Source organism: Cydia fagiglandana, chromosome 5, assembly GCF_963556715.1.
Source record: "Cydia fagiglandana chromosome 5, ilCydFagi1.1, whole genome shotgun sequence".
In the NCBI taxonomy this organism is placed as follows: domain Eukaryota; kingdom Metazoa; phylum Arthropoda; class Insecta; order Lepidoptera; family Tortricidae; genus Cydia; species Cydia fagiglandana.
In genome coordinates, this window is record NC_085936.1 from 6,697,648 (window position 1) to 6,803,286 (window position 105,639).

The window sequence follows — 105,639 nt, forward strand, 5'->3', positions numbered from 1 at the left end:
ATAAAGATCGAGCAATAAGCCACATGATGTATTACACCGTAATCAGTTGGAATATACGTTACATAGTAACTATTAAAAACTCATCAAAGGGTTATATTCCCATTAAAGATTGTAACGTACATACCATCAGACTATAACACAAAGAAAACATACAGAAATTTATAACAAGTCATAAAATCACAATTAAATAAAATTGACACTTAACTTCGTTCGTCGTCGTAGCTCTCCAACTGAGAAGTGACCCACAACTGTCAGACACCCGCTTATATTCGATTAGACTTCACCCCTTCTACCACTTCTTGGTGGGAATAACAAATAAGATGTTTCCTGCACATCCGGTTATTATAATAATTCAATTCAACAAATGTATTTGCTGCATTTAGTTTAATTTATTATAGAATAATTAACGCAAACTAATACAAATTTAATATCATGGCTTATTATTATAAAATACTTTATTTACCTTACTTATGTTCTGACAGTTATGGTCAAGAAATATACATGGAGGGTAGTTGTGTTATTGAACAGCAGTTCTAACTTATTATTTCGATATAAGTACGTATTAGCTTAGCAAAAGTGAACCATCTCGTAAAAATGTAAGTGTGATCTTTGTTTTTATACTACGTATCTCACATATGCGTATCTCACTAGAATAATATAATCAAGGTATGTTTATGTTTGATGATTGAAATAGTAACTCTAAAAATTATATTTGTGTCTTATATTCCTGCCGAAGACTTTTATTTTTCCTTTTCCTTCTACACAAGTTAGGCCAAGTAATAAGAATTTAGGGCTCTCAATTTTATCTTGACTTCTACATCAGTAAAGCTACGAGGCCATGTTTGGTATCGTTTTCGTATAAATTCACAGTACCAAATTTAGTTATGGTATCACATTGACACCATTCCGAAGTAAAAACATATAAACTTATTAAAATACTTTCTTTTAAACTCCTCTTCACGCTTAAACTGCTGAACAGTTTTAATTTAAAGGTACACATATATTTTGAGTCCCGAGACAGGACATAAGTAATAAGTTACCTCAAAAATCGTCCTTTAAAGGTGTGAAATGTGGTGCAGGGGGGAATTCAGAATTGAATTCTTGAAGTTAATACTTACTGTTTAAGTTTAGGTTTGAAGTCTTGTTTTTTATCATTTTCAACTAAATCAAAGTTGTAGAATTGTAGACCATCCCAAATTTCATATAAATCGGTTCAGCGGTTATTGATTTTCCGTACAAATTTTCACGCCACTTTTCACACCTTCAAAAGATGATTTTGGTTATAAAATCTATCCTATGTCCTGTTCCGGGACGCAAACTATTTCTATATCAAATTTCAACGAAATCGGTTCAGCGGTTAAGCGTCAAGAGGAGTTTAAAAAATACCGGCCAAATGCAAGCCGGACTCGCGTATAAAGGGTTCCGTACATTAAGTCCGCCTCGCGCTTGGCTGCACATGTCTAATAGGTTTTCCTGTCGTCTTAATAATCGTGATAGGTAAAGGACTATTTTGTGTATTTTTTTCAAAATTTAAGACCTAGTAGTTTCGGAGATAAATGGGGGGGGGGGGGGGGGGCAATGGTCATTTTTTGGGTATAAAATCAATTTGTTTACGTTACATGTCCGTCTTTGGGTCCCTAATTTACATATATGTACCAAATTTCAACTTAATTGGTCCAGTAGTTTCCGAGAAAATAGGCTGTGACAGACGGACAGACATACAGACGCACGAGTGATCCTATAAGGGTTCCATTTTTTCCTTATTGAGGTACGGAACCCTAAAAAAATTGAATTTAAATTTTGTGGAACACGGCCTAGCACCTTCACTGATGTAGAAATCAAGATAAAATTGAGAGCCCTAAATAAAGTTTCAAGAGCGGATATCTCAAAAACTATTCAATATATGGAAAAAATTGACAAAATAAACTTGTAACAAATTAAATTAACTTTCATTTTGTATAAGTGGCCATGTCGCTACGATGCATAGTTTCCGAGATATAATCGAAAAACCGGAAAATGGGACCTTCAAAGCTCCCTCTCTCCCCCCCGCTCAAAGGCTACGGCCGAGGACTTTTGATATGTTCACCTCCTAACTTGTCCAAACCAAGTTAAGGAGTCAAAAATTGTGTTCCGAGCATTTCCCTCTACAACTTTATTGAGCATTCGTTGCCTGACCTAGTAGCGTATTGCATTTCTTTAAAAACTTTTCTGTAAAGGGTTGACGGGTGTTAGATGTTTATATGGATTTGGTCGATTTTTATCATTCGCATCGCCCATGATGACTTACTAGAATTACTTACGGGCACACGAGACACTAATAGTAGTTTGACAAACCTTGGTTTTCAAGAGGTATTTTATATTGACATTTGCTGTCACAAATTTGCTGTCAGATTTAGTCGCAAACCGCACGCAAAGTGCATACAAATGTGTCGACACCTTGTTACGGAAAAGTGTAGACACGGCGACGACACTTTGTTTCGAAACAATTCTAGACACATTGTGTGGACTCTGTTACGACACATCTGACATTTAGTTACCACTTTGATGATTCTGCGACTGGAATGGTTATATGGGTATCCCACGTTATGTGGGGTCGGCACAACATGTTTTTCTCTTCCATTCTCCTCTGTCTTTCGTGTTCTGAGCACTCACTCCTATTCATTCATTTTATTCATTATTAATCATTATCATTATAAATCAATAAATTTAAAGTCAGTAGGTTTTTGCCCATCCTTATCGTGCTACAATTAGTCGGTCCAATTGCCGCCCGATCTGATAGATTGTATCAGGGCTATAACCGCGAAAATCGAAGTTCGCAAATTGCGGGCATTTTTCTCTGTCACTCTAATTGCGCCTTCATTGGAGTAAAAGAGAAAGATCCCCGCAAATTGCGAATTTCGGTTTTCGCGGTAGCCCCTCAGGTCGTTCGTCTTGTCACGTTCACCCCCGCGCCGCTATCTATCTCGACTCGATACTTGTTTACGTTGGGGCTCTTTTGGTGTTTGGAGCTTAAACGAAAACCTTTGTGTAACTGATAATTTGTAAACTGTTCTAAGACTGCATTTATGTACCTAACTAACTAACGATACCAGGTAGGTACTAAATGTGTAATTTTGTATAGTGCGTATGGTGCTTTGGGGTTACTTCGACAACGGGATAATTTGGAAATGGGCAAATAGGTGTCTACTACTAGAAGCACTTTTCTACTACTAAAAGTGCTTCTAGTTTAGTAGGTACCAGTGGCGGCGCGTCAAACATATCCATAGGCAAACCGGGGCTAATTTGTATACACAATTACACATTTAGTACCTACCTGGTATCGTAGTTAGTTAGGTAAGGGTTGCTAAAGTATGAACTGCCTCTGGTTTATATATACTTACTTGTCATTTTCTGAATCAACTCGCTTTCGAAGTTACCCCAGTACACCTTATTAAAAATAATTGACTGAGCGTTAGCGAAGGTCTCCGTTTCAGCTTGGTCAAAAATGCTTTCGTATATGTCCATATGTTCTCGTCTATGTCACGATTTAGATTCATACAACCGATTCTCGTGAAATTTTGTGATCAATTTCGATGATTAAATAGATTTTTTGTAAATACAGTTTTTGGAAAATTCTCAATATGGCGGACCCATGCATTTATTCAGTTTTAAGTTGTTATGCTCACGAGCGAGGTCTATAGCTCACAGCATTTGCAAACATAACTAGGTAGATCCAGTAAGAGTAGGTACAGTCGCCATCAGATGTATCGGAGCGGTCAAGGCGCTCACAAATATCTGAACACGCCTCTATTTCCAAGGCGTTAGAGCGCGTGTACAGATATTGTGAACACCTTGGCCGCTCCTATATATCTGACTATATATCACTGTACATAAATCTTATCTATATATATAATTTATACCAGTTATTAGGGTTCCGTAACTCAAAAGGAAAAAACGGAACCCTTATAGGATCACTCGTGCATCTGTCTGTCTGTATGTCTGTCTGTCCGTCTGTCACAGCCGATTATCTCCGGAAAGTAGTTCCGGGTGGGTCCAGTAGGGACCAAACAAGTTGAAATTTGGTACACATATGTAAGTTTGTGACCCAAATACGGACATGTAACGTAAACAAATGAATTTTAAACACGGGGGCCACTTATGGGGGTAAATGAAAAAATAAAAAAATTCAAACTATATCATGTTACATATCAAATGAAAGAGCTTATTGTAAGGATCTCAAATATATATTTTTTTATAATTTTCGAATATACAGTTTAGAAGTTATTTAAGAAAATAGGCAAAAAATGACCATTCCGTCCCTTTATCTCCGAAACTACTAGGTCTAAAATTTTGAAAAAACTACATAATATAGGTCTATACTTATAGATGACAGGAAAACCTATTAGAAATGTACAGTCAAGCGTGAGTCGGATTTAATTACAGTTTTTGATCCGACCCCTACGAATTTTTTAAAGAGATTTCACTCACGTTTCACATAAAAAATACACTGTTAAAAATTGTGTAATATACGGAACCCTTGGAACGCGAGTCCGACTCGCACTTGGCCGATTTTTTATAAAAGTACTTGTCTTTTCTTATCATGTTACAATTAGTCCAATCGCCATCCGATCCACAAATTGTAATCAGCTCGTTCATCTTGTCACATTCGCCCCGATCTGTCTTCGGCGACGTCGTTTCTGATGCCCGTTTTAGGGTTCAGTCCTAACAGAAAATCTTGTGCTATTACTCAAATTATAGTAATTTTCACATAGCTTGGGTACTTGGAGGATATAACCAACGGAGACGCCATGTCTAAAATTTTCGGTACAAAATAGTCTGCCGTTTTTTGAGGGGGAGGGGCACATCAAATGTATAGGTACGTCATGTCAGATAAACGTCAGTCCATACATATGGTTGACATGAGGTTGACCATTGGCCGCCTATTTTCGACAGAGGGGAACGCCTGTTAATGGCGGCTCCATTGTTAATTACTCCGAGCTTGGGTACCTACGGTCACAGAATAAGTAATAATACTACCGTACAGAAAGGGCACTTCCTACAAAACCGACGTTTGACAGCGATTCAGGGATGAATCATGCTGTCCCTTTCTTATCTATGTTACTATCCCTTTCGACTATTTAGGGTTGTCAAAATTCAAGTAATTATCTCATGTGGTCGGCACGCACGACGTCCCTACGTCAAGTTGTGTCAACCCTAATAATTGCTCGGAGCAATGCTGAGCCGAACGAAGCCGAGTTTCCCCGAAGTCAGGAGTGTTTTCCCACTGGGACGGTGATAGCTGTCATCTCAATCACAGAATAATTAATAGTACCTACTACCTACAAAACCGAAAAGAAACTTCCCACGAAACCGAAGTTTGACAGCGATTCAGGGACGAATCATGCTGTTCCTTTCTTAATTATGGTACTATCCCTTTCGGCTATTATATATATATATTAGGGTTGTCAAAATTCGCCAAAGATTGGACAAATAGATATCGTTGATATGGGCTCAGCGCGAATTGATTAGGGGCCTGTATCTAAACACTGATTGATATATGCCACCCTACTCGTATATATCTGAGAATTACTTCCTCTGCGATCTCATTTCAAGATCCGGAGGGTCGCGAAGCCGAGCCGCTTTGTTAAAAGTGGAGGTCAATATATATTAAGTAAGTAAACCTTTGGCCATCCAGCCAAACAAGACGTCCGCGCCAGGCCACATTAATTTCGTCATATAAAACAGTAGTACTAAAATAGCCGATAGTCGGGTTTTATTTATTTATTTATTTATTTAAACTTTATTGCACAAAGTATATACAAAAATGTACAAATGGCGGACTTAATGCCAAATGGCATTCTCTACCAGTCAACCATAGGGCCAAACAGACATCTACAATTGGTGCAGAGAGAGAAATATACTTATTCAGTGAATAAAAAAAGCAAACTATACATATAAAGTACATAAATAAATAAAATATATATAAACTACTACATATACCCGGGTTTCGGGTCGGGTTTTCGGCACTGAATGTGTTAATACTACCCTTTTTTTTTGACGGAGTGGGAATGCATTTACGCACAGTTAATGGGACTCGCCGCTCCTTATCCCTCTCTTAGCGAGAGGGGGGGAGAATTTGGCCCTACCCACTAAACCCACTCCGGCGTTTCACCCTCTTTGCCGTTCGAGAGGGCTCACTGGGATCGAGGTCATTCCACCACGGCGCCCTCCGGCAGCCCCGGCTTATCGCCAGGGCACCCTCGCAATGCAGGGGGGGATCAGAAACGCTTGATCCCCACCCCTACGACGTGTGTGGGGCCGATGCGATGCGATGCGGGTTCGGTACCCACTGGCCCCACTAGGGCTCGAGGCGAGCATACGCTCCTCGCCTTCGACCCTGCCGCCTGCGTCGGAGAGGAAGCGCGTCAGCAGCCGCTTCTCGCTCCCTCTCCGCCTCCTCCTTCTGCGACATGACTTCTTCGCAGAAGGAGGCCACTGCTTCCCATTTCCTCTCGTTAATACTACCCCCTGCAGCGCATCAATATTACTCATGAAGTGACAAACATTTGAATTTTATGGACGTTTTCATACAATTTATCACCTGCGAACTGTCATATAACTTATGTGTCAGATCAGCTACTCGGGTGCCTAAGCTGCACACACAAAGCCAATAATTTTAGGTAGATTATAACCTATACATATAATCTGGTAACTTATCTTTTTTGCAAGCAATTTGTAATCCAAACTAGAGTAAGGTGTATTCGGGTAATACCGAATGTCGGATAATTCCAAAATTCAGATGAAAATCACCCTTAATTCCATCATAATAAAAGTCTCTTTTCGTAATTATCCGACAGTTTTCGACATTCGGAATTACCCGAGTAAACCTTACCCTTTTTAGGGTTCCGTACCTCAAAAGGAAAAAACGGAACCCTTATAGGATCACTCGTGCGTCTGTCTGTCCGTCTGTCCGTCTGTCACAGCCAATTTTCTCCGAAACTACCGGACCAATTAAGTTGAAATTTGGTAAACATATGGAAGTCTGTGACCCAGAGACGGATATGTAACGTAAACAAATGAATTTTAAACATAGGGGCTACTTTTGGGGGGTAAACGATAAAATTAAAAAACAAAGTTTTGAAAACAATATCGTGTTACATATCAAACGAAAGAGCTCATTGTGAGGATCTCAAATATATTTTTCTTATAAATTTACAATAAAAAGTTTAGTAGTTATTCAAGAAAATAGACAAAAAATGACCATTCCCCCCCCCCTCTATCTCCGAAACTACTGGGTCTAAAATTCTGAAAAAAATACACAAAATAGTCCTTTACCTAAAGATGACAGGAAAACCTATTAGAAGTCTAGAGTCAAGCGTGAGTCGGATTTAAGAACAAAAATGCAGTTACGTGTTTTTAGGGACACAGCCGCAATGGTTTAAGTGAAACGTGATGTAGACAGCTATTGCGAAGGCCCTAGGCCGATATCTGCATAAGGCCGAAGGCCCGTAGCGTCGCGAAGAGGCGTGCCTTTAGCTTCATACGTGAGTCGGACTGAAGATAAAAAATGCGACTAGCTAGGCTGTATCTGGCACACAGCCGCAATGGTACTTGTTAGAGATGCAACGGATAGTATTTTGGCCGGATACCGGATATTCGGCCTGACCTTCGGCTGAATATCCGGTATCCGGCCGCCGAATATTCCAGCCGCCAGCGGAACTATACCTACATTTCGGTTTTACAGGTGCGCATTCTGCAGGTTTGACCTGTATCCTAGTGAACGTTCGCGCTCACAAATTTCTAGGTGCGAAATGAGTGCGCGTGCAAGTCAGTGGAATGTTTAAACTGTTTTAAAATAATAAACAAGTACGATTATGACCAAGACTGTTTCTTAAATCCAATTAGTTTACTCCGAAATCAAGCGATGTTACTATCCGGTATCCGGCCGGATATTAAAATCATGGCCGGATAGGCCGTATACCGGATAGTAACCGAATATTCGGTGCATCTCTAGCTACTTGTAGTACTGATTGATTAGGTTACTATTGCTACGTGTTTTAAAAAGCACTATACAGGATGGCAAAAAAAAAAGTGTATTCCCGTTGCCAACGTGCAACCCCGAAATCTCGAAGAAAAATTTGGCTGTTTCATACATTTTGGCTCGTCCGTTTTCTATGGGAGCATACATTTTTTTTCGCGATTTCGGGGTTGGTCTCATACTAAAAGTTGCTTAAGTATAATCTCAAAACCTCCTTGGCTACGGGAATGCACTTATTTTTTGGCCAACCTGTAGGTATTATCTCTCTTCGACCTTCGCTTTTATAACACTTTCGGAAGTTGTAATAGGAAGCAGGAGAGCACGACCCGTCGGACGCTCCGAGTTTTCAGCTTTATGCGGAGCTCGGTCTTCGCATTTGGACACTTGCAGCGCAATTCGGAAAATGAATTAGAGATGCACTAGATATGAAATAGTAAAGATATGTGACGTTCCACGGCAAAAGGCAGCAGGCGCTTACGCTATTATTAACGCCGCTCCAATATTCAGCCGGGGAAATGGTACCTTTTACTGTATAACGTCACATATCTTTACTATTTCATATCTAGTGGATCTCTAATTCATTTCCCGAATCGCGCCGTTGTACTATTGTTCGGCATTTAGTCTTCAGAGTTGTAGAGATATAAGCCACCACGCCAGAAAACATCATGTTACATTTGGTTTTTGATTGACCCATTTTCAAGACGTTTCACTCACGTCACGTTTCACGTACAAAAACATTGTTGAAAATTGTGTGATGTACGGAACCCTTGAAACGCGAGTCCGACTCGCACTTGACCAGTTTTTTAAGATCATACAAGTAGCGACATCTATTTGTTTTCTGTAAAATAAGTACAGCTTTTTATATAGTTTACGCTAACTACGCTAGATGTCTCCTTTTTAAGCCCACACTACAGAATATTTTAGTGTAGGTACAGTCAGCAGCAGATATACCTGAGCGGGCAAGGTGTCCAAGAAAACATATAAAAAAAAAAATATTATAGGACATTCTTACACAGATTGACTAAGTCCCACAGTAAGCTCAAGAAGGCTTGTGTTGTGGGTACTCAGACAACGATATATATAATATACAAATACTTAAAATACATAGAAAACACCCATGACTCAGGAACAAATATCTGTATCATCATACAAATAAATGCCCTTACTGGGATTCGAACCCAGGACCATCGGCTTCGCAGGCAGGGTCACTACCCACTAGGCCAGACCGGTCGTCGAATATACACTTCAATCGTCACAAAAATAAGGACATCTAAGTTGTCATTTTAGCGTAGGCTTTCAGTTCGTCACATATATCTTAACTTCTGAGTTTTTCTTTAACACATACACCCTTATTTAATCACAATTACAATAACGGTTAGAAATTCAGTGGTAACTAAGCACTCAAATTCAAGCTGCTGTCATTAATACCTACACGCACTGCCAATCATGTATGTCAGCAGTCAGGGTGCCACCAGTTGCTAAGCAGTTGTTATTTCAATGGTAACTAAGCATCAACATTTTATCTGTTTAACTTTTAAAAAAATACTGTAGCAGCTACGAATTGACACCTTTCTTAAAGAAGTATTTTATCGTCAAGTGTCAAACTTAGACAATAAATAAGTATTAGGTTCTATGAGAATGATCGGTTTTTAATTTTAACTGTCATAGGCGGCCGTTTTTCCAAACTGTAGAGCATATATTATATGTTAATATATTTATTTAGCCCGCTTATTGTACTAGAATATACTATATACTACTATAATACAATGCTCCGAATCGATCAAAGAACGAAGGAGGAAATAATAGAATTGAAACTTAACACGTTCACTGTCCCAATCTGACATGTAAAGCTTATGGCTTTGTAATAGAGGCTAGCCGTGGCCCCACGTGAGGAGCACGGGCAGTATAAAGGTGTTAAGCATATCCAACTATGACTCCTCTGTTTATTTTGTTGGTTCCAACCATGATCCGGAAGAACGGTGCCTCCTCTTCTATAGATGTATGTGTATGCGATAAAACCATCACTGCCATGCATATACCTACGTAATATGCTAACTGTTACCATAGGAATTTACATCAAATGGCATTCCGCAAAGGAGTAATCTTAAGGAACGCCCACTGCGGGTTCAAACCTACAACGTCCTGTTAGAAAGTCGCATTTACGCTACATGTGACATATCTTCAAAAACATATAATATAAAACCACAAATCAATAATAGAAATGAAACCCAAAAAAAAAAGCTGTAATCTCTATAGTTCGTTTTTTTTAGCATTAGAAAGAACTCCGCAGAAGCAAGCATGCAGTTTCTATCAGGCTCGTTAATTGTTAATAATTATTGAATTATCTAATGTAGCATGGTCAATACATATAATTTACTTCAAATTGTTACCGCTAAAAGTGCCAGATTTAGAACCACAAGCGAACTTCTGCGAAGTTCTTTCTAATGCTAAAAAAAACGGACTATAGGTGCGTCCGACTGAGATTTGAACCCGCGGTCTCTGCTTTGAAAAGCAAACGCCTTAGTAACAAGACCACAACGTGCCTTGACAATTGGCTCTAAATTCGGCTTCAGTTAGCTTTCGCTGTGTGTCACTCATTCGTTTTGATGATTCTATTATACCGGGTGTGGCCTGTAACATGAGCAAATAATTAAACCATAGATTGCACTCCTCAAACGGAGAAACTTTTGTTGAACAAATTTTAAAAATTATGAAATATTTAGACTCCCTATTTTTCATACAAAATAAATATTATCTTCAATGGACGCCATCGCCACTCCATTTCATTGTGATTGACGTTGCTTGTCACGCCTGAAACATAACAAAATTCGCAATACATTGCATCTTAGAATAAACTTTAAAATTTATTTAAAATCAAACCACAAGTTATTATTAAAAGTCGCTGAACAAATGTTGGTCAGTATGAGGAGTACAGCCTACAGTTTAAATTTTTGCTCATATTACAGGCCACACCCGGTATAAAAGAAGTAGTTTGCAGTAAGTTGACTGACAGGCCCCTGTCAATAGCTGAAGAACAAAACGTGAGATAGATGTATGTGGTGACAAGACTGTACTGCTTTCGATGATTGTCAAAACGCTTTACCTGAAATTAGCATTGCTATTATTCATTCAATATACGACCATACATGTATGCTTGAAACGTCTATTTTTCCATATTGTTCAGATATATTTGACACGTTGACCGCTTAGATACCAGTGGTTTTTTGACAGCTAAGGTAGCAATGATTTGTTGTTAGTGTAGAAATTAATGAATAGCGACTGTTAAGATATTTGTGACATGTTGAGCGCTCACAAGTAAATGCTACCATGACAGTCAACAACTTTTTGACAGTTTAAACGTTTACCTCTCTTTGAGCACCTGGAGTGTATAGCGATTTCTGCTGCTGACTGTACTTATACTCTTTGGTGTAACCTAATAAAATTGGTTCAAAGTAATTACTTATTTGTTATTTATTGAAGTAAATGTATTTTAATTGTATGGAAAATTTAGGCTATATATAAATATACTCTTATAGATAAGTTTTATCTGGAAAGGTTAAATAAGAATTGCCATAATATTATTAATATATTGTTGTATTTAGGACAAAGCATTTTTACAATAATTTCATAACATTTTAAATAAACTAAAATAATAACATTACTTACATGACTAACTACAACTTCACGCAACAAAATACCTACCAAATAAATGCTTGTACTTATAAATATAATAAATATTATAGGACATTTTTACACAAATTGACTAAGTCCCACGGTAAGCTCAAGAAGGCTTGTGTTGTGGGTACCCAGACAACGATATATATAAATACTTAAATACATAGAAAACAACCATGACTCGGGAACAAATATCTGTATCATAATACAAATAAATGCCCTTACCAGGATTCGAACCCGGGACCATCGGCTTCATAGGCAGGGTCACTACCCACTAGGCCAGACCGGTCGTCTACTTATTTAATAGGTGTTCATTATTAACCAAATGTACAAACTATTAAATAGTTTAAACTCGTTTTATATGGAAACTTATTATAAAGACTACAATACTAAAAACTAATTTAATTATTTCTTGTGACAGACCTTAGCTTCACCTTCTGGCACTGTCTCCCCAATCCACTTGAGATATGGTGGGTTTCCATTCTTAATAGGTAGGGATATAACTTCACACACCTCATATGGGTGGTTAGAGCGCACGTAGGTTGTCAGCTGGTCTACTTGAGATGTTCTTGTCTTGATCATTAGCAGCAGCTGAAATGGAGAACATAATTTTTTATGGTACAGTCAGCAGCAGATATACCTGAGCGGGCAAGGTGTCCAAGAAAACATATACACTTCAATCGTCACAAAAATAAGGACATCTAAGTTGTCATTTTAGCGTAGGCTTTCAGTTCGTCACATATATCTTAACTTCTGAGTTTTTCTTTAACACATACACCCTTATTTAATCACAATGACAATAACGGTTATAACGTCAGTGGTAACTAAGCACTCAAATTCAAGCTGCTGTCATTAATACCTACACGCACTGCCAATCACGTACGTCAGCAGCCAGGGTGCCACCAGTTGCTAAGCAGTTGTTATTTCAATGGTAACTAAGCATCAACATTTTATCTGTTTAACTTTTAAAAAAATACTGTAGCAAACTACGAATTGACACCTCCTTTCTTAAAGAAGTATTTTATCGTCAAGTGTCAAACTTAGACCATAAATAAGTACTTAGGTTCTACGAGAATGATCGGTTTTTTATTTTAACCATCATAGGCGGCCGTTTTTCCAAACCGTAAAGCATATTATATGTTAATATATTTATTTAGCCCGCTTATTGTACTAAAATATACCATATAGTACTAAAATACGACGCTCCGAATCGATCAAAGAACGAAGGAGAAAATAATAGAATTGAAACTTAACACGTTCACTGTCCCAATCTGACATGTAAACCTTATGGCTTTGTAATAGAGGCTAGCCGTGGCCCCACGTGAGGAGCACGGGCAGTAAAGGTGTTAAGCATATCCAACTATGACTTCTCTCTTTATTTTGTTGGTTGGACTCATGATCCGCAAGAACGGTGCCTCCTCTTCTATAGATGTACCTATGCGATAAAACCATCACTGCCATGCATATACCTACGTAATATGGTAACTGTTGACCATAGGACACGATCCTCAGCAGTGAGGGAACGACTTAAGGGGGAGGAGGTTGACCATAGGAATGACGAATTTTGTTTTTACAACTTAGCAGACAGGATAGAGTATACGGAGGTATACAGTATGTATCAGAACGAAAGGCCAAGAAATAGACCCATTAATGTTTAGGTCATACTGAGCAAGTTTTACTATGGGACCAACCCCGAAACCCCGGAAAAAAAATTAATTTCCCATAGAAAATTTCAACATCAGACCAGCAAAATGTATGAAACTTCCAATTATTTTTCCGCGTTTCGGGATTGGCCCCATAGTAAAAGTTGTTCAGTATGACCTAAACATTAATGGGTCTCTTTCTTGGCCTTTCGTTCTGTATATAGTATAACCTAGCAGTAAACATCAAATGGCATTCCGCACAGGAGTAATCTAAGGAACTTCCACTGCGGTTTCAAACCTACAATGTCCTGTTAGAAAGTCGTACATACGCTACATGTGACATATCTTTAAAAAACATATAAACTTATGCGAAATTAATATAAAACTACAAATTAATAATAAAAATGAAATCCAAAAAAAACTGCGTCCAACTGAGATTTGAACCCGCGGTCTCTGCTTTGAAAAGCAAACGCCTTAGTAACAAGACCACAACGTGCCTTGACAATTGGCTCTAAATTCGGCTTCAGTTAGCTTTCGCTATGTGTCACTCATTCGTTTTGATGATTCTATTCAATAAAAGAAATAGTTAGCAGTAAGTTGACTGACAGGCCCCTGTCAATGGTTGAAGGGCAAAACGTGAGATAGATGTATGTGATGACAAGACTGTACTGCTTTCGATGATTGTCAAAAGGCTTAACCTGAAATTAGCATAGCTATTATTCATTCAATATACGACCATACATGTATGCTTTAAACGTCTATTTTTCCATATTGTTCAGATATATTTGACACGTTGACCGCTTAGATACCAGTGGTTTTCTGAGAGCTAAGGTATCAATGATTTGTTGTAAGTGTAGAAATTAATGAATAGCGACTGTTAAGATATTTGTGACATGTTGAGCGCTCACAAGTAAATGCTACCATGACAGTCAACAACTTTTTGACAGTTTAAACGTTTACCTCTCTTTGAGCACCTGGAGTGTATATCGACTTCTGCTGCTGACTGTACCATCACTCACACGCTGCCCCCCTAAGCTAAAAAGCGGTATTTGCATAAAATTTTCATTGAAAATACGACCTTCCCTCCTAAGCTAAAAGGACGTATTTTCAATGAAAATTTTATGCAAATACCGCTTTTTAGCTTAGGAGGGCAGCACTGTTAATTATACATTGGTGGACCTTATAAAAAATAAAAAAGCCCTTTATTCATTGTAAAGTGTTTACATAAAAAATTTAAAATAAAACTATGACTTATAATATGTGTTTTACTAATGAATCCCTAGTGGGTAAAGGCCTCCTCCATTGCTGGACCTTATGTCTTTTAAAATAAGGTCTACCAATGTACAGTTAGGAGTGCTGCTGTTTGTACAAGTTCATTGCATCCCAAGCTATAATGTGTTAAGTGATAAGGGTGTTGTGTAATGAACCCTCGTGACCGTCAGCTGCCACTCCACTGGTGGGTTGAACGAACGGCAGCCACTCAAACACCAAACACGTAAAATAATTGTCATTCCCTCCCTGTCAAACCACAGACCACAGTGTCTATTTTTCTGTGTAGTTGACTGTACTTGTACTGTAAGTATATTAGTTATATGTGCTGTATGAGGAGATTTGGAGAGGCATATATGCCCAACAGTGGGCACATACACGTTGATGAAGAAAAAGAAGAAAGAGAATGTGCTGTATATTTACCTCACTATCCTCATTAATCTCTCCTTTCCACATGTACACCGAGGTGATTTGAGGGATGATGTTCACGCAGGCTGCCAGTTGCTGCTTCACTAGCCCGTGAGCCAGGGTCTTTGCTACCTCATTGTTTGGCACCGTCACATAAGCCACTGAATATTTGTCTGGAAATAACATTTTTAGAATAAATCTTAATAGATGTAAGATTGAATCCAAATATAAGTATATTCCTAACAGTACAGGTTATGAATATTGTAGATGGTTGGACACACAGTGAATATATTTTACAGTATTATTTAAATTTACCTGTATTATGTAAATTAAGCTGTTGAATAGTAGTGATGTTACCGACTAGTATTCAAAATTCTGCCATACGTATTCTGCCATAATGACTAGGGTCTAAAATTTAGGTTGCAAATGTTTAAATAGAGACGTACTTGTATTACCTGTACGATTTTAGTTACATTCTAATATGTATATTAAATTAAGGCTATTATTTTAACAGTACCTACCTGCGTCCGCACTGCCACTGCCGCATACTGCAGATGTAGCTAAATTAGCCTCCGCCATGACAAAACAAGGACGCAGAACGGATAAATAAAGCGTAAGCAAGGATTTCCTGTTCAAAGTTTTCAGCATATTACACTTAATACCGATTGTTTTGGTTTTTAGCTTTCGATTTCAATAGAAAAACTTGGAAAACCGTATTATGAATGACAGCAATGACTTGACAATGACATTGACAGTGACAGATTGACAGCTAATAGACAGTGCTACCAGTGTATAAAAATATTTATCGATGTGTTTGCACACAGACCACGTTTAGGGCTTTGAAATAAGGATGTTAGTGATATAAGGAAGTTCTGGGTGGTAGAATCATAAGCATGTAGAGTCAAACCGTAAAAAGTCTGCAGCGATATTGATAGCCCACGCAGTGCAAGTGTCATTTTAAATGTCAAACTTCTATGAAATTATGACGTATAATAAATCACACTTACACTGCGTGGGCTATCAAATCCACTGCAGACTTTTATTGGTGCGATTATACCAGCGCAAATATTTTTTGGTATTTAATGGATGTAATGGATCAAAACTATATTAATTAAAATAATATAGTTTAATGTAAATGATGATTTAATGGATCAAAACTATATTAATTAAAAACCAAAGAAAAATAATTATGTCAGTCATTAAGTAAGAAAAAATAAAATAAAGTTAAGTATAGCCGATCAAACAACTTTGTCAGTAGAAAAAGGCGCAAAATTAAATTTTTCTATGGGATTATTGATCGTTACTTTTTTTTTAATTTTTCGCTTTTTTCTACTAGCGGAAATGACTTTACAGACTTTATATAAGTACAAAATTGGTTTATTCGATAAAAGTACTTATGCCTACATACATATACATTTATTTCTCATTATCACAATGATGCTTTTCAACAAAAAAATTCAAAATATCAATTATCACAAAACAAAGAATAGTTATTTGTTTTACAAGGGGGCAAAGTTGTTGTTTAACCGCTCGTGCTAATATTGATACCCGAGCAAGCGAATGATTCCAAAATTGAACCACGAGCGTAGCGTGTGGTTCGAAAAATGGAATCTTGAGCGTTGCGAGGGTTTCAAAGCACGAGGGTTAAACAAAATTTGCCCCCGAGTGAAACACAAAATTTTTCACCACACCAACCCGAAGCAAATTTTAAATGTTTACATTTATATCAAAACAAAATCAAACCAAATCAAATCCAAATGAATGTTATTAAATATTTATCATCCAAAATCATCATTGAAAAGTCAATTCTACCAGCAAACGTAAGAAAACAACTCAAAATTTGCATTTTATTACTTTGCCTCACATGTGAATAAAATGCAACTTTGCTATCAGTTTTTGAAGTGCAAAGTAAGCCTTTCCGAGCTGGTGTGGTGAAAACATTGTTGTATGTCACCTTGGTACGGTTAATAAAATTGGGGATTGGTAGGTAAGTTGAAAGTAATACCTACACACGAAATAGAATTAATATTTTATAGTCATTCGAACTTCATTCGAAAGCCAAAGTTTTGTTAGATTGCACACAGTTAGATGGTTTTTCGTGAGTTGGCATTGGGACTTGTCATAAGTATGACAAGTCCCCGAAGAAAACCGAACGTGGGTGACTTATGAATCTTATGATTTAGCCGGGGTTTTCTGATAATGTAAGAACAAAATGTGACTACCGTAATAAAAATCTGACTTTTCATTAAAATAAACGTAACTTATGGCTTAAGGGACCTTGAAACACTGCATACACGCATGCACACTCGGTCACTCAAATTTGGCGCAGACTCAGCCTGGCCGCACATGCACTGAATTTTCAATTTCATTTGATTTTCGTACGGATTGACAAGTAGGAACGGGACATCACTCTACAAATGCATAGCGCTGTCTCGCTTGCTCATGTCATTCCGTACGGAAAATTTCGTGCGTGGGCGGCCAGACTCAAGGCCTGTCCAAACGAGAACAATTTTTCGCAATCAGGCTGTGCGAACGCCAATTTAGATCGCCACATTCAAGTCCGCACTACCTGATTTGATCGGTCAATTTAATCAGATTGGCGAAAAATAGTTCCCGTCTGGACACGCCTTCAGACGGACTCTTTTAATCTATTTGTCGGACAACGCAAGAGCAGCAGCTAGGCAGCTTGAAAGCCTTCTCGACCATCTCGCCGTTAGCGTTCAGGCCGGCCATGTACCGTAGCATGTACTTCTGCTTGCAGCTGGCTTCGTATCCCGAGTAGAAGTGCGCTAGCTTCGCGCAGGGGGATTTATCCTCTCTGAAAAAAAAAATACAAAAAAGTTTTGCGTTAAAATAAGGTACTTGAGATTGTTCTAACTAAACTATGCTGAAACACACCCAACTTGTCAGTAGATAAATTAATTAAAAAATTAAAAACACGACTGCTGCATTTTAAATCGAACTGAAAAGCTAAAAATAATGTTAATATGTTAGTCACATAATTTTATGAATCTAAATTGGAATGTAAATATACACTCACGGTCATTCACAGTAAATACAAAGAGCTATGCACATTTATGTCCGTGACTGTAGGTAGGTGTACATTTAATTTCAATTACAGTCGGGGGACCTTGATGTACCTAAGTGCATCTCAATCAAAAGGTCCCCCGACTGCAATTGAAATTAAATGTACACGTACCTACAGTCACGGTCATTAATGTACATAGCCCTTTGTACTTACTGTGAATGACCGTGAGTGTATATTTACATTCCAATTTAGATTCATAAAATTATGTGACTAACATATTAACATTATTTTTAGCTTTTCAGTTCGATTTAAAATGCAGCAGTCGTGTTTTTAATTTTTTAATTAATTAATCGATTTAGTTCCTAAAATTACTTTCTAAAAATATACCTATACAAGTCATATGGATGATTTGTATATATTTTTATGATCAGCGGTAAATACCCTTTTATTTGATAGGTCACTAAATAAGATAGAAGAATTTATTTTTCTTAGCACATTTTGTAAATCCTTATTTAACCAAAATAAGATTTAAGCGCGTATGTTGCATATCTTTATATATAAACGCGAGCGGCTCGGCCGGAAAAACCAAAAGAAATTATGCTCAATCGAAAGAGCTTGAAAAAATATCACTTTTGAATCGAGAACATGTATCCGCAAAATTCGTATTGTCGAGTATTTTGCATTTAAAAGAGAAAAAATTTCGACAAAGAATGCAAATGTTCAATTTGTTGTTTGACATTTGACAGCTCTATGGTTTCGTTCAGAAATTGTAAATATTTTTACGTCCGTCATGCATGTTGGACAGATTGCTGGTGAGAGTGTGGGTAAGCCTATTTAAAAAAAACGACTACTGTCAGTGTAAGATGACACTGGTGACAGATGACACACAAACATGTTACATGTATTGTGCATTGATTGACGGGTAAAACCATGGTAAAACCAAAACTTTGTGCTTTACCAGTCTGAAATTAAGTTTAATTTTCAGTAAAGGGTCTAAATGTTTGTGACTAACCTAAGCCCTCCTACGTGTACACGCTCGACGCAGCTAGCCAACTTTATTGTCACGCGTGCAATAGAGTACCTATTAAAGGCCAAGTTCGGCCTGGCCAGCCAGGGTTCACGCTAGACAACGTCAACGATTTATTTGGGGTCGCCGTCATCGAAAACGATGAGGAGGAGGAGGACTATACTTACTAACGATGACACGGCACCGCCGCGTAAAACAAACCTATGCCGAAAATCGTGAGTATCTTTAACCGACATAATTGTTTCAATCTTTTATTATTGTTGTCATGTTGTTGACAAATAATTTTGTTACCTGAACAAACCTTGCCACAAACGCTGAAAAACAATGCAACGAAGGGCGGTTCGTAAAGATTTATTTACTGTATGTAACTATTGTCACGGTAAAATATTTGCCAGGTACCATCAGCAAAAATTAGCTTAGCATTCTGCATACAAATGTATATACAGGGGTACCATACCAAGCTAATAGCTTTGCCGACTGTACACAAAGTACTTGCAAATATAATATGCAGCAGATGCATACATATAATGTGATATAAATATAAGTCATACAAATCTTGGTAAGTGCTTTTCCTAAGATTAAAACTAAATTGAACTTTAATGTGCTGTGTCCACACACATGTATCCATGAATAATTATTATTATTTTATGTAGCTACTTAATATGTATAAACTATTTCTATCACCCAAGAAAAATGTGAAATTATTCATTGCACCATTTCACTATCCCGGGTTAGGCCGGGTTGAGCGGTTAAACCTGGAGTTAAGTTACCATGGTTACCAGTACAGTTTGACACTGTTAGGCTCAGTTGCACCATTCCACTAACCTGGGGTTAACCGGTTAAATCTGGAGTTACCATGATTACCAGTACAATTTGACATTGGGTTAACGGTTTGACCGCTTAGCCCAGGGATATTGAGATGGTGCAAGTGGGCCTTCACGACAGAATAAATAATAGTACTAGATGCAGAAGACTCACTCTCTAACAAAACGTGTCTGTTACGATCAGCACAGATATGGCCGCTAGGTGGCGACAGCGCCACGCACGGCTTATGGCTTTCCCCAAAATTAGGGCGGAACGGATGTACTTTTAACTACCTGTAGCAAAGCGACGAAATCACGGAGTGAGCCACGCCTGCCTTCACGGTTTAAATGCTTAACCCCGGGTTAGTGGGATGGTGCAAGTGGCTCTAATCCTCCCTTCCAGTTCCAGTTATACTTTTAAAATCTGTATTTATATACCCATACAATATTCATTTTTTGCAGATAGTTTCAAGTATTTTGAAGTAGCAAAGCGACGAAATCACGGAGTGAGCCACGCCTGCCTTCACGGTTTAAATGCTTAACCCCGGGTTAGTGGGATGGTGCAAGTGGCTCTAATCCTCCCTTCCAGTTCCAGTTATACTTTTAAAATCTGTATTTATATACCCATACAATATTCATTTTTTGCAGATAGTTTCAAGTATTTTGAATGCTGTAGCCAGAAGACTGCCAGACAAATGTGGATTAATAAGGTTGTGGAGATAAAAAAATACATCCACACTACAGCATCCGAAATCTCAAAATCATTTGCTTCTATATCGAAGAGCTCTCTGGATTTTTTTGATGACTTTCCGGTATGTATAATGATAATTATATGCACAAAGTTTTGTTTCTTATGGACATGTATTTATTACATTAGGTATTTTATTTTTATTTAAGGTCACTTATCTTGACATAAATGCTGAAGGAATTAATTATGTCACTTTAAAAGGAGACGAAGAGCAGGACGGTATTATAAAACAAAGTTAAACATCACGGCCCGAAGACCACCCAAATGATGAAAATGTATTAACTAGGTTCAGTTCTTTTCAAATTTGTATTAAGGGGAGAAAATCCAAAATTAAAATTCAATTAAAAACTTTAATGTTTTAAGAAATTGTAAGTCATTTCAAGTTTTAGACATTTTGAAACAAAAAAATGTTTTGAGAAGAATGTGTTTGACAGATGGTAAAGCTGCGGTTTCTTCTGGGATGTGGGGATGCATAGCGAGGAATGTGTTTGTAAGAACCAATACAAATTGTCCTCCAGGACTGCGCTGAGTGAGGATAGGTAATTGAAGTAATTCTAATATTCACTCTAAAGAAACAAATCTACCTCTCTACGCATCCTTGCACATCTCTGATGGAATCATGGTCCTTGCTAATCTTTGGTGGAATACCTCATAGCCTTATTATACTTGGTTTTGTGAAAGGCTAACTTTATATGATATAGGTACTTAGTTTAATTCGTTTATTTATATGTATTTAATTGCAAAAGACTGATTATTGTAGTAAATTGTACTATTTTTATATAAGATATATTTTTTGTAAATTCAAGTAAAAATAAATGTCTTTTTATAAATCGTCAGGTGAATTGAGATGAAATTGTACTCACAACTTCCATACTGACATTTTAGTGCCATGATGGGTGCATGAAATTTGGGTTCCCTCCTTTGAGATGGAAAAGTGGGTTAGTCCGTTAGGGGCTATTCATAAATTTCGTCATTTCAAATAAGGGGGAGGGGGTCTGGACATCGGATGATGCTAGCATGACGTAGGAGGAAACGGGGTCATTCGAAGCATGATTTTTGGATGATGTTAGGGGGAGGGGGGGTCTAAAATTCAAAAATGGTCAAATACGATGACGTAATTTATGGACAGCCCCTTAGGTGAGAGGTACAGAACCGAAATGCAACAAGTAAGCAGGTTAGGTTAGAACTGCTGCCTTTACAGAACAGAACTACGTACGACCAGAAATGTGGGTTAGGTTAGGTTTGAACTGCAATCCTTGAAGAACTGAACTGCTACCATAAAAATGGTTTAGGTTAGGTTAGAACTACGATCCTTACAGAACCGAACTGCTACCAGAAAAGGGGGTTAGGTTAGGTTGGAACTGCGATCCTTATAGAACCAAACTACTAACAGAAAAATTGAAAAGTGGGTTAGGCCGTTAGGGGCTATTCATAAATTACGTCATTTCAAATTAGGGGGGGGGGGTCGGGACATCGGATGATGGTAGCATGACGTAGGAGGAAACGGGGTCATTCGAAGAATTTTCGAATTTTTGGATGATTTTAGGGGGGGGGGGGGTCAAAAATTGACAAAAAACGATTACGTTAAGTCCGGTTAGGTTAGGTCCGGTTATTTCAATATCAGTTACTATAATCACTATAGAGGTTACTATAGCCACTATAGAAATGCAAAAAAAAACATTTTAAATCATTTTCGAACTAAACCTGCAATAAACCGGGCTCTTGAAAATGTTGGCAATGATTGTTCGGGCATACATTATTAAGGTCAACTAATTACCCTCCTTTGCGTTGCGCAGTCGGGTAAAAAGGAGAAAGATCGAGGTTTTAATAAACGCATAAGTATAAAGTTTTCGGAGATGGGATAGCTAACCGCCGCCTTGATAAACGTTTAGTCTAAAATGAAATAATTATTTAATCTAAAATGAGTATTATCTTTTATTATACCCGAGCGAAGCCGGGTTCTTATCTAGTATATTTTAATTCGCCTCTCAAAGCTCTTCATTTTGAGACCCCACTCGATAGGTTTGCAAGATTTTTTTTTCTAAACGTCACGCAATATTGTGTATTACGTCCGCCATATTGGTTTTATAATGACGTCATATAGCCTATGTCACCCGGGATGACGTAAGGATTCTAATGACATATCATACATCTAAATCGGTTAAGGCATTCAGAAGTTATGATGGAATAAAGAAACTCACATAAATACAAACATGAACGCTGAACACAATACACTCTTTTTGTTTGGGCAGTCGTGTAAAAAGGCGCGAAATTCAATTTTTTTATTTGCCGCCTTTTTCTACTGACAAGATCGCTGTGCCAGAATAAAAGAAAAATAAAGCCATCAGATTACGAAAAAAAAAAATGAAAACCGCATTCGCGCAACCAATTTGTCAGTCAGTAATAATAATAATAATAACCCCGCGGGGGCAGCTTGTGGTTGACCCCGCGGGGGCAGCTTGTGGCGAGCTGACGGTGAGTGGCGACACCGCGGACCCCTATTCCAGAGGGCACTTTCATCTGGCCCTCGCCTCTGTGCTTGCCTTGACTGGCCGGCCAGAGTGTAGTCGCAAGAGCGGGACCTATGCTCCAGGTTGGAAGTGTAAAATGTCATAACGCCGGCGGCCTGCTGAACGGATTACCGGGATCTGGCTACCGCAGACTCACCTCTCGACAACCTTACAGCCACTCCAAAGTGTTGCCCTGTTGTCGCACTGTGCGTGCGGCCATTGCGGGGCCCACTCAATGAGTTGGCGAGTCACCACCTGTCATTTACAATTTTGAGACTGATTGTCACGGCAGGTGTCCGCTAGTCTCTCCCATAGCCCATTATCCAGTCCATCCAACTTTCAAATCTATAGCCCATGACCTTAGTTCCCATCGCAGCACAAAAGTGCTGCACTGCAATAGTCTCTGCACCTGGCGGGGACCATCTCCGGATGTATCATATTGTGCGCTCGGGGATGGTATCCGCCATGTGTATCCCTTGCTTTTAGATTAAATTGTCTTAAAGGGCCTCTGCGCTGTTGGCTTCGGCCCCACGTACGCCTCCCAAAAGTCCGGGACCCCATGGTCCCGAGATGTGGAAAGGACAAACAATAATAATAATAAAATGCTTAAATGCCTGTCAGTAGGTAAGAACCAGGAAAACTATTTCTACTCATCTTTTTCTTTTGGGTGCTAATACTAGTGTAAGACAAAGATAGTATAATTCTCTCTATCTATGATTGAAATGAGACGGCCCTTTGACAAACTATAACCCGATTCAGATTTATCGATTTGTTATAGTTTTGAACTGGTTTTAATACGAGCTTGAAGATCTCTCACGCTGATTAAATATAGTGCATATGCGAAGTGAAGTGAAAGTCATGCGTGAGATGCGTACCATTCACCAAAACGTGAAGGTCGTATCAAAACCAATACAAAGTACATAAGAAAATGTTTAATCTGAATGGGACTCCTAGTTACCACTTAAGTACTTTATTTATCTAGTAGGGTTTACAACCTACGTTTTAATTTTGAGATTATATTATACATAGGTTAATTAGAATAGAATTCATCTATAATACTTACTTGCATATTTCAACATGGAAGCCCTGCAAAGGCTTGTCCTTCTGGTTTAGGATATAGTGCCAATTGCCGTCTTTGTCCGGAGCCGCCTTCGGTATTACCACCTGCAAAAAGTAAAATACGCTATAACGCTATTCAGTTGTACCACAAAACTACCCCTGCATACATAAATAAGTATGCAGGAGTGCTAAAAAATGTACTTAGGTACTGTAACTATAATATTTAGTTGAAACTTTTTGTTTAATTGTTGGCTTTTGTTAAGCTTACGTCTACCTCCCTACCTACATATAATAAGTAGATAGTATATTTAAAAAATATATCTATCTTATATTATTTAAATAATAAGTTGTAAGGGGTTTTTCCTTATTTGAAATGCCGGGTTATTTCCCTTTACTTGCCTATTAATTTCTTTAGGTTTCTTTAGGAATTTATTAAAACACGGATTGATCTAAATTTTTTACATTTATTGTAAATATGGCGTTGTATAAACTGTCTTTCTTGATCCTTGAATAGTTTTTCACATTACTATGTCAACGTGTTATTAGAGTTAGACCAAGAAAAGTCGGCAGAAATTTTGCCAGTGGTCATCATTTAAAAATGTAAGATTAGTTCTAAGATAATGGAATGTTAATTCTTTTTTAAAAATAACCAGTTTATTTTTTTTTTCTTTTTTTTTCATAGCAGTTGACGTTTAATATAACACCTGCACTGCGTGTGCTGTCAAAATCTTTGCAGACTTTTCTTGGTCAAACTTTAGGCATCGATGCCTATTTCTAACTGTTCTAATTTATGATGAATTTTTGATTGGCGCAATAAAATTCTAGGGCACTATTAAAAATAGAACAATCATTTTCATAAAGTCTAGTCCTAATCAGTCTGCCGAACGACGCACGAGCAACAGCTGGGTATCTTGAACTGCTTCTCGACGACCTGGCCGTCCGCGTTCAGGCCAGCCATGTATCGCAGCATGTACTTCTGCTTGCAGCTGGCTTCGTAGCCCGAGTAGAAGTAGGCCAGCTTTGAACAGGGCGAGTCGGCTTTGCTGGAAAAATATTTTTTTTTTTACTTTTGTGTCAGATTTATCAAACGGGTTAAAAGAAAATGCTCATGCGAAGTTAGAAAAGCTCTCGGATTTTTTCAGGAAAATTGCACAGAAAACAAACGAAGCTTTCATTTTGGAAATGTGAAGAGTTCTCAATTTTTTTTATGGAAATTTCGCACGTAGGAAGCATTCCGACGGCCCATCCCTGGAACCTGCTTTAAGTAAGGTTTTGTAGCTCAGACAGATAAGTTTTAATCATACAATTTGGCTTTACTTTGGGCCCTAGGAGAGATTGAACCTAGTTGCTGTGGACGATGAGGGTCCTCACTAAGGCACATTTTTGTGTTTAGGTACATTTATCGACACCATAATTTATATGATTTAAAGGACTTAAAGGTATACCATTAGTAGTATTATACTTCGATTTTTAAGGTTATTAAATCTTACTATTCACCTGCATATTTCAACGTGGAAGCCTTGCAAAGGCTTGTCCTTTTGGTTCAGGATGTAGTGCCATTTCCCGTCTTTATCTGGAGCCGCCTTGGGTACTGCAACCGAAAATACATCATTAGCAATATTAGAATACATATTTTTTCTAAAGAATATGTGAAAATTAGGAAAATAATTAATAATTTCCATGGTGGCAATTTTCCTAAATATGCCATTTCTTATCTCAATCAAATTTTAGACCTTATTTCTTTTGAAATAAGATTGCGAATCGTCAATAAACAGTGTCAACGACACTATGCATTTTTTACTACCTACTATGTTAGATACTACTATTTGTCTGGTATGAGAATTATTTAATAAGTAAGTACTTCAGTATAACATCAATAATAAGAAAATTAACCTACCTGAACCGGAGTTACATGACTTTGAACTTTCTAACCCCGGATCAAACAAAACGATCCTTGTTAGTGCACTGTAAGTATTAACTTATCATTATCATTGTGGTGAACCTCTTTACTCATAACATTTATTATTTTTCCATCCTACATGCCTAATTCATATTGTCATTCACATACGTCATGTTTTGCTAATTAAAACCTACAGATTAGGTTTTGCCTATTATTTCAATTTAATTAGCAAACAAAACGACTAATTTCGAATGGATAAATATTTACGCCCTGAGCGGTTTGAAGGAGACCCATCGCAGAGCACCGCGGCCGCAGAATGGGAACATTGGAAGAAGACCTTCAACAACTTCCTCGCGGTGCAAGTTCTCTCTTCCGATCAGGTCAAGCTAAATATTTTAATCAATCATCTGTCTCCAAATGTCTATAACTACATAAGCGAGTGTCAAACTTACGAACAAGCAATACGCGTACTAGACGGGATTTATGTAAAACCTAAGAACATCCTTTATGCGCGCCATGCTCTCGCTACACGAAAGCAAAACAGTGAAGAGACAATCGACACATATATTCAAGCTCTGAAACAACTATCTAAAGCTGTGACTTCACTGCCGTCGATGGCAATACAAACCGGGACGACAATATCCGTGATGCCTTCATAGCAGGAATCTCTTCAACTAAAATAAGAGAAAGGCTTCTTGAAAACCTGAGTCTAACGTTAGATGAAGCACACAACCAAGCTCGCTCCCTGGAGATGGCAGAAGTCAACACATTACATTACAGCAGCACAACACCTGTGAATGCAACTATTGAAAATATACGCAATACAGCTGGTCCAAGCGAAAACACTTCCGCTGCCGCGTCAGCCTTGAGCTCCAATCGAAAATGTTTCTTCTGCGGAGGACGTGTACATCCACGCAAGACCTGTCCCGCCTTCGACGCTTCTTGTCAGCTTTGCAATAAGAAGGGACATTTCGCTAATGTATGTCGTAGCAAGAATCAAACCAGTGCTGCAATACCTGATACGAATAATGTCAGTTCCAGCATCGTAGCTGCATCACCGTCATCGTTACGCAAAACAACGATGCCTACATACATCAACGGTATCAAAGCTGAAGTATTGCTAGATACTGGCAGTGCCAAGAGCTTCATGAATTCCAAATTTGCTAAGTCATGTTCCTTGACAAGTAAGCCCAGCCAGCAGAGAATATCCATGGCCTCTCTAAGTCATAGTGAACCAGTTGCGGGAGAAATAACTATCGATCTTACATTGGGTAAGCATTCATATGATGACTTACGGCTACTGCTAGTAGAAGACCTATGTTCCGACGTCATTATTGGCCTCGACGTATTGGCTCAACATTCTTCTATCGAATTCGATTTTGGCGGTCCGAGAGAACCTTTAGTTGTCTGCAATGTGGCTGTAGCGTCCGTGCCTGCAGTACCTTTATTTGCAAACCTAACGCCGGGATACAAACCGATTACCATCAAGTCACGGCGGTACAGTGACGACGATCGACGCTTTATTGAGGAGGAGATAAAGAACCTTTTAAAGGAAGGTATTATCGAAGAAAGTAGGTCGCCGTGGCGAGCGCAGGTACTAATTACGAAATCTGCTACCCATAAGAAACGTCTTGTAATCGACTACTCAAGAACGACCTAATCAATACACTGAACTAGGTGCTTACCCACTTCCCAGCATTGAAGAATTGGTTTCAAAAGTGGCTAAATACTCCGTCTTCAGCGCTATAGATCTGAAGAGTGCATACGACCAGGTGCCAATTTTGCCAGAGGAGAGACATTTTACTGCGTTCGAAGCTGCCGGAAATCTTTACCAATTCCGCCGCATCCCTTTTGGTGTTACCAATGGAGTTTCTAGCTTCCAGAGAACCATAGATTGGCTTATTCGGACAGAAAATCTGGCAGGCACATTTGCCTATCTCGACGACATAACAATATGTGGCAAGTCACCTGAAGAACATGATACGAATTTGCAAAACTTTCTGACTGCTGCTAAAAAGTACGGTCTGACTCTCAATGAAACCAAATCTGTTTTTAAACAATCTTCCATTAATATACTTGGCTATACGATCGCTAATAATGTTATCAAACCTGACAGTGTCAGATTAGAGCCTCTTTTAAACTTACCTCCTCCGCATGACTTGCCCAGTATGCGCAGAGCCCTGGGCATGTTCGCTCACTACTCAAAGTGGATACCAAACTTCTCTGAAAAAGTACACGAACTAGCAAAAACAAAGACATTTCCACTAACCAATACTATGATTAAAGATTTCGGAGATCTTAAGAACTACATAGTAAAATCGTGTGTTCACGCCATTTGTCGTCAACGTTCCATTTACGGTTGAGACAGATGCATCTGAGCACTCAATTGCAGCGACGCTTTCGCAGGCTGGCAGGCCTGTAGCATTTTATTCGAGAACACTCAATGCAAGCGAACAGAACCATTCGGCGATTGAGAAACAAGCTTACGCTATCGTTGAATCCTTAAACAAATGGCGGCATTTTCTGATCGGGAAGCTATTTCTGCTCATCACTGATCAGCGTTCTGTTTCCTTTATGTTCGACAAGAAACATACCAGTAAAATCAAAAATGAGAAAATTCAGCGCTGGCGCCTAGAGCTGTCTCCATAAAAATATGACATAGTGTACAGACCCGGCACGCAGAACCATGTAGCGGATGCCCTCTCCCGGGTCTGCGCCATCGTCGATACACCTGCGAAGCTGCAATCTCTACATGAAGCCCTCTGTCACCCCGGAGTGACAAGAATGGCACATTGGGTTCGTTCCAAAAACTTGGCATATTCCATTGAAGAAATAAGGAACATGACGAACCAATGTCGCATCTGCTCAGAAGTTAAGCCAAGATTCTCTAAAGCAGATCCGCAAAATAGACTTATAAAAGCTGTAGCGCCATTTGAAAGACTGAGCATGGATTTTAAAGGGCCCGTACCGTCCAGATCAAGTAACAAATACATTTTAACAGTGATCGATGAGTATTCCCGATTTCCATTTGCCTTTCCATGCTCCGACATAAGCGCCAAAACTGTTATCAAACAGTTAGACAGCATTTTCAGTATGTTTGGCATGCCTGCCTACGTACACTCCGATCGTGGGACATCGTTCTTGTCGGATGAGGTGAAGGACTATTTTAACTCCAGAGGAATAGCAACAAGTCGTACGACGCCATACAATCCTCGAGGTAATGGCCAAGTCGAGAAACTGAATGGAACCCTGTGGAAATCTATTCAGCTAGCGCTCAAGTCTAGAAACCTACCAATAGAATGTTGGGAGGATGTCCTTCCACAAGCGTTGCACTCGATAATCGCTCCCTCCTATGCACAACTACGAACTGCACGCCACATGAGAGGATGTTCCGCCATCCACGAAAATCACTAAATGGAGAATCAATTCCGACATGGCTAACTAGCTCGAACAAAGTCCTTATGCGACGATTTAATCGAAAATCGAAGTACCAACCGTTAGTAGAAGAAGTGGAGGTAATAGAAACCAATCTCACTTATTCATACGTACGGACTGAGGATGGACGAGAGACGACAGTGTCCAACCGTCACCTAGCTCCTCTCGGGTGCTGTGAACAGAATATCCCTGGGGATAACGAGTATGTAGATAACGACCCCGGAAGAGCACAGTCACCGCCACCTTCATGTTCGCCACCGAATACGCCGAATTCATCACCAACTCACTCACGCCAAGATTCGCCGTTCGCCACTCCACTATCGCAGTCGCCATCCGAAACTCTGCAAGAAGTTCCAGAGCCACCGAGCCCTGATGGCAATGAAGCCGCAGGTGCAGAGCAACCCCGGAGGTCCGGCAGAATCCGGAATTCGCCGAAGTATTTATCCGATTATATCTGGCCCGGGTGAATGTGGTGAACCTCTTTACTCATAACATTTATTATTTTTCCATCCTACATGCCTAATTCATATTGTCATTCACATACGTCATGTTTTGCTAATTAAAACCTACAGATTAGGTTTTGCCTATTATTTCAATCATCTAGCTTATCTAGTCTAAATGCGAGTGTAATTATGATTTAGTTACCAATATTTTGTTTTATTATTTGCTATTATGTATTAGATTTTTTAAATTAAAGTTTTAAGTCTTGTAGATATGTCTCATAATCGTAACGAAAACGTCAGTCCGAAAAGATGAAAAAAAAAAACCGATTGGGTATAGGTATTGGGGATGGCGTTGGACCACTTTTGTACTTTTATATTTACATGCTAAAATGTTTTGGAGTCATTCTAATTTTAGAAAGGTAGGAGTACATATGAACCTCTTAATCGAAATTGTATTGGTAAAAACAAAAACACATAGATGCCAGTAACGCAGCAACAAATTGCGATTTTAATTCAAAGGGCAGAGAAATCAAAGGCAAATAAGTTAGGTATGTACTGATTCTTATAGGATATTTACAGGGGGTATATACCTAGTTAAACATTTAACGGAACTATCTTAAATATTTTTTTCAATATAACAGAACATATATTCCACTTTCATATGTATCCATCGAGGTACAGGAAATCAAAGTAAAATGTACCTTAAGCGAGAACTCGCAGAGCTCCATTTCCTCCGGCGGGCCGATCCGCTGCGCTATTTCAGGCGTGTCCAACTCGTCCACCTTGTACTTGTCCGTCGCGTTGCCGAGCTGGAACACGATAATAATTCATTTAAAATACGTTCACTTCGAAAAAGTGCTCAAGTGGAGACCACGGGCTAGCAAGCGCAGCGTAGGACGCCCACCCACAAGATGAACAGACGACCTTGTTAAGATCGCCGGAAGACGCTGGATGCGGGTCGCTTCCAACCGGCACGTATGGAGATCCAAGGGGAGGCCTATGTTCAGCAGTGGACGTCTTATGGCTGAGATGATGATGATGATGATGACGTTCACTTACAGTTAATACACCTTAATGTGAAGGGTAAGTACTAACCCCCTTAGGGCCACTTGCACCAATTACTAACCCGGGGTAAACCGGTTAAACCTGGAGTTACCATGGTTACCAGTACACTCTGACACTGGGTTAATGGTTTAACCGGTTAACCCCGGGTTAGAGAGACGGTGGCAAGTGGCACTTATTCATATATTTTACCTTTCCGATGTATTGGTATGAATGGAAGGACAAACGATTATTATCGACTTGTCAACTTTAGTAGACGTTTATGATTTTTATGAATAAGGGAGTTACACAAACGATATTTAATTACACAAACGGGTCTACCGCGATATAATTTCATTGTTTTTACCTAAAAACAAGAAAGGTAAAAACAATGAAATTATATCGCGGTAGACCCGTTTGTGTAATTAAATATTTGTGTACAAAACGCGAGAGTTTAAAGTGTTATAAGGGAGTTAATCTTTTTTTTATCACAAAATTATCAGTGTCACCTGCTCAATGATGGCGGCGACTCGATCCTCCGGGTAGTCGGGCAAGTCTTCGCAGATGCCTGTGCGCAGACATTCCTCTGGCACGCTCGGGACGAACTGCGTCTGATCGGACCGCCGGCTCGGGCCCGGGAACACCACTACGTCCGGCGATACTACCGGATCCGGCACCATGCCTGGGAATCCAGAAGATCCTTAAGAAGATAGTAAAATTTAAGATGGTCCGTATAAAGATAGAGCACAAAATGGGCAACTGCCGCTTGAAAGGTTTTCTAGCTCCATAAAAAAATCCATAACCATGTTTCACAGTCCCTAATTTGTGTAAGGGCTTGGTTATTCTCTTCTTCTTTCACTGTTTTATTTTGATTTTAAAAGTTTTCTTAAAAACACATTTGCTGGTCTGGGGCTCACAGTGCAGGTACGAGCCCCGATGCAAATGATTTCGTCTAGTTCCGCGCAACAATTTTGTTTATTTTAATAAATTTTACACATGAACATATAATGACCCAGTAATGGGAACCATAATAGCAATGTTTAATGTAGTTTATTTTGATCGTATAATAAAATTGCATGAGACTTTTATTGCTGAAAAAAAGGAGTTTTCAAAAACGTTGTCCAAATCATATTGTCCTCTCTTACAGCACTGCTGCGTGCATGGGCTCAAAACAAAATTTTCTGTACATTGGCAGAGCCCTATTGCTTTCCCTGGTAATAGCCCTTTTCACATATGTTGTAATCCTACCCGTCAAAAAAAAATAAAAAATCATTATTTTTTTTCTTTCAGTACAAACGGTATTTCTTGTATTTGGATTTAGTTATTGCAGAGTATTACCATATAAAATTAAATTACATTAGTATAAGCATTAAATATTAGTAATTTTTAAACAAAAACATTATTTTTGAACAAACGCGAGAACCTCAAAAAATGGGGTCACCTGACGAAAACATATGCATCGGGGCTCGTACAGTCAGCAGCAGAAATCGCTATACACTCCAGGTGCTCAAAGAGAGGTAAACGTTTAAACTGTCAAAAAGTTGTTGACTGTCATGGTAGCATTTACTTGTGAGCGCTCAACATGTCACAAATATCTTAACAGTCGCTATTCATTAATTTCTACACTAACAACAAATCATTGCTACCTTAGCTGTCAAAAAACCACTGGTATCTAAGCGGTCAACGTGTCAAATATATCTGAACAATATGGAAAAATAGACGTTTCAAGCATACATGTATGGTCGTATATTGAATGAATAATAGCAATGCTAATTTCAGGTAAAGCGTTTTGACAATCATCGAAAGCAGTACAGTCTTGTCACCACATACATCTATCTCACGTTTTGTTCTTCAGCTATTGACAGGGGCCTGTCAGTCAACTTACTGCAAACTACTTCTTTTATACCGGGTGTGGCCTGTAATATGAGCAAAAATTTAAACTGTAGGCTGTACTCCTCATACTGACCAACATTTGTTCAGCGACTTTTAATAATAACTTGTGGTTTGATTTTAAATAAATTTTAAAGTTTATTCTAAGATGCAATGTATTGCGAATTTTGTTATGTTTCAGGCGTGACAAGCAACGTCAATCACAATGAAATGGAGTGGCGATGGCGTCCATTGAAGATAATATTTATTTTGTATGAAAAATAGGGAGTCTAAATATTTCATAATTTTTAAAATTTGTTGAACAAAAGTTTCTCCGTTTGAGGAGTGCAATCTATGTTTTAATTATTTGCTCATGTTACAGGCCACACCCGGTATAATAGAATCATCAAAACGAATGAGTGACACACAGCGAAAGCTAACTGAAGCCGAATTTAGAGCCAATTGTCAAGGCACGTTGTGGTCTTGTTACTAAGGCGTTTGCTTTTCAAAGCAGAGACCGCGGGTTCAAATCTCAGTCGGACGCACCTATAGTCCGTTTTTTTTAGCATTAGAAAGAACTTCGCAGAAGTTCGCTTGTGGTTCTAAATCTGGCACTTTTAGCGGTAACAATTTGAAGTAAATTATATGTATTGACCATGCTACATTAGATAATTCAATAATTATTAACAATTAACGAGCCTGATAGAAACTGCATGCTTGCTTCTGCGGAGTTCTTTCTAATGCTAAAAAAAACGAACTATAGAGATTACAGCTTTTTTTTTTGGGTTTCATTTCTATTATTGATTTGTGGTTTTATATTATATGTTTTTGAAGATATGTCACATGTAGCGTAAATGCGACTTTCTAACAGGACGTTGTAGGTTTGAACCCGCAGTGGGCGTTCCTTAAGATTACTCCTTTGCGGAATGCCATTTGATGTAAATTCCTATGGTAACAGTTAGCATATTACGTAGGTATATGCATGGCAGTGATGGTTTTATCGCATACACATACATCTATAGAAGAGGAGGCACCGTTCTTCCGGATCATGGTTGGAACCAACAAAATAAACAGAGGAGTCATAGTTGGATATGCTTAACACCTTTATACTGCCCGTGCTCCTCACGTGGGGCCACGGCTAGCCTCTATTACAAAGCCATAAGCTTTACATGTCAGATTGGGACAGTGAACGTGTTATGTTTCAATTCTATTATTTCCTCCTTCGTTCTTTGATCGATTCGGAGCATTGTATTATAGTAGTATATAGTATATTCTAGTACAATAAGCGGGCTAAATAAATATATTAACATATAATATATGCTCTACAGTTTGGAAAAACGGCCGCCTATGACAGTTAAAATTAAAAACCGATCATTCTCATAGAACCTAATACTTATTTATTGTCTAAGTTTGACACTTGACGATAAAATACTTCTTTAAGAAAGGTGTCAATTCGTAGCTGCTACAGTATTTTTTTTAAAGTTAAACAGATAAAATGTTGATGCTTAGTTACCATTGAAATAACAACTGCTTAGCAACTGGTGGCACCCTGACTGCTGACATACATGATTGGCAGTGCGTGTAGGTATTAATGACAGCAGCTTGAATTTGAGTGCTTAGTTACCACTGAATTTCTAACCGTTATTGTAATTGTGATTAAATAAGGGTGTATGTGTTAAAGAAAAACTCAGAAGTTAAGATATATGTGACGAACTGAAAGCCTACGCTAAAATGACAACTTAGATGTCCTTATTTTTGTGACGATTGAAGTGTATATGTTTTCTTGGACACCTTGCCCGCTCAGGTATATCTGCTGCTGACTGTACCCTATAGGTAATATGTGACTCCCGGCCCCGTAGACAACATGTAAATCGCTATCGCTTCGTGTAGCTAACAAACGCAACAAACTGTCACGGTCACACTAAGTAATATGGAAGAGTGATACTTAAAGAGACACAAAGCAATTCGATGGGCGCAAGCGCGTGATCATCACCATGGCTAGGCCGGCAGTTAGCTAGGGTTCTAAGTGACAAAAACAGGTCGAACCTTTTTTTTCTTGATTAAAGCATGAAACTTGGCACAGTTGTTCCTTATATCAAACCAAGCCGATTTCGATCGGTAGCCCGAAGGAGCCCCCCCTCTGGGGCCGGAGAGGGGGGGGTCAAAGTACCGCTCGCCCGGCTTCATTCTTAAAATTCTAACAGGCCCCGTTTAGCTAATAGGTCATATTTGGTATCAATTTCGGATAAATCAATAACGTAGAATTCATTTCTGGTATAAAAAATTAGCAATTTGTAGAAAAAAATAAAAAAAAACTCAAAATATCTAATTTTTCAAGTTTAATTTTTGTTTCTTATTTATTGTCAGAATTAAACTGCCTGGTTTTTCTACATTGAAAAAATATGATAATAAAGCCTATTTAATGCAGATTTTAAAAACATAACTTTTACATATCTTCATTAAGAGGAAATTGCATAAAAAAAAACTTATATCGTCTCGCGCCGGTGAATATCTTTTTACCGACATCGGAATCGATATAGACAACATCCGAAGTACACACTCTGGAGACCGATTAAAAGTATTGTTTATTGTTGTAGATAGATAAAGATAGAAAAGCGTACAAATATTTTCTTATGTGTCGTTCAGTGAAAAAAGGGACCTTGGAAAAAATTATCACAGAGCCTCGCGTTTGTATAGAAGCATACTCGTAGGTATTTAGTTAGTGCCAACCACTCCATGGACTCCATGGTCGCTGTTCTCAATAGGGGATATTACTGCAATGTTCTGCCGCCAAAGTGCAGCACTACCGACTCTAGTAAATTCATAAACTAACTTATACATACTGTACCTTAAACTGTTTTTTGGCAAGTTTTCACAGACAATAAAATATGTCATTGATGCATCAAGGCGGTTTGTTAACCAGGGCCTATCGGTAAAAGCGAAAATCGAAATTAAGTTATCTGCCTCTTTATCGAATATGCAAGACTGCAAGAGTGATAGAGGGATTAGACAACGAAACTTCGATTTTCTTGTTTCGCGGCAGACCCCCAGATTGTTAGTGATTGACAGATAGTGGTAGTGGCGCTACCTACGCAGAGTTTTGCGTAATATTCCCTATTAATAAGAAGTAAACTATAAGTATTATTTAATCTGCTTACTTATTACATTATACCACACTTTAATGTTGCGTCTTGTGTATTAATGCAATTCCTTCCCCCGACACATGAATGGATACATTTCATAATTCACGTATATATGTCAGTTTCAACCATATTCTGGCCACAGCAGGGTTGTCAGAACAGTTTGGAAACAGTCATCTGCTCCTTGCTTCCATTCCCAAGAAGACGGACTGAGCAAGTTTGACGACGAACTAATGTCTGATCCCAAACATCAACCACACGGTACTCTGCGCGTAATGAGGCATTTATACGGCTCCCTTTTGAACAGGTATAACATTATACAACTCTTCATTTCAATATCCCGGTGTAACTTGTCTTCTTCAATATTGCACTTATTACCGAACATATAATATCTCATTTTAGTATTTTAGGGGAATGCTTTTAGCCACCGCTATTGCTCCATCTTGTAAGAGCTTGGATCCTTGTAGTAGCATGGCTGAACTCTGAACAGGTTCCATGTTTCGAACTCACTTTCTACCCTTTCAGCTGAATGCTCGAAACAGGGGTAAGACTTCAACTCTTTTAGGGTAAATAAAAGAGTTTATTTAAGTAGCTTACAGAATAGATAATTTTATTGGCTTAAAAATAGAATTCCCTGGCCTATTGTGGATGCAATGGAGTGACATGTGATATAATTGAGTTTTCCACTGTGTCAACGTGAGCCCACAAATCCTGTAGTTGGGGAAATATTCGTACGCATGAATCTAGTCTAGCTGCTATAACTACATCGTCTATGTCTACTGTGCTTATCAATACCTTGCAATGACTGTTTTACAGCATCTGCAACTAGGGCCATCATATGAAATGAATCGGACTCTTCATGATTCTTGGAGTATTCGGAATCTCACGAGGAACATTACTTATAACATGTTTCTCTACACAATTTCGCGATGGCATAAATAAGGACTTATAACTCTTCGAAGTTTTGTCAACACAGTGTCTAAAAATGATTTACCTAGTGCTAAAGAAATGAGTTTCACTAAAATATCAGTGGTTATAAGTGAAGCTTATCATCATGGTAAATTTAACTCTTATATCTATCGGGCTCTGAAACACCAGGAGTCTTACTCGTATTCCAAGCATTCTGTCGATCGACCTTGTAATACTGTAAGCTCAATAAGACTTGTGATAATAAGACTAGATGATATATATATATGATAATATGTATTTGATAAATACACTCAAAACATCCATAGGTAATTCAGGAACAAGCTTTCACGATAAACACAAATATATGCCTTCTAGGATTTGAACCGGGTTCCCCATTTAATATATGGTGTATAAAAGTGATATCTAAGCATATACCCTTTTTAGCTTGGCCGATACAAGGATTCAAGCTCCTACAGGATAGAGCAATATCAGTAAATCTAATAAATAACATTCGCCAAAAGTTTATTATAACTTCATATGATGATATGTGAAATAGCCTTGTAAAGTGAATACCTTACTGATAAAGCCGTTGCTAAATAATAATAAAAATGCCTGAAATAATTCTTTACTTGAATAGACTATTGAAACAGAAGCAGCCTTATCAGGATAGAATTATATGTTTGGGGCTTGGGGGCAGACGTTAGTTCCTCTTTAAACTTGCTCAGTCTGTCTTCTTGGGAATGGAAGCAAGGAGCAGATGACTGTTTCCAAACTGTTCTGACAACCCTGCTGTGGCCAGAATATGGTTGAAACTGACATATATTATATACGTGAATGATGAAATGTACGCATTCATGTGCCGGGGGAAGGAATTGTTTTTTTAATACACAAGTCGCAAAATTAAAGTGTGGTATCTATACATATAATAAAGCTGTAGAGGGTCGAAAGTCTGTACTTGGAAGATATTTGAAAAAAAGTTGGCTAGGGATACTTAAAATCGATAACAGAACACGTTCCAACAGTTTTTAGAATTTTTGTCTGTTTGTCTGTTTATCTGTTTATCTGTTTATCTGTTTGTCTGTTTATTTGAACGCGCATCACGTGAAAACGGCTGAACGGATTTTGATGCAAACTTTACTAATCTGTCGAGACAATCTCCGGCCAGGTTATAGGCTATAAAAATTCAACCCTTAAAAGGGGGGGTAGCCACAAAACTCGCTTGATTTAAGTTTGCCCCTGAATCTTATGGCGCTACTTAGGAAGGAGGGGCAAACTTTTTTCAAATGTGCTACCACTATTGAGTACCCTGGTAAACTAACAGATGGCGCTGAATTTAATACGTAGTGACATGAATAGCCACCGAGGAAGGTTTTTGCCATATTAACTATAAGTTTAGATGAGGGGGTACGGAATCAACAAATTTAATTGAATTACTTTGCCTTACGGCAAAGTTGATCTTCTGCCTTAATTACACTTGGGCGTGGATCCAAATCCAAGCTTTCCTCTTTCGCAGCTGGGCCTACTGCCTTGCTCACACTTCGCCAATTCAATTCACTTGGTCAATTCCAAGCTCTGCTTTCTTGCATCTTTTATGCATGAAAACAACCTCGCTGAGGCGTTTTTTTTATCGAAAAATTTTCGCGCTCGCTACGCTCGCGTTTTTAATAACTTTCTAAGGTATGATAAAGGTGCCATTCGGGTGGCGACTGCAGCAGCATTACTCTGTTGCAACGTTACTGCTGCGGTACTGTCAATTTTCGTCATAAAATGATGTGACTGATTTCCATACTAAAAGTGAAAATGTACAACTGTCTATCATATTGCATTTTTATATCGAAAAATTTTCGCGCTCGCATTGCTCGCGTTTTCAATCACTTTCTAAGGTATGTTAAAGGTGACATTCGGGTGGCGACTGCAGCAACATTACTCTGTTACAACGTTACTGCTGCAGCACTGTCAATTTTCGTGATAAAATGATATGACTGATTTCCATACTAAAAGTAAAAATGTACAACTGTCTATCAAATTGCGTTTTTATATCGAAAAATTTTCCCGCTCGCTTCGCTCGCGTTTTCAATTACATTCTCACCTAAGATATGATAAAGGTGACATTCGGGTGGCGAATGCAGCAGCATTAGGTACTCTGTTGGAACATTACTGCTGCGGCACTGACAATTTTCCTGATAAAATGATGTGACTGATTTCTATTCTCAGCTGTAATGTTGCAATGAACTTCACTCAATTTACCAAAAAAAAAAATGTAATCTTGATGACCTTAGGGAGAGGAGGCACCAGGGTCTAGAAATGCTTAGGGCATCAAAATATCTTAATCCGGCACTGCTTCGGACTTAACCCGACGTACGTGTCGCGCTGTACGCGTTCCAAAGCCGGGCGCCTTCGGCGCCCTCATACTCAGAGCGTCGGGAGTAGCCCGACGTACGTGGCGCGCTGTACGCGTTCCAAAGCCGGGCGCCTACGGCACCCTCATACTAAAAGTGTCGGGCGTAGACCGACGTACGTGACACGCTGTACGCATTCCAAAGCCGGGCGCCTCCGGCGCCCTCATACTAAGAGCGTCGGGCGTAACGTACGCGTTTCAAAGCTGGGCGTCTTCGGCGCCCTCATACCAAAAGAGTCGGGCGTAGACCGACGTACGTGACACGCTGTACGCTTGCCAAAGTTGGGCGCCGAAGGCATCCTCATACTCAAAGCGTCGGGCTACGCGTCATCAAAATATCTTAATCCGGCACTGCTTCGGACTTAACCCGACGTACGTGTCGCGCTGTACGCGTTCCAAAGCCGGGCGCCTTCGGCGCCCTCATACTCAGAGCGTCGGGAGTAGCCCGACGTACGTGACACGCTGTACGCATTCCACCTCCGGCGTACGTTACACCTCCGGCGCCCTCATACTAAGAGCGTCGGGCGTAACGTACGCGTTCCAAAGCCGGGCGCCTTCGGCGCCCTCATACTAAAAGTGTCGGGCGTAGACCGACGTACGTGATACGCTGTACGCGTTCCAAAGCCGGGCGCCTCCCTCATACTCAAAGCGTCGGGCGTAACCCGACGTACGTGACACGCTGTACGCTTGCCAAAGTTGGGAGCCGAAGGCACCCTCATACTCAAAGCATCGGGCTAAGCCCGACGCATGTGGCGCGCTAAATGCGTTCCAAAGCCGGGCTTCTACGGCGCCCTCATACTAAAAGAGTCGGGAATTGCCCGACGTATGTGGCGCACTGCACGCGGTCCAAAGCTAGGCGACTTAGACTTTCTCATACTAAAAGAGTCGGGCGTAGTCGGACTACTACAAATCGCGCTCTAAAAAGTATGAAACAATAAGATTATTTTAAGAAATTACCATGCAGGAAATTATAAAAGTTATAATTTTTTGAATTAAAAAAATACAGCGTAATGTACTTTACAATTTTTTTTTTTATTTAGCAGCTTACTGACACAAACCGAATTCCACGCGGGCGGAGCCGCGGGCACAGCTAGTAATGTAATAAAAATATTTAATAATACTTACAGTTTACTTCTTATTCATTGAGAATAGCGACCATGGAGTCCATGGAGTGGTTTACACTAATTAAATACGAGTATGCTTCTATACAAACGCGAGGCTCTATGATAATTTATTCCTAGGTCCCTTTTTTTACTGAACGACACATAAAAAATAGTATTTGTACACTTTTCTATCTTTATAATAGGATCTATAAAGGATCTACAACAACAAACAATACATTTAATCGGTCTCCAGAGTGTGTACTTCGGATGTTGTCCATAACGATGCCGATGCAGTTTTGCAGGGATCTGTATAGATTTAAGCTCTGTACTGTGTATTAATAAATAATAATAAAAAATAAAATAAAATAAATGTCGGTAAAAAGATATTCACCGCGCGAGACGATATAAGATTTTTTTTATGCAATTTTCTTTTAATAAAGGTAAGGACAAGTTACGTTTTTAAAATCTGCATTAAATAGGCTTTATTGTCATATTTTTTATATGTAGAAAAACCAGGCAGTTTAATTTTGATACTAAATAAAAAATAAATTAAACACTTGAAAAATTAGATTTTTTAATTTTTTTTAAATTTTTTTCTACAAATTGCAATTTTTTTATATCAGAAATGAATTCTACGTTATTGATTTATCCGAAATTGATACCAAATATGACCTATTAGCTTAACGGGGCCTGTTAGAATTTTAAGAATGAAGCCGGGCGGAGCGGTACTTTGACCCCCCCTCTCGGGCCCCAGAGGGGGGGCTCCTTCGGGCTACCGATCGAAATCGGCTTTATTTGATATAAGGAACAACTGTGCCAAGTTTCATGCTTTAATCAAGAAAAAAAAGGTGTTTGCACTTAACATCCTCACTAAGTCGTACATTTAAAACTTCTTAGTTTTAAGCACTTGTTTATCGAATTTAAACAAACAAATCGTTCTACTAAGTATAGGTAACGATTTTACACATAGGTATGTGGCATATCAAGGAAAATGCCATAGAAGCATAATTTAATATACCCTTAATTAAGATATTGACCGCTATGTTTTGCATCAGTACTGTGTTGTTTGTCCATAAAACCATTCTTTTTTGCTCGTTTGAGCGACCTTAAATTACGAAATATGTTTCGTTTCGACTCGCTTACGAGTAAATATGTACCTAAATGGCAAAAACTTGCAACTCTTAATTAGCAGTCAGCCTTAAGTCTAATGTTATTGTATGTATGTAAATGAAACTCTCGGTGCCTTATGTCATGGCGTGAGTCACTTGCAAATTAGTATTTAGTTGGCTAACAGAAGTATAATTTGGGGGCACGTGTATAGTATACCTTAACCAAGGTCGTACAGCAAGTACCACTTACTAGCAAAGCATAACATTGGCTACCAATTATATGGTGAATTATATCAAGTAGGTACGTCCAGCTAACTGACCATAAGCCAAATAATACATTACTTTGTTGGTATGGGTATTATTATAGGCGCCCGACACTTCTTTTTACAAGCTTTTATTTAGTTTCACCTGACCGTTGTCTGTCTGTCTATGTAATCAAATCAAATCTTGCAAGTTAAATTTGATCCACTTCCCGGCTTCCGATTGAGCTGAAATTTTGCATGCATGTATAAATCGGATGACAATGCAATATTATGGTACCATCGAGCTGATCTGATGATGGAGACAGGAGGTGGCCATAGGAACTCTGTGATGAAACAGCGCAATTTGTGTTAGGGGTTTTTAGAATTGTCTCGATGAGTATTAGTTGTCAGCCAGCGATAAAAGCTTGTACCAAAAATATTATTTTTGCCAAAAACTTATTCTATGACAGGTGATCGGTGATCACGTAATGCTTTCTTTAAAAAACTGAAGTGTCGGACTCCCCGGCCCGGGGCCGGACCGTTGTAGCGTGAGTCATTCTTAATTCGATTAATATAAGTATGTTGTGACTTTCAAATATAGAAACTATATATATAAGTAGAAACAAACTCATATATGTCTCGTAATGCATGACAAATCATTGACATGACCTCAACCTCGACTACATTATGTTATAGATTTTATTTACTAATAGATGAGATCGTGTTTAAATACCTAGGTTTACTAATTAATGTAGGTACCTAATTCAAAACCTGTTTTTCGTTTTTCTCCTCGAGTCCATATACATAGTAGAGACATTTGACTTTACAAGAGTCGCATTTGAATCGTTTATAGTGCTTAAAGGGCAACTTTGTTTAAGATTCAATGCAATCAAGGTAGGTCTACCGTTTTATTAATTCAATACGTATGGTAGTGTGATTGAAAACTTGGCTGCATGAAATAGAATATGTAATATTTAAGTTTAGTCCCAAAACTCAGCTTCCTACTAATCCTACCACTAGAATAACAGCGCAACTTCTTTATTCTTTACCAACCTCCTCTGACAAGTGGTAGACCTATGTAGGTACTCTAATCTTACCTCTTCTAGGCGTCGAATGAAACCCCGAATTTTTATTTATATTCACGATTCTAAGACCCTCATCTTCCTGATTAAACCTCCTTCTTTGCAACTCTTGTAGCCTCTGTCGACCGCTGTCCAGGGGAAGTGAGCGTTCACTCATTCTCTGTGTAGCTTGGTCATCTCGTTCGCTCAACGTTTGCGAAGTTTGGCCGACCCATTCTCTTATCCGATGTGTAGCTTGGTCGTTTTCGCTTATCTGCTGCGTAGCTTGATTATCTCGTTCGCTTATTCTCTGCGTAGCTTGATCTACCCATTCTCTTAACCTCTGCGTAGCTTGATCACCGCTTATTCGCTGCGTAGCTTGGTCTTGCACGCTCGCTCGCTGTGCATGACCCTGTCGGTCATGGTTTGTCTCTATTTGATCGTACTGATGGTACGGCGAGGATATATATCGGTGGCATCTTATTGATGTCATTGAGATCTGTAACGAAGACAAGTACTGGTAAGTTTTAGTTTGCATAAGCTACGAGGTCAGCCGCTGCCGCTAATGGAAACTGGGTTGACGCATAGTAAGATAAATATTACGATTATAAATGTTCTATTTTAATAATCATCTGTGACTAATTCGCATAATAGGTGCCCGTATCGTATGTTTTAGCGGCTCTCTATTTCTAGTTAGGTCAGGAAATGAATGCTCAAAAAACGTTGTAGAGGGAAATGCTAGGAACACAATTTTTGACTCCGTAACTTTGTTTGGACTAGTTAGGAGGTGAACATATCAAAAGTCCCCGGCCGTAGCCCCGGTGCTGGGGGGTAGAGGGGGGTAAGAAGGTCGAATTTTTTTGTTTTTCATTGATATCTTGGAAACTTTGCGTCTTAGCGACATGACTACTAAGACAAACCGAAAGCTGATAAAATTAGTTACAAGTTTTATCCAGTCAAGTTTTTCGATATCATGAACAGTTTTTGAGATACCCGCTCTTGAAAGTTTATTTAGGGATTTTAAATTTATATTGATATCTACATCAGTGAAGCTGTTAGGCCATGTTTGGTATCATTTTCGTATAAATCGGGGGCGCTGAATTCATTTATGGTATCGCATTGACACTATTCCGAAGTAAAACGAAAATTAAAAAAAATATAATTTTGAAAATCCCTATTCACGCTTAAACCGCTGAACCAATTTCGTTGAAATTTGCTATAGAAATAGTTTCAGTCTCGACACAGGACATAGGATAGTTTTTATAACCAAAAGCATCTTTGGAGGGTGTGAAAAGTGGGGTGGAAATTTGTATGGGGAGTCAATAACCGCTGAACCGGTTTAGATGAAATTTAGGATGGTATACATCTGTGATTTAGATGAAAATGATATCAAACATGACTTCAAACCTTACCTTAAGCAGTATTAATCTCAGGAATTCAGTTTCGTCGACGAAGTTGAATTCCCCCCATACTCCAATTCACAACTTTAAAGGATGATTATTGAGATAAAAAGTATCTTATGTCCTGTCTTGGGACTTGAAATATCTGTATACTAAATTTCAATTAAATCGGTTGAGCGGTTTAAGCGTGAAGAGGAATTAAAAAAAAAGTTATTTGTTTAAAGTTTATATATTTTTTCTTAGGAATGGTGTCAATGTGATACCAAAAATGAATTCAGCACCCCCGATTTATACAAAAATGATACCAAACACGGCCTAGCAGCTTCACTAATGTAGATATCAAGATAAAATTGAAAGCCCTAAATAAACTTTCAAGAGCGGGTATCTCAAAAACTGTTCAAGATATCGAAAAACTTGACTGGATAAAACTTGTAACTAATTTTATCAGCTTTCGGTTTGTCTTAGTAGTCATGTCGCTAAGACGCAAAGTTTCCAAGATATCAATGAAAAACCGAAAAATTCGACCTTCTTACCCCCCTCTACCCCCCAGCACCGGGGCTACGGCCGGGGACTTTTGATATGTTCACCTCCTAACTAGTCCAAACAAAGTTACGGAGTCAAAAATTGTGTTCCTAGCATTTCCCTCTATAACTTCTTATTGCTTGGCCTAAGTTACAAATGAACATTAAATAGAAGACCAGCAATTTAATGAATTCCAGAAAATAATAATTTTTAATAGACTTCTACTGCACGCAGCTTTTTTATAGTTGGCTGACCCCTTCTGTACCATTAAGTACTATAATTAAAGAGACAATTGAAGTGTAAAATAAGTGTAAAAATAATTTCAAGTTAATAAATATCTATACCGGCCAAATAATCAGATGGACTTTTTCATACGTAGAAAAGATTATGTAAATTTTTTTGGCCCTGCTGAATATTAATTTACCCATATTTACCTTACTTAAGTTACCTTAAGTAGATACTAGCACGTGTTAGGCACTTATTGTCTTTGATATATCACCTATCCTGAATGAAACATAGATCTAAGATGCCTTGTATATTTTAGATACGTTTAGTACTTATAAGTATGTAGGTACCTAACTTAAAACATGAAAACCAAAAAAATGTTATATATAGTGTAAAAAATAAGAATTTTCGAAATAATTAAATTGGTCATTAGGTACACAAACCAACATTGTGATAAAGCGACTTCGCTTTGCGATAATATTTGTCGGTACTAATTGCGTCTAAAGTCACGGTTGATGGAATAGTTGTGATTTAATTATATGTACTTATATATGTAGGTACGCCGTAAAAAAGTATAATATATATATAAACAAAGTATATAATGATTTACAATTGTTAGACCGAAGTTGACATTGATAAGGCAAATGGCAGTGTTAACTAATATCAAATTAAAGTTTCCGTTTAACTGATAAAACAACAGTTTGAACGTACTCTGCATTTTTTTGTTATCGCCTAGTCTATTAATCAAGTGTTTAATGCTAATTGACATTTACTAGTTAGAGGAATTTATATTTTATACCCATACCGATACCACTACGCAATCTATGCAGGTAGATGTGCTTTGTTATATGTCGCATAAAAAATATTTAATCCTAGAACTAGCTTAGTTCATTCCGATATTTCTTTTCTTCTAATTTAAAGGGTTATATTAAATCCTGGGGGTAATGGGGTCCATGCTAGGCCGAAATGTTGGACGGGAGATTTTTTTATTATTGGGTCATTTACAGGCTAATCTAATTTTTATACTGTATTTATAGGTACTTATTTATTAAATATTATATTACTTAATTCTAATGTTGTTTGCCTATGTAATTAAATTCTTAAATAGGTTGGATATTTTTAGGATTAGGCCATGTCGGGTGGGCGACTTGCTTGCCAGTTATATGAAAACCTGCTTGAAAATCTCTATCTTGTGTTAACTAAACAGGCCTTCTTAAAGGCCCTCCCAAAGCTTACTATAGGTGACCGATCCATTGTGCAACCGATGTGAATGAGCAAGCACTAAGAGGCCATGAACGCATCACATTAAATATTAATTTTAAATAGGTACTACTCTTAAGAGGAAAAACCTCATTAATGAATTGGTCATACAATCAAAGCAGAGCGTCGATAGCACACATTACACGAGCGGCACTTACGTTAATGAATCGGTGTCACGCGTCAGATCCGTGACGTCATCCCACCAAACAATAGGGTATTTTCTGCCTCTCTGAGGAAATCGGGGTTTTTATAGGTTTTTCCTGGCCATGATGTCGTTTGAATGGATTATTAATATTTATTACTTATTCCGCTCCGTCTTCTTACTTTCTTATAAGTATAAACATTTAAACATGTTGTATTTTGATTAAGCGAATAGACTGTAGACATCGCAAAGTCAAGAGAATCAAAACAGGAGTGAGACATTTTTTTTGTACATACATGAATAAGAAAAACGTGTTACATAATGTATCCGGGTCGTTAACTTCTATTAGGTATATGGTCCACAGAAGGGACCTTTTTCTGAAAATTGTTTGACCCAGATACAAGCTAAACCAATTTAATTTTTAGTTTCAGTTATTTTAATTGTAGTTAGTTTTAGTTTTTTATTCCTGTTTATGTCTTTTAGTAATTTATATTAATAAATGTAGTAGGTAACAATTATTATATTATGCAAAAATAAATAAAGTAAGCCACTTTTATTTAAGTTAGATGCATGAAAGTATGTTAGCTTCTGCTAAGGTATAAACTTTTATGTGTACGAATTAAGTACAATACAATTTACATAGTTAATTTTCGTAACACAAAGGAATCAATTAAGTTAAGACTAATAATCGGATCATAGCTTCTTAACTGCGCTTAATTACGTACATTTTTTTGCATTTCACTCATGTATTTTTATAGGCTTGGCTAGGCCCTCTTGACTGTATTTCGTGTGTTTAGCGTCTCAGTACTAAACTAGTGCCTCTTCTATTTTTTTTTTACTATGTAGTTACGCATAAAAAAAAAAAATGGCTGCGGTAATAATAATTAACTTGAGGCCGTCAGCTGTCGACCTTGGTGTTAAACACTCATAAGTGTACTATGAATCGGCATGAGTGTCCAAACACCTTAGAATTACTTAATCAAATACCTCAGACATTTTTTATACGTAGACTCGGCGTCAATAACCTTTGATATTTAGTGCTTTTGAACTAGACTGTCTGTATGTTTATTATATACCTAATTTCATTGCAATAAGAGTTACAAGTTACAAATACTGACCATAACTGTAATGACGATGGTAGGTAGGTAGTTATAAATATAATTTTTTAAGGTGCTAAAAATAACTCTTATGTATCAACATCCGAACTCCTAGGTATAATTTTTTAACAAAGTAAACCTAGTTATACAGGTAATTATGTACCTACATAATTACCTATGTATATAACTGGGGGTTAACAAATTTTAAGGTTTTTTGATTGATTTTATATTTATTCGCTCCTAGTATTTTGTTAATTAGCACATCATTACTGTATTTCTTATTCTACTTTGTTACATATTAATGTAATCCTAGTCATTAGAAAAAATAAATCGTTACCGAAACAGCTAAACAAAAGCATTCTGTTGCAGCAAAGTAATCTAAGTAAAATATGATATCACGAGGCGATACATAATTAATTAGAATAATTAGTGTTGGTACTAGCTAATCTCTTTTATACGCAGCATACATATTACACATGATAATACTAGTTATATGCCGATATTATATGTATAAATAAGGGCATACGCACTTAAACTCCCAATTATATTCGTACATAGTCGCACCACATATATATGGGCTAAAAATATCAATAATTCAGTAACGGAAGCTACTTACCTAATCTGATTTTTTCATACAAAAACAAGTGGCATAGACAATATCTGAATGTATTTATTCCGTAACCAGAGAGATTGCTGAGCTGAATTTTTGATTATTCAACCCATATGTAATGTATGTCACACACGGCAATTTGATAATTATAATAGCGATCCCGATTATAAATTATTGAACCAGCGGTCTCTGATTTAAATCCTGGTAAGGCATTCTTACTTATGTAAGTATAACCTAGATATGGCATCACTCACACATACCAATATATGTACCTACTTCCAACAATACTTGCAAAATGCAAACTAGATTCTAGACGGCTGCCAATTTTCACAAACATTCTCGTACCTAGGTATAATTTTCTTAATACGGTAACTTTCAACTTCCACGAATACCTATTTGCATAGCAATTTTCTAGTGTGTGTTTATTTAACGTTATGTTATTTATCATGAGCTACTTATATCCAAAACTTACTGCAGGTAAATGGAAAGAAGGATTCCCTCAGAGTTAGTCGTACCTAAGGCTATTCAGGGGGTCTATCGCGAAAATCGAAATTTTGTTATCTACCTCGTTATCCCTCAAATATGCACAAGCGATAGAGGCAGATAACAAAGTTGAAAATTTATATTTTCGCGACAGACCTTCAGTTTCCTTCGAATAAAGTGCCCGTAAATTTTTACAATTATTACAATTACTTAACCTTACCTGCTAAGAATCACTAATCAGTGGACTGGGGATTCTTTAAGATTATAATTATTTACAAATGCTCTTTCAAATTTGGTAAAATCAAATCAATCTTTACCATTTAAGGCATGTTGTACCTTATAGTACATTGACAATAAAATTATTTAAGAAGTACATGTTCTTCACATTTTGACATATAAACTTTCTTAGTGTGTAGTAGTATTCCACTCCAAGTGACACCCCACTCAAATCCAGCCGACGTATTATCTATGGATGGTCTTACCCACGTGATAAAATAACTGACAGTTTTTAACACTGCGGTATAGAAAGTGACGGACACCTTTTATCACGCTGTCACGTAGATAAGGACGACCATTATAACCAAACAGAAGAATCTTATAGTAAGACCGTAAAAAGTCTGCAGCGATTTTGATAGCCCACGCAGTGCAAGTGTCATTTTATTAAACGTCAAACTTCTATGAAATTATGACGTATACATAACACTTACACTGCGGGGGCTATTAAATCCGCTGCAGACTTTGTTTGGTGCGACTCTAAATATTTTTATAAATTTTTGTCAATTCTACCACCTTCTTGGCCAAATTTGGACACACCATCATTGACATAATTATGAATTTGAGACTGTCAAATAGAGTTGTATATTTTACGTGTAAAAGTAGGCATTATTGTTTTAATCCGAAAACTTCTGAACTGGCTATAACAACTTGTTATACAATCTATTTGGTTACATACTACATATACTATAGTAGTTCATTAGTCGGTTTTTGCCGCTATTATTTTTTTAAAGCAGACAGATAAAAACATACAAATACAGTGAAACCTGGTTAAGTGGGACCTGGATAAGTGAGAAACCTCTATAGCTGGGACTCATGGTGCGGTCCCGACACTTTAGCACTGAATTACCTCTGTTACTGAGAAAAAACGAACCTCTATAACTGGGATTCGTTATTGTGATTTTATAGTCACATTTACCTCTATAACTGAGACAGAGAGTGTATTTTACCTCTTTTACTGAGAATATATTTATAAGATTACATTTTCCTAATTGTTTTTTGGAATTTTATAGGGAATTGAATTCTGTATCTGAGATAACGTCAATCTATGACCTCTCTAACTTAGACTTCATTGAACAATTTCCGTATTCTTACTAACTCTTAGTCAATCCACAAATTCCGCATTTGCCTAATTGTGTCTAAACAACTTCAAGTTTGATTTAGTTAATTTATGTAAGTAGTTAAAACTATCGAAACGAAAGCTGAAATTTTCATAAGTAAAACGAAAAAATAAATTTTCATTTATTAAATTTCTTATACGCATTGAAGTCCATATCAATTTTAATTTAATTTTGAAATATCTATCCTTTGGAGAATCATTCAAAATTAATTCAAAGAAATATTTAAACAGACTAAAAAAATATTTAGGGACAAGGATTATTTTACCTTATTTATTTTTAAAGATAATTACTAAATACCCTATTAACCACCTCTATAACTGAAATATACTCTATTCTCACCTCTATTAATGGAACCCTCTGTAAATGAGACACAAATTTATTTGTACCTGGCTAACTGGGAGCCTGGGTAAGTGGAAAACCTCTTTAAGTGAGACAAATTTGCTCGCCCCTTGAGATCTCACTTATCCAGGTTTCACTGTACCGAATAATCGCACCATATTCTAACAATAAAATCTAAGTGTCATTGCCATGACATTGTAACATTATCATTGTTACAGCCTGTTTGCTGTCATTACAGTGAACTTGGTCAAGTTAGTTAAAACAACCGGAACACGGACATCGCGTGCAAACTCCGACACCTACCTGCCGGCGAAAAATATTCGCTTCAACCGTTACTGGCTAGAAGAAAGCGACAGTAAAACTTTTACTTTTCACTCTAGAGCGTTATTCAAATTCAGAACGCTTACCAGGGCACAAAGGAGGCACAATGTCCAGTCCATTTCTATTTACTTATTGAACTTGTACATAGCGAATGACCGTGCTCGGTCACAGGTTATTAACGAGTAACTGACACTGCGACGCGCTAGCACATTAGGTACACTTGATATTATTTAAGTTGGCCGAGCTGCGACAAATTTAATCGGTCAAATATCGACTTTACTGTCTACACTGGATGATTCAAATTGAAAAACCGTTTGTTTAACTTTCCGGCTATTTACTTGACGCGCACTAACCACCTGTCGATAAGCGGACATCGACAAGACATGCACCGTCTGTTGCGGTGCGGTAACTACTGGTCAAGTTCCCTCGCAAAGTTGTTTACGCTCAATGCTACCAGTTCCTGAAGATCTCTGACGTTGCTTGCTGGACACTAGTTTTGCTTCATCGTAGTAGACGTTTTGAGAGTCGCGAAGGTCAAGACAGACTGGTTGTCGACAGGTGTTCGATATGATTGACCTGTGTTTTTTATAAAGATCAGGGTTCGCAGTTCTCACGCCTTTTATGACATTTTTTAGCAACTTAAGTTATTAAGGGATAGGTACTGTGTTGGCACCACTAAAGTAACATTTTACTGTATAGGTACGTAATGGTTTATGTTATAATATTGGGTATTTTAGCGTGAACGTACTTTACCCACAGACCGGATGCTCTTTTGTTCGTCAGTACGTCGAAGACGTCATATGCCATAGTATGTAGTCACACAATACCAGCATACCATACCAATATTAAACGCACAAAAATCATTAAACCATACCTATTCAAGTTAAACAGTTTTAGACTATGGCATATATATCGTATGGGCATAGCATATCTAGGAACGTATTATTTAAGTTATTCGTTAAAAAAGTCTCTCAAAATAAAACCAATATGAAAATTAGGCAATAGGTATATTTTTTCTAATATAAAATAATGATCGTAGGTATGTACTTAGTTTACAAATACCTACCAAATAATACAAGCTACGGAAGCGACAGTGGCTAAAACTAATTTTTAACTATACCTAATTAATAATAAAATATAGATAGGTAAGTATATAAGGAAAACCTAGTTTTCTCGCCACTGCAACGCTGCAGTATAGGGTAGTTGCTTACATTGTATTTACATAGAAACGACTTACCTAGGTACTGACAAAAATATTTTATTTTATTTAAAATTTATATTACCATATACCATCATGACATGATATGATTCCTAAAAGCAAATTGGATTTAGAAAAATACTAACATTACGTAATCTTTTTTTGCTCTAATGTTATTTTTTATACACGTGAAAACTAAGAATTATTTCCAGCACGCCTATTAGTCATATGCCTTATGGGAATATTGTTCAGAGCCGGAAACCGCTACCAACTTTTAGTATGTTGTTGGGCATGGCATTGGGTCTCCAAAACTGCCGGGAGACAGCGGCGCCGGCCATCTACTTCAGCGGAATGACGTCATCAAAATGACTCCCGTTTCGTTGCGAATATTGCATATTGTACCCAAACTATGCAAGGCACATAATTGTGTGTGGTATTGTATGAAAGCCAGTTAAATATGCTATATTTCATTTATACAGTGTGTATCAAAATATTCAGCCGTTTAAGAGCCATTTGCAAAAGAATCAAAATGATGTAAAAAAATATTCAATTATTTGGGTTTTACAACCAAACCAAAAGTCGGACGTTAAAGCAATGTACTACAAAATTAAAGACGACGTCTGACGCCATACGTTGATATCAATCAAGTCAAAATTGGGCCAAATATGTGGAAATTATGCATCAAAATGTAGATATTTGCCCATACAGATGCATTAAAGTTAAAAAAATCCAAATTGGTCATTTTCAGGATAATCCGCGTAAGCTTCTAGTATGTTATTAGCAATATGACCGGGGTCCTAAAACTGCCGGGAGACCATCTTTATTGTCCCCCAGTCACGAATAATGACGTCATACAAATAATCACTGCCGAATTCGTTAAAATGTAAATTATAGCTATACTATGAGTCACACATACATGTGTGTTACATGTAATGAAAGGTTATTAAATTTAGTATGATTCACCTAAACATTGTTTGTAAAAAAGATGTACGGTTTAAGAGCTAGAAACAAAGAAATACCACTTTTTATGGAAAAAGTAGATGTATATCAATTTTATAGCTAAACTAAAATCGTCAATAAAATGTTGCGTATAATATTTAAAAAACCAGTTATTTAACTATATATCACAATTTAAATTTTACATTTTCGACAAAAACTGTGGAAGTTATGGAAAAAAAACTAAAGCGCCCCAACAATTCTACATTAATGCGCTCATATTATGCAAAGAATAGTTCTAATTATCGAGTATTAAATGAATGAACGTTACATAAAATACATGAAAACGACATTTTCGAATGGAACCATAATTAAAAAAATAATAATTTACTTGATAAGTAAGCAAAATACTGTTTCTTTAAGTACCTAATCGCCTCCTTTCAAAGTCGGTTAAAATGTGGCTTTTGTGACCTGGGCTACAAAGACAAATAAATTGACACCTCATTTATCAAAATCAGTTCAGTTATTTCATGTAAAAAATACATAATTATATATTTAAGCCTCGATTAGCCTTATACATACATACATCACTGGCCCAGTGACAGTGACCCAAAGAGGATCTTGACCTCTGACACAAAAGAGCGTCACTCTGCCCTATTCTGCGCCATTTCGCGCCAGTTGGGTATTCTTATAAAAGTGGAATCTTGAGTGGTGCAAGGGTTTCAAGGCTGAGCTGAGAAGGCTGGCAGAATTTTCCCTCTGATCCTCCGAAATACAGGTCACCCCCTGGTCTGCTAACATCTACGGCCTGAGGGTTTCAACGTTAGATGCCAAGCCACGCCAGGCCATAATAGTAAAGGTCTAATTATTGAATTTTAATTTTTTGTCCGACTACGGCAGAATTTGCTATCTATGCGTGCATGTGTAGGTACCGTTTGCATGAAAGTACTGAACTGATTTTGATAAATTAGGTGTCAATTTATTTGTCTTTGTAGCCCAGGTCACAAAAGCTACATTTTAACCGACTTTGAAAGGAGGAGATTAGGTACTTAAAGAAACAGTATTTTGCTTACTTATCTAGTAAATTTTTTTTTTAATTATGGTTCCATTCGAAAATGTCGTTTTCATGTATTTTATGTAATGTTCATCCATTTAATACTCGATAATTAGAACTATTCTTTGCATAATATGAGCGCAATAAGGTAGAATTGTTGGGGCGCTTTAGTTTTTTTTCCAGAACTTCCACAGTTTTTGTCGGAAATGTAAACTTTAAATTGTGATATATAGTTGAATAACTGGTTTTTCAAATATTATACGCAAATTGTTTTGGACGATTTTAGTTTAGCTATAAAATTGATACATATCTACTTTTTCCATAAAAAGTGGTATTTCGTTGTTTCTAGCTCTGAAACTGTACATTCTTTTTACAAACAATGTTTAAGTGAATCATAATACATTTAATAACCTTTCATTACATGTAACACATGTGTATGTGAGACTCGTGGTATAGCTATAATTTACATTTTGCGAAATTCGGCAGTGATTATTTATAAGACGTCATTATTTGTAACTGAGGAACAACAGAGATGGTCTCCCGGCAGTTTTAGAATCCAGGTCATATTGCTAATAACATACTAGAAGCTTATGCGGATTATCCTGAAAATGACCAATTTGGATTTTTTTAACTTTTATGCATTTGTATGGGCAAATATCTACATTTTGATGCATAATTTCCACATATTTGTTCCAATTTTGATTTTATTGATATCAGTGTATGGCTTGAGACGTTATCTTTAATGTTGTAGTACATTGCTTTATCGTCCGACTTTTGGTTTGGTTGTAAAACCCGAATAATCGAATATTTTTTTACGTAAGTTTTATTTATTTGTAATTTTCTCTTAAACTGTTGCTAATTTTGGTACACTTTGTATAAATAAAATAAAGTTTATTTAATTGGCTTTCATTTAATACCCCACACGTGTATGTGCTATGCATAGTTTGGGTGCAGTATGCAATATTCGCAACGAAGCGGGAGTCATTTTGATGACGTCATTCCGCTGAAGTAGATGGCCGGCGCCGCCGTCTCCCGGCAGTTTTGGAGACCCAATGCCATGCCCAACAATATACTAAAAGTTGGTAGCGGTTTCCGGCTCTGAACTATCTCTGCGACCGTTTCCCATAAGGCATGGCACTATATTATGGATGGCTTTATCCACGTGACAAAATATCCGACACTTAAAAAGAGCGCGATTGAAAGTAACGGATACCGTTTTATCACGCTGTCACGTAGGCAAGAACCATAAGTGCTTGTTGCTAGGCCGACATGAACAAAGTATATTTGAACTTTGAACGACCACCATAATCCATACAGGAATGGTCACTAGAATTACAAGTTTTTATTACATCTGTTTCATTTCGTTTCATATTTAGAAAGTTTCCTTTAATTTCTAAAGGATTTTATCAAACTGTCATTGTGTGTAACATAACAGCAACATCCAGCATATACAGGGAGTGGGATGACGATCAAACCCCCATTTTTGTCTAGACCTGCTCTGGGAGTTTGAATAACGTTTTGTTTGCAAGTAGCTTTGTAGCCTACGGGAACGCTGAGGGGACTGTCCCTTTTATCAGGGTACGCGCATGGGCCGTCACGGTTTCTGTAAAATAAGTTTGATCTGAAAATTCAAATTCAAGTTAGCCAAACCATTAACATCATATCGACTGCGAGAAATCGTTCAATTTAATTATACATGCTATATTACATTCTCTTTGATTGCATATCCATAAAAATATCCTGACAGCGCCTACGCTTGTAAACTAGGTATAATAAGTTAAATATTAACTTATGAATACAAATAAGACACCGGTGACTTTTGTGTGACGTGACAGCAACAACCGCCTTTTATAGGGAGCTGCAAAACGATAATAGCACCATTTTTGTCGAGTGCTACCTTGGGCTTATCAATTAAGTTCTGTTTGCAAGTAGCTCTGTAACCTTGGTTAACTTCGATGGGACTATTCTTGTTTAAGGGTCGCGCGCAAGGGCTATCAGGCATTCTGTAAAATAAGTTTGATCTAAAAAGTCTTAGTAATCGACGCAAACTAAATAAAAAACTACACTAGTACAGTGTTACTGTCGAGATTGCTTAAGCGCAGGCTTTGTCACTGTCAATTTCCTTTATAAATTGCGTTACTATTACTACTGGAGTTACCATATGCCACGTCGCTGGCGGGATTAGGACGTTCGACCCGTCACTCATCCTATCAAGGAAATTGAGAGTGAAATCGTCCAAGTCAACGCTGTAGCAGTAATTGCCTCACGAATGTCATCATTACAAGAGACTAATGTCTAGTGAATTACAAAATTATAGTCGATACTTACACGCATAGCTCTTCGCAGAGCGGTTGGGCGCCGACTAGAAAATGCCAGCGGCCACTCACGTCTCGACCAGCCTTAGCTTCAACGAACTAAAAAAAATTAACTTTTTTAAAGTACGAGTATTAAGCTAATTTTACGGTTTAACTCACGTATCTCACTCACTCGCTCAGTCACATGTGCGACATGTTTCGGAGGATACGCGGCGCATGGCTATCGTGAACGTTACTCATGATGCACTGTTATGAGTAAAATGAAGACATAGGCTGTCCGAAACATGTCGCGTAAGTGACTAAAAATAGCTTAATATTATCATGAGTCACGACACCACCTCACGACAGTTTAAATCCGATCTTTGTAAAGTTTTCTGCTGTTTGAACTCATGAAAAATATATGTTGAGATTTGTTCCAAGTTATTATTTAGGGAAAGATAATTACCTATTTGTGGCGAACCTTTTCGGGATATTTGAAATTGCATAGGTAGCCTTTAGGTACTATGATATTTTATATGTAGATAAGCCATACAATAACATATCAAGCGAAAAAAATGATACCAACCAATGCTGCCAACGACACGGCAGCATTAGTTACAATTTGTTTACAACTTCATACGCAAATGCGTAAAAGAGACGGCACAATTAAAAGAATACCTAAGTAAAAAAGAGACGGCTAATGTTTGTCACTTGCGCGTGAATTTGGTAAATCAGTGATACCACCATAACACGACGGCAAACAGTAAATATGGCGCAAAGCGTAAAACTTATTAAGAAAAAAATATATCAAAGACTAAGATGTTTGACAGAAGGTGCAAATCATTTTAATGCAGTTTTGTACTCGCTACCGAAGCAAAAAGTTTTCATATTTAGTTATGTAAATAAAAGATATTATATTATACTCTTTATTCATCATTTTTCTTATACTATAAAAACATTTTGACAAAAAGCAAACTCAATAACAACAAAATCCTTTATTTTATAGATGGTCAAGCAAATCTTGTCAGTAGAAAAAGGCGCGAAATTCAAATTTTCTATGAGACGCTATCCCTTCGCGCCTACATTTTTCAAATTTGCCGCCTTTTTCTACTGACAAGATCTGCTTGACCAAGTATACTAACAATTTTATGTTATTAATAATTGTTACTGTGTGAGAAAAGGAAATGCCTGACAATAAATACTAATTTTGTAGTAATCTTTGTATAAACAGCAATATACCTATTTACTTAATTGACGCGACCCGGACAATAATATGGCCAATAATAATCTTTAATTTGCCAATTGTTGTACTTAAATACAAGAAAAAATGCGATCAAGTAAAAAACTTCAATATTAAAGTTGGAATTTAAGTATATTTCTTTTTTTATTTGTGTACGAAAAGCACCAAACAATGAATGCAACTTACCATGACGCGTCTGCTATGATAATCTATGTACGCAGTTGGTGCGTCCTTGTCATTCTCGCTGATGAGAACATAAACTTATCTCGTTCTGTCAGCCGGCGAAAATGGCGGCTGGGTTTATTTAATTCAAGATTAAACCGAAGAAAAACGGGTTATTTCAGCTTTTACTTACCAATGATATGTGACGCCGTCAATTTTTTTGCGCTTCCGCGGATAATTTGAGCATTTCAACATAACGCAGGTCGGCATTTTGTTGCTTAATACACGTTATTTGTGGAAAAGTATTAACCGGTGTACACCTTCGCGCTTGCGTCAGGCAGACTGAGACAAACTCGTACACATGACACGAGGTGAGTGCTTCACTTTTGGAGCGTGTATAACACATCTACATATAAAATATCATAGTTTAGGTAGCAATATTTTAACTACTCGAAAAAAATATAAAATAATACCGGCCGCGTAGGCAACATGCCAATCGCTAACGCTCCGTAGCGATCGAAACGCAACGTCACTGTTGCACTAATATAGAAGAGTGATAGAGAGACACAAAGGGTTTTCTTAGTCGTAGCGATAGCGATTGTCACCTTGGCTAGGCTGACAGGGCAGAAATACTTGTTCCAATAGATTTTTGCGAAAATGTAGGAAGAAATACTCACTTTCATTTTAGATTGGCATACTTCCACTTTGATGGGATCCTTATTAGCCATGCACCCTCTAGCGTCGCCAAGTCCACCCATCATCAAGAACAATGCATTTCTCACCTGCAGATACGGGAAAGAAATATTTCTTTTAATTGATGGTTACTCGACGGACTAACTATCAGAGAATTACTTATGGGTGTTTTTAGAAAAAATGGTATCATTTACTTTTTTTTCGAACAATCATCAAATTTTGGGTTATTTAGTCACAGAATCATGTGTACTATTGAATGAGACAAAGAAAAATAGTCACCCCAGTTTTTCATACAAATTTTGTAGTGTCAGTTTTGTAACAGTTCATAATACAAAATGCGTTACAAAACTGGCATTTTTTTTTCGAGACACATTTTTTTTTGTTCTTAAATTGATAGTCCTCGTGATTCTGAGTAGAAATAATCCAAAAGATAATGGATTTTCTAAAAAGGAAATGGTACATTTTTGAGTGAAAATGGCCTTTGCTTCATGTGCAATAAGGACCTTCATATCAGAATTTCAGTTAAAAAGGACCTTCAGTGATGAAAACAAAAATAAACTAAGAAAAACTTGGTTGAATATCCCAAACATTCTTCTGAATCTACTCGGTTAAACTGTCAACTTACCGTAGCATTGTTTTGCAGTAAGTGTTCGATGTATTCGTGGGGATAGTTCGGTACTTCCTCGCAGATGCTGTGGTTCTGACAATACTCGGGAATCTCCGGTTCGAAACTCGGCAGGACCATCGTTGGTTCTAGATTCGAATTTGACATTTTAGTATAGAGAAGAGATAGTCAGACCAAGGTAACTCTGCGTGGCACTTGCAATGACAGTGTGGTCCTTAATGTAAAAATTGTATGTACCTAAATATCTCGGATGACACTTTCAAAGTTGGTGCAGAATTGCCTTAGACGGAATCAACTATTTTCTAAAGAGGTACATATGAAGCTACGCTTTCCCGCACTAGTGCGATAATTTGGTAGCACATTTCGTAGACTATGTCAAAAGGGCCATATGTACTACCTAGCCTTACCACGAGTTTGACACTGCAAATTCGCTAACGTATGCACACAGCGTACCTAACTTACTTTCTAATACATCTCGTTCATAGTATTATACTAATACCACTATATAGTGGTAACACAAACTCGTGATAAGGCTACTGGCGTATGATGGATGAGTTTATCCACGTGATAAAATGATAAAATAACCGTCACTTATTAAGAAATAAAAGTGACGGACACTCTCTTTATCACACAGACAAGAACGACCATCACATCCGTACAGGAGCCCGATAATGATTTTAATTTCTTGTTCTGCAGGCATATTATGGATCGCTTTATCCACGTGATAAAATAACTGTCAATTTTAACTCCACGGGATAGACACCGTTTTATCACGCTGTCAAGTAGACAAAAACGACCATCATATACGTACAGTAGCCCGATAATAATTTTAATTTCTTGTTCTGCAGGCATATTATGGATCGCTTTATCCACGTGATAAAATAACTGTCACTTTTAACTCCACGGGATAGACACCGTTTTATCACGCTGTCACGTAGACAAAAACGACCATCATTATCCGTACTGAAACTGTTATGTATTTGATCTGGACAGATCAAATCCATAAAACTCTCAAAATAAGAAATGAAAATCAGAATCGGGCTCCAGGTCAAACAACTATATTGCTTTGAGTTTTTTTGAGACGGAAATCGGTAATCGATCAAGGCAAGCCTTAATTTACAAAAAATGCTAAAGTGACATTACTCGGTAATTAACTTCAGTTCCGCCTTTAAAAGTGTGAGTGTTGCAGTTGGAATTAAATGTACTTTTTAGGGTTCCGTAGTTAACTAGCAATCATGTCCGTCTGTCTATCTGTACGAGGCTTTGCTCCGTGACGGAAAGCTGCAATTTGGCATGGATATATAAAAAAAATATGGTAACTCCCCTACACGTAAAATGGGGATGTAATTTTTCGCTTCAAACTTATAGTGTGGGGTATCGTTGGATAGGTTAGGTTAGTCTGTAACGATTTATGAAACAATCGATATTCCTAAGTATATGGGGCATTATCTACGAAAAGGGACCTTATTGTAGTGATGCTTACGCCGCACAGAGTCGCGCGGCATTGTATTTATCTCGGAGCATTAATTAATAATGGCATAAGCGCCATCGACAATAAGGTCCCTTTTCATAGATAACGTCACATATACTGTATAAGAATGAGATGGTACATGGTAAGGGCTTACCTGAATCTGGTAATTTTCTATGTTCGTTAATAGACCGATCGTGCTGCAAAGCTCTTGATGATCCAAGCATCTAAATAATTGAAAAACTTTAAATCAGGGTAGGTACCTTAAATTTCCGTTCACTGACTATACACGACTATTATATTTTACTTAATTGTTGTATTTCTACATTACTATTTATACGTACTTAATATGCATTTAAAAGTTTACAGTTAAATGAAACTTTTCTGATGTAAGATATAAATAGTGGACGATACCGAATTTTGAAAAGGGGAATTTTAACGCAAATTGTTTTTGAAGAATTCATAAATTATCAACAAAAAAACTTACAACAATGAGCAAAGTGAAATGCATTTTTCCGTCAACAAAACGACACGCAACCCACGAGTACAAATTTGATATTAATACAAAAATAAAAGAACTTCCAATATTATAATATTATCGCTTATCGACGAGTCATTGACGTTAAAAATGTTAAAATACGGGATTATTAATATTCATATCGATAACTTTATTCGATAAGGTCCAAATGTGTTCTATAAAATATATCGATATTATTAATGGCTACAAATATAATGACCACCAAAAAATACTTTGGTACCCTAAATAAAAAAATCATGCTTACCAAAAAAAATTACTGAACACCAAAAAAATAAGCCCTAAAAATACAAAAGTACCACCATTTTAATTACGACTGCACTTCAAATTGTATTCAAATACCAAATATATTGAATGATCACCAAAAATCATTAATGATCACCAAATCTTGAAGACCAAATTAATGCGATATTTTCACCTAAATAAACCACTATGATTACCAAAAAATTTATACATATTACCAAATAAAGTAAACTGATGCCAAAATTACTAGCCCCTCTCGCTCAACCCCCCGTAGCCCGCACCGCATACCTGAACCTAATCTACTTTTCTAGTAGCATTTCGTTATGCTGCTAGAAAAGTAAGTTAAATTGCTATCAGTTAAGTGGGTTAGGTTAGGTTAGCACTGCGACCCTTACAGAAACGAAATGGTACTAGAAAAGTAGGTTAGGTTAAGTTTCAACTGCTACCCATACAGATACGAAATGCTACTAGAAAAGTGGGTTAGGTTAGGTTTGAACTGCGACCTTTACAGAAACGAAATGATACTAGAAAAGTGGGTTAGGTTAGGTTTGAACTGCGACCCTTGCAGAAAAGAAATGCTACTAGAAAAGTGGGTTAGGTTAGGTTTAAACTGCGACCCTTACAGAAAAGAAATGTTACTAGAAAAGTGGGTTAGGTTAGGTTTGAACTGTGACCTTTACAGAAACGAAATGCTACTAGAAAAGTGGGTTAGGTTAGGTTTGAACTGCGACCCTTGCAGAAAAGAAATGCTACTAGAAAAGTGGGTTAGGTTAGGTTTTAACTGCGACCCTTACAGAAACGAAATGCTACTAGAAAAGTGGGTTAGGTTAGGTTAGAACTGCGAATTTTACAGAAATAAAATGCTACTAGAAAAAGGTGACGAAGTGGATTAATTAATTTAATAGGATAACGATATTAACGATATATTAAGTATTTGCACATTTTTAATTAAAATGTGGTTACAATTATGGTGGTTATTATTTTTGGATTTACAGTGATTATTTTCGAGTCATTTGCTTTAAAAGGATAGCAAGATTTAAAAATTTGGTTATCATTTTACATTAAAATGAAGTTCTAATTTTGGTGGTCATTTACTATTTTTGGGTTTACAATGATTATTTTGGTGTCATTTTCTTTAATAGGATAGCAAGATGTAAAAATTTGGTTATCATTTCACATTAAAATGGGGTTTGAAATTTGGTAATCATTTACTATTTTTGGGTTAATAATGATTAGTTTGGTGTCATTTCCTTTAAAAGGATAGTAAAATGTAATAAAATTGGTAATCATTTCACATTAAAATGGTGTTATAATTTTGGTGATCATTCATTATTTTAGGGTGGTAAAATAGATTTTTTTGGTATTAAATTTTATTAAATCTGGTGATCAGTTAAATAGCAGCCATTATTAATACTAATTCGGTGACCCACGAAACAGAGCCTACCGCGAACTACGTTCGACGTGTTGCATCTCTGTCGCACTTGTAGATAAATTCGTACGTAAGTGTGACAGGGAGACAACACGTCCAACTTCGTTCGCGGTAAGCCCCCGGGGATAGCTCGCAAAGCTATGTGGGTAGAATACAATCAACTTGCAGTGCTACATCTGAGGGCCTTCCGCGAATCCGCGAAACACGAAAATCGAAATTTCGTTATCTGCCTCTCTATCGCTCTTGCATAGTGAAACGATAGAGAGGCAGATAAGAAATTTTGTATATCGTGTTTCCCGGTAGGCCCTCTGACTGCTTTGCAACTCTGCTAAATTATCAGCAGCTCGGAAAAGCAAATAGTCACAACTCACCTCGGTCTCCCCTACCTACACCGTTTTTAATAGTAAATACTTTGTTATAGAGTAAAAACTTGTTTAAGTATTCATTTAATAATCTTTAGTGAGGTGTCATTATTTAGGATGTTGGGTTGGAATAGAAAATGGCTTTAAGCCGGCAGTCCTCGACCAGTTCGCGAGAAAGTTTGCGAATTCGATATCAACTGAAACTCGTTTTGTACATGCCTAACTTATGCTAACTACAAGTAGGTACTTACATACATACAATTTATATCAGTAGGCAGAGTCAACAACCGTCGATTTTCATAGCTCATTATTGCAGAGGCCGGAAAAACTCGTATCGCAAAATCTGAAAATATCTCATAAATGGCAATAATGTTCGCTATAAGTATAGCCTAACCTATAGTTTTTATTGGAAGTCTTTATTATGATTCACATTTTTGGACCCATGGGTCATCAAAAATCGGAGGTAAGAATCCCGGTCGCTGGACTAGTACCTACCTAGGTACAAATAATGACTAACATTTCAGTTTTTAGTAATAAAAAAACGTAAATACATGCTGCGTTTTTAACTGTTTTTGAAGCAAAGCCTCATTATCGGTATCAGGACACTTAAAAATTCCGCAAATGAGTCATGATTATTTATTCCCGGGTAGATAGGTTTCCCGGAAAACGTATTAAATTTCGAGACTCATTAATGGCCTGTGCACACCGGCTGCGTGTGCGTGCCGTGCACGTGCACGTGCGGCGTTGTAGTATACGGATCCTTATGAGAGATGGCACACCGCTTGCGTGTGCGGCTCCAACATTTTAGCATACGCACACGCGCACGTCACGCACACGCAAGCCGGTGTGGCTCGGCCTTAATAGTCATAAATATTATCCTCTTGGCAGTGGGGAGAGACTCCTGCTCCGGGCATTCTCGGCTCCGTTCGGCTCAGCGTTGCTCCGAGCAATTAAGTATTTTAGGGTTGACATTGACACAACTTGAAGTCCCTTTGCGTGCACGACTTCTTATGACAACCCTAAATAGCCGATAGGGATAGTGCCATACAATAGCAAGGGACAGAATGATTCGGTTTTGTAGGAAGTGTCCTTTCTGTACGGTTGTACTATTATTTCTGTGCTCTTGGTTCTCAATGGTGTTCCGAACATTTAGGAGGCGTGCGCAAAACCAAAGCCAACACGTAATGACCCTTTCGAAAATTTAATGAAATGTAAGAGTTAAGTACCTTTAGCCCTTTGACTGTGTTATGGGTTATGGGACGCAAACAAAGACGACACCCATCAGGGCCATCAGGATGTGAGAACTAATGAGAGTTTATGAAATTTAAAATGTACTTAAGCTATATGGTAAAAGCAATGGACTAAATACTGGGCTATGGGATGAAAGGGGATAATATGGGATGGCTCCTATTATTATTATTTATTTATTTATTTATTTGAACTCTTAGGCGAGGTGATTTATAATATGAATATAAAAGTAAAATATAAAAACACAAAACAATATTTTTACTGTGTTATTGTTTAAGTATGTGTTTTGTGTTACTGTGTGAACGCATATTTTCCTGTTTTAGTTAAAATAAAGTTTTATATGCAAGTTCGTGTTTTCCGAATGGAAAATAATGCAGTTTTTCCTCGATGCACTTGTATGCTCATTGCAATATCAGTAGATCACATATAATCAAAATCACTTTAAGTCAATTTACAACGTAATATCTATTGTATAAGATTGAAATTTGCTTCTTCTTCCTGGCGTTATCCCGGCATTTTGCCACGGCTCATGGGAGCCTGGGGTCCGCTTGACAACTAAGATTGAAATTTGCATAACTAGGTATTATTTACATGTATATCGACCTAGCTGTAGATACTTACATAATGTAGAGTGCTTAAGTAACCATCATGACATGATAATATCAAGGAAAAAAGGAAACTTTAGTTTAATACCAAATAAAAAATTCTTTTATATTCGATGATTTATTTGTCGAAATGTTTTGTAAGATTATTTACTGACTAGGAATTATACAAAAAAAAATACATGTTAAGTTATACCAGGTGTGACCTGTAATATGAGCAAAAAATTTTACTGTAGGCTGTATTCCTCAACTGATCAACATTTGTTCAGTGACTTTTAAAAATAACTTTTAGTTTGATTTTTAATACACTTTAAAGGTTATTCAAAGACGCCATGTATCTAAATAATTCATAATTTTTAAAAGTTGTTGAACAAAAGTGTCACCGTTTGAGGAGTACAATCTATGTTTTAAGTATTTGCTCGTGTTACAGGCCACACCCGGTATAACTTTATCGTGACTTAAGAAAGAATAGCTATGTTAGGAAAATACATCATACTTGGCGATAATTTTTATATCCTCGTCCTGCCCATTGTGATTCCTAAAGGACATGTTCAATTTTTAGCAAGTTATTAATAAAAGCTTGGAAAGAATGAGGTTAGGCATAGAAAACTTATTTTTTAACTAAAAACGTGAAATAAAGGAAAATCAATACTATTTTCCACACAATTTGGTTTCAATTTCAATGACTTAAACTGAATATGGGGGGCAGGACGAGGACCGAATATGTTTATATGTGTATTGAGATCGTGAGTTCATACTTATAAAATACATAATTTATAAAACTTGATAGACCACTACCACTAATTTATTGATTATTTTATTACATATGAGAATTTCGCACTCAAGTTATTATTAATGATATAATAAAAGGAAAATGAGTAGGTACCCAGTCATCATACAATTCATACATAATACCTACACAGTACACAGGTAATGAAATATTTCCATGACACACAATTAAATTCTGAATCACAGAAAACTCAAAAAAAAATAAGTCGTGCATATAGAACCAACTCTCATGGCAATACTTAGTCAATATTTTGCACTTCTATTATGTCAATTGTTTGTGATAACATGTAGGTAACATGATAACAGTGCCCTAAAGTAAACTATGACATACTTAGGTATTAAATAAATACGCGAAAACTTAAAAAAAAACTTCAATCACATGTAGCTTTAAATTAGAATTTTAGTGTATGGCAAACGTAGGTATTATACGATGAATCCTATGTTAGATAGCAACTTATAACAACTAGTAGACTCACAAAAATATTTCAATATTTAACGTTATTAACAAATAACGTTACGCATCTAACACGAAAAAAAAAACAGTATTAAAGCCATGGTATTATGACGAGTCATATGTTTTGTAATGACCTATTGGCCATGCCTCATTGTATGTAAGCATATGTGAGGTTCCCCTAACAAGTCGTGTTAAATGGTCGAATGACATTAAACAATGTCAAAATAAAACCACAGAAATTAAGATTTTGTCCCTTCTATCAGTGTTTTCTGTTCTTTCGGTTTCCCAAACCTGGAGGCGACGTCCACGGACTTGTAGTGGCAAGAGCAGCAGACTGGAAGGCTGGTTGTGACGGTTTCTGTACCCCCTTTCCCGTCTGACACGACTAACTCCCAGTCGTTGTAGTTTTGGCGACAGTAGGTCTCGATGCCTGGGATTTCACCGAAGCTGGTGAAGCATTTGCTTTGAGGTTTTCTGGAGAAAAGAAAAATAAATGCAATTAAACGGAATTAATGGCTACAGATCCCTCATATTAAATTAAGAAGTCCTCGAGAACGACACAACTATAATTAGGTGTGATGCATTGACTAGTAGTGGTAGTACCTGAAACATATTAAGTAAACATACTGATGGCGTCATTTGAGCAGACTTAGTTAGGTATAAAATCTTATGTAGATACACGGCGTTTAATAGTCTAGTCAGGTATAATATAAAGCTATCTATTGAAACTCACAATCTACAATACGAGTAGTTGAAGTATAACGAGATGATCAAAGTGCCATGCGACATTCAATGTGAGACACCCTTTACATGCTTTGCAACCTATATATAGCACTTTCTCCATAAAACCTGTAGGTTTTAAGGATGACTCATGTTAGTCCGTGGCCGGAGGTTCCGGCGCATCGTTTTCTACGGAAAGCATCACGTGATCGCCTGTCATGTCATAGAAAAGTAAGCGCCGCCGCGAGCTTCGTCCCGAACACGGCCCGGTCTAACGTGAATCATCCTTTTTACACCGTGGCAAAATGTACTCATACTCATACTCATTTATTTATAATATAATTACATATTACACGTCAAAAATGGAAATTAAATTAGATTATTTAAGTTACAATTATTTTTATTATGTTACAATTAAATTATTATTACAGTTGTGTGTCAAATGTTATTACAATTGTGATGATAGTGTTAATTAAATTTGTTCCATAAAAATTATTATCTAAAATGTCAACATGATTGTAAATTATAAAAGTTATTTATACTGTAAAAGGCATGCGAGAGGAGCCATTTCTTTAGTTGGCGCGTGAATGAGTTGATGGAATGTAAATGAATATACTCACAGGCATGTCTCCAAACGCACTTTCTGCACGTAGTTTTCTTGCTCGGCCTGGACGACGGTTCGCCAGTCCCCGCGTTTAGTGCGGACCTTGTATAACGGTTCGTACTGTAACCAAAAATACAGGTTGTTAACATCAAACCGCAATGTTTAACCTAGCAATTCATATCAGGGATGACTGCTTTACTGAACAAATTACTGGAATTCACTCAGACTCAGAACGTTTTGTGTGATTTTTGGTATGATTGGCTGCCTAAATTTATAAGTAAGTACTATAATCTATATTAATATGCACAACGCGTGTTTTGTACCTATGGCGAAACAGTGCGAATGATTGCTTCCAAAATATAATAGGGTTTCGTTTTTATAGACTCTAAGCGTTCATACGTAGTTATAAATCTTTGTAAATAAAGATCCCAATAAGTTCTCAATAAAATTTTAATAATAACGATGTGTTAAGGCAAACCTGTTACGACCTTGCGCTCGCACGGGTTTCCGTATCCATTATTATGCTACACCTAGTTAAGTATAATAATTATGTACGATAATATAGACGTGTAATATCGACATTTTCGCAAAAATACGCAATAGTTTTTTTTCATTTAAAAACGGTTTCAAACAACAGTGTCTGTTATACCTGCCTATGAATATTCTCAATAAATGCCCTTACAGAAAACCTTAGTACCTACTTATGCGCTTCTCCTGTTGTTGGTTACTAAAGGAGACCATTTTCGCAAAAAAATGCAGAAGCAAGAGCAGTTCGAATGTCTGCTTAAAAAATGACCCGTATACTAATATCTCTATCTCTACATTGGCACTGAATGTTATCACACCTTGTGTTTGAGACTTTATGGTCGTAATAATTATGTCATTGTTTTATTATACGAGTAACAACCGTTTTTCATTAACTATAGATAGAAACTGTTTAGTAAAACTGAGTAACGGATTGGTTACGCCCATCCTTACTCTCTTATTCATTTATAAACGTTTACTAAAGTTGACAAGCCGATAATAATCGTTTGTCCCTTTCCGACGTATTGGTATGATGGCAAGGGACAAACGATTATTATCGGCTTGTCAACTTTAGTAAACGTTTATGAACAAGGGGGTTAGATGTTTATCTACAGCTAAAGTTATTTCCGCTTGGGTGGAGTTTGTATGTATGTTAATTACAACGGTGCACTAAGAGAAAAATCATCACCAGGAATTAAAAAACAGTTCTGTACTGGGGGAAAAAATGAAGTTTTAGTAATAATTATGGACGTTTCACTATAAAGTAAGTAAAGTAAAGTTTATTTATTTCTACAAACAGCTCAGTAATCCCAAATATAATTTCAACAAACAGATAATAGAAATTGCAAGAACTAATAGAAATTGCAAAAGTCAATTTGTTCCTATTAGTTAAGTCTCCTTGTCCCCGGATTAAGTTTATTTTTGTAATTCTAAGTGTGTGTGTGTGTGTGTGTGTAATTTTTGTTGTACTTTTCTCTCAGTGTGTCAGTAACATTGACAAAGGACATTTTTCTTTTAAAACAACAAATAACGAGTTTTACTTGCACGTTAAAAAATGCAAGACACACATCAGAGCGGTGTGTTAAATTACAATCTTCCTTTTTTAAACACCGACTACTCTGTTATTTATTCTGTAGTGCCAGTAAAAAACTGTTTACATACATACACAAAAGTGCAATACCCGCTCGAAAACATTAATAATTATGCAAATGATGTGTAAAAAACAAACGTTCGTGCAGACTGTCTGCGCAAATGAGAGGACACATTTTAAAATGACAGTCTTATGCGTTTCTGCGTTGCGTGGCTATTAGACGTACAAAGCGCAATTATTTTTGCACCTTTTTGTAAAAATGTAAACGTAATGTAATGTAAATATTTTTCATGTCTGAGCTGACTGGCATTGTAGCCAATATTTAAAAAATGTTATCAAGTGAAGAGTATTAAATATAAAAAACTGCAGGACGCGTATTTTATGTTACGTACCTACATATATGTACCTAATTATACACAAAGTTCAAGGTCCGAACGTGAGAATTAACTTAAGTACCAAGTATTTCCCCCTGATGACATGAGATGGTTACTACGTTACGTAAGTACGAATACGTTAAAAACGGCTACAATGAGCGAATACGGAGTGGGTATACTCGTAGTGTTTAGTTTTTCTTTTTGTCCCATCCACTTAACAGCGTTCAGCTGTACACTGGCGTGTAAAAGTGCATGGAGATGTTTCAACCGTAATAATAAGGCATTACGGTCGACATATAATCCATGCACTTTTGAAGGCCACTGTACCTACCTACTTAGGTACTTAAAAAGACAATCAACAACAACAATCGCATCCTGTTAGACATCGCAAAGTTAATATGTAGAACCAAAGGCTAATGTTTACCTACGCTGCTGCACCCCTGGACCCTTACAGGCAATATGTATATATATATATATATTTTTAGGAACTACCTGCCTAGAGTTAGATTAAGGGGCCCCCCCTCCTAAACTCCGTCTAGAGGATTCCTAGTCTATGGCCTGACTCCACTTGCGTCTGACATAAGAAAAAAGTGATATGTACGAGGGTTTAGACCCTTATTTAGATAACAACCCTACAATAAGTTAACACTTCCACACTTAGGTATTGTATTTTATTGTCCACAGAAGTGTTTGACCCGTATGTAGCACTACCTCTAAATAGTCATCTGACATCTCACTAGGTTGATGAGCTGTATTAATTTAATAATTATTGAGCAACAATTGCGGTTAGCGTTATTCTCCGTCGTAAAATCTAAACCAGACAGAATCCTCCGTGATTCATACGAATAGATGGAATGACAAAGTCATGTGCAGTTTTCAGAGACCTTCGTCTCTGGCTATTTAGTACGAGTATTTACCAAGAAGTGGTTAGAGCACCGCAGTTTTAGTAGACGTCCGAGTCAACACCGACGTCATTCGCAGATGTCAACAACTGAGCATTAGCATGTCGAGCACTTGTGTATTCACATCCGTTAATATGAATATCCGTTATTTGAGTTCCGTTTTAGCGAAGGTATTATAGTTCCTTTTCCTATTACAAAGTATGTCATCCACGTGCGACTAAATGTATACGGAGAAAAAAATGTTACCTACAGTGAGCAAACCTATTCTCTTAGCAGTTTAGCACCCCTGCATACAAACATGTATTATGCAGGGGTGCCAATAGGTAGCTTTGCTGATTGTACGTTAAAATGTACATATTCGTTGCAATCTAATTACTTAGTTAATCTTTCATGATCATAAACCAAATAACGTAGCATTTCTTTTGTTTTATTGCGTTTTAAAACAAACGAAATACGTTCCAATTATCTTATAGATAAGGTTCAAATTAAAAATAGGAAAACTTGGTATGGTGGGTCTTACAAGGTCATAGTAGGTGTGACGTTTACACAATAAAAGTGCAATGCGAACTACCTGCAGGTCGACATTCTGTTGTCAACTGTCATACCGTGCAGACGGGTCGCGGAGCACATGCCTGACCAACTGAGTTTTATTTATTACCTCGCAATACAACAACAGAACCTAGACGTCACAATGGCGACGAGGATAAAAAACGTAAGAAAAAGAAAACAAAACCGATGTAGTTGCTAAATATCCGACAAAAAGTGATCAGTTTGAAATTATTTTTCAATGAAAGGGAGGGAGACAAATGACCCAAATAGCACAGGTATGATTGACCCAATGTGGACTTAAAATATAGCTCTGAGCAGCACATAAACATCTTTATAAGGTACACTTCTGGTACTTAAACTATATTTTGGTCGAGAAAAAAAACTATTTTTACGCAAATAGTATTACTATAGGGCACATTTCAACGTCTTATTCAGTTCAAATACTATTTAATGCTTTTAGCTTTCCAAAAACGGGTCGGTGAACAGAAATTAAGCCAAATACGGTAAAATAAGTTATTATAAAATAGAAATAAAACTTTTATAGCGACTGTGAATTTATGGAAGCGTGTAAAACTATAATTAAGCTATACGTATAATAAATAAACTGTCGCGCATATTGCTGTATAGTGCTGAATATGTCTGTTCACCGGTAATTTATTATAGGTAACTAAGTATACCAACGTGGTGCTGTCTGCGTTAACGGTTGTTGAAACAATATCTGGGTTCGCTGTAGTTTATAATTAGCTCACAAATGTATCAAATTAAGGGCAAATGCTTAATAATACTTCACATAATAAGGTTTATTACTTTTAACCGGAAGTCATCTACCTAAATAAATAATAAATGTACTCTTTATTTCGAGTCAAATTCAATAATAATCAACAGATCAGCTGCTAAGCCTGCTAATGCTGCTATACAATATGTGCTACTTAGTTTACGTGCTACTTAGATATGCATTTAAATTATTTAACCAAATGAGCATAATATATATATTATCTGGGTCTTGTTTCTATAATGTAAAAGGAAAAATAAGTAAACAAACTGATACTGTCGGTGAAATTTGTCGTAAAGCTTAAGCTCAATACGAGAATTCTCGAAAAAGGGAATTTATAGTTGTCAATGTTGTTGTGTTAATCTGATGGGTAATATTGCACTTACCCTCCTGGGGCCCAGCCATACAAGGAAAAATCTGAACTTGCTATTGAAATCTGAATCTATAATGTAGGATTCAGGGTTGATTTTGTTTTGTTTAAAATGGAACGAAGCAAAACAGATGCAACCGTGCTACAATTAAACACAACCTATGTCGCGAAGGAGCAAAATGTTATTGTTACGGCGACGCTGACGGCGAACATTGAATCCTGAACGAAGCGAGGGATTCTAAAATGGAATACTGAGTTTAGTGAGGGATTCAAGGGTTAACGCCCAAAGTGAAAATAATTTTGCTACCATGTGACCCATACTGTTTTTCACATCACATAATATATAAGGAAAAAAAAATAGTCTAGTCTAAAGGATTTAAAGAGTCTTAAGAGTCTAAAGCGTATAAAGAGTCTAAAGGGTCTAAAGAGTCTAAATAGTCTAAATAGTCTAAAGAATCTAAAGAGTCTCTAAAAAGTCTAAAAGAGTCCACAGAGTCTAAATAGTCTTAATAGTCAAAAGAGTCTAAGGAGTCTACAAAGTCTAAATTAGAGTCTAAAGATTGTAAGAGTTTAAATGGTCTAAAGAGTCTATAGAATCTAAAGAGTCTTAATCTAAAGGGTCTAAGAGTCTTGAGAGTCTGAAGTTTAGAGTCGTACATGTATGCAGTAAACAGATTTTCCTGAAAATAATTATATTAAAATATCCATTTTCCGAATAGATGTAAAAAATTAAAATTTTACTGACCTTAGAAAGTATCTACTTACCTATTTCATCTGGTAGGACCGTGGGCCTTGGGAAGGTATGGTTAATAATTCTGCCGCGCCAGCAATGATTACGCGGTGATCGATTGCATTTGGAAACTCATGAAATGCTTACCCTGTCCTCCTTAAATAAGTTATTTATTTAAAAACGAGTTTTCAAATGCAAGTATCGCTGTTATGGTGGTGGGGCAGGGTTGCTGATGCCGACTATGGGGTATTTAAAATGACTAACTACACATTGACACAACCTTGCCTGTAAATATGACAAACAGGCAAAGTCGAGTTTCATAGACTGAAAAGCCAAAGGTATTAATGCATAGTTTATGCAAGATACGAGTTCCGTATAAATAAATACCTACAATTGGAGTGAAATCTCCGCGAGTGCTGCATGGGATATCGGCCCATGTAGTGCAAATGATAAGTTCTTCAAAATTAAAAATTAATATATTTCAGGAAAAAATCCATAAAACATTGTTAGTAATATGTGACTATAATTAACCTTAAAGATTGAAACTCAGGTTATTGTCACAAAGACTCGTCGAACTTTAATGTAATGTCTTGGGGTCCAATCCTATGTATATGTGTCTACCTGTTCTGTTTTTACACGTTGTGTTACTTCGATAACTCCTTAAGTACAGAAACCCGGTAGTTAGAAGGTACTTACCTAACGCACATGTTCCGTGCTTACTTACGGATAGTTTTACAATGATGTCTTAATTGTACGCTTTAGAATGTGCCTAAGTGTCGTGTGCCTGCTAGCTGCGAGCACTCCTCCAAGTACGCACGTTTTAGAAGCTAGTGTAATGGACATTTTCAAAGTTGCTGTCGACGAATTAAACTAATACCTTTCACGGAAACAGATTTGGTATGAACAATTCATAATTCGACTGATGCAACAGAAACTAGACTTTGAAAATGTCTAATCTAATCTATTCCTAAAGATTCTAAACGTGATTTCAATGCGGAAAAGGAAAACGATCTTATTGACAGATTCGTTGAAAATTGAGCCTCCGTGGATCTAAAAGAAATGTTGAATCTAGGGGTTTCAGTTACAATAAACAAGTGATTATGGAAAAAATATAGATAAAATATTAGGATGCAACGGAAAGAGTTTTGGGCCAACATAACAAACAGGTAGACAGGATTGCGATAATGGCGCCGCCTACCCCCTAAAAGATAAAATGTGCCGGCATGTGATAAATGTGCCTACAAAGGCCAATTCAAAATGCAAAGCACTAGGACTAAATGAATACCGATAAAAGTCGACGGGCCGACTAGATAAAAGTCCAGAAATAAATAAATTACCTAAAGCCAATCAACTAATTTTAGTGCCATAAGAACACATAATTCTATAAATTGACAATCAGGTCAAAGGTAAATTAAAGGTAAATAAATAGACGCTGGGTCTGTCACAATGCCACACATGTAGGTATCTAAAGTAAATGCTGAAAATAAAAACAAAGTACCAATCAGTGGCGATGCGTGAAACCTTGCACTCCCACTGGGCTACTTTATATATGACTTGTTCCTAATCGTGAAAACATACACATGCGAAAATAGTAACCAAGTTCGTAAAACGGACTGCCAAGTGATGGCATCAATATCGGACAATTACCCAGATAGCCATGAGTTTTAAGTGTAATAAAAAGGCACGTTAGAGGGAAATTTATACTGTGTACGTATAAAACCCTAAGGACCAGACGTGATCTTGATTGCACCAAACTACAGTTTGCCAAATTGAGGTTGAGACTAACAAATCAAACAAACCTTGTAAATTGAGGTTGCAGATCGAACCTCTTTATATTTTCAAGAGTACATATATATTACATATATTATCAGAGAGTGATTTACTTAAGTCGTTGTTTAATAATTATCGTACTTTCGGTACTTAGTACCAAATATGAACGAAAACCCAAAATGGCCTAGGGTTTTATTAAAGCAACGGAAAAATAATAAAGTAAAGTGAAACCGTGTTCATGGTAATGACATTCCATTGGTTCCTTGTAAAATATAAATAATTAGAGTTAAACAATATACTCGTATGCCACAATCAAGGCAGGAAAATGAACATACACAAGTGCTAGTTTTGCTCTATAATATATTTTTAAATGATTGAACCTAATGGAAACAAAATGTCTATAAAAATAATAATAATTAATGTGACTGTAATCATGATCAAATTAAGACTGTATATTGTAGTCAAGGGCTACTGTAGACTGTAGACTATAGTCAAGGCTAAAATCAACTTCCAATTAGTAAGCAAGTATTGGAGTTGTTTTCATGACATAAATATATGAGTAACAGTAAGTTGCTAGATTAACAGAACAGGTATTGATCTGTATTCAGCAAGTATTGTATTAATTAAAAAACGGTAATAAAATAATATATCCAATCCAATGCAATTTATAATAATAACGGTCAAATATGTAGGTACCTACATCATTATACCTGAGTAATAGAAATCTACTTGTAGGTAGGTATAGATCATGGTTGCGTAAATATCATACCAGGCCGCGTAGCCGGGATACCAATCGCTTACGCTCCGTAGCGATCGAAACGCAGCTGTCACTGTCGCACTAATATCGAAGAGTGATAGAGAGACATAATGCTTTTCGTTGTCGAAGCGATGGCGATTGTAACCTTGGCTAGGCCGGCAATACACAAGTAAAACTAAACAGGTTGTGATGTATCTTGTAAGACTTTTTACCTTATTTAACATTGGACCATTTACGTATATTATAAATTGCATCCTATCTATATATTATACTGTATTACCTATCAAACAAGCCAAGTAAAACTGAGGCAATCGGCTGTTGCCAATAAATAATGTACAGGTACGAGATGTTATTAGAAAGCAACCTGCTTGTAACAATTTTATTGGAAACTCTCGAAATAGATATTAATGTTTGAAACATGTACATAGCTTGAATGCTAATGGAAAAACCTAGAAAAGTGTAAGCATCCAAAGAAAATGTGTAGCAATTAAGGTTAAACTCGTAAGATATTTAAACCCCGAGTTATCAATGTGAATAAAAGAAAACAGACTCAAAACTGCAAAAAGGAGAAGGACAGGGACTGACATTGTAAAAGTAAAACCATAATTGTATTAAAACACTTTATTACACTAAACAAGTACATAACAATAAGAGAAGAGAATAAATATGTACAAAGATGAACTTATCCTTTTAAGGGGTCTCTTCCAGCTGACCGCTAAGCAACTGAGAGAGATACTAGGAAGAGTTCTAAATATTCCAAGATTGATATTGTTAAAAATGTTTATCGTTGAACTGTTGAGAAATAAATATATATACACCTAGCCGAGTTTCTTCCACCGGTTCTTCTGGGGTCTGAGGTTAACGCTGTTTTCCGGACCGGTGGCAGTAAGTCGAATTAGAATCTAAATTAACCTAGCAGTTATAAGATAAACAGATGTGAGATGGTTGAACTATTGTTGCATAGCTAACGCATAATGTAAAATAAATAAATCATTTATAAAAAGGAAGAGATGTGACGTTTACACAATAAAAGTGCAATGCGAACTACCTGCAGGTCGACATTCTGTTGTCAACTGTCATACCGTGCAGACGGGTCGCGGAGCACATGCCTGACCAACTGAGTTTTATTTATTACCTCGCAATACAACAACAGAACCTAGACGTCACAGTAGGTATGTGCGAATCCGTCCAATTTTGTTCATACAGTCCGTAGTGAATTTATTTATTGCTCGATTCGCACGAGAAAACGGAAAACTTTAATTCGTTTTCAATAGTTACGCTGGCTACGGCTGTGATACGTGATACCTAAGACAGCAATGAGTTCAGTAATTAAAATACCGGGTGTGGCCTGTAACATGAGCAAATAATCAAAACATAGATTGTACTCCTCAAACGATGACACTTTTGTTCAACAACTTTTAAAATTTATGAAGTATTTAGACTCCCTATTTTTCATACAAAATAAATATTGTATTGTATTGTAGCTCGGGCGATTTTCCGCAACTCGACGTCTTGCGCCTATTTTGCGTGATAGGGGGTGGGCTTGCCAGCCCAGCTCCTCGAGGAATCCTATCAAACCTTTGATGTTGAGTAGGACCTCGGGGAGGTCACTCGGGGATCCGAGATGTTTTGCCCTGTATGGGGCCAATCCGCTGCATTCCAACACCACGTGAGAGGCTGTTTCTTCTTCCTCCATGCATCCACGGCATAGGGGACTGTCTGTGACACCTGTTATAAAAAGATGTTTGTTAAAAAGTCCATGACCTGTTATGACACTGGTTACCATACTCAGTCGAACCTTTCCTAGTTGAAGGAGCGCCCTTGTGAGCTTACCGTTCATGCTAGGCATGGCCTGCTTGGCCTGTCTGCATCCAGTTTGGTTTAGCCAGTGTTCTGTGTGTAATTTCCCTGTACGTGCCAGCAGCATTGAGCGTACCTTACTAAACGGTATCGGGAGGATCGGTTCCGGGCCTATCGCCCCCGCACCCGATCCTTGTCTGGCGAGCTCGTCCGCGGCGTCGTTACCTCGGGATCCACTGTGTCCTTTGATCCATTGTAAGGTGATCTTATTGTTCTGACATACCTCCATTAGTCGTTCGTGGCATTCGTGTATAAGTTTGGATGTGACTATATGGCTTTTTAGGGCCATTAAGACTGCTCTGCTGTCGGAGAGTATGCGGATGGAGGATCCTACTACCTTCCTTGCAGTGATGGCAGCCGCCGCGTTAATGATGCCCATGCACTCAGCCTGGAATACCGAGTTATGGGCTCCTAGCGGAGTGGTGATTGACATGTTCAGGTCTTCTGAAAAGGTTCCAGAGCCTGATCCGCTGTCTGTTTTGGACCCATCAGTGAAGATTCTCAGCTCCCGGGGATTGAGTCCTTCGTAGTTGTCGTCCTCAAATAATTGTATTTTGTACCTTTTGTCAAAGATGGCTTGTTTGTGAATTCGATCCGTGCCCGCCATGAGCACTGGAAATTCGCTGTATACTTTTTCCAGGCATGCTGTGTGAAGAGCTCCTGTGGTGTTAGACCATATATTGAGGGTTCGTAACCTTACCGCTGAGAGACTGGCCTCTTGTTGTATGTGTAGGTGCAGCGGTGAAAGGTTTAGCATGACCTCCATGGCTGCAGTCGGAGTGGACCTCGTGCAGCCAGTGGTGGCCGCGCATGCGAGCCTCTGGAGTCTTTGTAGCTTGTCTCGTACGTTGCCTAGGTTTGTTCTTGGCCACCAAACCAGAGCACCGTAGCAGAGTAGGGGGCGCATTATAGTCTTATAGAGCCAAAGGGTAATTTTCGGGTTGAGTCCCCACCTCTTACCAATCATCCTTCTGCACTGCCAGAAGACTACTCCCGCCTTGTCTATGCGTTTGTTGATGTGATTGTTCCAGTTGAGTTTACTGTCGAGCGTTAGCCCTAAGTACTTAACTTCGTCGGTCAGCTGTAGCTCAGTCTGGAAGAGTGTTGGTCTGGTAAAGTTGCCAAGTGCCCTTTTATTGGTGAACATTACCATTTCTGTTTTAAATAAATATTATCTTCAATGGACGCCATCGCCACGCCATGTCATTGTGATTGACGTTGCTTGTCACGCCTTAAACATAACAGAATTCGCAATACATTGCGTCTTAGAATAAACTTTAAAGTGTATTAAAAATCAAACCACCAGTTATTTTTAAAAGTCGCTGAACAAATGTTGGTCAGTATGAGGAGTACAGCCTACAGTTTAATTTTTTGCTCATATTACAGGCCACACCCGGTATAACAATAAATATATATGTACTCACCGTGACAGTGGTTCTGCAATCGTCCTCATCGCCAGGCCCGCCCTGTCTGTTGGGGAACTCTACTACGCTGACGTTCAACACCAGGTTCGGAAGCTTTCCTAGCTTCTGTAAATAACAATAAATAACATATTTAACTCTAAAATAAATAAAAAATCTACAATGATATTATCATCTACAATGAATTTAAATTGTATTTTAATTATGTGTAAGTTGTTTGTTAATTTTAATTTTTATCTTTAATTTCATTGTAATTTTATTTTTTTTATTTTAATTTAAAATGTGGACTGTCAATTGTCTGAAACAAATTAATTTAATTTAATTTTATTTATTTATTATTTTTGTCCGGCCTAGGTTACACAAAGTGAGTAAAACCTTTCTAAGAACCATCTCTGGTGAATTAAAAGTGAATTAGAAAGAACGTAACTTCAGTTCAGTCGGTCGATTCGTTTTGAGAACGACGAGGAAGATTTATTATGCATAGGTATTTATTAGTAACTTAACCTTAAATGCATAATTACGTACACCGTCTCCGACTCGCCGTTCCGCCGAAAGGTAAATAGTTATTTGTTTTACAAGGGGGAAAAGTTGTTGTTTAACCGCTCGTGCTAATATTGATACCCGAGCAAGCGAAAGATTCCGAAATTGAACCACGAGCGTAGCGAGTGGTTCGAAAAATGGAATCTTGAGCGTTGCGAGGGTTTCAAAGCACGAGGGTTAAACAAAATTTGCCCCCGAGTGAAACACAACATTTTTCACAACACCAACCCAAAGCAAATATTAAATGTAAAATATCGAACAAAATCAAACCAAATCAAATCCAAATGAATGTTATTAAATATTTATCATCCAAAATCATCATTTAAAAGTCAATTCTACCAGCAAACATAAAAAAACAACTCAAAATTTGCATTTGATTACTTTGCCTCACATGTGAATAAAATACAACTTTGCTATCAGTTTTTGAAGTGCAAAGTAAGCCTTTCCAAGCTGGTGTGGTGAAAAGATATATACTTACGGCACGATAACAACATAAATAAGCATGAAGTCAGGAGACTCGACTCAAATGTCATACGTAAGCTATGCATTTACTTATACTATATTTTTTCAATTCTACCACACGAGAATAAAATGTACTTATACTGATAATACTATTACTTATTCTGTGCTTATACCAAAGTAGTGATTTAACTAATATTACACACGAAACACGTTTACAGACGAATTTAAATCACAGGTAATCGTAAGCCTCGTAAGATCCGTATAAACTTAATTTTATTACGACACTTGCGATGTCACAAACTGTGACGAAACTAACTAGAACACCGTTATTCTATAGGTACAGTCACCTGCAATAATATGTTACTCTTCGAAGGCCGCAAAAATATATGACACGCTCTTATGGCTCTACAAATAAGAATGTGTCAGATATTTTTGCGGCCTTCGTTGTGTAACATATTATTGCAGGTGACTGTACCTATTGGATCTAAGGAAAAAATAAAACCTATGTGAGTAGGTACCTAGCAGGTAATCCTATTAATTGTTTATTATTACATAAACAATTAATAAATACGCGAATAAATAATCGATTAATAATCGTGTATTTTTAAATACGCGATTAAGTCCCGTTGTGCAGTTTGATAATATTATTTAGGTACTTAATATTTTTCTTGTAAACAGAACATAATAAATAAGAACTAGTTTATGCTAATTTAATTTATACGATTTCGTGACTATATGTAGACAATAATATCAATGCGAGCTCTGTGGATTGGAATCGCAATCTAAAATGGGTGTACGACTACTGGACCCCTATTCGACAAGCGACGTTTGACGTCTCGTGTTGATCTCCCGTTGATGTGGGAAAAATCATAAGTTCTCGAATACGTACAATGTCAAAATTTGATATTAACAATCCACAGTTAGGGTGACAAGCAAACCAAACCGAACCACCCTTAGTTTAGAGTTGAGTTTTGGTTGTACCAAATGATATTATCCACCGTTGATGGAATCAACACTCAGTATGCAATAAAATCAACTGTTGATTTGACGTGGATGCGAAATCTGACAAGTGTACGTGTCGAATTTGGCCCCTGTTTTATACATTTTAATAAACAGAAGGTAAGTACTTAGGTAAGCACTAAGCACTGGTTATATACGTTTAACCTTCAAATGGTAAATAGTGGTAAACAACAAGGTAAAGTCACTTACAAAAATTGGTAGGTATATCTTCCAGAATGTCGCTTACCGCTTACCTAAGCTAGTGTTACTATTTTATTAATAATAATAACAGATTATTAATAACCAATTTTTGCTCATATTATTATTTTTTGCCTCGAGGATTTATGCAATATTAGCAAACGGCAATTAAATTCAATTCTAAAAGTCAAATCAAGGTCGGTTTTGTACGGCAAATATGACTGTAAATATGAATGGTTCAGAAGCACTTTTTAAACATAGGTACCAGAGATATATATAACTCCGTATAAGATAAATAAAGTCTAAGAAAAAAACGTGCCTCGGAAATCAAGAAGTCATTCTCGAATAGATGGCGCACACATCTTTGGCCTATTCTCGGCTAGATGGCGTTGACGACACCGTTTGATATTTAACAATTTTAACACATGTCAGTGAAAGAACATGGGTCAGTGGTCAGTATGGAACAATAAAAATTAAAAATCATTTATCCGTAAACATATTTTGATTAATTTATACATTTTCAATCTTGTTTTAAGTTTTAATCGTGTGTCGATAGATGGCAGTAAATGTACCGTGACTACAAAATTTACTTTGGCAATAGCCCTCTATACTATCTATTCTCTTTGTAGGTACTTAATATACTTACTGTTCCCTTGAACATCTTGTCAAACTGTTCTTGAGGGTAGTCCGGCGGCTTTATTGTGCAAAAATTCTGGTCCTTGCACTCGTCCGGGACTCCGAGCCTATCCTTTATAGGCCCCGGGTATTTGATTAAGTCTTCAGCTGAAAATAAAATACCTACCTATACTCTGTATCTTTAGGTATTTAAATAAAAGTAAACAATTTTCTAATTTTTTACATACATGTTATTTAACATGCTTACAATAACATACCAAAAAAGAAAAAACTTTAATGTTATCAAAACCCATTTTTGTTCCACCGCTGGTCTATTAAGCCAGTTGAGGGTAGATGAAAACATTACTTGATCAAATATTAATGTAGGTTAAAAGTCAGGTCCTTCAGTGACAGATCCAGGAAGTTTTGTATTTGGTTGGTGAACCAATAAATGTTATAACTATGTTATAACTACCCGAAAATGTACAAATTATTTGTTAACTTTTATTTAAATACCTAAGGATACAGACTATAGAATGCGTCTACGCTAATGGCGTTATTACTTAGTAAACGCGCTACAAGCCTCAATCAGCAATTAATCTGACATTTAGGCTTATGTATTTATAATAATGGGATAAAAAATATATTAACTAATTGAGGCTTAAGAATTTTATAACTAAAGGGGTAAGTTTGCACGTCGGGAGCAGTTGTTACTGCCAAGACGGTCGGCAATCTTAACGTAGACCGCGTCTTATCACTAAGTTTACAATAGTCTGGTTACGGTAGACCAAACCAACCAAGGGCCAAAATTCACTCTAGGTACAGTCAACTACAAAGAGATGTATGCATTTTTTCACTTTATTACAATGCAGTAAAGTGTAAAAGCGGATACATATCTTTGTAGTCGACTGTACATAATTTTACTAATATTTATTTTTCATGACTGTTGTCAAGTAAGCGGGAGCCACAGTTTCACTCATGGCTTATGTATGAATTATATCTTGGATAATGTTTCCAGAGATGTGTGTAAAAGTCTGATTTAGTAAATAATAATATTTACTTACGCTTCATAACTCCCCCGCTCGTAAGCTGAAGGCACACCGTTACCTGAAAAAAGTTTTAATACAAGAAACCGTCGGTAATGGTACGGAGCCCTCGGTGAGCGAGTGCGCTCGCACTTGGCCGGTTTTTAAAAAGTACCCATACCCCGCCCCGTAGCCGTCAGAATAGTGATTGAGCGAGAGGACAAGTGCTAAGGCTCGATGCAGATTTAACATTTGTTAAGGTTTTGATTTCATTTTGATACGACCTTGAAAATTGCTCACGATGATTGGTGCATGCGAAATGAAGTGAAAGTAGTTGCGGATTTGCCCTAAGGCCCAGTAGGCCCGGGCCTAGGGCGGCAAGATATGTAGAGGCGGCAAATTGTGACAAACATTCGCTGATGATAACAAGAAATAACTCAAAATGTAGTCAATACGATGAGTGCTGAGAAAGGGGCGGCTACAGGACCTGGGGTCTAGGGCGGCAAAGACTTCAAATCGGCAACTGAGTAAAAGTTATGCAAGAAATGCGCGCCAATCACCAAGACGATCGTCAGTCATATCAAAATCAGTTTTAAGCCATACCAAATTGTTAAATTGGAATCTTAGACCTTGCACACAAGACTGCATTCTCATTATACATTTTTATTAGGAATACCTTAACATTAGCGTATCTTGATCTCAAGATCTATTAAAATTATATGAAACCCGAGATCAGACTTAAATTGGTTACTCGAAGCGGTGAGCTCAGTAGGTATAACCTAAGTCAATTAATTTAATATTGGAATTTAATGTATGAGCCACGAGTCTGTGCAACATGCTGTCATTCATTATTTGTACGTAGTGATTAATCATTGCGAATAAATTAACTCTGTGAAAATTATTAAACATGAAACTTTAACGTGAAATGAGCTAAACTCGCCATCGGAGGAAGAGGATCAATTAGACCTATGGAGACGGGAGAGTTGGTTCTCCTTTCTGTGATTTTGATGAGATCTTCGGTTCGTCTTGTTACCACCGCCCCCCTTCTTAATCCTTCCTTCCTCGCGTTATCCCGGCATTTTGCCACGGCTCATAGGAGCCTGACAACTAATCCCATAATTTGACGTAGGCACTGGTTTTTACGAAAGCGACTGCCATCTGACCAGAGGGAAAACTAAGCCTTATCGGGATTAGACCGGCTTCCTCGCGATGCGACCTGATGACGGTGCCTCCATTGATCTTGGTTCTCACCGACTTGCTTCTCGCTGCGCTAATAGGTTAATTCCTATTATCCTACTTTTAATTGTCGAGTGACTAGTTGTGTTAGCCCTGTACTGGAGACACAATTATAAAATTTATAAAAATACCTAGTTAGGTTAGGTAGTTAGGTATTTTTATAAATTTTATAATTGTATGTTAACACGTGTTTTTTAGGGTTCCGTACCCAAAGGGTAAAACGGGACCCTATTACTAAGACTTCGCTGTCCGTCCGTCCGTCCGTCTGTCACCACAGGCTGTATCTCACGAACCGTGATAGCTAGACAGTTGAAATTTTCACAGATGATGTATTTCTGTTGCCGCTATAACAACAAATACTAAAAACAGAACAAAATAAAGATTTTAATGGCGCTCCCATACAACAAACGTGATTTTTGACCAAAGTTAAGCAACGTCGGGAGTGGTCAGTACTTGGATGGGTGACCGTTTTTTTTTTGCATTATGGTACGGAACCCTTCGTGCGCGAGTCCGACTCGCATTTGCCCGGTTTTTTTTTTCTTAGTGATTGCCGCACGAGAAGAAAACCGGTCACATTTACAAATTATAGTCATCATAAATGTAACGAATAACTGACGCGAACATTTGGAAACCAGTACCTAATTAGTCAATATGTAATTAATGACATCGCATATTTTGGTACGAATTGATCAAGTGGAAGTTACGAACTAATGTTATTGTTACGAATAATAGGTAATTTGCACGATGAAGAGAAAAAAGAAATAGGTTTGTATACCAGGTCAAACAACTTCGTCAGTAGAAAAAGGCGCGAAATTCATATTTTCTATGTGAAGATGACCGTTTGCGCCTATACATTTGTTAAATTTGCCGCTTTTTTCTACTGACGGCAATTACTTGACAGGCTTATAGTTATTCGTGGTTGTTTGAGCTCAATTCAGTAACTTGCCAGCTTATTATGGATGACTTTATCCATCTTTATCCACGTGATAAAATAACTGTCACTTTTTAACACCGTGAGATAGAAAGTGACGGACAATGATTTATCACGCTGTCACTTAGACTAGACAAGAACGACCATCATATCCGTACTGAAATATCCTCTAGCCGCCCAGAGACCTATAAAAAGGTCTCCAGCCGGCCTAGCCAAGGTTACAATCGCTATCGCTTCGACAACGAAAAGCATTATGTCTCTCTATCACTCTTCCATATAAGTGCGACAGTGACAGTTGCGTTTCGATCGCTACGGAGCGTAAGCGATCGGCATCTTGGCTACGCGGCCTGTTCCGTTCTAATTTGAACTTTGTGTTGACAAAATAAAATTTAGTTTTGCTTGGCAAGGTTAGACGTATGGGCGACTAGAGGTTAAGATAACAGTTTTATTTGAAAATCACTAGCGCATCACGCTCTCACATTTGTAGTTCGTGCGTTCCACGATAAATTACAATGAAATCGAAATTGATATTATGTTTTATTTATATGCATATGCCCCAATAAATAATTATAGAAAACGTCTCTCACGTTATTCACCGACTCATAATGTATTAATTAGATGCATAAATTAAGACTTCATAATCCCTTTCCACTTTAAACTTAACCGGTTGAAATGTATACAAAACAAATGTACTTAAGTAAACCGCATTGTCCGATCATTTTCTAGAAAATCCGAACTTATTTACCTATTCCTCTCGTGTACCTATCACTTAAGCGTAGAAAACTATTATAATACTCGTACTTACGATTGAAACACAAACTAGTTTAAACATTTTCACGATTTCTAAAGTTTTCACTCGAAGCGACGAGTAAGCGTGTGCGTGTCGCGGTGACAATTCGCGGACTGGTCAGCGGGACGAGATTTGTGTCTTTTGTTTGTAGGACACATCGAATGTGCGATTTTCTTTAAATGATACTCGTAACTATTATGCGCTGTGAAACGCGTACCTTGGAGCTGTTTACACAATTTACACATTGAGTAGTGTTTAGTGCAAGTTCAATACATTTGTTACTTGTGTTTGGAAGAAAATATATGAAACGCACTAAATACTAGTCGATGTATAAACAGTCCCGAAGAGACGTCTAACACCTTAGAAGTTGACTGAACAATTCAGTAGTACTTAACCGTGATTTAACTTCGGAATTAAAAACACTTTTATGCTCTTTCAGGAACAACGTAAAACGAAAATAGGATTTTTTTATCTGCCTCGAATATGCAAAAGCGATAGAGAAGCAGAATAACGGAATATCTCAGGTGGCTACCGCCACACGGTAGTGATGCAGCCTGCTAGCAGCTCAGTGGTCCTCAGCAAAATCCATCGAAGCGGATTTGCTTGTCTCAATTCGAGAGTCCAGAACCAGTCCACTATCCATAACAGAATGGCAACGCAAGTCAAATCCGAACCCAATGCCGAACGTGGCTGAACCCATAATAGCGGAATTGCGAACTGCAACTGCCTCAGAAGAGGAAACAGAACATTTTATTTATACGGCCGACTCGGTATTTTATTGCGAACTAAGCACTAAGAACTAAGGTGATATTGATATCACTGCGTAATCGGCGAATTTGTGATTTAAATTTGCTAAACGTTAGGTACTATATCATATATGTTGTTCTGTGAACATATTAAGTAGCTGTCGTATAGTAAGACCCGCAAAATGAAAGCAATGAAGTTTCTATTCCTATTTTTCCGCTATTATGCGCGATGTGTACCGATTTAACGATATTGCTCCTAGTTTCTTAACAGGCGTAACGTAGCTTATTGCGTCTTATTTAGGTATTATTCTCGATATCTGGATTAGGTAAGTACCTAACTACACTGTATCGGTACGTTAGTACTCTTTATTATACTGTGGTATCGGGATGAGAGCTCACGGCGCATACGCGCAGTCACTACTGACGAAGATAACTACCAAACCTAAAACAATTGATATTACGAGTATTACGATTAGGTATAATGACGACTGGCCAATCCAATTTATCCAATATGACATTATCCAACATATCTCCGAAACTATGTAAGTAATAGGCATCCTGTAGGTAACTGCAGGAATAAAAAAGTAAAAAGTATTACTAAACAGGGGCCGATTTTCAAATTACGATCGTTCGATTTCGTCACTCTAAAATCGGTGGAAAACGACGAAATGCTAATTTTTGAAATACGAGCGATAGAAATTGGGAATCTAGTGGTATTGACCACTCGTTTTCAATTCTATTGGTAGAATTTAAATGCCTAATAGGTACCTAGTGGAGATATTATTGAACGAAATACACGAAATCGAGCGGTCAAAATTTCAAAAATCGGCCCCAGGGTCATATTTCAATATGCCATTATAAACCAGCAGTACAAAACTTATTTGAAAAAAAAAGTGGTAAGTATATACTTACTAACTATTTTTGAAAATGTTTTGACGTTTTTATCCACCAAAAACTAAAACTACTAACGTTAGATGTACAAACTTGCATACGATAAGGATATGATTAAAATAGTGATTAAATAGTGTACGTACTTACAAAGTATCATAATTAGCTCCTTATCATATCAGAATTCGAAGAAATGACTAAGTAAGTATACTGATGAACGAGTTCTTTCATTCCCGAGCCATAGACTAAAAACTCTACAACAGCACCCATAGACTCGGTAGTTCCCCCGATTATAATATCGGTGCGTTCCACTTTTGCACTTGCATTACGAAAATTGTCTAGCTTGTCCAAGATGGATAGAGTCGGACCAAAAAAAAGTCTGCAGCGGATTTCATAGCCTACGCACTGCAAGTGTCATTTATACGTTATAATTTCATAGAAATTTGACGTTTAAAATAACACTTGCTCTGCGTAGGCTACCAAATCTGCTGCAGTCTATTCTTGGTCTAACTCTATAACTCTGCGCTGACTCATATTGGAGTGGCAGGGACAAACCTCGATAGCACGTAGTCCGCCGACTCCAATTTTGAGTTCGTATTTCGGCAAAAACACGACACTTCGATGAGTTCACAAGCACAGGGTTGCACGTGACGTCACTGATCTTCTTTAAAGTACTTTTCACTTGATTTTGAGTTTAATTAGAGGAATGCAAACTTTTTGGACGCGCCCGCGATGAGATTTTATTTTGCACTGGCGGTTGGAGGTGAAGGGAGTGCGGGGGTTGGAAAAGGATGTTGCCAGGTATGATATATATAAAAGATGCGTTCGAGTGGTGTGTATTATATATTAAGAATAAGTTTAAAATTAATTATAAAAATGTATGAAATCACAATGGCGTAGCCAACTTCGGGGCGCCTAGAGGTTTCCTCTACATTGCGTTAAAAAAAATGAATATTAATTAATATAGAAACTAATAGTAAGAGTATTTTTATTAACTAAGTTTGTAAGTACTATGTTAAATTTAATTATTGCGTAGGTAACGGGCAGAGCCGAGTTACAGGACGGACATAAGTTCCTGAAGAAGTAGTTACTTTAGCGACGCGAATTACATTATCTTTTCCTGGGAAAACCTCTGAGACAACGGCGAGAGGCCAGAACATAGGATGAGCATTATCATCTTTAATGACAACAACTGTTCCCACACTCACAGGTTTGGAAGGTGAATTCCATTTATCGCGTTGTTGAAGGGAAGTCAGATATTCCATGCTGAAACGGTTCCAATAACTCTGAACAATTTTATTTAAAAGTTGATAGCGAGTTAACATATGATTTGGAATATTATTATCGACTTTCTCCGCGGGTAAAAATTTAAGTGGAGTGATATTTAAGAAATGACTTGGAGATAACGCGGTCGGATCAGAAGGATCCGATGATAGGACGCAAATCGGACGACTGTTAAGCAGCCCTTCAATTTGGACCAAAACTGAATTAAATTCTTCAAAGGTTAAAATTTGATTACCTATAACTTTATATAAGTGAGTTTTGACTGACTTGACATTAGTTTCGCTTAAACCGTTAAAGTTCGGACCATAAGGTGGACTGTGTTGAAATTGAATTTTATGTTGCGCAAGGTAATTACTCAAATAGTTATTATAATCAGTGGACTGTATAAGTGGGTAAATTTCGTTTAATTTGTTTTTCGCACCAATAAAATTTGTACCTCCGTCACTATATAAAATTGAAACCGGACCTCTGCGTGAAATGAATCGTTTAAAAGCGGCAAGAAATAAGTCCGTGCTCAGATCGGAGACCAATTCTAAATGGATGGCTTTTGTTGTTAAACAAACAAACAGGCAAATATAAGCCTTGTGGCTTTTAACTCCGCGACGGCGTATATGAGTGATATAAAACGGTCCGCCGTAATCGACAGCCGTGTGTACGAATGCTTTTACTTGAGAGACGCGGATGGCGGGGAGGTCACCCATCGGTGGTTGTGTAGACAACGGTTTAAGTTTGAAACAGGCGTTGCATTTGTGTACTCTTTGGCGAATTAAATTTCGAGCAGATAAAATCCAATATTTTTGTCTAATTAATGCTAGTACTAAGGCGGGACCGGTATGCAGGTTCGACGAGTGATAATAATCTACTAAAAGCGACACTATTCTACTTTTTGCGGACAGTAGTATTTGATGTTTTTGATCAAAACCTAACTGTGAATGAGTGAGTCTACCTCCTACTCTTAGGAGACCTTGGTCGTCAATAAATGGATGCAGTTTAAGAACTGATTTACTAGGAATTAGTTTGTTATTTTTAATAACATCAAGCTCGCGAGAGAAATGTGTTGCTTGTTCGTAGCGTAGTACGCGATATTCTGCATATTCTAAATCCTTTGGAGTTATGGAACCTTGAGAGTGGAGTAATTTTGAAAAACGGAAAGCGTATACGAGTGAGCGAATGAATTTAGTCCACGTCGAACATCTTACAGCGAGGTCGTGAATTGGGTGAGTAGGTTCATCCGTAGATACAGTTTGCGCGGGAAGCGATGTAATTTTAATTTCTTGTAAATCTTCCTGTTTATTATTGTTTATTTTAAATTCTTTTACAGGCCAGGTATTAATCGGAGCGGACAGCCATTGCGGGCCGTGGAACCAGAGTGAGTTATTTACTAATCCTGTTGGCGTTACAGGCCGCGACACAATATCTGCAGGGTTCTCTACACCACGGACGTGGAACCAGTGGGAAGCGGGTAAGTACTCATTTATTTGAGCTATACGATTAGCTACAAATGTGTGAAATTTATAAGCGGGTGAATGAATCCATGTGAGTGTTACAGTAGCGTCTGAAAAAGCGTATATTTTATTTATAGTGCATCTTTTACTTAGGACGTCGCGAACGGAATTTATCATATTGCGAGTAACACAGCGGCGCAGAGCTCTAAGCGAGCGAGTGTTTTATTCGGATTGGAAACTTTGGATTTAGCGGTGAGTAATTCTACTGAATGCGCGGTTGAGTTTTCATCTGAATCTATGCGTATATAGATAGCAGATCCATAGCACTGCTGGCTAGCGTCGGCGAATCCGATTAAAGTTATTCTGTTTGTGGACGTGATGCCAATATGACGCGGTATTTTAATTTGTGATAAGTGCGGAAGTTCCTCATGGAATTGTTTCCACTTGGAGAGAATGAAGTCGGGCACTTCATCATCCCAGTCAAGTTGAAGTTTAAAACATTCTTGAATGAGTAATTTCATGTAAGCTACGACCGGGCTAATTAGACCTAGCGGGTCGAATAAGCGCGCGGTGACAGATAGAATCGAGCGTTTAGTACAAGTTTCTGGAAAATCTATGTTTGTTTTGAAATGAAAGTTATCGTCAGTCGGCTGCCACTGCATACCTACGATTTTAGTGTCAGCGTTGGGATCGTCATCAAATTTGACAGCGAGAGGGCTTTTTTGTGCGGATGGGACGCGCGACATGAGTTGAGTATCATTTGAAATCCATTTAACTAAATTGAAACCTCCCGATTTGAACATAGCGGTCATCTCCTTATATATTTTTTCTGCCGTATCTACGTTATCCACGGAGCTAACATAATCGTCGACGTACATATGGTTTTCGGCTTCATAAGCGGCGAGCGGGAATGAATCGCGGCTATCTGCGGCAAGTTGTCGCACGACACGCAAAGCTAAATATGGCGAACTGGAAACACCGAAACAGACCCTATTAAATTGATATATTTCAATCGGTGAATTAGTGTCAAACCTGAATAAAATTCTTTGGAATGAGTGATGATCAGGAGAAAGTTTCACTTGAAAATACATTTTTTCGATATCAGCGGATATTGCGATTGAAAACATGCGAAGATTTAACAACAATTCGAAAATATTATTCTGTAGAACTGGGCCTACATATAGTAAATCATTAAGGGATTTTCCTGAGGTGGTTTTACAACCAGCGTTCAGTACGATACGCGTCTTTGAAGTTTCTTTGTCTGGACGATAAACGGCTCTATGCGGAATGTAATAAGAATCAGTGGTTTGAAAATCATTTGGGACCTTTGTTAAATAACCTTGATCTATGTAAGTTTGAATAGTTGCGTTATAATCTGACCGTAATCCAGTTGAGTCGAGTTTCTTTTCCAAATTTAATAAGCGGTGCTTCGCGGCAGCATAAGAGGATCCTAATTCGGCAGGCGAGTGTTTGAAAGGAAGAGCAACGGTGTAGGTACCGTCGTCCTCGCGCGTGTAAGTTGACTGAAAATGTTTTTCACATGCTTCGTCATCTGGACTAAAATGGATTTTTTCTGGGACATTTTCAATTTCTCAAAAGCGTTGCGTTAATTGATCGAGACAGAAATCTTCAGTTTGGCAAAAGAAAGTCTTTTCCAAATTGTGAGCGTTTAATGAGCGAGTTTCATTTTCGAGCGAGTTAGGAAAACATTGCGCCCTTCCTCCGGCGATGTATCCGAGAGTAGTTTCAATACCTACAACCGAGGAGGTCGGCGAGGTCACTTTACCTGGTCCGAGTAACGTGGGAAATAGTTCATTACCTATCAAACAATCTATTTCACCCGGTAAGTAATATTCGTCATCGGCCATCGGCAAGCCTTGAAGATGGTCTAATTGCGTGGTTTCTAGCTCGGCGCTAGGTAAAATGTCCGTAATTTCATCCATAACGCGGCAGCAAACGGTATAGGAACAGCGTGAGTCGAATCGAGAGTGTATTGTGAGTTGCGTTATTCCAAACGTGCGGTCTTTTATTTTTCCTATGCCATTAATAATAGCGGGTGCGGGAATTATTTTTAAATTTAAGCGTTCACAACAAGCCTTCGTTATGAAATTAGTAGCCGCTCCAGTATCCAAGAAAACGCGTAGGCGATGCGTTTCATTGTTACTATAAACGTTAACAGACGCGGTCGGGCATAAAACTAACGTGTCACTGTTAGAGTTTAGCGCGGGAATGGTAACTGATAACGCGATGTTGTCGTTATTCACCTGAGCGCTTGTCTGACCGCCGTGCGTGCGAGCGGCACTCGCCGTAGGCGAGCGCGGCTGACGCGGCGAGTGAGACAGAGACGGAGGATTCGCGGAGCTAGTGCTTGGGAGCGGCGCTGTAGAAGCGCGCGCGCCAGCCGAGTTGTTATTATTATCATTTGCTGAATCAGCTGATCGCGGGGAATGCGTTGTATTCGAATGGGTTTCGTAGTGTAATAAAGAATGATGCTTCTTATTGCAAATCGAACACCGGTTTGTTGATTTACATGTATTAATATGATGAAAACCTAAACAGTTTATGCAAAATGTGTGTTGACGAACTATGTCGTTGCGCGTTTGAGTATTTTGTTTTAGGAAATATTCGCATTTGAATAGAGGGTGAGAGAGTTGAGAGTTACACACTTTGCATGATCGCGGTTGAGTGACACTGTCAGAGCTATTAGACTTGCTGGAAGTCTGAGGTTGCGGAACGGTTACTTGAGTACAGAATGTTTTTATTTTATTAATTTGCGGTGCGGTTTTGTTAGTGATCTGAGCGCGAGTATTATTATTATAAGTTTGAGTTTGAGAGCGCGACGGCGCGTGGAGTACTTGGAGTTTACTCTGTTCAGTTAAAAATTTCTTTAAATCACTAAATTTAGGAATTTCTATGTGTCTATGAGCCTGTTCGAACAGGTCGATCATAGTTTTGTCCAATTTGCTTAAGGCAATATGAGTTATCATAAAATCTGATAAGTTATCAATTTTCAAGCGCTGCAATGCTGCTTCAGCGGAACAAAAGTTATCAAGTATATTATCGACTGACTGTCCAGTCTTTTGTTGTAACATCTGGTCTAAATAGACAGAAGCCTGTACCCTAGTATCTTGGTATTTTGCTAGAAGAGCTTGCCATATGATGTCATAGTTTTCAGAGGTAGCAGTTATTCCGGAACAAACATTAAGTGCTTTGCCGGAGAGACATCCTATTAGGTACTGGACCTTTTCAGCATTGGTTAAGCGAGTATTAGTGTGTATGACACTGCGGAAATTTTCATAGAATACTGGCCACTTAGTAGGAGTACCATCAAAACCTATGAGTTGAAGCGGGGGCAACTTAGGTTTGCCAGATGGTCGGGATTTGGCGGGATTCTCCCGATTTTTAGCATGTGTTCCCGATTCCCGACAAAGTGTAAACGGTCCCGAAAAACAGCTTCACGTTATAAAACAATAATTTCAAGTTCCGAACTCTCGTCTAGCGAGCGAGCTGACGTAGTGCCAATAATGTAAAATATCGTTGTTTTTAATACAATTACTTTAATTTGAATGTATTTTTTTTTTCCGACTTAAGTCCCAAAATCCCGAAAAATTTATATTGTTTCCCGATAATATCGCCTTTCGATCTGGCAACCCTAGGGCAACTTAGTGTTAAAATTATTATTTTTCTTTTGGTCCTCAAGCTCTTGCCTCAGTGTGGTTTCCTTTTGTTTAATGTAACAATATAACTCGTCAAATGTATTTAAAATACTATAACTCGGCTGAGCCTCAGGATTTTCTTTGAGTTGTTCAATCATAAGTTTATCAATTGTTTCAATATAATCTGAACGCGTTTTATCAACGGATTGAGCCCTAGCTAAGAATTGTGTGCGTGTGACATCGTTGGAAACCTTCAAGCTTAAGTTATAGACGTCTTGAATTATTTGAAACAGAAATTGTTTTTTATGTTCTAAAAAAGTAATCATAACATCCTCGTCGCTTGAACCATCTTTTGATTTATTGCCTCCCCCCATGTTGGTAATAAGTCAATTAATAATATGCGTATGCGTAATTTGCGTGAAGTTATAAAATGAGAGTTTTGTCAATTAATTAAAATAAAATCAAAGCGACGAACTGTGCGCGGCGCGTATAAATGTAAGATGGCGGGTAGGTAGGTATGTATAAACGGTGCAAGCGGCGAACAAATTTTACAATTGACTTGTTGAAATATGCGCGATTTACCAAAAATATGCTTTGAATCTTAAAGAATGAGTGAAATAACTTGTATTTAATGATAACTAGTTGTGAAATAAGATGAAATAAGCGTGATGCGCACCAATTAAAGTATGGTATCACGTTGAGTGATTTTATCGAATATACGTATAAATTATATTTTTAAGTGTATGATTACTGTAAATATGTACGAAATAATGAAATATTTATATATATAGGAAGGATCCGGTTCGAAGGACCAACACTGGAGTGGCAGGGACAAACCTCGATAGCACGTAGACCGCCGACTCCAATTTTGAGTTCGTATTTCGGCAAAAACACGACACTTCGATGAGTTCACAAGCACAGGGTTGCACGTGACGTCACTGATCTTCTTTAAAGTACTTTTCACTTGATTTTGAGTTTAATTAGAGGAATGCAAACTTTTTGGACGCGCCCGCGATGAGATTTTATTTTGCACTGGCGGTTGGAGGTGAAGGGAGTGCGGGGGTTGGAAAAGGATGTTGCCAGGTATGATATATATAAAAGATGCGTTCGAGTGGTGTGTATTATATATTAAGAATAAGTTTAAAATTAATTATAAAAATGTATGAAATCACAATGGCGTAGCCACATATATTATTTTATATTCATAGGAATTTGAAATTTGCTTCGACAGTGCAGAGTTAGCTTGGACTGACGTCACAGTGTCTAAGTATCTATTATGTTTCATGATTTACATACAATCTTCTGATTGACGGACAGCTGAGGATAGTACCTAATTGCGTTCCGTTGGTCACCCTTCGAGTACGGAAAACTAATAAAAAGTAACTTCTTACAAATAAATTTAGATTCATCTTGTATATTTAACTTTATTCTAACTATATTTCGCAAGGCAATTCTCAGCATAGGACGCCTCATGTAGTTATGTTAATGATAATGCCTCAAAGGCTGTTCTGGCGATTGCTGTTTAGGTATATACTTACCTCATGAGATCTTCTATGTACATCTGAACAGATTCAGCGAACATTGTGCGTATGCGAGTTGGAACACTTTTTATGTGGCTGTAAATATAAGGTATTTGTAGCAGACTACTAAAGTAGGGGGATATTACCTAGGTAATACAATCCTCGAAAACTTGCCAATGATACAATCGGATCATAGGGGAATCCCCCATTTTTAGGGTTCCGTACCCAAGGGGTAAAACGGGACCCTATTACTAAGACTTCGCTGTCCGTCCGTCCGTCCATCCGTCCGTCCGTCCGTCTGTCACCAGGCTGTATCTCACGAACCGTGAAAGCTAGACAGTTGAAATTTTCACAGATGATGTATTTCTGTTGCCGCTATAACAACAAATACTAAAAACAGAATAAAATAAAGATTTAAATGGGGCTCCCATACAACAAACGTGATTTTTGACCAAAGTTAAGCAACGTCGGGAGTGGTCAGTACTTGGATGGGTGGCCGTTTTTTTTTGCTTTTTTTATTTATTTTTTTGCATTATGGTACGGAACCCTTCGTGCGCGAGTCCGACTCGCACTTGCCCGGTTTTTTTTATGTTGCTGGATTGGTCAATCTATGCGTCCAAAGTTAAAACGGCCGTTTTTGTTTTGAGATCCAAGATCGACGAAACCAGCAACATAAAAACTAGTTTGACGTATTCAAAAGGTACTTAAATGCACAATACAGTATGTAGCGGCCCCATTATTTTTTCAATATCTTTCGTAAAATTTTAATAAGCACGATTATTTAGCTGTGGCGCTAGTGTGGACATTGATGGGCTCTTAAACATATGTGACATTCTAAATATCACTCGTACTGGATATTTAGGTAATTTTAAGTGTGGCAGCATTAACACCGATATTCCCAGTCTGGTTTGAATTCTTATGGAATGTAAGAACATTCTAACTTCCAAATTGATATTGTACAAGAGTAAATCCGTTACTACAGTGTAATTTCTTTAGGTAGTTAAATAATAGATAATAGTCAACTACTTTTTTTTTACAATATCTAAATCACAACACAATCAACTCACATGTGATGAAACTTTCCATCCTGTTTCAGATACCAACATGCTAATAAAATCGTTTGGATCGTTTGTAGAAACACACGAGTTGACGCCTTTCGCGCTGCATGAGACTCCCGTCGTGGTAGATGGCCAAAATTTCCTTTACAACACCTACAAGCAGTCAGGCCTGACTGATGCTTGCGGGATCGAAGGCGACCGCTACGCACGCTACCTCAGACAATACCTCGGCATGTTCCAGAAGGCTAAAGTTAAATGTTATTTCTTGTTTAAAGGAGGCCATGAAAACATGGGAAAGAGATTGGCATATAACAATGATAAATGGCCCTCTCAACCCGTATTCATGAAGGAAATTTATAAAGAAATATTAGACGAAATGGGCTTCGAATATGTTGTCTGCGAGTATGAAAGCAAAAGGGACGTAATCGAACTGGCTCAACATTTGAACTGTCCGGTAATAAGTCGCGATATCGAATTCTGCTTCTCGGGAGTTAAGTATATACCGAGTACGACCCTTAAATTTGATACACGCCAGAACTGCATTGACTGTGGTTATTTCTTACTAGCCGACTTTCTCGTAAAACATCGTTTGACAGAGGACAAACTGGCAATTTTCATAACACTGCGGGATGAACGAAATATTCCAGGAGATATTTTCATGGACTTTTTAACACACTTGAAAGCACCTCTCATTCCTTACCATTGCAATAAGCATTTGATTAATAGCTCAATAGTGGGACCGGATTTTTGCACTAAAAGTTTTGATAATTCTAAAGTTGAAAAAGTGATACTTATCTGATATAGGACATATTTTTAAGCATATATGCTATATATGATGAAAAGTTAGAACGAGCGTTAGATATAAATTAGGTATTTATATATTTTTAGTAATGATTTTTTAATATTGAATTAAAGTGCAATGTTTAAGTTCCATTGTTTATAATATGTATGACGCTTTATAATGTAAAATTATTAGAAATTTTTTTAACGTGCTTCTTTGTCAAACTACAATTAGCTTATTATTTTGTCGATATTGAATTAAAGTTTAATAAATCCACAACAACATATCTAAATTTATAAGTTAATCGGCAAGCTAAAAAGCTAGAAGAATAAGATATATGCTTTAGAATTAATATGCGTTTTTTGTCCTATAAGATCTAATATTGAATTAGAGTCTGTAAAAATAAGTCTATTACTATAAAATAATATACGCAGCCATATTATGGAAAGTAAGAAATTTCTGTGTGTAGCTTGCATTGTAATAGTAAAATCTAGTTAAAAAGGCGCGAAATTCATACATACGCCGCGCTGGTCCGTCAGTCGCCGGCGCGGCGCTCGAGAGCCTATCATAGCCTACCTATACCTCGACCCTCGCCCCACCTCCCGCTCAGTAACACTGTCTGTCTTTTCTTATCATTAATTTGTTTGTTTACCGTGCACATATATAAATTAGATGCGGACATTACGTGAAATTAAAATATCTTATTAAGTAAAAATACCTACAGCTGGTCAATCAGATCTTGTCAGTAGAAAGAGGCGGCAAATTTGAAAAATGTAGGCGCGAAGGGATATCGTTCCATAGAAAAATTGAATTTCGCGCCTTTTTTTAGTGACAAGATCTGCTTGACCAGCTATATTTCATTATCTTGACTAATATTGTAATAAAAATGTACAAGATATTCACAACTATTTTTTACTATACATAGTTTGTCGAAGGACTGTCTCATTTCAAACATAGACAGGGAGAATCATCATACTATCTTTGACTTACACTAGTACTAGCACCCAAAAGAAAAGGATGAATATAGTTTTTTGTTTTTATTTACTGACAAATTGGTTTGACCAACTATACCTATTTCTGGTTCCTATTATCATGTCCTGTCCTATTCAACGTCAATATCATAATATGTATATTATAAACCAACTGCTCAATATTACACGGTATACATCCTGAATATACAATAAGGTAAGTGGCCTCACTTACCTTATTGTATATTCCGTGTGGGCCGTATATGCCTATATACAGCCCACCTTAAATTAAAATGGTTTTTTTTTAATAATCAGGATATGAAGTATGAAAAACTCACTCAAATAGGTTTCTCATTTATTTAAGTTTCTTCATTATACCTAAATAGTTATAAAAATATTACGATACTCTTGGAAAATATACCTTTTATAAAAGTCCTATTATGGGCCTTATTGAACACTACCAGTGTATTACTTAATCCCGCAAAAAATAATCATTTTGACAGGAGGTAATAACAGATTTTATTGTTTTTAACTTAAGAGTTATACATATACAAATAACAATATTTGATACTTCATAACAGGAGGATTTTATTTATAATAAGTGAAAATAATTATATTGGGTCTTAATAACTAAAGATATAAAAATTGTCTAGTTTACGCCAAAATAGTAGGTAACTAAACATAAATCTTTATTAGTTACAGTAGTCTCATCTTTTAACATCTGGGGGCACGGCAGTGCCCTCGCCAAGACGAGAAAAGCGCAAGGGCACTATCTACCTTTTCTCGAAGCGCTTCGTCGTTTTTTGGAACCCTCATAACTTGGGGTTGGATTATACCAGATAAACAAAGTTCTCGGACTTATTAAGCATATCAATTGCATAGCTCTTATACTTTAGATTTTATAGAAACTTCGATTTCGTCACTGACTCACTCACTTGATGATCATCAATACCGGGTACTTCCTGAAGTCCTCTAAGAAGCTGAAATTTGGTATGTAAGATAGGTTTAGTACACAAACAACAAATAAATTAAAAAAAAAATTATCCCTAAGGGGATGAAGATGGGGTTTAATTTTGTATGGGAAATCAACAATCGCTGCACCGATTTAGTTGAAATTTGGTATGTAGATAGGTATTGTTATGGGGAAGGATATAGAATAGATTACGGGGTGAAGGCAGATTTCAACCCCAAAGTTTACCCTTACGGGGTGAAGGGTTTATATGGGGAATCAGTAAGAAGTACATTGTGACAGATACTTATTTCAGGATTTTTAATAGTAAATCACCCCCAACCCTTTAAATTAGGGGATGGAAGATTGTCATAAACAACTTACGAAAAGAAGTGAAATCCCATCAAAAACATTTTGATGTAAAATGTTGCCCAAACGAAACCATAAGGCTCGCACTGTCAAAAAGTTATCAGATCTCTTGCCAAGCTTCTAACTCTACAAGCCCTCTAACTTTACTAGCTCTACACCAAAAGTGTGTGGCTTGGCCGTTTCGTTTCTACAAGAACTATTGTATGTAATTATAATACAAAAACCGCCCAAATGCGAGTCGCACTCGCGTTCCAAGGGTTCTGTACATTACACAATTTTTAACAATATATTTTTTTTTAGAGAAAATTGAGTAAAATGTCTTTAAAAAACCCGTAGGTATCGGAAAACTAGGTACTTAAGTCCGACTCACGCTTGACTGCACATTTCTAATAGGTTTTCCTGTCATCTATAGGAAAAGAGCTAATATGTGTATTTTGTTCATAATTTTAGACCCAGTAGTTTCGGAGATAAGGGGGGGGAATGGTCAGTTTTTGCGTATTTTCTTAGTTTCTAAACTATTTATTTTAAAATTATGAAAAAATATATCTGAGATTCTTACAATGAGCCCCTTCATTTGATATATATATAGAGTCTGGCTAGCCAAATTTTGTTGACAAATATTTCCTTGTTGCATCACCAATTGTCTATGCTTTAAAAAAAAGTTAAAAGTCTGTTGTCAATTTATGTCATTCATTCAAATTGTTTGCGGTTTATAAGGCGTTTATTTTAAATAATACTTAAATAATATTAATAATGACTATGCCGAGTGTGGTCCGCAAACTATTATTTAAGCTCTTAAATAATTAAGACAATGTGCGAAGTCGACGTGAAGCGATTATTAACGAAAAACTGCAATGTTTACAAGTCGTAAATAATTTAGTAGGTTGGTGCTCTATTAATATTTTGATACTTTAAGTACTATTTTTAACATTTCCCTATAACTTTGATTAAGTACGTGCATTTATTAATACCTGAAACAAGTGTGTAAAAAAAACGGATAAACTAGAAGTTCTAAAAAATATCAATAAAATCAAAACATTGGACCGTAAACTTATGCGTTTGTCGTTAACTGTACTTTCAATAGTGGTATAAATTATGTGAGCTGACTTTGAGTGCACGTCAACGTATATTTAACTTATTTTATCAGGTACCTTACGTGTGCACGGAAAATCAAAAATATTTTCTAGTATCAAAACTATAAATCCTACTACACACAGTGTGACCAGCCCAAGATTTTTTGAATTTCCCGCCAAAACTTTGGGTAATATTTCAGTAGCCAGACTCTATATATATATATATATATATATATATATATATATATATATATATATATATATATATTTTAATTTATTGAACAATAAGCTAAATAAAGTACATTATTATTACAAGACCCATCGTGGGCAAAACCTTGAGGAGGTTTGTATGCCGATGGGGAGTTCGAGAAAATAACATGACAATATACATATCTATCTTATACTAATTAAAATTCTAACAAAATTCTCTTATATTAATTCTTATTCTAATTCTCTTATATTAATTGTAACAAGATATAGTTTTTTTTTTCTTCTATTTATCATTCATCTCAAAAGTGACCCCTTTATTTGAATTTCTATTATTTACTTTACATGTATGTCCTTGGGCTATAGACTTACATGTGTATACCAAATTTCAACTTATTGGTGCAGTAGTTGCGGAGCAAATAGGCTGTGACAGACGGACAGCCAGACACACGAGTGATCCTATAAGGGTTCAGTATTTTTCCTTTTGAGGTACGGAACCCTAAAAATAATGAATTTAATAAATTTTTCACCTTATGCCCATGTGGCGGTAGCGAAACAGCCAAGCCACATATTTTGACTAAGGTGTAGAGTTAGTGAAGTTAGGGCTTGTAGAGTTTGAAGCTTGGCTCGACAAGAGATCTGACAACTTTTTGACAGTGCGAGTCTTATGGTTTCGTCTTAGCAACAAAATTTACATGAAAATGTGTTTGGTGGGATATTTTTTTACAGTATAAATATTTATTCGTAACAGTAAGTATTATCTTTTAACATAATTTTTACAGTACATCTGGCCCCAATTTCACATCGGTGACAGGTGCGACGAATTGTAAAATCACTGTTGCTGACGTCACAGGCATCCATGGGCTACGATTACCACTTACCATCGGGCGGGCCGTATTCCTGTTTGCCACCATCATTGTATTATTAAAAAAAAAATTATTATATCGGAAAAAAACAGATATTTCTCCTGCGAAGTTTCTGACAATTGTCAAAGATTTAGAAGAATTGTAGGTAATTCTTGACAGGTAATGAGTTACATGTCGGAATTTCGCGACAATTGTAGTGTTTCTTGTGACAATTATTGTCATAAACTTAGCTAGAGAAATATCTGTTTTTTTCCGATATCATAAAGTTTTTTTTTAAATAATACAATGATGGTGGCAAACAGGAATACGGCCCGCCCGATGGTAAGCGGTAACTGTAGCCCATAGATGCCTGTGACGGCTGTGACGTCAGCAACAGTGATTTTACAATTCGTCGCACCTGTCACGTTGGTGAAACAGGGGCCTGGTGCTACATTACGACACCGGTGCTATAATAAGCACGTTAAAACACTCCCTTTGACCGTGTTTTAAAATTCGTCACTCGTTGCAAAATATCTATTTTTCGCAATTCTATCGTAAAAGAAAAGAAAACTAACGAAGAGGTTTTACGCATATACAGGGTGTCCCAGAAATCGACGTCAAGCCGTAAACGGATGATAGACCAAGTCATAACAGTTATCATAAAAATACAAAAAAAAAATCCAACTCATGTTCTTTAAAAATTATGGTCACTTTAATAATTCACTAAAAAATCCACACCCTGTAGTGGTTCTTTAACTCTTTTTACTACAAATTCCATAATTTATTCGATTTTTTTTATTATTATGTAATCTTGAATAATGCTTCTGTAAATTTTTGCCTAAAATTTAAAGCCAACTGCTATTACTTGGAAGAAAATTACACTTTTTTTAAACCAAATTATTTAAATTTACTGTTTCGCCCAACTTTAACTGACTGTACTGAAAAAAAAAGTACTACGCTAGTTTGGCAAGTAACGTTAAAAACTGGCGCGTTTAATAAAGATTCCAAAATGGTATAACAATTGCTAGATTACGTTTTAAACAATTGGTCAATTTTTTTTTTGTAAATAATCCCAGTTTTTTAGCAAAATGTCCATACTTCCTTAAAATGACTTTAGCTTACCTAAAGCTTTGCTCAACGCCGTTTCTTTGTTTGATAGAGACGGGAAGAGTCATTTTGGAGTGTGAGCGAGATAAGAAATCAAATTTCCACGTAATTTAAGAGCAAGGTTATGATATTGACTCAATCTTTTTACTTTAATTTAGGACCAGTTTTCTCATTAGAAAAAAATTAGGTTGGTTAAATTTTAGGCAAAAATCTACAGAAGCATTATTCAAGATTACATAATAATAATAAAAATCGAATAAATTATGGAATTTGTAGTAAAAAGAGTTAAAGAACCACTACAGGGTGTGGATTTTTAGTGAATTATTAAAGTGACCATAATTTTTAAAGAACATGAGTTGATTTTTTTTTGTATTTTTATGATAACTGTTATGACTTGGTCTATCATCCGTTTACGGCTTGACGTCGATTTCTGGGACACCCTGTATGTAGTAGGAGAGAGGAGGAGTTTGTTAAGAACTATAGACAATAGAAGAGGAAGGATGCTTGGGCACTAGATACGACACGACGAATTTATCAAAAATATCATAGAAGGGAAAGTTGAAGCAAACAGGAAGAGGGGAAGACCAAGGAGAGCGTACATGGATCAAATAAAGGAAAAGATCAACGTCGTGTCGTATCGGGCTGTCAAAGAGAAGGCGGAGGACCGCCAAACATGGAAATTGCTCCACCGACAAGAGTCATACTCTTAAATATATGATGATGATCGTAAATACCTACCTATGTATTAACAAAAAAAAGTCACTTGTAATTAGTTACTGCCTTTAAAAAGTATAAGTGCCTCAATGTTATTAGACTTTTTGATTCTTTAAAACGTCTTTAGGTCAATAAAGCAAGTGAAAAATTATTAGAGTTAGACCAAGAAAAGTCTGCAGCAATTTTGACAGCTCACGCAGTGCAAGTGTTATTTATAAGTCATAATTTCATAGAAGTTTCTTCAAATCGACCTTATTAATAAGAGATTAAAAATATTGAAAATTATCTTAAAATATTTTAATCTAATATTTAATCTCATACGTTCAATAAGGCCCGGGACTAGACCTTTTTACCTGCACTGACAGTGGGCCTTCTTAGCAACAAGTACAAATTCAGAATAATTGGGAATAATAGGGAGCAACTGCTATTTTTGAATGCTGGGCCTTGTTACCCGCCGGGCCTCATATGCCTGCACCTCACCTACCTTATTTATTTGTTTTACAAGGGGAAAAGTTGTTGATTAACCGCTCGTGCTAATATTGATACCCAAACAAGCGAAATATTTTTTTTATTAAATAGGAGGCAAACGAGCAGACGGATCACCTGGTGGTTAGCGATTACCGCCGCCCATGGACACCCGCAACACCAGAAAGGTTGCAAGCGCGTTGCCGACATTTAAGATGGGGGTCTTTGAAGGTTTGAAGGTCGTATCGGACAGTTCATTCCACAGTTTGGCTGTGCGAGGCAGGAAGCACATTCACAAATTCAAACATTCTAAAATTGAACCACGAGCGTAGCGAGTGGTTCGTAAAGTTGAACCTTGAGCGTAGTGAAGGTTTCAAGGGACGAAGGTTAAATAAAATTTTCACCACATCAGCTCGTAGAGGCCCTCTTGATTGTTCGAAACGGATAAGAAAAGTGGCATTTAATTTGATGCAAATTTTGAGTTGTTACCGTAGGTAAATTGGATCAGTTGGTTGGTAATATTGACTTTAAAATGATAAATATTGAATAACGTTAGTTTGAAATTGATTTTATGATAAAGTAAATATTATCGGAGATGATCGCTCTTAAAAAATATATGTCGCTAGTAATTTATAACCTAAAAGCGCCAAATTACGCAAAATTATATTGAAATGACACCTGTGTATTGAGTTTGAAGAATATTTTAACAAGGGTAGTTATCTGTATGACAATGCACCTAAAATAATTTTCAAATGTATCTATTATTTCTATACTTAACACGATAACGAATTCTACGTAAACGAAACCGCGGGCAATCCCTAGTACATATAGAAATAAATAAGGGAAGGTAAGTTTCCATTAGTGTACTGTGTAAAATAACTATTTACCATTGATAATAATTTTATAAACGCTTTGCGTATTTTTAAGGGCACCGCGCTAACTGCTAGCCCGCGACCGTCGATCGCTGCCTCCTGCCACGGCGCACAGCGCGGCGCGCGCAAACGCCGCGCGTTTGAAATGTAACTTAATATAAGCTCGGAATGCATACTTACGTATCAGTATTTAGTGTCGCCGTGATTTTATATTTCTAATCTTTTGTGTGAGAAGTAAGATCTTTATTATGACCGTGTAATATTAACTCTACAAACTTTAATTCAATATTGGCTATACTGCTTAACGAGAAATCAATATCTAGACAAGCACATTGTCTACATTTCTAACTTTTTACGTGTATACTAAGTTGATAGATAATATCGTAATTTTGCAATATCAGCTACTCTAATTCTGTATTTACATAATAATTCCTGTTTTTACGTTCACCAGAAAGCAGCTGTTCCAGATTTCTAAAAACCGAATATTGTGACTAAATTAAAGTGTTATTGAATATGTTAAAGTTTTTTGTAACTTTAATTTTATATTTACATAGTTATTTAGCAAAAATTTAAAATTTAAATATGGCCGAACGCTCCACCTAAAATTTTCTAACTTTTTACATGAATGTTATTTAACATGCTTACAATAACATATCAAAAAAGAAAAAACTTTAATGTTATCAAAACCCATTTTTGTTCCACCGCTGGTCTATAAGTATCTCTCTTTATATAATAGGGAAACAGTTATGAAGACTATTTTTAAGTTCATATCTGCTGAAGACAAGAAGATTTTTATTGAAGAACAAGCAAAAGCGCGGCAACTTATAGGGCGGCGCGAGAGTGGCGGGTTCGGGGCGGCGTGTATAGTGGAGCCCCGCGCTGCACTCGTTGCGCGCGCTGACCTGCGCTGGTTCGCTAAAGGTGTCGCCGCCGGACACATCCATATTAACTATATAAACCTCTATCGCTCTCAAGTTTACTATGGAGCCAGCCCCATTCCTGGATTTGATAACCCCATACTTTTATCCCTGAATATTATTTACTATGCTTACGACTTGCTGACGGACTTTAAAAACGAAGGTTTTACATTAATTTATGAAACGAATGTGTCAGACGAGGACAAAAAGACAATGGAGATAGCTAGAACACATAACATATCGAGACCAGCTTACGACGCGGAGGTGTGCGTGTTTGAGAACGGGTGGGACTCGGTACGAGCGCTGGGGCTTTTAGAGCACTTTGCACGCTCGACGCTTCAACTGGAAAGCCTGCGGGGCCTCGAGGCAGCGCCAGAGCCGGTGCGGCTGGTGCTGTTAGCGCTGGTATACTACTCGCGGCACAGGTCCTCGGCTCCCACCGCGCTGCCCGCCGCCGTGTTACTCACCTACGTCATGCTCGATCTGATCGACGACAAAACAAATAACAATCTTGCGAAGCCTTTCGACAGGAAGCTAATGTTTAACTCGAGCTTCGATGCCGCTCCGGCTGAA

General features: G+C 37.3%; 4 protein-coding genes across 6 annotated transcripts; all 4 read right to left on the minus strand.

The window, feature by feature from the left end:
* Nucleotides 1-11,593: 11,593 nt before the first annotated feature.
* LOC134664802 (protein CutA homolog) lies at nt 11,594-15,758 on the minus strand. The gene is made up of 3 exons (XM_063521542.1): nt 15,534-15,758; nt 15,028-15,185; nt 11,594-12,283 (listed from the first exon to the last, which is right to left on the minus strand). Exons 1-3 carry the CDS (start codon nt 15,658-15,660, stop codon nt 12,098-12,100), a joined length of 471 nt encoding a protein of 156 aa, XP_063377612.1. The 5' UTR covers nt 15,661-15,758; the 3' UTR covers nt 11,594-12,097.
* A 379-nt stretch (nt 15,759-16,137) lies between these two features.
* LOC134664364 (uncharacterized) lies at nt 16,138-50,979 on the minus strand. Of its 2 annotated transcripts, none has more exons than XM_063520942.1 (6): nt 50,717-50,979; nt 42,874-43,336; nt 31,516-31,688; nt 30,667-30,774; nt 24,192-24,292; nt 16,138-17,830 (listed from the first exon to the last, which is right to left on the minus strand). In XM_063520942.1, the coding sequence occupies exons 1-6, from the start codon at nt 50,747-50,749 to the stop codon at nt 17,656-17,658; spliced, it is 1,053 nt and encodes a 350-aa protein (XP_063377012.1). In that variant the 5' UTR covers nt 50,750-50,979; the 3' UTR covers nt 16,138-17,655. The 2 variants fall into 2 exon arrangements, with proteins under 2 accessions (XP_063377012.1, XP_063377013.1); XM_063520943.1 differs by lacking the exons at nt 16,138-17,830; nt 24,192-24,292 and adding exons at nt 24,632-25,230; nt 25,685-25,775 and having other exon boundaries at nt 30,657-30,774.
* Nucleotides 50,980-55,049: 4,070 nt separating this feature from the next.
* Nucleotides 55,050-58,956, minus strand: LOC134664803 (uncharacterized). Of its 2 annotated transcripts, none has more exons than XM_063521543.1 (4): nt 58,833-58,956; nt 58,192-58,296; nt 56,147-56,232; nt 55,050-55,421 (listed from the first exon to the last, which is right to left on the minus strand). In XM_063521543.1, the coding sequence occupies exons 1-4, from the start codon at nt 58,950-58,952 to the stop codon at nt 55,205-55,207; spliced, it is 528 nt and encodes a 175-aa protein (XP_063377613.1). In that variant the 5' UTR covers nt 58,953-58,956; the 3' UTR covers nt 55,050-55,204. The 2 variants fall into 2 exon arrangements, with proteins under 2 accessions (XP_063377613.1, XP_063377614.1); XM_063521544.1 differs by lacking the exon at nt 55,050-55,421 and adding an exon at nt 55,596-55,821.
* Nucleotides 58,957-65,713: 6,757 nt separating this feature from the next.
* On the minus strand, nt 65,714-85,343 carry LOC134664403 (uncharacterized). Its single transcript, XM_063521027.1, has 6 exons — nt 85,218-85,343; nt 82,285-82,327; nt 81,252-81,388; nt 78,410-78,514; nt 67,303-67,406; nt 65,714-66,436 (listed from the first exon to the last, which is right to left on the minus strand). The coding sequence occupies exons 1-6, from the start codon at nt 85,242-85,244 to the stop codon at nt 66,202-66,204; spliced, it is 651 nt and encodes a 216-aa protein (XP_063377097.1). The 5' UTR covers nt 85,245-85,343; the 3' UTR covers nt 65,714-66,201.
* Nucleotides 85,344-105,639: the final 20,296 nt, after the last annotated feature.

Coding starts and splice junctions, on each gene's coding strand:
- LOC134664802 (XM_063521542.1), bottom strand. CDS start 15,660: ATGCTGAAAACTTTGAACAGGAAATCCTTGCTTACGCTTTATTTATCC. Junction 15,186..15,533: donor CAGTGGCAGTGCGGACGCAG/GTAGGTACTGTT, acceptor TGTTATTTCCAG/ACAAATATTCAGTGGCTTAT. Junction 12,284..15,027: donor AGATTAATGAGGATAGTGAG/GTAAATATACAG, acceptor TCTCCATTTCAG/CTGCTGCTAATGATCAAGAC.
- LOC134664364 (XM_063520942.1), bottom strand. CDS start 50,749: ATGGACTGGACATTGTGCCTCCTTTGTGCCCTG. Junction 31,689..42,873: donor TCATTCGACGCCTAGAAGAG/GTAAGATTAGAG, acceptor CTGGATTCCCAG/GCATGGTGCCGGATCCGGTA. Junction 30,775..31,515: donor TCGCCGCCATCATTGAGCAG/GTGACACTGATA, acceptor ATCGTGTTCCAG/CTCGGCAACGCGACGGACAA.
- LOC134664803 (XM_063521543.1), bottom strand. CDS start 58,952: ATGGTCCTGCCGAGTTTCGAACCGGAGATTCCCGAGTATTGTCAGAAC. Junction 58,297..58,832: donor TACTGCAAAACAATGCTACG/GTAAGTTGACAG, acceptor CCGTATCTGCAG/GTGAGAAATGCATTGTTCTT. Junction 56,233..58,191: donor TATGCCAATCTAAAATGAAA/GTGAGTATTTCT, acceptor AATTTTTTTTAG/TTCGTTGAAGCTAAGGCTGG.
- LOC134664403 (XM_063521027.1), bottom strand. CDS start 85,244: ATGTTTAAACTAGTTTGTGTTTCAATC. Junction 82,328..85,217: donor AACTAGTTTGTGTTTCAATC/GTAAGTACGAGT, acceptor AACTTTTTTCAG/GTAACGGTGTGCCTTCAGCT. Junction 66,437..67,302: donor GTGCGTTTGGAGACATGCCT/GTGAGTATATTC, acceptor TCTTTTCTCCAG/AAAACCTCAAAGCAAATGCT.